General features: G+C 43.0%; 3 protein-coding genes and 2 long non-coding RNA genes across 24 annotated transcripts; 3 read left to right on the top strand and 2 right to left on the bottom strand.

The window, feature by feature from the left end:
- Window positions 1-23122: 23122 nt before the first annotated feature.
- On the bottom strand, window positions 23123-51249 carry TRMT61A (tRNA methyltransferase 61A). 7 transcript variants are annotated; one of them, XM_032692274.1, is made up of 4 exons: window positions 51057-51249; window positions 43827-44186; window positions 33730-33996; window positions 23123-24536 (listed from the first exon to the last, which is right to left on the bottom strand). In XM_032692274.1, exons 2-4 carry the CDS (start codon window positions 44155-44157, stop codon window positions 24208-24210), a joined length of 927 nt encoding a protein of 308 aa, XP_032548165.1. In that variant the 5' UTR covers window positions 44158-44186; window positions 51057-51249; the 3' UTR covers window positions 23123-24207. The 7 variants fall into 7 exon arrangements, with proteins under 7 accessions (XP_032548165.1, XP_032548159.1, XP_032548166.1 ...); XM_032692268.1 differs by lacking the exon at window positions 51057-51249 and adding an exon at window positions 47438-47643; XM_032692275.1 differs by lacking the exon at window positions 51057-51249 and adding an exon at window positions 47305-47405.
- Window positions 46642-51188, top strand: LOC116788988. 2 transcript variants are annotated; one of them, XR_004357831.1, is made up of 4 exons: window positions 46642-46746; window positions 47754-47932; window positions 48975-49080; window positions 50637-51188. It is a non-coding gene; the product is annotated as an uncharacterized LOC116788988 (long non-coding RNA). The 2 variants fall into 2 exon arrangements; XR_004357830.1 differs by lacking the exon at window positions 46642-46746 and adding an exon at window positions 46901-47086 and having other exon boundaries at window positions 50637-51187.
- On the top strand, window positions 49087-49845 carry LOC116788989. Its single transcript, XR_004357832.1, has 2 exons — window positions 49087-49249; window positions 49455-49845. It is a non-coding gene; the product is annotated as an uncharacterized LOC116788989 (long non-coding RNA).
- An 89-nt stretch (window positions 51250-51338) lies between the features above and the next one.
- Window positions 51339-60965, top strand: CKB (creatine kinase B). Of its 2 annotated transcripts, none has more exons than XM_032692265.1 (8): window positions 51339-51472; window positions 52315-52527; window positions 53661-53815; window positions 54726-54858; window positions 55773-55944; window positions 57430-57553; window positions 58248-58437; window positions 59021-60965. In XM_032692265.1, the coding sequence occupies exons 1-8, from the start codon at window positions 51349-51351 to the stop codon at window positions 59197-59199; spliced, it is 1290 nt and encodes a 429-aa protein (XP_032548156.1). In that variant the 5' UTR covers window positions 51339-51348; the 3' UTR covers window positions 59200-60965. The 2 variants fall into 2 exon arrangements, with proteins under 2 accessions (XP_032548156.1, XP_032548157.1); XM_032692266.1 differs by lacking the exon at window positions 52315-52527 and adding an exon at window positions 52992-53179 and having other exon boundaries at window positions 51362-51472; window positions 59021-59387.
- Window positions 60966-79905: 18940 nt separating this feature from the next.
- On the bottom strand, window positions 79906-142208 carry MARK3 (microtubule affinity regulating kinase 3). 12 transcript variants are annotated; one of them, XM_032692421.1, is made up of 20 exons: window positions 141698-141879; window positions 133422-133460; window positions 128780-128971; window positions 122913-122966; window positions 116339-116387; window positions 115565-115630; window positions 112971-113041; window positions 107493-107549; window positions 106276-106512; window positions 106064-106183; window positions 105264-105363; window positions 104898-105010; window positions 104020-104173; window positions 102263-102480; window positions 97050-97153; window positions 92230-92394; window positions 91241-91498; window positions 88852-88878; window positions 84528-84572; window positions 81446-82399 (listed from the first exon to the last, which is right to left on the bottom strand). In XM_032692421.1, exons 1-20 carry the CDS (start codon window positions 141746-141748, stop codon window positions 82054-82056), a joined length of 2466 nt encoding a protein of 821 aa, XP_032548312.1. In that variant the 5' UTR covers window positions 141749-141879; the 3' UTR covers window positions 81446-82053. The 12 variants fall into 12 exon arrangements, with proteins under 12 accessions (XP_032548324.1, XP_032548312.1, XP_032548318.1 ...); XM_032692427.1 differs by having other exon boundaries at window positions 91241-91414; XM_032692424.1 differs by lacking the exon at window positions 84528-84572.
- Window positions 142209-144179: the final 1971 nt, after the last annotated feature.

The following is a 144179-nucleotide window of genomic DNA, read 5'->3' as shown; positions in this document are numbered from 1 at the left end:
GCAGTTGCAGGGGGAGGGCAATCCTTGAGGGCTGGGCACAGGCAGAGGTCTCCATGTGTGCCGCCTTTGGGGAGGCTACTACAAACGAGGTCGGGTTATTTTGGTGCAAACTGGAGGAATTTGGAGGAGGAGGAGGGATGCAAGTGGTGGGTGGGGACCAGCACTGGCCGAGGGAAGCTCAGAGGACCTTGTGGTGGGAGCCCCCCACAGATAAACATGGGTGTGCATGGGGGCTGTAGGGATAGACAGGGACCCCTGGAGAATGTTGACCTTTTCCAAGGAACAGCAAGGAGCCTCCAGCCCCATGGCACGGCTGTCACTGGCGCAGTGCCACTGGCACATGCCTTGCAGCACATGAAAGGCGGATACTTCACTCTCCCTGCCCTGCCACGGCAGCTCCAACTGGCCCAGTCAGGAACACGCTGCAGCAAACACACCTCTGTTTACCAAGTGTTCATGAGTAATGGCCTTGACAGTGCACCAAGGGAGGCAACAGATCCTGGTGAATGCAAAGGACATTTACTTGCCCTTATCAGCCTTTGACACAGAGGGGCCTTTGCTGCTGTGACCCTGCTGCAGAGAAGGGCCATCCCTTCTGCTGGCCTGCATGGTGCTTACTGGAGGATGCAGCTGATGGATCTAGGGCACCCCTGTTCCCAGGACCCCAACACAAGGACTGAGACGAGGACTGTGGGGTTTTTTACCTGGTGGTTTCTCAGGACATCTTCATGTGCGCTAGACTTGGCTTTCCAAGGCAGAGAGGTCCAAAATCAGAGTGACTTTTGTGAGTAGAGGTTCCAGTGACACATAATGTATCACTAGACATTTCTTCATCACCCGTGCACACATGTGTACAGCATTCCCAGGACACAGTGCCTGCCTGACTGGTGTCAGCCAGTGATGCACAGGCACTGGCATGCTGGCCTGGCACAGCAGGTAGAAACCACAGTAAATATGTCCTGGAAGAGGTGTTTGCACAAGACTGGCATTTTTGCTCTCAGAGTCCAGACACACGTGGCCATACTGCAGTCTATCAATGCTCTCATAGTGCTGTTTCAGCTCCCTGCTCACGATGGCTTGGTCTCCTGCTGAAGACTTTTTCTTCATTTCTAACAGGAACATTCTTCTCTTCTCATGACTCTGACTTCCTCCCCTCTTCCCTCCCTGGAAAACCTTGTAACTGTTTTAATATGGAGTTATTGCTTCTCTTTATGGCATGGAGCTCAGGGATCACAGCAATGTTTGCTTTTTGTTTTCATGTGACACATCATGTTCTGCACTTTTTATGATTATTTGGGGAGTTGTCCCTGTGTATGTTACAGTGGGTTAACTAAGCTGCCTCTGGTGCAAATAATTCAGAGCACCCCTTAAGCATCAATGTCCCTTTAAAGTATTTGGCACTGGAGAGCTGAGAGAGCTCCTGGAATGGTGATACATCTTGTTAGTCTCACTTGAGATGCCAGGACATTGAACTTGAGCACAAGGTGCTGGTGCTTGAATTAAAACTAATTGCTGTAGCACACTGGTGCCTGCAATGTGCCTGATAAAGCTGAGGTCAGCAGAGACCATCATCCGACTGGCAGTTTGCTGGGGTGCAGCTTACTGACCCCTCTCTGGACAGAGACGCAGTTGGCTCATTCCTCCTTCGGCACAAGGAGCATCCGAAAAACTTTTAAAGACTGAGGCCTGATGGCTGCACAGTTGTGGTGCCTGGCATACAGCAACAGTGGGTAGGTTCCATGCCCTTACCAGAGTCTCTGTGCTTTGGTCTGCAAATTTTCATGCAGCAGAAACCAGCCCTCGAGGTACAGAGAGCCGTACCTGCGCTCCTTTCTCTGCTGGTTCTATAGCATTGTCTTCTTTTGACTAGGATGGACTTTTTAATTTTAATCACTGGTCACGCAGCTGAGCCTGAAGGCACTCTTATGTCAGGGTAAATGGAAAAGGCTCTCCATAATTACAATGAAATTGCTAATATGAGGGTCAGTTTTAACACAGGCTTCAATTTTAACCACATTTGCTTTGAAGCCTAACAGACACAAAAGGGATCCAAGCCTGTCTGAGTTTAGATGTGAATTCTGCTCTGTGGTAGGACAAAAAATGGCAGAGCTCAAAATCTCCAGGTGTTACGAAGGTTTGGTTTTCTTGATTCCACAGGGAAGAAGCTGAAAATCTGACTGGGCTTTGCAGCACAGGTGTTGCTGACCCTGGGAATGTTTGCCTGGGTGTAGCTGTGTGGAATGGGTCTGCCTGAGGTTTGCAGCATAGTCTGAGTGTGATTTGCAGCATTGGATGAGGTTTGCAGCACAGGCTACAAGGTCAGAAGCAACTGACCTCCTGTCTGACCATTCCACATGTCTCCTCTGAGTTTGGGGCAGATTTATAACTCCATCAAAATAAATACCCCAGGACAGACATCTCCAAACCCAAGCAGACTTCCACTGATGTATGGGATAGCTGTTTTCTTCCACCATCTTCTCCCTTTGCTGCTTCTACTTTTCCTCTTGTGCCAGTAGAATGAGGAGGTTCAAGGAGATGGCCAAAAACTAAGGAGATCTGAAAAACTAATCCTACAAGGAAAAGGAGAATAGCTGTCTGATTCCTCCACAAAGCTGGAGAAGCCCCAGAGCTTCATTGTAGAGGTGGGGAGGTGGGACCACCATTTTCAGCTCTGCAATCAGCTGAGAAGTATTGTGCTGGTGCTTTCCTTTCATTGTTTTTCCCCCCTCCCAGGGACATTCCTGTCATTTTGTACATGCCACCAAAATACAGAGGGGCAGATTCCACAAGGCAAAAGACAGGTAGCATCAAATGACTTCAGAAAATGGATTAGGATTTTTAGAGTATGTGCTGAGATAGGAATCTTCTTCACCTGCTATCGGGAAGAAGATACTTCAACAGCTGTGGATATAAATAGCACTTATCAGGCAGTGAAAAGGAAACAAAGCTTTGGGTAATTAGAAGAAGAAATGTCTAGGGGAAGATGATTTTTTTAAAGAGCAAGTAAATCAGCTCCCATGCAGTTCGTGAAGGAAGGAGATGCCTGGCAGCATAGTGCTGAACAGCCAGGTCTAAGAAGGGTCATTTAGTAAAGGTCAGATAAGAGCAGGGGCTTGGAACTTGTGCATATATTGAACAAAAAACCATCAGAAGTAAAGGAACATGATTGTGACTTTAATAATGAAGCTGAGATTTCTCGGATTGAGGAACAAGAGTCGGAACCTCTTTCAGCTAAAGGCTGTTTATTTCACAAACAGCATTTTTCTTGTACCTTCATCTTTCAAGGATGGACATTGGATAATAAAAAACATAATTTCTCTGATGAATGTACTTCCTTTTGATTTTTTGATTAAAAAAAAATAAAAAGATGTTGAGAGTGACTTGGATGTCAGGAGGCCTCCACAGTGTGCAAAGAGCCTTGACATCAGCAGGCTTGTGCTCAAGATGAGATTGGGAACAGGGCAGGGGGCAGGTGCAGTGGTGATGGAGAGGTCTGGTGCTGCATCCTTTCAACAAAATGGTCTTGAGTGTATGGGCCAAAAAGAAAATCCACATGAACAGGCAGAGGGCAGTGAAACGAGTGGAGCTACAACCTTGAAATAACTGAGGCCCAGGTTATTAATTCAGCATAAACCACATTACCACTCATTTGTTTGACTGTGTTCCGACTGACTGTGCTTACCTCGGTTTTACCCAATCTACCAGTTTTGCCTCTATTGGAAAAGGGTCCACGAAATATTTTACTAGGAAAAGGCAAACATGGAAACACATAGCTCTCACTCAAGCAGCTGAGACTCAGTTTATCCCAGGCAGGCTTACATTTGGCTGACAGGGTGCTCAGATAAACAGCGTGTGTTACTTGAAACCTTAACAAGGTCCCCAACGGTGTTGGATGTAACTGGAAGAGCAGCTGATATTGCAAAGCCAGGCTGTTACCTCTCTGTCCCTGCTGCCCAGAGTCACGGATTTCTGTATTTTGGCTGTGTTTGTGATTCGTTGCAGGGTACACAGTGCTCTTCAGCAAGAGAAAATGGTAATATAGCTGCATAGACTACTTGTCTGCTAATATACCTCTCATGATGGAAATTGGGGGAGTGAAACACTGTTGATCATGTGAGAGTGAGTGAGCACATGCAAATATCTCAGCCTGCATCAATCTGTGGAAAAAAAAATACATTCTGGGCCAACATAGTAGCAGGATAACTGGTCATTTAGCTCTGTCCTGATTTGACTAAACAGTTTACTCCTAATTTTTGTTTTGTTTTAGCGACAATGAAAGACAAATTGCAGCTGCATCATGTAAAAAGGAATTACTTAACCATCCTACAGTGTGTTTTGCATTAACCGTTGGAAGACTGGTGCTTATTATCCGAGACTCTGGTTGCATTTTGAAGTCCCACAGTACAAGCAATATGAGCCTCAGCTCTCTGCGACTGATCCAAGGTGCACTGTGGAAAATGACAGGGATCTCAGGGCTAAGATAAGTTAGGACCACTTTTTTTTTAGTAAGGCAAACAATCTCAGGGCTGCAGTGCCCAGGAGAAGCTCTGCCTCTTTCCATGATGAGTGCTCAGGCAGTGCTCAGGCGTGCCAGGCATTTTTTCCCTTTCTGAACTAGACACTACTCTGAGGAAGCAAACTTAAAGAGTAGAAGGAAACTCTGCATTTTTAGGTATAAAATTCCACGTTAAAAGTGCTTTTTGGTCTCAGAGCATCTTGGGGTCTGCTGTGAACTGGGCTTCAAAGCCACAATTCTCCTTGCAGGAGGTTGGACCCTCAGTGGTGTGGAGGCTTCAAGCTGGAGAGCTGGGTTCCCTCACTCTTGCCCTCTGCCAACAGCCAGAGGCAGCTGATGCTAGAGACATCCAGCTCTCCTTCTTTGGTTCCTGACTCCCAGGCCTGTGGGGAGGAGTCAAATGCCACTATATTTAGTGACATATTTATGTGTGTTTGATTTCGATCAGAATTCGTCCTTTTAGAGAACCCGCCTTCCACAGCCCAATCTGCAGCCATGGTACTTGTTGGTACCAGGCTGGTCCAAACAGACCCAAATCAGCTGCCAAAGTTCACAGCACACCCCCAAACCAGCTAATGTCTTCTGCACAGTAGCTGTGAAATTCCAATCTTTCTTCAGGGGAGGGTTCTCCCTTCCCTTCCCCTTCCCCTTCCCCTTCCCCTTCCCCTTCCCCTTCCCCTTCCCCTTCCCCTTCCCCTTCCCCTTCCCCTTCCCCTTCCCCTTCCCCTTCCCCTTCCCCTTCCCCTTCCCCTTCCCCCTCCCCCTCTCCTTTCCCTTCCCCTTCTTCCTTTTCCTCTCCTTCTTCCTTTTCCTCTCCCCTCTTTTTTTTCCTTTCGTTTCTCTTCTTTGTGCATGCTTTTCACAGCTGAGATACCAAGGGAAGGCTGATCCAACCCTGTGCAAGCACACACCAAGGAACACATCTCTGTTCCTGGGGAGAGCACTGGGATCCAATGGGATATGTTTGATGCCTTGAGCTCACCTGAAAGGTGACCAGTTCAGACCTCATCCAAGGACAGTGTCCACCAAGAGCACCAGTAGAAGACTCCTGCTCACAAGATCCTACTCTGGATTCTTTAAAGCTTTTAATTGCTCTTCCCACTGTTCATCAGTGATGTCAGCGAAGATCTTCTGAAGCTTCCAGCCTCCCCCACGTACACATACTCAAATCCCTGCCCCTGAAGATGTGGGGCCAGTCAACATCCACCTCTACTGAGAGTAGGGGCCCCCAGATAGACTGTATCAGCATTTTGCATCCCATGGCCCACTCTAACCTCCCTTCTGAACACAAGTGGAAATCTGCAAGGCAAAAGAGGAAAATACACCAAGGGAAATCAGAAATACCAGGGAAGCCTCAGGGGCTTTTAATGAGGAGTTCAGTTCCAATTTAGTATAAAATTCATGGGCCTGGATTGCAGTAAAACTGCAAACACACTGCAATTTTTCCTGGGTCTGTACGTCTGCCGCCTCCTCTGGGCACAACCAAGTGAGAGGAGCTAATGAGGTCCAGACTGATGCGAGCAGGAAGGAATACACAGTCTGCTTCTCAGAAGGATTAAGAATTAAAGAGCCACTGTCAGGTCCCATAAGTGTAAGCACAAGGTACAAAACCCAGCAGCCCTGAGCTGCCGATGCTGAAAAAGCTCATTGAATTCTTCACGGCAGGACACAAAGGGAATCAATCCAACAGCGTCTGCAGAACAAGACCTGGCACTGTGTCAGAAGGAGGGGCTGTGCCAGGCAGGTTCTTGCAACAGGTTGAAAGTCAAGGGAGGTGGATTAGCACCTATTTACCCATGGAGCGACTTCAGCCTGAATATTCTGGTGCCGTACTCTTCTCTGAACATTCTTTGTTGTATTGACCTGGTCCAAAGCACGTATTGGAACAGCTCATTGCAAGGGTCCAGGCAGCAGCACGTCCCCCAGTAGGCAGCAGAGGAGCAGAGGTGTTTTTGGAGAAGTTGTCCCAGCTGTGGTCTGTGGGGGTCCTGAGTCACCCTGCTCTGAATTTGGATTTCTGAATCACGGTCCCACTTCCTTGCGGGGCCAGGAGGGTTTGAATCAGATCACAACAGAGTGAATCAGGACTAGAATGAGTTCTTTTCCTGAGTTTCAGGAGTCTCTGAATCAGATTGTGAACTAGTCCTTCCCTCCCAGACATGGAGAACCTGAATCAGGGTCTGAGCTGATGCTCCTGCTCCAGAGCAGAGGGCATTAACAGAGCAAGATGGAGAGGATCCCTGGCTGGCAGAACAGGAGGGGAAAGACCCTAATTGCATGGTTTGATTAAAAGCTGCCTGGATGCTCTCATTCTCTGCCAATTTCTGCAATGTCACAGGCCCTCTGAAGTGGAGACAAGAGGGAGGAATTCAAAGAGGAACAGTAATGATGATTGTTTTGTAGAAAGAGCACTAAATAGGACACCTTAAATCTTCTCACAGGAATGTCCTGATCCCAGAGAGGACATCTAGTAGTCTTCAGCCCACTACAGAGCCTCTTGTCTCACTGCCTCTACATTTAATGCAGGCAAGCACAGTTTGTGCAGATTGTTATTTAGGTTGTTGAGGATTCTTGCCTAAATGTGGGAGTTCCTCTGTGCTGGGCAGAGGATGGTCACCTACCAGGGGAGCTTGGGAAAACACAAAATCCAGATGAGCAACAGTGCAGGAAGGGAGGCACCATCCTTATTTCATAGAAGAGAGACTGATATTATCCAAAGTCACCCAAGGGCACAGCACTGCCAGCACAACTTCAGGCTTAACTTCTCATACTGCTTTTGAAGCTTTGTTTTGCTGACACAGGTGTTCTCTCTCTCAGGGAATAAGGGATGCTTTCTCCAGCTTTACACATTTTTGCACACATTCACTTTCATGCTTCGATTCATTGACTTGTTAGTGATGGCATTAATTAGGGTGGGCTACACGCGCTTTTCTGCGCTCCTTATCTTCTTTATTATTGTCCTTGACACTAATAGTGCTCTCTGGATGGGATGGGGATGATTCATGTGACACTTTTTGTCATCTGAGAAAAGAGTTTACAAGATACTTTTTCTTCCAGCCAGCACCATGGCAGCGTCTCTCAAACTTTGGTTGTACCTAAGAGCTGTTGCAGTGGAGTATTTCTGTAGTATGAGCCATCCAGGGAGATGGTTTGTTGCAAGCAAATATGGAGATAGAAGGAAAAATTAATTAAAAGTGTGAGCCAGGTCCATCTGTGTGTGTAGCTCTCTGGTTTCAGGGAGTGTATGGGACAGGACAAGGTGGACAGCCAGTCACTGCTGACAGCTGATCACTGGGAGATGAGTGGATCAGATGGGATTGCCTGAATTTTTCTCCCCATCTTGGCAGCTGCAAATGTGACAGCTGGGTGCCTGCTCCCAGCTTCCAGTGTCAAGGCAGAAGATATTGGATCACATTTGGAGAAGGAGTGTAGAGAATGGTGCTTCTTAGGCTTTAGTAGAAGACATGTTATGGTAACAACAAGACTGGCTAATATGTGGCAGGAATTAAAGGATATTTTGAGCAATCTGTGTAACCTTCTGTTTCCTTTACTCTTTTCCTACAATATTCCCTCCTTCCATTACTTGCAGCTGTTGTATCACATATCTACTTCAGATGTGCTTTAGCACCCCTGGGAATTCCTTTGCTGACCTGGAAGGGACTTCTCATCTAACTCTCTGTGGTTTGTAGGAGAATTGTCATGATACGTTTGGGTCAACAACAATGATCAGAGCACAAGTATTGAATTAAAAATGAAATAATAATGACCAAGTGGCATCTGCACCTAGATGGGGTTTCCCAGCTCTCATCATTGAGCACAGAAACAAGTCTGTACACCCAGTGCCAAAGTGGCTGTGCCACTGCTTTCCCATGCCACTTTTGGCACATTCCTGAGTCCACAGTTCCTCCAGCCCCAAGGAGTCAGTCTGGCACCTCACCAACCCCAGAAGAGGTAGCTCATGTCCCTGTTGTTCATCTAATGCCAGGTTTATGCCTTATGACATGAATCACAGTGGCATTAAATGGCATGGAAACATCTGCTCAGGAACTGAGGCCAAACAGGAGTGTAGTGACCCACACACTGACTGGTGGGAGCTTTGGAAATGAGTGAGAGCAGCCAGGGACAGAGTCACCTACATGAGCTCCATCACTGGCAGAACAAAATAAAACTGTTTTCTACCATTTTTACACCTGCCAACTCTTTTCCAATCAATTACTGATTGTGCCAGCAGTGGAATTAACAGCCCTTATTTAAGCTGCCCTTTAAAGAGGCACTTGGTACCTCTATTTAATTGTCAAATTACAACAGGAGGTAACTTTTCAGTCTGGACAATGCCTTTGAATTTAACTGCAGTAGGCAACACCTGGGATGGATTTTTTCATTTTGTTTTGTTGTAGTCTTGTGGTATTGTCCAAGTGTAAAGTGCTGGTAAGAAGAATAATCTCTCTAGTTTCCAAATGGAGGGCTGGAGGGAGAATAATAATGTTGGTTTGCATCCAAAGAATCCTGATAGAGGAGGCTGGGAGAGCAGGAGAAGGGGGGGCATCGCTGGCATCTGAGCAGTGTTTGCAGCTCTGACAAGAACTATGGGTCTGGAGGATTTGGGATGTGGGGTTACTGCTGCTCGAGGCCAGAAGGAAATTCCTGGCTCCTGCTGATGCAGCAGGCAACAAGTGGGAGGGGTGGGGCAGCCAGGAGAGGAGACTCAGCTTGGCCCGGGGGCAGGGGCTGCTCCCGTGTGTGGCTTTGCCCTCTGTCCTTTCACAACCCCTTTGCTTTGAGAGGGAGAGTCCGCTAGTGGCAAGCTCACAAGTGAATCAGTGCATATGTGCAGTCAGCAGTGCCAGGGGAAGGAAACAGGGATTTATCCTCCCCCCCTTGTTTCAGACAATGTTTCCGCTTGCAGCCTGAGCTCTGGTTAAGGACATTTATCGATTGCTTCTCTGGTTTACTACTGGCTGCCCAGGGAGCAAATAACAACATTTCATATGAGCAGGCTGAAATATGGCAAGGTGGGAGCTGACAGGCAGTGATTAAGCAGCTCTCTGATCTGGAGGAGGGCGAGAAACAAATGACAGTATATATAGATGGATGACGGCTAATATAGCAGGGGAGAAAATTAACTCATTCCAGGAAGGTGGAAGATCTTTCAGCCACTCTTATTCCTGTCTGATGATTAAGCTGCTAAACTAAAGGTTGCCAGAGGGAGAAATTATCCCAAATACATTTTTTAAAAGGCTGCTGCCAAAGCACTGTGTATCTCTGTTCCCACAGCATCCACAGAAATAAGTGGATAATTCAAAGGCTGCTGAAGTCAATGGGAGGGTTTCCAATGATGTCCGTGGGTCTGATCCCCAAATCCCGGGAACGGTTTCCTTGAGAAAAACACTTAATACATCACAGCCTTGGAAACTGGTCCCCAAATTACCATTCTGAGAAGAAAGGAAGCATTGCTGGTGACCTTCTGGGTGCCAAAATAGCACCCAGGATCATAGACATGCAATTTGTATTATACATATTTATATTATTTTGCTAATATCAAGAGTTTAAGGGATTAAAACTACATTTTCCCCTCACCCCAATTCTGAACTGGCACATATAGGCTACGTTGGAGGGTCCACTCAATGGTGCTCTGTAAAGCATTTTGCTAAATGGATCATTTGTGCTTAATGGTTCACTCCTTATACAAGGAGTACAAACAAGTTTTTAGACAGAAGGAGTCCAGCTGCTGTTCTGCACGGTACCATGTGCTACTGCTGTGTCACCTCAAACCTGGGTTCCTTAATCGCATATGCCTGGTGGTGTAAGTGCATTATCTGCTGATAAGAAGTATTTGCCTAAGGCAGATCAATTTTTTTTAATATATAAGAGGAAATAGGCTCCTGGAAAATATTGGCAGAGAACTGGAGAGATACCATAGTTCCTATGACATCCCCCGTCAGCCTTTAATCTATCCCTATCACCAGTATTGCCATTTGCAATGGGATTGAAAGGCATTTCAAAGAGCTCAGGTGGTAAAAGAGCTGACTACAATCTCCAAAGCCATGGCTGAAGGTTATGGGCTGAGGTGTGGCCAGCAATGGCAGTTCTGACAAATGGGGTGAAAGTCAGGTGCTCACTTGCCATTGCCTTACTAAACATGAACACAAAAGCCTTTGAAGGTCAAGGACTATCTGCAAATCAAGTTTTCACCAAATGCAATGTTATTATAGAATCAAAGTCCTCTTTGTTTAACAAGGGCAACAGGTTTATAGATCTTATCACTGCCAGATACTACTGTTGCTCTGCAAAAGCACACAGCAGGGTACCCAAGAGCACAGGAGTGACATTATATCATGTTAAAACCTGTAATGGAAACAATAGTTCTTGCTTGGAAAAAAGCTAATAGAGAATGCCAATTCTTCAATTTTTTGCAGGCAGGCAGAATTGAGAGAGACATCATGCAGGTGTAGCAAGATGTCCACGTTACGTGATGCCGGACTGGACCTTAACAGAAAGTTTGAGAGAAGATCCAAGAAAGGTCCTTGTATGAGTCAAGTCCTCTGAGTATTTCCAGGTATCCCACAGGACCAAGCAGTTTCCACTGACAGCACAAACTGGCTTTGACTTTTGTCTCTGGGCATTTTCTTTTCTTCTCATTATAATTAACTTTCCCTGCTGGCATTTTCTCCTAGTTGCCATTTGCTGAGCTGTTGGATTTCCCTCAGGGAGAAGCAGCTGCAAGACCACATCACATATACTCCGTAACATGGACTTTGGAGAAAAGTGGGAGGAAAAAGAGTTGCAGATTTGTAGAGATGCAAAAGACACATTTAAAGCTGTTAATGAAATGGCAAGCTTTTAAAAACAAAGCATTTTTATGAATAAGAGAAGCTCATTAAAACTTCTTAAACATTGCTGGCTCTAAGGAAGGGGCATTTTCATTTACCTGTGTGCTGCGAGGAAGAATTTTTTGAGATTCTTGATATTTACATTTTGACCAGGCTATATCTTGTGAAGATCTGGGGAAAAATGACAGATCACTTTCTTTACTAAATTGAAGCACTGCCCATGTGGAACCCAGGCCAGCAGGATGCAGGTGAGAGGAGCAGGGGATGCCCTAGGCTGCATCACACCACTGCCTATTTAATGTGCACTACCACAATCTGGCTCCCTGCTAGTGTGTGTTACAGCTGAGCTTGGCTATTGAAACTCTGCTCCAGAGACCTCCAAACACTTTGCTTTCATATTAGATGAAGAGTATAGAGTGCTTATTTCATGCAGAGATGGGGCTGAATTATATTGGACCTTTCCCAGGCTTTCAGAAATATAAACTGTAAACCTGAATGATGTAATTATGACAGATCTTTGTTCCAGTGTACATAAGCATTCTAAAATACATTAATTTACTGAATAAACCACTAATATGCTGACTTTACAAAGCACCCTTCACTTTGCTTTCTGCATATAATCGATCATCATGTCCATGCGGCTTTCTTAGAGTAGAAACTAATATTATAAACAAGCATGTTAGAAGACTTAAAATGAATAATGAATGGACAATAGAATGCTAAGGGCAGAGCCACAAGCAGTGTCTGGCCCCGTGCTGGCTGACTGCAGAGTCCTTGCCTGTGATAATGCTGTGCTGGACCCAAATGACCCATCCAAGGTTGAACACAGAGACTGGTTTGGCAGCAGCAAGCAGGGACATTGGCCCTGCTCCATCTGCTGAAGCTTTCCTGTAGGTAATCACATTTTCCTTGATTTCTTTGTTTTGAATTTGCAAGAAACTGCCCTGCAGATGGAGGGATTCATTCCCCAGAGAGGGGTGGGGGCAGCCTCCCTGCCTGTGCCCTCCCCAGATTGGCACTGGCGTTCCTGGAGTTTAGCATTTCCTCTGCGACAGGCCTGACTGGGAGGAGGAGGAGTAAAAGTGGAAAGACTAATTTCAGCAAGGAACATGGAAAAAGCCTTCCCAGTTCTGGGGCGTGAGTTCCTGAAATCGCCTCCTCCCTCCTCATGTGCTCCTGGTGAGAAATGTGGAGACAGCATGGTACCTCTAGCAGGATAACTTCAGCATCCCAAGAGGTGACAGGGACATATGGGCACTGCACACCTGTGATCCTCCTGCTCTTGCAGTTCAGAGCAGCACTGCCCCTGGGGAACATCCACCTCAGAGGGGAACTTTCTGTGGCTCCCCAGCCTTTGCTTTGCAAGTGTGTATTGATGGCTGAGAGGGATTGTTTGTGGTAAGGACACAACAGCTTTGTTTCCCCCAAATAAAACCTTTAATGCAAGAAAACCCCATCCGTAACTAATGTCTGAAGTCACAGAACGAGTGATGCAGGCAGGGAAACTATAGAAGTGATTAGGGAGATAAAGCAAAGGCTGCTGACTTCACTGCCTTTGCACATGCCCAAGTACCAACATGCCTTTTGGGGCATAAACTGACCTACTCAAGATGCGCAAAGCCACGAGGTGGGAAAGTTGTCCCTGAGGTGCCGCTGCTGTGAGAGCACCTTGCACTGTTCCTGCTCTTGGGCATCAGCCCCAGTGCCACTGCACAGCCTGGGAGCTGCCTGAGGAAGGGAAGAGATTTAAACTGACACATTAAAGAGACCAAAATGAAAAGTTGTGGGAGCAATTGAATAAATGCTTCAGAGCTGCTAGAGCTTGTGCTTGAAAATAGCACAGAGGAGGGGGGTTTAAGCCCTGTACTGTATTTCCAAGTGGCCCTCTGGATAAATTGGCACAAATTCCAGAGGGATTTTAACTACAAGGACGAGGATCCAGAGCCTATGTTCAGACTGTGCACAGGCTTTAACCATGTCATGGATTTCAGTTCCATGAGGCAGGGACAGGAATTTGGGAAGGGAGAATACTTATAATGTGCATGCTTGCACAAGGTTTATTAGGATTATTTTTAGGATATTTATCTTACCTAGCCAAAAGGGTATGAGCAACACAATCTCCCTTCAAATAAAAGACTACGTGGTTTTGTGAGGAATGACACAATAAACATGTACTTAGTGAAAGGCTTGGGACTAGGGTTAACTTTTTTTTGTCTTGATCTTCCTGTTAAATAAGTAATTCTGCAGTTAAAGCTTGGTTGGCAGAGAAGTGTGGTGTTTTTTTTGAAACCAACTTTAAGCCGCATCGTGGGGAAAGTGTCTCTTGGACTTCCCAACTACTTCTCTTTCTGTAAGGTGGTGGTGGGGGAAGAGCTGTGAAAGCGGAGTGGATGTTATTAGGATTCAGTTTATTCCTGCTGACTTTCCCCAGCTACTGTGCTGCAGTGCAAAGCCGCTGTGCTCTGAACCGTGGGAAGGCACAAAGCTCCGCTGAGCAGGTTCGCTCCAGGTCCTCCAGAGGTGAAAGAGGAATTTGTCCTTCTGCTGGCAAAACCCACTGCTTATGCTGTTGCCCCCCAGAGCAGCACAGTTCCTTATCCGTGGTTAAACCAAACCAAAATTCTTTGCAGGGCTGAGCCGCCACCCACAGCCTGTGCCCCCGGGGAGCTCAGCCCAGCACTCCCTGGGTGCTGTGGCCGTGCTGGAACTCAGACTCCAGCACCAGGACATTTGTCAGATGTTTTTGCCTCTTTCATCTGCATTTCAAAGATAATGAGCCAAACACATTTCTAGTGTTATTCGTTTAAATTTCCTCATTAACTCTAATTGCACTGGGTATGGGAATGGGCCCTAATTGCACTGGGCATGGGAACAGGGACTCCAGGCAGAGACATGGCAGCCTCTGGCTCTTGAATGGCAAGGAAGGAAAGCCTTAGGTGGTGATGACAAGGGAGAATCGTTAGAGCCACCTCCTGTACAGGTATCCCCCAAGTAAGTGTGGAAGGTGACAAGGGTTGGGCTGTTAATGAGCTCAGACCACAGAGCAGAGCCTGCCTGGCCCATCCAGCATGACAAGCTCAGTGCCAGTGAATGCAGCTGAGAGACCTCCCATAAAACCAGTGGAATCAGGAGGGCACCTTGACTGTGTGTAACTAACCAAGCAGGAAGGCAAAAACACCTCCTTAAGGCACCTGGGATTTAAGGGTGTCACCTTATGCATGACAGGTTTAATTACAGAGAGACCTTTCCAAGTTTGTCCACGTTATCCCATCAAATGCCAAACCTGGGAAGGCAGCACTCCTCTTTGGGACCAGAGCTGAGCCCAATCTTCCAGTGCATTTTTTTAGGCTCTTGCCTGTCAGTGGCAGTTGTTGGACAGAGCTTGAATTATGGGCCCAGTTCCTTCTTTGCATGAACGCTGCTCTTGCAGGCAGACAGCTGATTTTACCTCTTCTCTGAAATTCTGTGAATTTTGGACCCCGTTCAAGACTGAACAAATCAACTGGGACTTTCCATTGTTTGCCGTGAGCTTTTCAGCAGCTGTTATTGTTCTTCATCATCTGCTGGAACATTTTTGATCAAGTTATTGTTGTCCCCTGAGGAAGCTTTTAGAAGACTTTTAGAAGGAAGAAACCTTCGCATATTGGCAAAGCGATTTTTTGGTTTCATTCCCAGGGCCATAGTCAGACTTTTTCCTTTTTACTGACGTCATGGCTTTTGGATGTGCTCAAACTAACTCGTGGGTGAATTCAATATTCATCTTTGCAGCTTCTGCTACATTTTCCTTTTTATCCCACGGTGGTTTATGGCCACTAGTTCTTACAGAACCATGTTTAATTTCCACAAAAAAGTGAACTAAAGACAGAAGAAGGTCTTTATTCTTGAAATGATTAAGAAAAAAAAAAATCAACTGCTGTTGCTTAGTATCCCAATGTCTTTATTTTATTTTATTTTAATGTTATAAATCTTTTTCCTTTGCAAAGACTTCCCACACATATCTCCATCTGTAGCCATTTTTCTAGTGTGTCTGGGTTTTGTCTCTCTCTTTCTGTGTGAAGACTGATGGGCATTGTCAGCTTTTTCCAAAGCTGCAGATTTGGAGATCCAGAAATCTACTAATTAGTTCATGTTTAATCTGCATGATCTGTAAGGGCATTTCTGGAGTCTTGCAGATTTGTTCCAGCACTGTCAAATTATGCTGATTAGATTGGTAAAAGCCAAAAGAAAAGCATAAATAGCAATTATTTTAAATAAATTCCAGGCACATAAAGACTGATTTTAGCCTGGGCTGGTGCAAAATTTCATGAAAATTGCAGTGTGTATTTATTGCATTTTTTTTCCCGAAAAGAAGTGGAAGAGTTGGACTTCCAGTTGTCAGAAAAAACTGAAATGTGATGGGCCCTTCCTGGCGCTACGGTGGCTGTCGCCCTTGTTTTTGGGGTGTAATGGAGTTTAAACAAGTAATTTAACAGTCTTGCTCTCTGGTCCATCACAAATTCAGGCACGAGAGTCAGGAGGTTTAGCTCCCCAGGCTGCTCTGCAGGTAGGAGGCTCCTTCTGTCATTGGTCTCACAGGACTGCTGCACTTGCTAAACACAAAGGATAAATACAGGGCAGAAAACAAGTCAAGTGCAATTTGAATGTTTATGGACTCAGCTGAGCAAGCCCTCTGGTTTTCAAAGGCTTGCAAATGTTTGGGAAACAAAAGTCAGAAGGAAAACCTCCCATCTTACAAGTGGGCAAAAGTGCTGTTAAGAACCACTAGAGTTTTTCAAGATAAATCTTATTATGTGGTTGAAAACACAACTGGAACTTGACTCTGACTTTGCAGCAAGCAGCCATTACATGTTTTGGGAAGTGTCACGGAGCTTAAGACCATCGCTGCCAGGAAAGTACAGAGGGGCTTTGGAGCAAATGGGCATGAGCTCCTAGATTAGCTCCACTTAGTCACGCTCTGCAAGGAGGTTGAAAACAGCTCCTGTGAAAAGGAAAAGCTTGTCCTTCCCTCAGAGAGGATGACAGTGGTCCTCTACGGCGCTGCTCAGCCTGGAGCAGCCTGCTGAGTGCTGAGCTTCTGTCTCCTGGTGCTGCAGCCCCAACACCTGGTACCATGCATCCATCAGCTCACACTGTCCAAGACAGTTGCCCTCTTCCCTCCCCCTTTTGCATTTATCTGCTCTGAGTTTCACCTGCACTTTATTGCCCAGTCAGTCATTAAGAAGGACTCACCTGTAAAGTCCTTCCGCAGTTCTTTAGAAACTCTCCCCATCCTTATTGCCATAAATAGCTGTGCACCATCAGCAGACTCCCTTGGTTAAGTGCTCAGCCCTTTTTCCAGGTCATTTATAACAACGTTGAGCTGCACAAGTACCAGCACAGACGCCGGGACGCCATCCGTGACCTCCACACTCCTGCGAGACCCAACCAGGACCCCGACCCTCTGTCCCTTATCCCTGAATCCATTACTCAGCCTTATTTATCCTACAACTAACAGCTTCAGAAAATGCCTTAATCCTACTAGATTCCCTAGCTTTTTGCATGGGTGACTCTGCAGCTTTACTCGTGGTCTTTTAATTTTTGGGGTCTATTATTTTGGAGTGTACCACTGAATTCAACCACTCTCAGGCACTCTATAAGAAAGTGGAGCAGGGGCAGAGGAAAACACTGACTATGTGGTGTTTTGAGCAATTAGCAGCCTTTGTGGTGTTGCTGCTTTCTTGATTTTTACTTGAGAAAATCACATGCTGGCTGGTATTCTGTAAAAGTGCAACAAGATGTGACTGTTTTCTGCTAGTGTGACTGCACTGGATCCAGACTATCCAAAACCAGTGCCATGTTTCATCTGGTGGGGAAAAAGCACAGGATCTATCTATAGTCACTGATCCTTCTAATTCACAGGGAATTTGGGAGGTTTTTTTCAGCTCTGATAAAACTAATGCAGCACATAAGCCTCTTTGAGTCACCCTCTCTGCTATAAGAACTACCATAAACAGCTGATTTCTATGAGGCAGATGTATTTATAGGCTTGGGATAGAATATAGATTTTTAAAATGCCACTTTTCTGCTTCAAAGGGAGACTTACATTTTTAATCTGTATAAAATTAATACAGCTAATTAATGAAAATGGCTACAGAGTAAAATGAATTAAAGTTTCAGAAGATCACAAAGCATTGATATGGCTGCATGCTCTGATTTAGTAATGAGTCATGACATGGTGAATATTATCTGACTATATTTGCATCCAGGTACTGTAAGAACTTGTGGGCACTGAGGTGCTGCCATGTGGCAGCTTTGCTCGGGAGGAGCTTCTTTCTGAGCATTAGGAGAACACTATTTAGGAAGGACCTGTGACCCTTCTAGGAGTGGGAAGATCTGGGATGTCAGGTCCTGTTTTCCATCCTGCCACTGACTTGCACAATCCCCTTATGCATCAGCCTTTGAAAGCAGCATAGTGCTGTACAATTCCCAAAGAAGCCTACGCAACCAAGGCCTAGGTGATCAAGGGAGTTGTGCTGAAATCCCACTGAAATAAATAAGAAAGTCAGTAGGAGGTGGGTCCTGAAATCCCTCTACCTCCTTTGAGAAATCTCCCTAAAGTAGAGGTACCACCACGCTCTCACAACAGCAGCAGGTACTTCCATCTCCTGCTGCAGCCATTTTACAAATCCCTTCCCCTCTCTGAGTAAATGTTTGCAGGATCAAAGTCAAACTGCATGAGAAATGAGGAACTGTTTCCTTACGAAGCAGAAATCACGTCTCACATGGAGATTTATCATGCAGAAGAATTGCACTTTCTTCTCCTAGAGAAACACGCTGCACCTTGACTCTCAGACTACACCTCTGTCAGAAGAGGTACAGAAGGAGCTGGCAGGTGCAAAGGCACTTAGTCTGAAGGAAACACCGAGCCCTGCATATTCCCTTGGAGGCAGAAAATGCTCCAAAGGATAATGCTCCAGACCCAGGCTGTTCCCAAGGCTGGGAGGAAGCCCTGGGTGGTCGTGTGCAGGTCACAGCACGCCCGATTTCCTGGTGGCTCGCTCAGCTGTGACAGGTTTCATGCACAGAGCTCAGCCCACCTGGGCCTCTTGGTGCTGCTCTAATGCCAGCAGAGCACAGGGGCTGGGTGTAGCACCAGCAACCCCTTCAGAGGGGACACAGTCCCATTTGCAGTCTGTATAGAAACCCTTAAGGAGTCCAGTGCTGCCATCCTTGCTCTGAGGTGTGTCCACAGGCTGGTAATCAGCTGCAGCCACATGAATATTTGTTCTCTCCACTGAAAAAAGGCACTTTCCCCTCTCTTTAAAGTGCTCTTAAGATCAGTGAGGAAATGTTGACAATAAAGGATCCTCCTGGGAGCACTGGGTGGTAAAAAGTGGAAGTCAAGCTTCTGTCTGGGAAGATTTGTGTGCTTGTGGGTTTTATATTCCACTTAAGTATTATCCATTTTTTAAAATGTTTCCACCTTATCTGACAGAGGACACAAAAACACATCAAGAGAACATGCAGAAACTACAGCTAGTTTCTTAGTTAAACCTGATTTTTCAACAGAGGCAATCAGATCTCTTTCTTTTTCCATGCTCTTGCCCAGTAGTGTATTGAAGTGGGTGATTCTTTGTTGTCTAAATTGTGTATTTTGCTAAGATAATTTAGACCATACTGTGACTCCTGTAACAAAGTGTGACATGATGTACGTGTAATCCAACAGGCTGAGCTGACTGCAGACTTCTTTTCCTCTCCCTCCCTCCTTTCCACTCCATCAGTTGTAGATCCCACCCTACATGCTTTGTTAAAACAGCCTGATTGAACCAACATCCTCACTAATGAGCATTTCTGATCCATGGCTTTCCACGGGAGAAGGTGGAATTTCCCAGGGAATTGCCTCTTCACTGCAAATGTCCAGAAAGGAAGAGCCTTCTCCCAGAAATCATCTTCTGCCTTGCTACTGCTTCTTTCCCTTATTCCTCCAAGCAGATTTGGTTTTCACATCCAGCTGATACCTACAAATAGGTGGCTTTTGATTTTTTTTAATTATTCTGAAAGTGCTTTATGGACAATTTCTAAGGGCATGGGGGACCAGTTAACAAGTATTACAGAGCCTAAATCATCATCTTCCTCACCTCTGAAATGGAATACAATAAGTTCTGTCTCAGAATATTTTGGCAACATAAATTTTCATTCCACATGCCCAGGGACCAGCCATGCTGAGTTGCAGACACGTGTTATGGGTAACTACTGCAAATGTATTTTTGACTTGAGGAAGGAGGGGGGACTACAGCTCCCCCAAAGCAACATGAGGGAGAGGAAAATCCCCCTGCAGACTTCCCCTTCCTGCACGGTGTCTAATACAAAGGGAGGTTGCTAAAGCAACAGTTTCTCTTAGCTGACTAGACCTAGTCATGCACATGGGCTTCATGCTGAATCAGGATCAGAATTCGGGAAAAGTTGGAAAAAGCTCCTTCTTCTACTTATATATCTTTGACTGCTCAGTTTGCACCTCTGGGAGCAGAAGCTGTGAATTCACTCAGTCCTGGCCTCTGACATATCCTGCAGCTATCCAGGCTCCTGGGGAGATCTCCACAGCTCCACTGGAACTGCTCACGCAAACTGCCCTCTTAACAACTATAAAGGAATTCGGTATTTAGCATAAACCCACTCAGCCTCCACCGAATTAACTTCAGGCTCAGGTCTTCAGCAGCTCGAATGCTACCGCGCTGTGCCACGGCAGCATCGCCGCTCTCCACAGGGTGCCTGGTCAGGAGCACTCAGGTGCTTCTCCCCTCAGCACCTCACAGCAGCCGTACCTGCAGGGCTGATGGGGCGGCAAAACAGAGCCCTTCTCCTGCACTCCACTAAAGAGAAGAGGAAACCACTTGCCTCTGCCCAAAACCTGGCTGTACAACCCAAGTCTGTGACGCTGGGAGCAGCAGGAAGAGCTGGTGTATGGCAGCAGTACAGCTGTCGGCTCCGGGACTGAGGGCAGGGGCAGGGAGATGATGGGAAGGGACCATTCACGGCAAGGGAAGCCCAGTTGTGGGTGATTGACCTTAGCAGCCAGGTAGAAACACGCAGGTAGAGTGAGATGCCCACAGGGCAGTGTTCCCAGCTGGCTTTTGCGTTTGTTTCTATCAGCATATCAGCCAGCTCACCTCAGAGTTTAAAGCTGTGGCCCTGTGGCAGAGGAGAACAGCCTGTCCTGAACAGCTGCAAAAGGACACGGAGCTCCTGGGCGAGATATGCAGGTAAAGGGCTGGATACCAGTGAGGATTATTTTTATTTCACTAATTAATTCAAGGTTTCTCTGTTCCCTGTGTTGATATTGATGCAGATTCATTCCTGTTTAGAAGCTGTCACGTAGGGAGAAAGGAAATAACACAGTCTGGCTCCCCTCTTTTGGCATCTGAACAACATAATTCCTCAGGAGCACTTGAGAGGCCAAGCAGCATGTAAATGCTTTCCCTCATGGTGACACAGATGGAACTTTCTGGTACTAAAACAACCCCCTTTGACTGGTCACAGCTGCACGTACCTTTGCTGTAACATCATGGTTATGCAATGCTGACTCTCCCACTTTGCTCTTATCGTGCCTCTCTCATACTTGTGCAAATAGAAGCCAAGACGGAGCCCAGCCACGGCCTCCGAGAGCCCAGCCACGGCCTCCGAGAGCCCAGCCATTTCCCAACCCTCCTTCTCTGAGCCTGCCCTGCTCCCACTGGCACAGAGGTGAGCTGGGAGCACCAAACACCCAGGAGGGCACAGTTCTCCAGGCTCTGTCCAGAAAGACCCTGGTAAGGCAGGGACACACAGGGTGCTCAGCGCACTCCTGCACCTGAATGATGCAGACCCTGCTTCATGAGCACCCGTATTCACAAAGACATCGCTGCATCTCTGGGCCCCCCTCCTCTCTAGGTCACCATGACTTCCGCACTCATCCCGTTCACCAGGACTAATGGAGCACAGATGTGCTCTCAAGGGAGCGAGCGTGAACCAGAACCCTCATCTCTGGAACACTTCCCAGGAAGAACCATCTCCTCACCATCACGTATCCCAAAGTACCTAAGGAGAAGGCAGAGCAGGAAATAAGGCAGAAGAGTGAGTTCTTGGCATTTTTGCTACTTTATTCCTTTAAGGTTCTGAAGCAGGATTTATGATTTTCTTCAGAGACGACTGTTGTCCTAGCAGGTAGGCAGGAAACAACCACAGTGAGATACAGATCTGTGATGCTTTAATTAAAGCACAGGTAAAAACAGCAGCAGAGCTCTGAGTGTTTCATAAGCCTCCTCTTAGTCACTGCTGTGTGCCTTGCAGGCTGCAAGGTGTCACAGACTGCTCTCCATGCCAGCTTCCGGGGCACGGAGCACAACAGGACCTGGCTGTCAGGCAGAGCTGTCCTAGTGCTTGTCCACAAGGACTGAGGGATCCAAGTGCACAGCAGCAGTGAAAACGCGCAACCTGCCAACTGAACTGCGTCAGGGCAGGAAGAAGAGGTGTTTCGTTCCAGACTGGAGAAGACCAAAATGTATTAAAAAGAGAAATGAGTCTCTGGAAGTGTGGCCCAGGCACATTTCCTGCGGCATGGCAGGAAAGACCCACGTTTCTGATTTAGCACTTTTAGGAGGGAATGTGGCCAGAATGCAGAACACAGGTGACCATAAGCAGCATTAAACAGTGGGGGGTCTGGCAGCACAGTACCACGCATGCTGGACAGGGTGGGATCCTCCCTGTGACCCTGACAGCAAACCAACAGCAGGAAGCGGTGCTGAGCTGCTGACCATGGCTGCCACTGGCAACAAAAACACAGAAGCCTTTTTAATATTGCAAAGGCAGAAATGAAATCCTTCTCCTCTTACGCAATGCTTGCCCTTCCTCAGCAGGGATCAAATCAATAAGGGACCAAGCAAAGTCAATGGTTTATTTCAAGGGGTTTTGAATTGGGCTTTGTAGGCAAAAAGGCATCAGCCTTGTTTCAAACTCCATGAAGACACATTGGTATTTCCATTCTGTGTCTATTTGTAGGATAGAAACGTGACTTTGCTCCTTTTTAATCCTTTTAAAATGTTACATTATTTTAAAATAAGGTCTGTTAGGAAAAAAGAATCAAGTTCAGGGCTGGAATTATCCCTGGAGATGCTTGGATATCCCGTTTGTTAGTGAATGAGGATCACCCCGAAGAAAGTTAAGAATAGCCTTGTGGCATTAAGGTTGCATTTCTCCATCCTCTCTTCTGGTGTCTGTCAGTACCTCAGCCATGCTCCTGTGGTGATTCCAGCACACACAAACATGTGCATATGCACACACGTGTCATTATAACACAGCCACCAAACCCCATACACAGTGTTAGCAGTTTACTGCATGTGCCTGGAGAACATTAGCAGAGGCAGAAAGGGAACTTTCACATAATTTAGGGAGAAATGCTGCAGTTGTAGGCCAACTTACATAACTGATTTAGCTCAACAGAATTGCTTTCTGCCTTTAATCTGCTCAGCAGTTTATCTTTGCTGTCGTGATCGGTTGAGCTTTCTTTAAACCGTTATGGATTAGCGTTCTGCTATAACACGTTAAAAGCTTAGCTTTGTTTATTTTTGTCAAGAATGGGGGAGGGATATCAGGTTAAATGTTCAGGCAGCAGTTTATGAATGGCTGTTTCTCTTACAGGGCAATCAATATGTTCAGGTACCGAAGGCAAAGCACAGCTAAACGCTTTGACTGACAGCACTAGTGGCTGGAATAGAAATATCTGCGACTTTACTTTCAAAAATAAAATAAAGGAGGAACTTAGTAAATTTGCATAATTATTTTAATCTATAAATACAAAATGTAATCCAGCATTCAAACAGTTCATCACACCCACCAGCTCTGTATGGAAGACCAAAGAGTAAATGATCTGAAAACTTAATTAATAAGGCTGGTTGAGGATTTTACTAAGTATGCATTATTGATGCAATTTGGAGACAGAAATCCTGCCAAAAGCAATCTTTCTGTCATTCAGCTGCAGGAAAACAATACACCATAATGCAAAGAAACCACCAAACAAATGGAACCTCAGCCACTTACAAAGAGGTGTTCAGATAATATTAACCAGCTGTTCAGTGAATTTTCACAGTGGATTCATCAACTATAAAAGTGGATGTTCCATTAGAAAGTGACAGTATGGATCCAGGTTCAAATTTCTACTACAAACTGATGAGCACAATATACCAATTTAAACTAAATCCATTAATTACCACGCTTCTTTGACCTCTGTGTAATTGAAATGATTTGCAAATGCCAGTCTGGAATGGAGTAAGAGGTTGTGTTCCTGAGCGCTGCCAATAATCCTCTGGAACACTATTCCAAGGAAACACTAATTCTGTGAACAGTTGTGTTGGCAACTCTGTAATCTTGTAAATTCCTTATCTAAAATGGAGGAAGGAGGCACTTTCACATTTTTAAGAGGAACACAGACACTAGAAGAGTTTAAAAACCAAAGTGTCTAGTGGTGCTAGGAAAAAATAAACCCCATGAACCTTGGAAAGTAATTCAGAAAAAAAAGGAGGAAAAAATCCAACTTCTTTGCAATTTGTATGTTGTTTGTTTTGCCTTCTTATCGGAAGAAATCTTTATTCTGCTCATTCCATTGAATGACCATTCACTATTAATTTATCTTCTTTCTGACAGCAAGTGGAGCACCATTCCAGAATTTCAACATTCCCTTGATGCTGCTCTGGTTAATGCTTGTGTGCTATTTAAACAAAGCATATTCCAACTAAATCTGACTATATATGGAATTCCCTGACAAGTAAAAATTTGGATGCCTTACAGAAAAGCGCCATGAAAACAGAACACACACAGAACCCACTCCAGACGGCACGAACTCAGCTTGTACTAAACCAGGCTCTTGGTGGCAAAGGTCAGGTACCCAGTGTGCCCCACCATCTCCCTCAGTGGCACGCCACTTTTGAACTGCACAGTCCCTTGCTGCAGATTAGCACCCGGGCTACCTTGGTTTGATGCGTTGCTGCTGTCAAAGCCAGTGCCAGAATTATCCTCAGCTGCTTTTCCAAGGTCAGGGATTTGCAAGCTAATTGTCCTTACATTGTACACTCGGAGCAGAATTTCCAAGGTGTTAATCTCTGTAAAACCATATTCTTCCATGGCTAGGCAGGTCCTTTGAACTTGTTCGATGCAGGGGGAGAAGGAGCAGATGCGGCCACCTGCAAAATAAGACAGGTGTTGGAAAAGAGGGAAAAAACCAAAACTATGCACTTTTAATCTTTTTCAATGTCTCCCAGATGCCCATAGAATTACTGTTATGCAGACAAAGTGAAAACATTCCTCAAGAAAAACTCCATGAGGCAACTCTGCGTGTTTAAAGTGTCAGCACAAAATCAAACACGGACGACCCCACGAGCCACTTCAGACCCTTTAAAAACCGCAACAGCAAATTCATTCATCTCCCACATCCAATGCTGCCCACCACATTTGTTCACAGCAAAACTGTTAAAAATCGATCCCTTCAGAGCAGTGGACTCTTTTGGAATCACCATCCACAGCTCTGGACTGAGGCCCCAAAGTGAAGCTGGCACGTACACAAAGCCAGAAGTCATTCTCCATACCCTGTACAGCGCTGCCTTCATTCGAGTACAAGCGCGCGTGCACACACCCCCTGACAAAAGCGGCTGTGTTTATTTGGGAACCATGGTATGCGTGTGCAGAATAAAGTGATCTCTCCAGGCCATAGATGGAGTGCTGTTAAGGCTTTACCCTTTTAGTCAAGCTGACTAGCATGACTCCTGAGCATTAAAGCTTACTGGATACAACATCGGGCAGGCTTACAGCAAATGCTGTAAAACTCTAGGATAGGACTTTTAAGTGACAAAGTTAACACTTGTCTCCTTGTCTGTGTACAGTTCTGATTTTTGATTCTAAATACAGAGTATTAATAGGCCCCTTACACCTTTCTAAGTGCTACAATGTCACCTTAGCAGCTGAGAATAGAATGATTCAGATTTACTCCAAAAAGCCACAGCCAAATCAGATCAAAGAATTATAAGGACACTGTCTGCCATAAAGCCAGGGCATGTGCTTTCACCCAGGACACAGTGTCCCCCAAGGCAACTGCCCTTCCTGAAAAGCTTTTGTGCAGGAGGAAGGAACACTGGGCAATGCAGCTTTAGCCATTGTTTTACTTATTACTATTAGGTGAAAATGCCTGCTGACCTGATTTGCATTCCCTCTCAGTCCTCTCCCGGGCTGATCCAGTCAAGCTTTCCAACTCCAGTTGTCTAAGTAGTTAAAGAACCCGTGCAAGTGAGAGCAAAGCATCCTGCTAAAAATAGAGGCTATGCTGGGACTATATGAAGCCTGCTTTATCTCAAACTCCCCTTTTTTTTTTTTCTTTTTCATTTCTCAAGTCAGATCTCTAAAAAAAGAAAGCATCAGGTCTGAAAGCATCACTGTAGCACTCTAGTTACTGTGCAGCAATGATGTGCTGGGTACTGCCTGGGGAAGAACTCTTTCCACAACCACTAATCCACCATACACTAAGTAGGATTTAATTTTAGTCCTGAAATAAAGTCTCCGCAGCAAGGGGTTCTTACCATGGATCTTCGGAACAAAGTACCCTGGACAATTAATTCCCTGGAGTGACAATTAAAACTCAAATCTAATAATCACCTGCAAAATTAATGCTGGTATGTGACTTCATTAATCAAGTCTGTAGATGCTGATTTAATTGCACACCCAGTCCGTTAGCTCCCATGAAATTAGATTTGTGTGTTCATCAGGATGGCCAGCAGTACCAAAATGTTTCCCAATCAGACAGCTAACCTTTTCTAGCCAAAGCACTACACACTTCTACCATGTCTGTAGATGTAAAACAGAAAAGCTAAGAAAAAAAAATCTGTTACATAATTAGAAAGCTACTATGAAGCACATTTGTTATAAAGAAAAGATTTTATATTCTTATTGTGTAGGGAACTGAGCAAATGTCTAACTTAGCTAAATGTCAGATCACAATTACTCTTTGTCTGCAAAGCAAGAATTTGCAGAGCGACCAGAGACTTACTACTATTTCATTCAGGCTTTTTGGGTTTGGTGTTTTATATTGCAATAAAAAAAGCGAATTATATTCACATTTACAATAAGCCTGTTCTTATTTATTCCGACTCCAAGGGGTTTAAGATATGTTTAGGCTTTTGAATTCACATGCTCTAGATTTACAGTCAAAAACTCAGAAGCCTGCACACAGCTGTTGCCATACAAGCTGCAAAGCCACCTACGGTTCTTGTCAAGGCTTCAATTAAAGGCAGAGCACCCGTCCTTGTGCCTCGGGGTGGTCAGCTGAGCACAGCACTGTCAACACCAAACTTGGTGAAGATTTATCAGCCTGCCTCCTCCCAACTGCTGGGGGAAGTAGGGTTACAGAAAACAGGCCTCCAAGCTGTTTGGTTGGGAAGAAAGTTCTTGCTTGCAATAGCCAATATCCAGAGGGGAAGCGCAAAAAATAATGTTACTCGACTTACTGCGCTGCTGGAAGCTTCTCAGCTATGAAGAGTGAGAAAACAGTGGAACTGCTGGTATTCCATGTAACTGAGACCATCCAGTGGGTTTTAGTAGTTCTGCCAATTTTGTTTTTTCTCCTTTCATACCTATTGTTCTGGATATTTTTATACATCCCCTCCACATATATATACCTACAAATAGCTTAGAAGCAAACTCACCACTCATCTATCCCTACAGTTCCTAACAAGTGGGAGAGGGGTCCCACCTGCTTTTTCCTGTACACACTATCAGGCAGGCCAGATCTGACTTGCAGGCTGGATTTGTTTGATTAAGCAGATATTAAGAGAAGACTGGAAAGCTACAATTAGCAGAAGGTTGGAAGGCAAAAATGAAACTGCAGTTCCAGACTGTGAGAGGCTGTCTAAAATAGAAACATTTGGGAAGTTTCAATTGCTATGGTGTGTTTAGACCAGAAAAAATGTAGAAAACCAGCATGCAGAAGGACATGCTCATCTGTCCTAGGAGCAGAGACACTGTCATCTTCAATAGGCCAGATGCTTCTGAATTCTCCACACTGTGGGCTGCCCTCTGTACCCCCCTAGGATTACCAGCTAGGCAACACCCCTTCTGTCACAATCACCAAACAGATATAAATCTAGATTTCAGCATTCACAGTTCTCAGATTCTTTGAGAGCCCTCTTGTCCTTTAGACACCAAGAGGCTTTTAGAGCTTAAAGGACTTGAATACGCATTGCTTTGTCTTGCCAAGCCAAGGATTCCTCAGTGAATGAAGAAAAGACATGTACTCCCTCGCTCTTCACTGGCTCACTGGGGCACCCTGCTCTGTCTGTGGATCACAAGGGGGTGGACTAGACTTGTGAGCAGTGAAAACATCTGAACGGCAACTTTATTGCACAAATTGCATTTGTGTTCTTTCAGAGATCTCCTTTTAGGAGAGCTACCGTTCCTAAATTTGGTTAATGAGATCTATGTGTCATCATAAATTGATATAGTAATTATGAGAGATTAATCCTGTTCACATTGGGAAGCTGTGTGAGCTTTTTGATCTGAAGAGCTGTCTAAAAATGTGTTTATTCATGTATAATGCATCTGACAAGTGTTACAGTTGAGGAGAAGAGAATAATGAGACTGTATGAAAGACTTAAGTTTTTTTCTACCTTCCATTTTACAGGGAGCAAGTTAGTTTGAAGCATTTAATGGAGAGGTTAAATGTCCCAAATCCATAGGCTGGAACAAGCCCACACAGTCCTGGCAACCATTGTAAGCAGCAAGAGGGTTGAGAGGATACGAAAACTGAAGTACGATTCAGACTGCAATGATTAGAAAAGAGAGTTTAAGGGAAGGGGCAAATTAAAGAGAAGATTTTAATCCACATAGCACTGTACATTTTAACAGACAGGATCTAGCTGGTAATTGAGGGACACACCATTGCACTCTACAAGAGGCCAGTGCCTCAGAAATTGCTTCTTCTTCAAGGACAGTTCCCAGAATATTCCTGTGCCACTCCAACAAACAATTTTGTTTCTGGTTTGTCTGAGCAAGGACTAACACCTCTACCAGTTCTATTGAGCTAATAACTGCACTTGGTTTCAAGAATGGAAAATCTCAGTGCTACCCAATTAACAAGAACTCCAGTGCATGCTTATGATACAGAAAACGTGTCCAAGCAATGTGCTCTTCTGTAGGTTATATGTCACACACGCTGTAGTTTTTTCATCATTCCAGTATTATTCAGGAGATGCAAAAAGAACACATGTAGTGCAGCACCATTAAGTTTCAGGGAAAAGGGCCAGTAATTTTAGAAATGATTCTGTGATGTAAAGAATACAACACAGCATTTTTACCTCTGGTAAAAGAACACAGCTCTGGGTTTTGAGACTTGGTTGACCTGTCATAATTGGAAGATTACATTACAAAGATCCCAAGGAAGAAAAAAAATCACACAGGCATTATCACTGTGTAGGGGCGAGGCAGGAGAGTCACCGAGCAGCATCACTGTGGCATTTACTCTGTGCTAGTAGGACACTAAAAATATTGCCTCTGTAAAAGGGGACAGAATGTCCTTTAAGTGCGTGTGCTCGTGGGCGATTTGATGTAGCTTCCCTGACAAGTGAAATTAGAGGATTTGGCTGCTGAAAGAAATTAAAGGATATTTCTTGATTCAGAAAAGAGAATTTTCTCCAAATCACTTGCCAGCTCATTAATAGGATCTTGATGTGATTTTTTCTGCAAATGTGACCTTAACCTCTGCATTTGTAGGTGCTTCATCCAAAAGGAATTTATTCCTGCTCATTACTATGGGCTGGAAAAAGTATGCAACAAGGAAATTTAAAAATCAGTTGGCTCCAAATTGGGGAAGAAAACCTAACAATTTTCTTTAAGTATACTTTAATCCCGAACTACTTCTCACAAACCGTGTAAAAGCCAGTAGCTTTGGCTGGTTTTCCACAGTGTAGATTTTGATGCAGGAATCCTTCTGCTTAACTCTCTACACGTGAGAGAGTCACTTGTACGTCAGGCCAGGCCCACTGTGTGCACCTGACCTACCAATCCCTGACAGACCCAAGCCAGGGTGATGCTCTCACATAAAATACAACAACTGGGGCTGGCTCAGCAAACAGCCAGTGCTTGGAAAACAGAGGAAGCTGTTTTGTGGGTTAGCACCAGGTCCTGGATCCTAGTGGTGCAGCTTTGCACTAGACCAGATGGCCTCTCAATGTTGAGAGTACATGCTGCAATTAAAGTCAGTTTGTGGATCTTTAATCTCCCCTTGAGTTAATTCTCCTTGAAATCAAAGCAGGTGCTACACAAGCAAAGGCTGGTGCTGGTATTTTAGCATGCATTTATTGCTTCATCCATTTGTTCCAAAATAATATCCTGGGGACATGAGAAGTGGTGATACCAACCAGTGCACCACTTGCACGGGTGGAGGATGACAGCATGCCAGACTGTCAGGCTCCTCTTCCTGCCCCAACACATTCCCTGTGTGTTCCTGTGGTAGCCTGACCCCAAACAACATCAGCCTCAATGTCACTGCCCCCTTCTCAGTGTGACTCATCCTGGGGTACTCCCTACTCAGACACCACAGGTGCGAGAGTTATGGCCACGGATTTCAGCTGCTCCTCAAAGCCACACCTGGGTGGTTTAAAAATGGGACCACAAATAACCTCTGGTGCTCAAGAAAAATAGCCAGTGAGACTTTCTATATGGACATGGTATTCTCTGAAATCCCAGGGGAGGAAGGAGGCAAGCCCAAATGAAAATTGAAACTAGCTAAACTAGGCAATGCCTTATCTGCACCACAGGTGACTGGGAGATGAGACATTATTTATGCTCTTATATACAGCCTCTGTAATAACCAAACCTGGCAGGTTAGGACAACAATCAATGGCTATGCCAAGGGAGAAAAATGCAAACTAGACCTGTCCCTTGTGTACAAGAGAAAGAAATAAAGGACTTTGGAAATTAAAACCAGCTGTACTACAGAGTACTGCTGAAGGGCTTCTGTCATGGCAGGAAACGCAGAGGCCAAACAGAGAGATGTTCAAAGGAAACATTACCTGCAGAGTTTTTGGGGGGGAGGGAGAACTGACAGTACCATGTTGCCTGATTCAGGTGGTATCTCAAGGATCACAATTTGACAAACTCATAATTTAGAGGCTTTATGATACTCAAGAGGGAACAGAAAGTCTGAATTTAAGAGTAAAATCTTTAAAGAAAGAAAGGCAATAAAAGAGGGGTGATTTTAATAATTTTGTGACTCAGACTGTTAAACACCACCAAGGACCAACTTAAAATGCAAGAGGCCAACCCAACCTAATATATGGCTGTATTTTTTCATCTCCCTACCTAAAAATATAAAATCTATATGAAAAGTATTGTACCAGTGAGTTTCTCCCTCATTTTCCACAGCCTGGGAAGAAATAGACAGTATTTATGAGGGTAGAGTAGGTGGGTGCAGAATTATATTCAAAGCACTACAGTATTCAGCTGTGAGATGACTGTGAGTCAAAAGTTTCAGGGCATTTGAGAACTACAGAATATTGAGGGTATTTTTGTTACTTCACAGTTTTCTCATTTTCTTAATTTTTTAAAAATTTAGCCTGAAGGGGTTAACAGCAACTTTGCAAAAACCACCAAGGTCAGATACTGGGAACAGCAGCTACGATTACAGAAAAGCATTAATCAGCAGATGCTGCAAAAGAAAAACAGTGCAGGTCTGGAAACGAAAGCAGGTTCTGCAGTGCAGCAGTGCCTGAGAGGTATTACAAGCAGCATTTCTGCTGGAAGTATGACTGGTGAAATCACCACAAAAGGATGCAGCTGAGATGCAAACCTGAGCGTTGGCAGAGTGCATCACCAGAGAACAAGAACCTTCTAGTCACAAACCTACTGTGCCATTTTTTATTCTTTCAGCTCTTCAGAGGTTGGCACTGCTTTAAATGGGAGGCCAAGCTGCTGTAAGTAGTGTATTTACAGCATACTGCAAGGCACGGTGAGTGATAAATGTACTCTGTAAAGAGGATCATTAACACTCAGCCTACTAGAAGCTGCAACTACTCAGGACCTTGAGCTTAAGTAGGAGAGAAAATACAGATTTGATAAGGTTTTGTTAAGGTTAAGAACTCTCTCTTACATACTGTCTCAGCTGAACTCTACCATGGGTATTGTGGTTTTAATTGAATTTGCTATATATTGAATTTGCTTAGCTGTGCTTTCATTCAAAATATCTTAAGACTTTAGGTACTAAATTACCACTGTCTGGCAGTACAGCTGTGATATTTGCATGGCACATCACAACCAAACCCACAGTGTGAATGGTTCAAATGTGACCCTGTCCAGATCTGAGAGAGAGAGAGGGGGCGTGGACAGAAAAGAGTGGCAGGACTCATTTTCTCCAGTGATGCTTTATCACTGCACTAACCCTCAGGTTGAGTAACAGCAGTATGTGCACAGACTGTTCTTACTGCAGAAGAGCTTTAACTATTTGAAAACAAACAAAGGAGCACTGTAAAATTATCTGCCTGTGGTAGGGAAAAGGAAGCAGTTACAGATAACCTGTTCTATTTTAGATTTTGCAGCAGTAAAAAGATCACAAAACTGCCTGCGTGATTTGGAATAAAACAGAAAAGCGTGTAAGTATGCACATATTACTACTGCAATCAATTATATTTTATATGGAAAATAAAAACAGCTTTTGGTTCTATGGAAAATAAAAAAAAAATGCCCCAAGTCAGTCAGGTACTATGAAGCCCAAAAGATGAGCCTTAGACTACTACCAGATCTCAGACACAGGAGGCTGTTTGCAGCAAAAACTGCAGCAAGGATCAGCAACTTCGCCTTTGGAGTGGTTCATAAAGTGCATGACGACACTTCACAAACACAAAATGTGGGATTTTGAAGTATTATTTATATTGCCTAAGCAGATGTAACCACTTAGCATAGCACAGAAAAGTACAGCCAGATGGTATGGCCAGTTTGGGACTATAATACCTTTTCTAGGATTTTAAAGGCTGTAGTAATACAAAGATTCAAAACTTGGAACTGTTCAAGCAGCCCTGCTTAGTATTCCAAGCATGCACCACTTAAATAATTCAAATTGGTCTGCGCAATGCAGCGCCTTCTAAGCTGGGAAGTCAGCTGAGTGTTGTGCTCACTAGATTAGATAATTTGAGCATGGGAAGGGCATTGTACAGTGCAGTGATTTTTTTTTTTCCCCAGGACATACTGGAAAGCAACTACAAATTGAACTGTAACCACTGCAGGTACAGAGTGCTAACAAGTCTTACTCTACCTTTAACGAAAGTGTGTACTATATTGGGATCAGAAAGCTTTCCAGAAAATTTTCAGTAGTAACTGAGGTAGCCTAACAGTGGGGTTGGTCCTGACTCAGCAAGGTAGTGCATGTTCAGTGACCTTTAAGATAAAGCTTAAATCTTGTGATTTCAAGAAGATTTATCAATTCATTTGAAGTCAGGCCTATGATTACATATTTTAACAAAGAACTGGGCCTTGGCACACAATCTAATTTTACTAAATTCACGTCCCAGCATGGGCACTGTTCAGCACTCCATGCTCTCTTGATTAGAAAAGCCACTTTCGTAGGTGGAAGTAATTTGGCACAAGTTAGTTCAGATCCACACTAATATAACATTAAGTAGGGGAAAACTTATTCCAGGATAAAAGAATTATTTATTCACTGAAGGTTATTTTTCAATAGGGAAAAGATTCATAATAAAGTGATGAAATTGGTGCAAAACCTCAACAGCAGTTCTCACTTGCTGTCACCATCCCAGAATAACTGGCATAAGCTAGAACAGCCTTTATGTTCCATTCCCACTGCATCCAACTGCAAACTTCTCACTCGCTCCAACCGCAAAGATTTAGGGCAGAAACTGGCAAGCATATTTAAGTGTAACCACATTTTTTTTTAACATTACCAATGGGGTGCTCTGTTAAATAGGCACAAATCTGCAATGATTGATGTGAACTGAGGCTGAACACCTTTTATACAAACACCTTTCCATTGAATTGCCCAAGAAATTTGCTTTCAGCATTTATTGTTACTTCTGCTTCCCACACACCTCAGATCTAGCAAAATGCACTTGACAAAGGTTCAAAGGGTTTTTTTTATGAACTGCCCATGCTAATTGTGGCAGCTCGCACAGGCCTGTAGGAAAAAATTGTTCTTCTCCTTTCAAATCTTCCACTGTAAATTGAAGATGCCTTTTGAAGGTTTTTCAGCCTTAGAAACGCCTAGAGACTTTGGCATTTGAGAACAGTGATCACACAATGGAAGGGAGCAGATCTAGCGCATGGCTCAAAGGCAGAGATGTGTGTGTGCACGGTGCTTCCTGAACAAAAAGAGATAAATGCAGTTACCTTCAGCTTTTAACGCTGACTTCGCATGTCCTATGGCTTCCCATGGAGATGGGATATCCAGGAACACCGCGTCTGCAATGTTTGAGACACCAAACCCGTTTTTGCAGACGTCCTGGTTGGTCACGGTGACCAGGTGATCCACCCCGTGCTCCCGAAACTCCTCCCGCGCCTTCTCGGCCCTTTGCTGGTGGAATTCCACCGTGTACAGGTGTCCTGTGGGAGCCACTGTGCGGATGAGAGCATGGGAGAGGGATCCACTGCCTGTACCTAGAAAAGACAAACAACTCATGAAACGCCTTTTGTCAATGCCAAACATCAGAACACAAGTCTTCTCCATTAGTCCTCCTGCTTGGAACACTTATTCAAAACCCAAATGAACAGAAACCAGTGGTTCAGATACTGAAACAGGGAGAGAGGGACTAAGAGGCCTAGGAAACAGTCTTTAGGGTCCTCAAAGCATTGCATCTGGCAAACTCAGGACCTGTCCTATCTCCCTGGAGTAAAAAATTAATGCCAAGGGTCAGCTATAGCTTTAAGAACTGCCACAAGAGAGCGTGAGGAAGTAAATGCAATGGGAAAAATTCAGGGAAATTAACTGGAGAGGGTTTTTTTTCAAAGCACCAGGCTCCTCTAGGGTGAAAAGAGATTAGGGCAAATTTTAACGGATTTTCAAAATCTAACACTTCATTAAACAAAGAAAAGATTTTGGCAAGGGTCCGTGCTTGAAAAGCCTATTAATATCCATGCAAACAAATGGCCTACAGGATACAGAGTTTGCTTTGCCCAGACCTCTTAAGAGACATCCTCAACTCACACTGAAATTATCCAAAACTAAGGCCTGTTGGCTCCTTGCAGCCACAGTGACCAAACACCTGCTTTCACGTGTCACTTACACACACACACCTACACAATCTTAACTTACTGCAATGAGATCCATCACAAACCTGAAACTGTAGGTAACTGCATTTACCACGTACAAACAGGGACTAACAAGGCACAGATTTTTCCTTGTTTTGGTTTGATAATTTAGGAAACTTATTTTAAATGATCCACTGGAGTATTAAACAGATGAGTGACTAATAACGAACATTTTCACTGAAGAAAACACCCATATACCAATTCCCATTGCAAATTACTCACTCAAGTGGCATTTAGGAGAGCAACCCCCCAAATTCAAAACACCACAACCAACCCAATTCAAAAACCCTCAGCAAATTATCTGTGTTTATTGATTCATAATTCTGTGCTGGGAACACATTTCTCCTGTAGAAAGAAGATCTATTTCTAGCCATCTTCAATGATTGTTCAGGTTAAATTTCAACCTGAAGCAAGTTCTTTCAACTAACATACATCTTAAAACACTTATAAGGGACGGAACCTGACGTACAGCAGCTCAGAAAGGAAATTAATTAAGGGGCACAGGGGCTGGTACAGCTGCTTAATTGGAGCAGTGCTTTCCATAATCATACAGGAAGTCCAAGTTCATTGACAGATCCAAGGTTCTTGCCCTCCAGTCACACAAGGGGAGAAACACTGTCGTGGCAGTGTATTTAATCCGACAGCTCTGAAAGGGGAGACTTTCAGACTGTAAACAGAGCTCAGGGCCCAAGTTTGCCACCGGATCAACCAACGCCACCGCGCAATCGGCTCTGCTCCTCCGCTTCCCTCTGGGAGGGCTCTGACCCCAGTAGGCAGACTGGCACCCCCACCCCCAGCTTTAGCAGGGCAGATTAGAGGGGGAGGAAGGACCTACACATTTTTGCACTGGCTTCAGAGAGGTCCAAGGGAAGAGAGAAACTGTGACACATGCATTTAATAAAGTGAAAATCCAGGCATTTGTGCCAGTATTGAAATAATGCAAACAAAAAGCAAAACACACTTAAATGTGCTCACCTCAAAAACAATCTAGTTAGGGCACTTGTAGGCTCTTAAATGTCAACACAAACTTTTCCCTGGTCAAAAGGAGCACAGCAGCCATGTGGCTGAGAAAACTCAAAGATATATGTGCATAGAGAAGAAAAAGCATTCCATTGACTTTTTTTTTTAAATGACAAAAGCAGGGAACTGTTGTTCACAGAGTGCTAAAGGCTGAAATTCTGCCTTTACATTTAATGACATAAGGGAGGATTACACAACCGAGAACTATTGTAAAATGAGGGAATTTAATTATTTTACCTCTCAAATGGGTAATGCTGCACACTTTCTCCATCTCTCTCTGCTAATCTAGAGGAGTGAACAGAAGGCCTGTCAGCACAGCTGGGCTGTAAGCAGAAGAGAGAGGCAGCTTGTGCATGTATCCAGTTTCCTTGTTCATATTCTTTTACATTTTTAATCACTTTCCTTTTAAATCTGCTCTTAAAAACACCACAGAAGATATGGTTTGTCTACTTCATAGGAAAACCCATTAAGATTTTTTGTCTTCTTTTCTGATACTCCTTTTTTATTTACTAACTCCAAGCCAAACCCTGAACTAAACTCAGGACTGACTGGAAGTCACTACTTGCAGGTGTATTACAGCAGAGCTTTTGTTAAAAAAGGTTGCCAGGAATTATTTATTGTTGACTGGCTACTGCAAACATGAGAACAATACATATGTATCACATTTTAACATATCAAATTCTATCACATTAACATCGTTAATGAGAGTATTTCTGACGATGCTGCCTGCCTTCTCTGTAACAACATCCTCAAAACTGCTGAAAACAAAGAACAAGATGGTGAAGAATTACACACCATTGTCGAATCGCTTCTTGAAGACATGACAGATTCTGAATCCAGATCTGTGAAATGATTATGACTCTCTACTCTCATGTGCCTGATAGTTCTGCACACTTGATGTGATCCATTAATAACATGAGAGTCTGGCTTAAGTCCAGACTCACCACATGCCCCTAAGGCCCAATCAGTACTGTCTACAGAGGTCAGGAGTTCAACCCTATGTTTCCGTGATGTTGTAGAAGGGGAAATGAATGTTTATGTTCACCTTCTTCCCTGCAAATCTGCAATGTTCCACATTTCTGTCCTCCCACCACCTTCTCAATTAATTTTCAATTTCTGTTTGTGCTTATTTTGAAATCACTTCTAAAAAAAAGCAGTATTCAGCAAAATAACTCAAAGAGTCTTAGGCACCAGTTTTCACTAAGTTCTAGCTTTCCAGTTTCACTGAGAAATGAAAGTATTCTAGCACGACAGGGAATCAGTCAGGACAGCAGCAAGGAGTACTACTGAAGCCCTGTACTAGAATGCTACCAAACCAGAGATATCATAGCTGAATTGCCTGTATAAAATACAGGCAAAAAACTGAATGTCAAAACTATTTTACATCAGAAGAGGCAAGACAAGAACTGGAAGAACTTCAACAGATTTTCATTCGCAAAAGGTGCAGTGAAATGCCTCTGTTCCTCATTTGACCTAGAAGAACAATGTAAGACAGCTAGAACAATAGAGTTTATAACTTTTACACCAGGATGCTCCCTTTCTGACAGCCTGCACTATAAATAGCCTTGAAGACTGTTTGCTCTCTACCACAGGACAATGCCCATCTAACTATTGCATATTAATCATGAATGGATTCTACAGAAGAAAGGTAAAACAACGACAAAACAAAGACATTCTTAGCAGCTGCTCCTTTAGAGCTCACTTAGGTGAGCACTTGTGTCATTGCTAATTTTCACTTGGAAAACGTGATGCTCTTTCACACTGACTACTCTGTGATCTCAAACATCTTAGTCAAAGAGCAGACATCTGCATTGCAGGCATTAATGAGACACTGTAGGGTCCCCAATATGCCACACTCCAAGCTCAAGATCTGAGGAGGTGGCACTGTGCAGGGGATCAGTGTGCAGACTTGGAATGTGGTCCATCTCAGTTCAAAGGCAGGAATTAAGATCCTCTGTTAAACCCATACGGGTTAGGTGGCTTACAACCCTGCAGGCTGATGTAGCCCTTCTTGGGCTCAGGCACATGCCCTTCTCCTTCTCCAACACATTTAAGCTCAGGGGAGTGTTTCTGCCCTCTCCCAAGACAAAGAAAATACTGCAGTTTTAGAAGGATTTCAATCCTAGCAAGTGGACACCTAGATGAAACACTCTAGCTCAGCACCCAGTGATACTTCCAATTGCAGACAATAAACTACTGACCAGGCGAACTCCTTGATCCTGGCCCTGACCTCCAATAGATCTGTTCTTCTCACTCTCTGCTTATTTAAGGAATGGCTTTTCCACAGAGAAGCCTCCACACAGCTCAGCCACCTGGAGACAATGTCCATGTTAAGATCATTTCTCACCTTCTCAAAGTTGCAGTGGACAACATTTGAGCTGTTCAAAAACAACACATGCCATTTCATCACAGAATACCATCAAGAGAAACACGGGTGTCACCACAGCATCGAGCACAGTGCTTGACTGATATGGAATACAGAGTACATTTTTACACTATTTTCTGTTGTCTGCTTTTCTTATTGCAAAGGGATATTTGTCTAATCTCCTGGAATCCCATCCATGCCATAAACATAAGTGACCTGATTCTGTGTTCCACTAGCTTTCCTCTTTGCAGGCTATTGCTTGGCTTGCCTTCCCTAGAAATTTCTCATCAGGGGATCTTCTTTTTAAAAAAGGAACTACAAATCGTGATTTAAGATCTATAGATGTTTACAGTGCCTAAGCAAAATCATTTTGGAATAAAGCTGAATAAGCTCCTAAGTGCATATATAGGTTCTTATTGCTTGGAAACACGAAAAGAGAAAAGTATACAGTATGTTATTTAATTCTGGGTTTCTACAATATCTAGTAACATTTTAATAGAACTAAAGCTTCTGATGCAAAATTTGGCTACCGAAGATATTCTGAAATGAGTAAATACAACAAAACAATGACAGTGTTGCTGTGTTTGTCTCCTAGCTACGCCACTTAGACCTAGCAAATTGTAAGATGGGTCATGAGTCAGCTATGAGAACGGAAGGAGCCTCAAACCAAGGGAAAATTAATCTTTAGACAAAGCTAACAACTCCACAACTAAAATCTGTCAAGAAACACTGAACAGAGGAAGACTGCTCACTGTACATGACAAGTTTATGTAACCAGAAAATCATTAATGACTTTTAATGAATATATGAAGAGATATTAAGCATCAGATGGAAATTAACCCAAAGATCCTACTGTGAAGATAGTCAAGGGCACAAATCATGGTGCCAGAGGTCAAACACAGCAAGAGCAGGGACAGAGAGGAAGAGGAAGAGAGGGAGGGAGAGAATTTCAAGGAGATGAACTGGTGGCTGAAAGAGAAAACAGCAAATCAAAAAGTTCCCTTACAGTCCAGGAGTTCCCTTTACAGAAGATTAGCTCGCTCTCCTGCCTACCTGTTGTGGACACCACGCTGAAGCAGGAATTTTAGGCAGCAGGCTGGAGGTCAGAGAGGGCCACTGCTCACTGACCAAACTGAGAAGTTGAGAGAAGGATAGTATGGAAGCTTGTAGGCTGGCACTGCCTACAAAAGGATTTAAGAACTAATATTTCCTTAGAGATTCAAGAGTCTTCTACAGAATGGATATAATATGGTTAAGTTCAGAGATGCATGAGAAGTGAGCTTTGTGGTCAGGTGAAATTACAAGATGAAAGTGAGCCCAGAAAGTCTGGAAACAAATACTTTAGGGTATGGACAGCATTCCACATCAGCTGCATGACAGCCACAAGTCTGAATACATTGCAGTGATGCCTCACGTGATCACTTTTGGTTCATAGAATCATCACAGAATCACAGAATGGTTTGGGTTGAAAGACATCTTAAAGATTCTCTAGTTCCAACACACCTGCCATAGGGAGGACACCTTCCACTAGACCAGGATGCTCAAAACTCCACCCAACCAGGGCTTTGACACTTCCAGGAATGGGGCATCCACAGCTTCTCTGGGTGGCCTGTGCTGGTGCCTCACCACCCTCACAGTAGAGTTTCTTCCTAATATCCAGTCTAAAGCTGCCCTCTGTCAGCTTAAAGCCCATTACCCCTTGTCCTATCACTCCATGCCCTTGTAAAATTCCCTCCCCAGCTCTCTTGTAGCCCTTTTGGGTACTGGCAGGTGCTATAAGGTCTCCCTGGAGCCTTCTCTTCCCCAGGCTGAACAGCCTGCCTTCATAGAAGAGGTGCTCCAGCCCTCTGAGCATCTTCATGGCCTCCTCTGGACTTGCTCCAACAGGTCCATGTCCTCCTTATGGTCCTTCTGTTGAGGGCCCCAGAACTGGGCCAGTTCAGTGCTTTGGTGTGGCAAGAGAATACTGTGCTCTGCGACATTTGTGTTGATGAGGCCATTCTAATTCTTCAAGAGGTGCTATACAAGGATGAGGTTTTCTAATTCTCTCACTCTAACCTGAACAGCTGCTAAGAGGTAGATAAGGGAGACATTACGAAACACAGACATTAATTAGTATGAGCACATTCTAGAATCAAATACTTCCATTACACTAAAGACAGAGCTGCAAACAATTTACATATACCTATGGCACAAAAATTTTAAAGACATGAGCAGGATTTGTCAAAAAGTCTATAAGCACTTCAGAAGAGTCATAAGCAGACAGATGACTTGCTGGGACTCCACAATAAACTATTAATGATTTATTAAGTGTCCATGAATCATTAAGTCGTCACTAATTTTTTATGAGTGTACTTTTAACAAAATCTATACCCTGGCTGTGAGTTTGAAAATTTCATAATTGTTTTTGAGAGGCTCTAGTGTAAGGCTGGGCAGCAGCTCTCATTACCCCTTTACTTAGAAACCATGAGGACCCAGAACACTGTTCTCAGCCTTCAGAAATTCAGTCCATGAGCTCAGAAACCCATTGCTGTGTGGCAATGAATAGGATTTAGCAATTTTTAATTTGGGATTTAGCTGAAGGGAAACAAAAAAATCCAATTAACATTTTCGCTCATGTGAGTCTGATTTTGCTGAATGCTGAAGGATCACTGGGATGGTGCTTAAAGTACTTTTAACTAAATTACATTTTGTCTAAATACTATGCTCCATCAAAGCCAAAATATTTCTGAGATTTATCAGATTAAATGAGGTTTCACAGTGCTGCACTGTGTAATTCTGAGGGCAACCCTGAGCAATTCTGAGGGTTAGGACAGACATTTGTTTAGGTCTCACCAGGGAGACAGGACAGTAAAAAAGCCTCCATCTGTGGAGACTAGAAAGAAAAACACACATTTGTTTGGAAAAAATATCTGAAAGGTTTCATATTGGTTCCAACGTAGCATAAAAATAAATGTAAACCCCTCAAAATCTATTGACAAATGGGGTTGTTATATTACAGGCAGCCTTACCTGGGAAGCTGACATCAAGACTAGTTTTGGAGAGTGACACAAAAAAGAAAGATTCAGCTTATTCCTTTATCTAGACAGTTGCTGCACATGCAGTGAACACAAACTGGATCAGAGTTACCTGACAAGAATAAACTTTCACACTATCAGGCCACTTACAGCAGGTATTTAAGCAGCTCTCTCGAGTATCCTTTAATTCTGGGAAGATCAGGCTGCTAAAAACTATCCAAGCAGGGAATTCCTCAGACCAGAAAGCAATGCTTTCAATAGATCTTAGCTCCAGTATTAGTGCTAACATTTTTAAAATCTTAACATACCTTTATAAATTAGAAATTAGCAGAAGACAGAAAAAGGATCATATTCCTACACCCCCGTAATGAAACATCAGGCAGATGCAGAGTTCCCTGACTGAGTATGCCTGGATCATTTTAATTATGCATGTACTGCTGACAAGCTTGCTCTTTATGTGTTTATTAAAGATTATTAAAAATAGTAAAAACTGTATTAATATGTTTGTATCTTTTATGACAAACACGACTAATCAATTTAAACCATATAATTCAAGTGATATAAAATTAAGCTTTCTGGTTATTCTACTCCATTTTAATAATCACATACAAAAGATCATTTATACTCGTATTCACAGCATTACAACACGACACAGAGGGTATTTCATCTTACTTTTTCAATCCTTTCTTCACACAGTTGTGGAGACTAATGCACAGTTCTGCTTTGCTTACACTGTGTAAATGCAGGGCACAATTCCACAGTCCAATCAGCAAGACAAGGGGAAAGGAGCCTGGGCCCTTTACAGAGCCTTCTTTGCCAGTACATACAGCAACTGTGTGTTTAAGTTCAACTTCAAATAATAAAAAAGACATACCTCCATGCTAATTAATGCTCAAAACACATCTAGAACCAGCAGCAGCAGGAAGCAGACTCAAGTGTCATTGCTAGACCAGACTTCCTGTCTTGTTTCTACTCATGGCCACTGGGCTGGTTCTGTGTAGCACACATGAGGTTAACTGAGAACTAATGATTTTGGATCACTGAATACCATCTAATTTGGGACGGCACCAAAGTAGATTACATCACCACACTGGAGGCTCTAGTTGTCAATGTCTGTAAAATTTGTAATTCAAAGCAAATCTGCAGTAAGATCTCTTGCTTCGAGGTTAACCAGACAGATTTCATGCAGCACTTCCTTTTTTTGTGAACAGTGAGCCTTTCAAGCAAGACAAGCACAACTTCAGCAGTAAAACTGTTCACTTTTCCTGGACAGCTTAAGTTGCAATACATTGATAGCACAGGCATTAAAATAAACCTGGGGGCAGCTTCCCATTGGCAAAAAGAATTGTTTGTGGCTATGATTTTTGACTTGTAACATTTTTGGAAATCATCACATGTTTCCATTTCTTAGCTCTTTAGATAAACAAGTAATGTAACATTTTCATTTTCTCTAGGCACCTTTGACGTTACTGAAAACATTTTAAGTGCTGCTCTGTACATTTGACTATTCCAAGGGAGCAGGAACATGGAACAATTCAAACCTCCCCCTCCCCCAACTAATTTGTTGTGGGTTTTTTCCCATCCCTAAACATAGCAGGGAGGGAAAGAGGTGAAGAGCTCCCTAATGAAGCTACTCCCCATGACAAACCTAAAAATGCCCGATTGTTCTAGAAACCAAATTACAAACTCAAAGGACCCAACCATTTTCACAGTGTCAGAGGCTTCTGCACATGGCTTTGCCTGTTTCGAGTGCTGCTGTACAGCAACCAGCTCAATGTACTGGTTCTTAACCAGGGTACAACTGGATGCAGAGATAAGTGGTCCTTATGCCTGAAAAGTTGCCCAAAAATATGTTTGAGTGGGAACAGGAAATGTTAAATGCAAGAAAGTACAGTGCATCACAGTCCTGTCATGCTGATCCTTTGTCATATCTATGCTTGAAAGGGAAGTATGAAACTGCTTCATAAAAACACTCAAAGGAAACAGCCAGAAAAAACAAGGACAAACTACCTCATTTCATATTTTTTCAAACTACAGAAATGCACTCAAATCAAGCAAGCTTTATACTGCCTGCAGTAATAAAGTTACGAAGACATTATTATAAACTCTGTGTAACAGGAAGATATTTATGTAAAATTTCACTCCTTACTTCCAAATTAAGCAAAATCATGAAAGCTGTATTAAATGAAACCAAGTTTTGAGGAACACATCATCCATTGTATTATATCAGTGATTTTGCACGTAGTTGTGGTGCTACAAGTAGATTACACTTGGGAAGAGAAAAACGAAATATATGTACTTACATGGTATCACTTCATATAAACACTGCCACTTTATTTCCCTTATTAGTTCAACACCCTATCATCAGAATCTCTTCCATGAGGCCATCTCAACTATATTCTCTGAAACTGCAAATTCATAGCTCAACTTTTGATTCAAATCGTGTATTTAAAAACATTTTAAAGTACTTAACAACAGCTCTAGAAAAGGGAAGTGAAAATGTGTACATACTTGTTCTAAACAGATGAATTAATCAAACACATACTCAGAGGTATATCCATACACGAGGCCAGCTTACTGAGGTAGCATCAGTTGTTGAAGAAACAGCAGCTGGTAACACGTGCACATGAAATAAAATTATTCAATGTGTAGGCTCAGAAAATTGTATCACAGTGGGAAAAAGCTCACCTTTCAGCAAAATATAAAGAAAAGCCAGTTTTTTCATGGAATTGTTGGTGTTAGTTCTTAATAAAGGATTTCAACATAGTAATTATTACCTGATTCACATACTATGGAGCCTGGCTTCAGTTCTAACATCATGGTGATTATAGAGATGTCAGTGGAATACAGGATCTGTGTCCTGTGAGGGAGATTCATGGTCCACAGTTCTGGAGTTGGATGAAGAATGAACACCCATCCTCCCTTACTGCAGGTCACTTTGGAGCCGTACTTCTTGCCTATGAGGTCTGTGGAGTGCCTGATGACCCCGTACTTAGTCTGTGTTACAGTGCCATGCTGGACTTTCACAGGAAACATGGATTCGTGGCCCAAGAACACAATAGCTGTGTCACCATCCTTTATGGTATCTCCATATTCAATAAAACTCATTGTGACAGTTGTTGGCTGATGATTGACACCTAGAAAAGATTAAATAGGTCAGGAGAGTTTCGCAGGATCTGAAAGTACAGACATAAACCCAAATAATTTTATTTTCCCCAATACAGAACAAAACCACACTGTGCAAATAAGACATTAGGAAGAGAACTCCAGGAGGTTCAGAGAGCTGCCCCCCCCCGCTGCACTCTTGATCCAATTAAAATCAATGGAAAAACCTACAGATTTGAATATAACCAGTATTTTTCCTGGTTTATGGTACATTTTAAAGAAAAATCGGGAAATACATTGTAATTTCTCAGCCTGCACCAAAATGCTACTGAGAAACTTGTACAGTTAGTGCAATTAGTACCAATTTCAGTACTTTGTCCAATTCCAGTTCATGAGCACTCAGAGCATGTTATTAAGCAGTAACTTTTATTCCCATTTTCTTGCTTATTTCTTGGTGATTTACAGCGTAAAGACATACTACTACTTGCCTTGACATAAATCACTAGTTATTAAGACCACTAACTAAAGTTTACTTGACAGTTCTCCAGCTGGAGGTTTAGAGATTGGATAAACGCAGTATCTGCATTAATTTATGCATAAATTTTACTAACTACATGGGAAAAAAGAATACTGTGGTCTTTAATTTGCCATTGGGGGTGCAAAGTAATTTTCTGGGAAGCAATCTGGGCTGCAGCTAAATGTAAACAACCAGTTGCAAACTAATGCAAACAGTTCTATCACTTCAGCCCCATGGTCTTGGAGCTGTTTAGAGAATTACAATTAACTTTTGTTGGCTTTGAGTAGACAACCTACAAATCAGAAGGCAGCTTACAATGAAACCTGGCATTGCCTTTCAGATAAGGCAGCTAAATATCTAAGCTGCAGGTTGATCAGTTTGTGGAATGAATTTTTTAAGGAAGTAATGGTGATCCCAAAGTAAGAAATTAAAGCCTTGGACAGAAGGCTTTGAAAGTCAAATTTCCGCTACTTCTTCCACAACATAATCAAAAGCAGCATAACTTTTAGTTTCAGAGTAATGATTTGGTTTCAGCACTTTTGTATTGAACGTGTAGCAGCTTGGCCCTGCTTCATCGTTTTAATTAAAAACTTTCAGTTCTGGAACTGTAGTCTGGTTTTGTTGACCAGAACTCCAGGTAGCTCAATTTGCTGTTAAGCAGCTACATTTATAATTTCAGTCACTGATGCTGATAAACAGATGTGCTTGTGGGCAAAACTTCCAAAGCTCATGACACGATTATTGCGTAAGGTGTTCAGATGCCAAAGCAGAACAGGCCTGTCTGGACGTATGGTGAAATAGTAAGAATGAATTCAGAAATGTATACATACAGGATGTTGTGAGATAGCACAAATGCTGTGTTTTATAGCTTGCACCTTCTGATTACATTCATGCCTTAATCGCTCATAAATGATACCTATAGTTCTCATTGTAGATACTATTAATGCAGTGCAGTTTTCAGCTCTCAGAACAGCGCCATTTGAAAGGATCTCCACTGTAGTCCATTTCTTTCACAGTATTTACTGCAACTACACCCATGTGCAAAAGCAACATTCCTGCAGCATGTCTGCAGGGACACAGAGAGATCTCCCTTTGATCACACAAACTGGTTCCCAATTTTTTTGCCTTCCTTTGAGCCACTACACTTAACACAGCTAATTGTCACAGCAGTGAATCACAGAATCATCAAGGCTGGAAGAGACCTTCAAGACCATCAAGCCCAGAAAGTCCAGTCCATGTCAGTGCACACTGACATCCCAAGTGACTCATCTCTCAGGCTCAGATCTCTATCTGGCACATTATATTCATCCACTTGGGGTAAAATTGGTGTCTGTGACAAGCTTTGGAAGTTTCTTTGCCTCCCCTCACCCCATTGCAAGGAACAGAGTTGAGCTACAAACACTTGAAATATTTTCCATTCCCTCCCAGTGTAGAGGCTCCTGCACTGTGTTACACTTCTCCTCTGGGCAGCAGGCGGGGGATTGGAGGAGCATCGCTGTTGCCACACGGTGCTGCCAAGTGGGGGGCAATGGCAGTGTGTGTGTGGGGGAATGGCAATGGGGGAATGGGAGTAGGGGCATGGCAGTGGTTGAAATGGCAGTGGCGAGGAGGCGAGGCAGGGCCTCCTGCCACGGGATCAGGACTTTTCTGCGGCCTTGCCATGGCTGCAGCGACCTAAGCCCAACGACCCAGGCGATCCCTCGCAGCCTCACAAATTAAACCACTGACATAACTCTGTGCTCCCTTCAACCACAGCCCAGGTATACCTCTCCCTCCCCTAAGCAGCTGCCACAAGAACCTGGCAGGCTGCCTCTTCCCCCTCCTGCAGCCTGGCAGCTTGGCATGGGGGCAGGGGAAGCTCCCGAAGAGGAGGAGGAGGCAAGCACAACCCTCTCGCCCCCCCGGGCTGATGAATCGCTCCCTGCCCGCGCTCCGACAGGTGACCCCGATGCTCCGACAGGTGATCCCGATGCCAGAGCCCCCCTCAGCCCCCTCCCGCGCCCCGGCAGCGCATCAGCCCGTCCCTGCGGCCCCGGGAACCTCGCGGCTGTTCCGGGCCCGAAGGATTTAACGCGGTATTTGCTGCGGGAGGGGGGTGAGAAGCACGGACCGGGCAGGGAAGGGGTCAGAGGCGGGATTAGCCTGCGGCAGAGCAGCGTTAACCCGTGACGGGTCCGCGGGGGGCGGGACCGCCCTCGCCTCAGCGCCCGTGTCCCCCAGGCAGCCGTCGGCTGTCCCCGCGTCCCGAGCCGTTACCTCCCCAGGCCCGGCCCGGCCCGGCCCGGCTCGGCTCTCCTCACACGCGGAGCCCGCCCAGCGCCTCCTTCCGCCCCGGTCGCAGGCTGCTGACGCTCCCGTCGCCTCCGCCCCCGCCAGCCCTGCCTGGAGCCGGGGAGTCGCCGCCGCCAGTGCCCGGTGCGGTCAGACCCTGTTCTCGCCGCCCGTTCCCCTCAGCCCGCCATCCCCTCAGTCCCATCGAGGCGCCTGTACCTCTCAGCCCCCTTGAGTCGCCTGTCCCCCTCAGCCCACCATGCCCACAGTCCCATCGAGGCGCCCGTCCTCCTCAGTGCTCCTTGCTGGGACCCTGAGTAGGGGGGACAGCCACTGACTGCCCTCAGCAGCCCCCCAGGCACCTCTCGATGAGCTGGCCGAGGTGCTCCTGCCTTGGGCAGCTGCCCTCTCTGTGAAACTTGAGAGGTCCCAGTGGGTCACTGTTGAAAGCCATGATGGGGACTGGTGGCCCCAATGGGAACTTGAGTTCCTCACCCATCCAATGTGTGAGGAATCTCGAGGACCACCACCAGGAGGGCTGAAGCCCCCTTCCCCAGGGAATGGCTTTGCCTTTGCCATCAGCAGACCCAAGCCTCGCCTCCAGTGCTTGGGGAATGGAGCTTCCAGAAAGTTCTGCCTGCCCTCCCCCAGGGCAGCCTACTTGGGGAAAGGCAGCTCAAGGCCAACCAGGCTCCTCACAGGGGTTTCATAAGGCTGCAGGAGAAACCACAATGTGGGCTCAGAAGCAGCAGAATCGTTATCTAACCCCCTAACAGCATGGTACTAACTCCTACTTTTGTCTCATGTTTAGGATTGAAGTGATGTGGAGAGCCCTGTGTGCCCTGGTGGTACGGGGGATGTAATCAGGAGGCAAGGAGAAGCAAAGGAGGAGAGTATTGCCTCATCTTCTGCTCACAACAAGCCCAGGCCACCTGGCATGGGAGGGGTATGGGCATAGCAGAGAGCGTGTGAATCACCCTGGCCGTGCAGGTAATGTTCCCAGCTAAATCAGATAATGCTCTGTACTGTGCTGCATTCACCAGTAACCTGTAATACACAAAAATGGAGAAAGTCATCCTTTCACAATCACGACCACAGTAACGGAGATCTGTTTAGATGATGAGCTGTTATTTTTTTGTGGTTCCATCAAGTAAAAGGGATTTTTTTTCCCATTACCTTCAGTGAGAACATATTTTTTGTTATGGTGTTGACCTACCCATAGCATAATTGCAGTAGTCTTTGTTAGTTATGAAACTCTCCTCCATCTAATCTAAACATAATGTATGCAGTTTCAGAGGTTTCTTAAACTGCAAACTCCTACTCAGCTGTTTTTCTGACTGGCAATCATGGCTCTACTTTGCCTTTATATTTGCACCCACTTTGTTTAATTTTCTGACATTTTTAGTGTCATTGGCTATATTTGTCATTGTTTATGTTCTCGTGTCCTTTCTTTCCCGTGATGAGATGATGTTCAGATCACTGTGGGCCTGACTGTGTGCAAGATTGAGACACTTAGCAACTCCTAGTTTCCACAGGCCCTCAGCTCACTGGAAACTATCAGTAATTTTCAACAGACTGCCTAAGAAGTGAGAAAAAGTACACCAAGGATAATAACTAGGCAATTACATTTTAAGTGATAAATATAAATGGGAAGAGAAGTTTCACTTGACAAGTTAAGCAGATGCAACTATAACCAGTTTCTTTAATTTACTATTACATGAGTGTTATGTTTAATTTTCAAGTGCTATTTAGTTGTCAGTTAAGAACTGGAGACAATTCAGTTGTTTATAGCAAACTACTTTCTCTTGCTGTTTCCTAATTTGGAATATTTTTCTACATTTTTAAGAAAATGTTTATCTCCTAAATCTTCAGCTTCATCTTACATTCACGCAAGTAATTTCAGAAGACACATTCACTAGCCAGCACCCATCCTCTCTTGCAGTTGTACACTGCACAACATTTATAATTAAGCCTCTTAGGAAGTTAGCTGCATGGCCCATGATTAACTTCCCTTAATTCTTCATTGTTAAAGCTCAGTGCAGAGATCTCTGGAGTAATCACCCCAGCTTTCCATCCTGAGCTGCAGAACTCAACATGTATAAGTCAGTATTCGCTAAGATACCATCCCAGCATGGAAAGTGAGTATTGGCGCCTTTATCACAGTCTGACAGGCCATACAGGCTTGTCCAAAGCAAGTGTTTCCCAGCAGATGAGGCAGATAGAGCGGGTGATCAGAGGCTGTTGACACAAGGCACAGCATCTGTAATTAAGTCACCAGGGAAGCTGGCATGGGATGCTGTGACAAAGGTAGGATCCAGTTTACACACAGCTTTCAGCAGATCTTAAAATGCTGTCTGAGTAAAACCCAGCCACTTCTGACTTACTGCACACTAGAAGTTTGTCAAATAGTGGTGAGGGAAAAGGGGTAGAGAGTGCACTGTTTATTAAACATATAAATTGAACATACGGCTGTTTTTGCACCCGTGACTCTCTTTCCATATCTGCTTCTCAGACCAAAGTTCTGTGAAAAACAGGTGTCTGTTTGTGTTGGAAATGCTGTAATGTATGGTACACTGAGATCTACTACCTGCTTATAATGACTGGTGTTCCCTGTTCTGCAAGACTGGGAGGGAAAGAGCATATCCAATGAACAGAAGTAGATCCTTGGATTTTGGATCTTGGTGACCTTGACTCCACAACTCTACTGAACATTTACATTACAGAACAGTTGATTGCTTCTTTGTTTGTGTGGCAATAGATTATGGAATAAGGTGAAAGGAGCCTTGAGAACCTACCCTGATATGATTTTTTTTTTCTTTTTGTGAAGAACACCACCACAAAAATATGGTATAATTTAAGAAAATGGTTTTAGTTTTATTTCTATTTCAAATAAAATATTAAAAATACATGTTTTACATTAGAAAAATCCACAATCAGAATTGTGTTTGCAGCTGAGGTAATCCAGCAATACTATATTTATATTTTAATTTATTGAGGACTCTGGGTACAGTTTTATGCTTACATTCATTTAATACTTGTTTAGCCATGGCATTACTTGCAATTTACACTATTCTGAAGTGTGAGCGTTGTGTGAAACTAGTAATATGTAGGGGAAGATTCTGTGAGGTTAAAAGTGCAGAGCAGTCCTAGAGAGAGGATTTGTTCTTTGATCCGGAAGATAAGAGGCCGGACTTGTACAGATGCTGAGCCCTTGGCTTCTCCTGGAGATCTGTATATTCAGCATCTCAGTCTACCAGACCTGGAATAACTCGGAAATCTGGATGGCAGCCAAACACAGTATATTTTTATTTCAGGCAGTCTAGGCTTTTTATTTTGCAATGATTTTTTTCTATATGTACATTATTATTTTTAAATCCTAAGCAGTTCTGTAAAGTGCCCTCACTTCTTGTTGTTAGGGTGAGGGTACTGGTTGTGGTGCTGAAAGGATTATGGTAGGGAAAGAATTTTAGGTGATGTCTCCTGACATTCACAACTTGTATCAAGGAAGGCAACTGTGGGACTCAGATCCGCATTCACGTGGATAAGTACACTGTTTGGACAGGAGGATAATAAATATGGGTTCTGCTGTGAGAAACACACATCAGAGAAAGATAAAGATACTATTATGTAAAGGTGAAAGTCAGATCAAGACAGTCATTCACATTGTTAATATATTTATTTCTGCAAACATCAGGATTCTCAGCTGCATCTTGGCTTTGGGACAAACCGGCTCACGAAGGGACCAGTGGAAGTCACTGTTTTTGAGAATTTCAGGTGAGCTTTAGATGGGTTGGATTGCAGAGTTCCTGTGCCCATCTTTAGCAGGAAATCACCCACTCTCCAATAAAAGCTTAAGACTTCTTTTTTTTTGGCACATGACAAGCAGAGGATTCGCTGTGCTTTACACAACCACCCTACTTCCTTTCACATTAAACTGTAAAAGGAGCCCACGGCTTCGCAGGTGCTGGAGGCGAGGTGCAGGTCCTCCCTCAGCAGAGCCGGGCTGCCGGGGGCTGGGCGCCAGATCCGCACCCGCCTCAGGGGCAGTTACTGACAGTTACGGCCAGTGCTGACATTACATAACCCTCAGTTTTGGGATGGCACGTTATCACACCCGCGGCTGAATCCTCGACCGAGGTGTGAAGAGCCAATATTCATGGCAACGGGCCATGTTGGTGCACGATGGCGCAGAGAGATGGAATTCTGCCCACACATCGGCGCTCAGCGGAGGCGCCGCGGCTCCCTCGGCTCTGCGGGAGCGGCCCCAGGGGGTCCCCCCCACCCCCGCGCGGCCTCCCCAACGCCGAGCAAAATGGCGGCAGGCGCGGGACCGGCCGGCAGCGGAGCGTTGGCCCCGCCCTCCGGCGCGCGGCCCAATGGAATGAATGGGCTATAAATAACGGCCAATGGGGCGGCGGTTAGCGCTCTATATAAAAAGGACGCAACGGCAGGATCGGGGCTCCACTCCGGCTCGGGCGTTACGGGGCGCGGAGCAGCGCGGACATCCTTGCTATAGCTGCGGAGCCCTCGGTAAGTACCGGGGCAGCCGCTATGAAGCCTTAAGACAAGGGATTTCAATTTTTTTGTATTTTTTCTTTTTTTCTTTTTTTCCCCTTTTTTTTTTTTTTTTTGTCCTGTTTTTCCCTTGCTATGTGGGGTGGAGCCGGTCCGGCTGAGGAGGGGAGCGGGGGACGGCGCGGGGCAGGGGCGCAGCCGGGGCGCGGGGCGCGACGCAGGTGCTCACTGGGCTGGCCCCGCTTTAAAACCAGATTAACCTGGTATTTAGCAGGGTAGTTACATATGCTCGCCCCGTCCAGGTCCCCCGAGGGAGCCGTCTGTTGTGTAAGGGCTTGTCGGATGCCGCCCGCCCCTCCGCTCCCTGGCCGGGGAGCAGCCGTTGCTGCTCAGGACCTTCTGGTCCGGCAGCGCTGGGAGGAGGCGCGGCCGCGCTCGGAGGGCGCAGCGGAGCCGCCCCGCTCACCTGCCGCTGGATCGGGGTCCCGGCGGGGCCGAGCCACCCCTGCCCCGCGGCCGCCCGGCCGCTCCCCCCGTCCCGCAGCCACTCGCGGGGTCTGCCCGGCGCTGCCGCGGCCGCTCCCGGCGACCTTGGGGTCGTCCCCTTACCCGGGAGGCGGGAGAGCCCCTGCCCCTGTGGCCAGGATGGTGAAGACGGGGCCAGGCTGTTGGAGGTGAAGAACTTCTGTTTTTTTTCTTCCTTCCTGGCGCTTGTGGAAAGTGGTGTAGCAGCAAAGGTGTGAAAGGCGCGGGTGGAACACGAGCCAAGGTGACCTTGCCTGGGTGCCTGGCGTTCCCCCGGGCGGTTCGGAGGCTACCAAGCCCCCTGTGATAGGCTTCCCCTCTTTCTCCCTTAGTGACTACGGTAGGGTCAGCCATGCCCTTCTCAAACAGCCACAACCTCCTGAAGATGAAGTACAAACCTGAGGATGAGTACCCTGACCTGAAAGCTCACAACAATCACATGGCCAAGGTGCTGACCCCGGACCTGTACAAGAAATTGAGAGATAAACAGACCCCCAGTGGATTTACCCTGGATGATTGCATCCAGACTGGGGTTGACAACCCAGGTAATGGGACCGTTAGATCTGCATAATGATCTGTTCTCCCTCCTGACTGGAAGTGCTTCTTGACAACGGCACCCAAAACTCTTGAGCTACTGAGGGGCAAATCTTGCAAAGCATTGAGAGACTGCGCTAAAGGCATGGCCTTATTAAGAGGCTGTGCTCCTTCAAGCCATGTTCCATGCTGTGATCTGACATATCAATTCCCAGACACTTCAATTATGTAACTACTCTGCTAAATACTTTAAATCTGAAGGAAAAAAAAAAAAACACCACCAAAAACCTCTAACCAAATACATCCTAATTATAATGCAACCAGGGAGGGAGGGGGGGGGGAAATGTTGGCTTACCTGGCTGTCCTGGTTTGTTCTTATTCCAAACTGGTTATGTGATGTTCTCTAGCACTTCTATGAAAAAGGGGGAGCAGATGTGTTTACATGTTAACATTACAGTATTTATTTTTACTCTAGCAATATCAAAATGGCCCAACTAAATAATCAGAGACTGCCTCCTGATGAGGAGTACCCGGACCTGAGCACCCACAACAACCACATGGCCAAAGTTCTAACCCTGGATTTGTACACGAAACTGAGAGACAGAGTCACACCCAGTGGCTTCACCCTGGATGATGTCATTCAGACTGGGGTTGATAATCCTGGTAAAACGCGTTGAGAATATTCCGTGTGAACCAGCTGAAGTAACTGGTGCTTTTGAATATGGTGACTTAAAACTAATCTTGTGGAGGTGGTATTTATGAGCAGACTACAGAAATGTAGCTCTGTAGCAGAAGGAGCAAAAAAGCGAAGCATGCTTGCTTACAGCAAAGCATGATTGTTTAGACATAACTTCTATCCAGTGATCTAAATTAGTTAGTAAAATTAGATGTACTGTGCAAATTTGTCCTAAACCAAGCTTGACAAAGGAGCATGGTTTAATGACAACAGCTATGGGTTTCCATAGCACTGCATTTGATTAACTGGATGAAGTGCAAAATGTAGGGTCTCTCCAAATGTTTTTATGTAAGAATGAATTTCTAAGTGACTAGACTTGCCACTAAAGAACTTGCCTGGTTAGTGCTGCACTGGAGTACAGCCAAACGTCACCCAAACTTAGCTCTTCTGACTTTATTACCACTTCAGGCCATCCCTTCATAATGACAGTAGGATGTGTGGCTGGTGATGAAGAATCCTATGACGTGTTTAAGGAGCTCTTTGATCCAGTTATTGAAGACAGGCATGGTGGCTACAAACCAAGCGATCAGCACAAGACCGACCTGAATGCTGATAACCTGCAGGTATAAACTTTGATCGATTACAGGTTACTGGTCCGAGGACTGTAAAGTTGTTGGCAGCTGCCTAAACTGATTGTTCAGGCTCTGTCCCCTCACTTCCACGGAGCACAGACACATGGGCTGTGAGTCTGATGCAGTCAGACTGAAGAGTTTGCTGTTGTAGGATGTCAGTGTCTGGGTAGAACCAGGCAGCTGGCATGCAGCAGGAGCTTGCCTCAGGTGCTGCTGCGGCACAGGTTGTGCCAAACACCTTTATGTATTTCCATGAACTGTGGGCTGTAGTAGTCAAGCCTAAACAACACTGTCCTAGGAGTCATGGCCTGTCATAAAAATTAAACACTTTCTGCTATCTGATCTTGGATCTTAAATATCGGCTGATGGTGTCATAGTATAGAATAGATATTATGGCTAGGAGTAAGGATTTCTGCCTGGTTTATGGATTTCAAATGTTACTATAAACTCTAGGAGTTCCTGATGACATGTTGATGGGCTTGCTGTAGGTCATACTGAAAATAAGAAACTTCGGAGAACAGTAATAAATAAGTTTTGTTTGCAAGAGTAAACACCTGCCTGAAGAAGGTTCTGCCTCTTGCTGGTACTTCTAGATTGCAGATCTGAAGGGGTAACAGAAGCCCAGACTGTAGTGTGGAATGGACATAAAACTGATGGTCTGGTGGTATCCCTGTCTTTTAGGGCTACTTAGTAGCTGTACCCTTGGCCTCTAAACAAGGGTTGTGTCACACATACTTGACCTAATGCTGAAGGAAATAGTCCTGCAGCAAGACACGGTATTACAGACCAAGTAGTCAATACCTCAAGTGTAAGGTGCGCGTTCAAATGTATGGGAGCTACATGTGTTTAGGGGAGGTATCTTGGTAACAGGGTTGTACTCACTGGTTTCCTAATCTTATAGGGAGGTGATGACCTGGATCCCAATTATGTGCTAAGTTCCCGTGTCAGAACTGGGAGAAGCATCCGTGGATTCTGCCTTCCCCCGCACTGTAGTCGAGGAGAGAGGCGGGCTATTGAGAAGCTCTCTGTTGAAGGTAAGTGAGAACTGGTTGCGTCAGGGAAATATGTCTGTCCTTTGTGCAAGAGCTGTTCTTTGCAGTTTGAAAATGGAGGCAGTTGGCAAAAGCCACCTCCCGGGAGACTTGGTCTGAACATGAAGCCTTCCCTGGAAAAGGCTCATTGCGTTAGCATTGCCTCAGCATTGCAGTGTGTAGCTGAGAGCAAGAGCACGTGTCAGAGGGAAGCCGGGCTGCGTTCAGTTGACCTTTGCTGATCTCAAAAGCTTCTCTCTGTGTGTGGTGAAAGAAGTTGGTTCGTCAGGGCTCAAACCTGAAATGTAACAGGTGTGTGGCAACTACAGGGCTTGAGTCATGGGTGTGCAGTATTTTATGGCTGCTTTTAATTTACTTTCATTAATGCTCAGCTTGTTTAGAGCTGTAGTCTTGCTGCAGATCTGCAGCTGAGTAGAGTTAAGTCCTAGTTTTCAGTGAAACTCTTCAGCTGGAAGTTGTTTCTGTTGCCTTCCAATGCCATTAAGTGAAAGAATGATGATATGCTCAAGGTGCATATTCTGGAGGCTGGGAGAGTGGTTGTTCCAAAACCTCTCAAGGGCAGGGTAATAGTCCTTGACTAGAATAATACTGTTTGTTATATTCGTGACCTTGGTTCTCCTTGGAAGAAAGCAGTCCACTTGTAAGTTCTGCAGCAGTAATGATTCTATACCGCATGTAAGGGAACAAAAACTACTTGTATAAGCCTGGAAGGTGCAGACACATCATCTGATACTGCCTCAAGTTCTGCAATGCCACAAAGGCATTGCCATTGCAGATGAAAGCAAGGGAGGAACCAAACGCAGCAGATCAGACATTGCCATCCTGTGTGTGTGGTCTGTAAAGTGCTGGGAATGTCTAACACCTTTGGTCGCATCCTGAAAGTGCCTCTCTTTCAGCTCTGGGTAGTCTGGACGGTGATCTCAAGGGAAAGTACTATGCTCTGAGGAACATGACTGATGCAGAGCAGCAGCAGCTGATTGATGACCACTTCTTGTTTGACAAGCCAGTTTCTCCTCTTCTGTTGGCATCTGGGATGGCACGAGACTGGCCTGATGCCAGGGGCATCTGGTGAGTATGTCTGGAAGAATGGAGTTGTATGAGATCTCTGCAAAAAAATATTGTAGCTTTGGTGGTGACTGGTACTGTTGGGCTAAACAGCAGCTTCAACTTGTAATACTGAATCTGTTGAGAAACTTCTGTATTGTCCTCTGGGGAAAGTTGCAGCTCAACCAGCAGAATTTGGACAAGTGTTATTATGCTGGTAGGAACGAGCCAGCTTGGCTAGCCTGGAACCAGAGCCTGCCCATCCAGCCCTGGTTAGTGAAGCACCAGAGGAAAATTGAATCAGCTTATAAAAGTAGATCACTTCTAATGGAGCAGATGTACCACTACATTCAGCTCTTGTCCAGGAGTTGAGACTAACTTGTGGTACAAACCGTAGCAGTGTCTTAGCTCAGAGTCGATCCTGGATGCATAGTTACTCCCTTGGAGTCTCATGACTTCTGCTTGCAGAAACTCACTGGTGCTGGACTAGTATGACTTTACCTGTACTAGTGATAAGATTTCCCCCTGTCCCCAGAGACTCGGTGACAGGAGTTGACTGATGCAGAGGTATGGAATGGAAGGATTCTGCTTGTTAGATGTAGGTCACCTACATAAAACTCTGCATCTCAGGAGCTTCTGCAGCATAATTAGCTTGCTCCCTTATAAGTTAAAGGGCTAGGGTTTTCATCACCAGGAATGCTCCAGTCTTATTACTGCAGCTGTTTCAGTACAACCCAGAGGAAGCACACGTTGTTTCTGTAGGTCACCTTTAAGATTGCATCATCTACCTGCAGATTGCCAGCACCAGATAGCGCTGTCATCTGAGCATGACTAATCCACAGACTTGAAGGGTAATGTCTTAGTGATGTCTGCATAAATAACTTTCCTTGGGTACTAGCTAATTTTTGATCCTAATCAAGTTCAGAAATTACCAGCATGATAAATATCATTGGAGAGAGTACTTGCTGTCAGCTGCAAGCTGGGACAAGAGAGTCCCATTGTTCAGAGATTTTTACAGCATCCTGAAAAGCCCTGATCAAAAATTAATAGTGAAAATAAGATATAAAATGCAATTTAACAGAATCTGACAATTCTGATAAAAAAGCTCTGTTATACATGGTCAACATGGTATAGTGATGTCCATAACATAAGGCTGCCTCAGAGTCTGTACTGGTCACCCTTTTGCAGACTGCTGAGCAGATGAAGTAGCTTAAATTTGTAAAATGGGGCCACAGGCGAGCTAGGGGGTTGAGCAGATTTTAGGGTTTGATATTGTAAGAATAGGTAATGCCATGTTATTACTTTGACCCGTTTAGATAAAGGCCAATTCAAACTACCTCTTGAGAAGAGCAGGTCTATACTTAACTGCATAGACAAAAGAAGTAAGATCCATTTCTTTGATGAAGCAATTAAGTGAGCCTCTTGAAATAAAAGCTACAGTGATGAGCAATTTAGTGCTCTTCAAAATGAGAGGTGGGAAGACAACGACTTGTTTGCTTTGTCCCCTAGGCACAATGATAACAAGACCTTCCTTGTTTGGATCAATGAGGAGGATCACCTTAGAGTTATTTCCATGCAAAAAGGTGGCAACATGAAGGAAGTATTTCATCGCTTCTGTACTGGGCTAACAAAGGTAAATCAATGTTGCCTGAGCTGGTATGTGGTTCTCTAGTTAGAGCTGAAATGCAAACTTCAAACCCCCTCCCGAGTCCTGCATGGTTGTGTTTCATAGCCTGGATCTCTGGAAACATCATGATGAGGTCCTGAGCTGTGAGGGCTCCAAAACACCTGTATTGGTAAAAAGCCTTGCAGCTATGAAATCTAGAATACATTTCTGATATGGTGGCACCCTTATCCAAATGTCTAAAATGTATTTTAAAGAAATTCTACGTAGTTCTCTAAAGCTCTGAGACACCTTGGGTGGGAGGAGAAATTGAATGAGGATGGGCAAAGCTGGACTCAAGTTTTTAGGCTGGATGCTGTTCTCTCCTAGTTTTGATATGAACTTCAGCTTTACCAGCCCCTTTCCTGATCCTTACAGATGTGTCAGCTTGACATGTAGTAAATCAAACTTTCCAGGAGATAGTGATGTAAGAAATGTAGCTTTTAAATTTAGCCTGTCTCACCACTAGGAGCAAGATTAAGGCCTTAAAAGCCCCTTGTTGGTGGCCCTTTTTTCCAAATGGAGGGGGCTTATGTGACTGAAATAGCTGTTCCAAGTGTTGTGGCTGTTGCTAGGTGACTGAAGCTGTAAATGAGCACTAATGGATGTCCTACATCCTTCAGGCAGAGAACAATCTCTAAACATCCATTCTTTCTATTTATAGATAGAAACTCTCTTCAAGGCCAAAAACTACGAGTTCATGTGGAATCCACACTTGGGCTACATCCTGACCTGCCCATCCAACCTCGGAACAGGGCTCCGTGCTGGTGTGCACATCAAGCTGCCACACCTTGGGAAAAATGAGAAGTTCGGAGAAGTCCTCAAGAGGCTTCGGCTGCAGAAACGAGGCACAGGTGAGAGTTGATACACTGATGGCCAGGTTGGTGTGCCCTAAGACACCATCAGAAGCCTGGCTACAGCCAGAGCTGTGTCTTGTTCACGCTGTCCTTGCCTGTCAGACCATCCAAAAGGTTCCTTTGTAAAGCACATGGAGAGAAAAAAGTCTTTAAATCGTTTATTGGAGGAGTTGGGGATGCCGGTGCTCTGCTTACACTGTGCTGCGTGTGGCTCTCTGGTTATGTCCTGTGTGTCATTCTGAGCACCAGATAAGGTGGACCTGGTGGCAGCTGTTTGCATTGTAAGCAGGGATGGAAATCCTGATTTACCCACTGGAGCTATCAGCTAGTCAGAAGTTATTTCTGACCAGGGGTTAGCTTGCTCATGGGTCAAAAGAATAAAGACCTGGCCTAGTGACTAGGTCTGTGGTTCATGTTGGCAGTCATGTGTGGCTTTATCTCCCTGCACACAGGAGGAGACACCAGTGGCAGCTTGTAGAGAATCATCTTGCTGTGTCCCCACTTCCAGCTGGTGAGGGAAGAAAGGCAGACTCACCTGCTCTGGCTGTGGTCAGTGTTCTAACTAAATCTCTTGCTGCAGGTGGTGTGGACACAGCTGCTGTTGGAGGAGTGTTTGATGTCTCCAATGCTGATCGTCTTGGCTTCTCTGAGGTGGAGCTGGTGCAGATGGTGGTGGATGGTGTGAAGCTGCTCATCGAAATGGAAAAACGCCTTGAAAAAGGCCAGTCCATTGATGACCTCATGCCAGCTCAGAAATAAAGCACTTTATCCTCATGCTTCCTAACTTATTGGATGAATAATAAAAGGTCACTCCAATTCAAACCCTTGGGGTCAGAGCCCACTTAGTTACACTGTAGAGAAGTCTTCCATCCATCTGTGTTAGAGTTTATTTTTTTGATGGTTGAGATGTTGCTCAAAAATGAAATAAACTATTGTTTGGCCTGAGATGTCTTAGATATGTTAACTGAATGTCTTTGAGATTTAAGTGACTTGGTTTTCATAGTTATGCTAGATGGGCTGGTTTTGTGTGCGAGCACATCTTCCTGGCTGTGCTGCTGCAGACCACCTGAGTTGAAATGTTAAAGCAGAAATTGAACCTTTAACTTGATTGTAGTTGCTGTAAATTTGAGAACTAGTGTTAAACATGAGTCACTGCAAACATGCCCTACCTCCAAGGCTTTGACTTGTGCATCTGCTCATACCAACTATAAACTGTTACTATCCTGAGTACAGCAAGCCAGGCTCACTCCTGTGTGGGAGAGGAGACAGGGCTGGGTGTGCAGAGGGCTGCTGTTCTCCACTGGCTCCTCCTGGGCTACTGAGCAGTGCTTTGAGGTCAGACTTCAGCCCATAGTACTGTTGACCCTGAGCTAGTTTGTAGGAAGAAGATTGTCTTCATTCTCAGGCTCTGCAGAGAGGTGGTGTAAACAACCAATTGCTCTTTTGATGCTCAGGAGTGAGGTGAAATCTAGATTAATTAAACCCATGCTTCTCTGTAAGTGATTTCGGTTCAGCCAGGGAAGAGAGGGGGGCTGGAAGCTGACAGGAAAATACCAGATAATTTGGTTTCTTCAGCTGGCTTTTTATGGCCCGTGCACCAGTTGTCCCATGAAACTAAAAATGAGCGGTATAGTCAATTACAACATGGTAAGTTAGTTTTCTTTTCCAAACTGGGTCTGGCTTGCAAGCTCAGGCTGTTCTCTGGGTGTGTTCTTCAGAATGGCTGTACATGTGTGCTTGCAGTGTGGAAGCATCACATTATTAACCTACAAGAGCAACATTTTCCAGAAGTATTGATAACTATGAGCATCACACCCTTAGAAACAGCAGCTTTGCAGCTCATGCAGATGCACCTGCTCAATAGCTCTACCCACAGCTAAAACTCAGCTTTGATAGAGGGAGCATGATGAAAGGTTGATGCAGAGCTCCACGGCATGTGGCTTTATATAGGTTTGCATAGATAACTGAAGCTTTCTTTTGTAAAGGCTGTGATGTTTCTAAGGCTGTGATTGCAGGCTGTCACTTAGCTGAGGAGATGACTCCAGCTGGGGTAAAGCTAATGTAATTTTGGTGAGAAAAGGCTGAGTGAACATCTCTGATCAGATTTTTTTTCTTTTAATACAGCTTTCTGTGTGTTTCAAATTTAACTGGGTGGGGGAGAGGAGATCACATGTAAGAGTTTTGTTCTGTGCTGCGTGTTCCTATATTTGAGTTAATCAGCACAGGGATTTTTCTGTACGAAGCTTGTGAGAGCAGGGAAGAGAAAATGGTGCAAGAGGCAACCGGTTGGTTCTGTATATTCTTTAGATTCCCCCATGCTGTGCTTCATGTCACTGTTCACAGACGCTTGGCAAATAGCTGGTTTTGCTTCTTGTAATCAGAGAGTGTTCATTTAGTGGTGCCTCTCCTCAACACGGCGTCGTTACTGCACTCACAGCAATTACCTAATGGAAGGAGATGCCTGAAAACTTGTCTATTTTTTTCTAGCTATATCAGCTGGACTAATAAAAACATTTCTCTCTCTATGCATCTTGTTTCTCCTATGTTCTTAGCCCTTGGGAGCTGCTCCATCTGTCTCCTTTTAGCCCCTGAGTCCCTGCAGTCTGAGACAGCACCAGTAGCTGGCTAAAACATTGTGGTCAAAGCAACAAGCCAGTCTTTAATGCTTGAATCCAACTAGAAAATACTTCCTTTTAATTGGTTTTCATTCCCACCCACCACCTTTGCTGTGTACCCTCCTGTTGCTGCTGTGAGGAATAACATGACCATGCTTTTGTTGCAGCTCGTACAAAGCAATTGAAAATATTCCAGAGAAAGAATATGTCGTGGCAAAAGGCTGGACACAGCGACCTACCCCAGCTGGGACTTGCTAAAAACTTCTGATTAAGAGAGAAATTAAACCTCCCACCCCTTTCCCTTAAAAGCTTTGGTTTGGATCTTGGCATTACTCACCATCGTGCCCTGGGTGCCCGTTGTGGATTGTATGGAGCAGCCACTTGCTTGTTCCTCGGGCACCCAAAATGGTGCCAGGTAATGCTGTGGGACAGGGGTTCTTGGTCTTAAATCAAGGGGAGGTTATTGGTCACTGCTGTGCTTTGTACAGGGGAACTGTGATTTGCCTTGCTGATGGAGCCACCCGTGTCCCATAGCTTTTGTGAAGGAGCCATCTGGCTCATGCTCCTGTCACATCCTTCAGTGATGGCATCATTCCTCACCAGGCCTGGGGCAGTGCACAGGCTTCTCTGTTGTCCCCAACAGTGCTGGAGGTGTGTGGGTGCAGGCTGGGGGAGAACAGGGACTGGGAGCCCTTGGGACCATCTCCAGGCTTACCCATGGCATTTCAGCTGGGTTTCTCTCACCCACAGATTGGGGAGCAGCGATAGTTGCTGCCATCCTGCTGCCTTGAGGCAGCCCCTCGTCACGTTGCCCTCTTGGCTGGCAGGTTGTCTGAGGTGCTGCAAGACATGCACCACTTTTATAACGTTTCCAAGGGGAATTTCTGTTTGTCATTGTCTTTTCCTTCTGCTTCCCTCAGGGAGCAGCTGCCCAGCCCTGGCTGGTGTGTGATGCCAGCACCAGGCAATGGCTGTGCTGGCAGCAGTCAGTCAGCCAGTCCCCTTCCTCTGGGCACGTGTGACACAGCAGCATGCTGCCTGCTGGCACCCCAGGGTCCTTGATCGAGAGATCAACCACTTACCTCTCAAGTTACACTTACTGGCAGCAGACTGCCCATAAATGCTCCTTATCCCACTTCCGTGCTATCTACTGGAAAATGATTCATGGTCTCTCACCCCCTTGTGGACTCAGCCACAGGAGGGATGGTGGTAAAGCTCAGCACCACGGCACCAGCCCTGGGCACCCTTCCATGATGTGGGAGGCTCCCAGGCCTCAGCAAAGTGGTTGAGCTCCCTACATGCTCCCTTGTGCCTCTGGCCAAGCAAGGGGACAGAACAGCTGCTTCACAAGCAGGTCCAGGTGCTCCAAGGAGGCTCCTGCTTCTTGAGGTGACCAAACCATGTGCCTCTTCTCTCACAAAAACAAGGGATGGAGCAAGGTGGTTTTACCTGCTGGATGCCTGGTGAGAGCCCTGCCTGGGGCACAGGAGGCTCCTGCTCGACTCCTGCCCTCTGCAGAGGATCCTTGTTTGGCTCGTCTCAGCTCAGCTCCAACCACAGCCAAGGGCAGGGCAATGCTTTCCTCCAGCTTTCCATTTTGTCCAGGATCCATTTCTAGGCCAAGAAGGAAAAGGAAGGTGCTATTGCCTAATGACTCCAGCACCCACCTGGGAGGGTTTAGGCTCCAGCCTGTCCTCAGATGAGCGCAATCAGACTTTTACGCAACATGGAATAGGTTGAGCAGAAGAGTTTGAGTGATTTTTTCTTTTCTTTTATCTCCACCCACCCGCCCCCACACAAAAAATGTGGTAGCATGGCAGGCAGGGCTGTCTTATGAGGATGGAGGCAGCATCACAGCCTTTTCATCTCCTGTTTGCTTTTCTTTTCCCCTGGGGTAGCAGCAGGCCAGCAGGCTCCTTTGGCTCCTACATGTTCCTCTGGCTAATCTGCCTTCCCGCCTCTTGTAAAAAAACGTGGTTACAACGCTGGAAATAGCCCTGCTGACCATTTTCTCAAGCCCTCCAGCAGCAGGATAGGGCAGTTCCCCACCATTATAGGGCTTCATCAGGTTTTAGTTGACCCCAGTGGAGGGGGAGCCCAGCCCAGTGATGGGCTGAGATGAGAGGCTAATCAGAACTGGGCCTCTTCCATTGCTTGACCATCTTCCCCTGTTTTTAACATGTTAGGATTTATTTTCTTACACAGAAATCACACAAGCCCCTGACCAACTCCAGTTCAAGGCACAGGCCACTTACCCTGGACTCCCAGCCCACCAGCACCTCCCTGGCTGCCAGCGGCGAGGGCTGCCCAAGGTGTTGGTACATGAACTACTGTGCTTCCCCTGCCTTTTGAAAGACCATCTGGGTTTTTATTTTTGTCCAAACGCTGCATAGAGCCAGGCTGAGTGCACCAGGTGAGAAGTCCTACCTTGCTACACCCACAGAGCGGGCCTAGTGATTAAATTGGCAGTGTGGGCTCAGCCTGTGATCGACAATTAACAGGGAAAATCTGCAGTATCAGACAGGGTAAAAATAAACAGAGAGATGCATCCAAACCTACCAAACATCTTTGTTTTTCTCCTTCAGCCAGTGAGTAAGACTGTGAGAAACCATTTATATATATATATATGTGTATATTTTTATATATGTATGCATGTGTATATATATATCTGTGTGAATTAAACTTTCAAAGGGCAAAATGCCTCATGCTCAACACCCAGGAAAATGGGTAGAAAAATGTGAACATTGAAGTTTTTTAATGAATGTGAAAAGTTCAGCTAAAAATACAGAATGGGCAACCCTGAGCTTTCTGTGACACAATCTCAGAATAAAACCAGAACTGAAGTTCAGTTTGACAGAAGGACCTCGGCTTCTCCCTGTGTTTAGTGCCGGTGGGTGTGAGGTTTGGCTGCAGTCTGGTTGCTTTTCCCACATCCATTATTGATGACCAGAGAGTGAAACTGAGAATAACCTGTGCTGAGGAGACCTTGGAAATGTCAGCTTATATTTTTGCAGTGACTTACTGCGACGGTGTTTGATGGTGGTACTCGAGCATGTGGTGGCTTTCCTGGATTACTTGGGAATGGACGACCTGGAAAACAAACTCACCTGAAACCCCATGTTCTTTAGCCTGGCTTGGCAGGGCAGTGAGCACATACTCTGAGGACAGGTTTGATGGGGTGTAAATAGTGTCTGTTTGCAGTTCAAGTGCTGCTGCACGTCCAAACTGCAGCAAAGCTGGAGGGAAAACCAGTAGCAGGTTCAGCTCTAGTGCCGGCTCTGCCCATGGGAGCTGATGGAGCCTGGGCACTGGTTTTGGCACAAGGGTGATTTGTCTGCTACACTGACCCAGCTGGCCAGAGACAGGCTGGAGGCAGCAAGATGCAAACGAGATGGCTTTGGGGCACAAGTGGTGAAGTCATTTCGGGCAGGAAAGCTGGTGTTTCACTAAGTCCTTGTGGTTTGCCCACAGAAACTGGCCGGTCTCCCTCTACGCTGTGGTGAAATCCCCTGAATCATCACTAATCACTGCTCGGGATGATGTTGTTCCCAGGCTGCTGGGCACAGCACGCCTGCCACTACCAGGAAGCTGGCAGAGCCATCCCGGTGCTGGTGCCGATCCAGAGGATGTGTCGTGAGTGAGGGACGGATGGTGTCCAGACGGGCAGGAGAGGAGAGGTCTCTGGTGGGAATGAACACCAGGAGAGCTGTGGAACTGTGTTGCTCCGTAAGTGGGCGGTATTGAGCAAAGGGCATCGGGATACCATCATCTTGGATCGTTTCTGTAACAGCCTCTGAGTTGGGACTTGTCTGGAGAGAGATGGCTCCAGAAATACTTGTGGGAATGTGCATGAGAAGAGGATTGTGATGAACAGGAGCACTCATGGCCCCAGAGTGTCAGCTCCTCACCACGGGACAGTGATGGCTGGCTTCTTTTTTTTCTTTTTTTCTTTCTTTTTTTTTTTTTTTTAAAGTAAGTCATTATTTTAAGGGGAAACAGTGTTGAGCTCTTGAGGATGCTCTTTTCCCCAGAGCTGGAATGAGCGCCTTACCTCCTTCCCTCTGCCTCTGGGATGTCCTTCAATTCCCCCTGCTCGGCCGAGGGGACAGGCTGCTGCCAGCACCCCTTCCCCTCCTCGGTCTGTGGGTGGCACAGGGTGCTCTCTGCTCCCACTGAGGGGTGGCTCCAGCCTGGGAAGGGGCCCTGCCCCAGCAGTGACCCAAACCTTGCACTTTCTAGAGGGTGGAAAGCAACAGCTCAGCGGTTTCCCACTGCTGAGAGCTTCGGAAGAGGCTTGAGGGTTTCTGACAGTTGTCATGGAGGCCAGAGGAGAGCTGAGGAGGGAGTGCAAGGCCAGGCATGCATGGACACATGTGCAGGGGCTGCAGTGTGTCCAGCTGCCTCTGTGCTCAGCTTCTGTGTCCACCAGGTGCTTGGGCACCTCCCCATTCTGCCTGTGGCCCTCCAGAGGCTGATCTCCAGCCCACACTAGCTCTCACAACATCCCCGAATGTCCATCCTTCCCACTTCCCTCAGCTCTTTACGAAGCCCTGTCCCAACAGCAGGAGGTAACTGATGGAGATGGCTGCACCTCCCCACTGTCCCAAAGGGCTGTGTCCTGGCCAGTGTCCCTGGCCACTGGTGACCACACAGACCATTTCTCACTGCAAAGCACCTCCTGACAGCATTGAGTGGAAGCGAGTCAGGTAGATGATCAGCTGTGGGAGGGGAGGCAGCAGGGGCAGCACCAGCCAGCTCTGGGCAGGGCTGTGTGAGAGGCACCGAATGCAGCAGCTGCTGTGAATCTCTGAACTGCCTGCTGGTCATCCCACTGCTCCCACTCATTCCATGGGGTGCTGTGAGGTGGGGCAGGGCCAAGGGCTCACCTGGGCACAAGGCTGAGCCAGCAAGCAGGGACTGACCAGCCCAGAAACACAGTGTGTTTTCTGTGTTCTGTTGGCATGGGGGGCTGTCTTCTGAGAATATCAGAGGGGAAGGGCCCCTGTGGAAGTACGGCGCTCTGCCCTGGCTCATGTGCCTCATTTCCTGGCAGTAACCTAAATTTTGGACAAAATCAGGCCCCAGACCCATTGGGAATTATCAGTTTGGCCCCATGAGTCACCCCTAGAGCATCCAGCCTGTCTCCCCGCTGGCAGTCACAGATGCTCAGCACCATTTTGTTGCTGGTGGTCACTTGTGTCCTCACACAGGCAACAGGATTGCATGTTTTGGGCTGCAGCCCTGGGCTGCTACCTCACTGTTGGAAAGGTTCCACGTCCCTCTCCTCTCCTGGGGGGACCAGGGTGGCTCCAGGGGCTGAGCACCCCTCCCTGTAGCCTCCTACTGCTTCCCCTGGAAATGCCTTTGAATTGACTCGGGTAGCTGGGAAAACCCTTGCATGTGGTATAAAATGCAGCTTTTAAAGCAGATTGAAGTTGTGTTTTGTTTTTCCTTACAAGGAATAAAGATTGGCCCTGGAGCAGTATTTATGAGAAATGACACCAAGCAGTGGGTCAGCCGAAGATGCAGATGGCCATGGTATCTTATCCAAATACTTTTATAAAATCAGTGCCAAAACCAGCAATGACATGTCTTTGTGGATAGTCTGTGTATTCAGCCTCTCCTGGGATACCTGTACACCCTCATTCTCTTTTGAGGTAGTTTCCATTGCCATTGATATGTGCACATTGAGATTTTTTTCATACAACTTAGCTCAAGAGTGAAGCCTCCACCAGGAACAACTCGTCTGGAGAGCCATCATTTCATATAGGAGTTGTTTAAGTGCCCACCTAATGTGCCTTTCAGCTCAGTTTATTCACTTCCAGTTAAATCCAGCCCTGAGCAGGGACCACCAAAACCACAGACTAGATTACCTAGAAGAGATTTGGAATAAATACATCAAAAAGATATGGAGAAACAGTGAAATAGTTATAAATCCAAGAGACGTAAGGCTGAATGGGCATGGGAACACTTATGAAAAGACTCATAAAACTAGGAAGTGAGGTAAAACCCTTTTTTAAAAAAAATTTAAAAATACTAAGAAACGTCTTCCAGTGGGTACCAGTGAGGAGGGAAAAAACCACTAAGCCAGTGCTTAGTCCCATGACACTTCCAAACACAAACCTCCACCATTAAACTTTATTAATCCTCCCTTCTGATTTCTGTGTGGGTCATTTAACATTACTTAATACTGAGCTTAGGGGAAAACCTAATAAGCCAACCACTAATCTTTGAACTTGGCATAATTCTCTCTTTGCTATTTCCCAACATGTTCCGTCTTGTCCTTCCACCCCACTGAGAAATCCCTGGGGAGCTGGCAGAGGGAACTGGACGGCGGCAGCGATCTGGCCACAGCTCACACTGGCACCCAGGACACAGGGGGTGGCTGAGGGGCTGCAGTGTCCAAATGAGCTGTTGTGGAAGATATTGTGGGACTTGGAAATGATCCTCTCAGAAAGGGTAACCTGTGGTGAGAAACTATTGCCAAACCACACTACGTCTGGGCCCCTTGTAACACAAGAAAACTGATACGAATCTATTTATTTTAAGCGATGGCACTCACACTCTGCATGAAGCATGCAACTAAAGTATGTTTTACAAGCAGATGAAAGCTTGACAGCATTTTCTCTCCTTTCCAAGATAGAACAGCCTTCTGCCACACCCTCAGGCAGAAGGGAACATGATGCTGACCCAGGTGAAGGAAACCTCCAAGCCTGGGCTTTGGGGGCATCAGCAACAGTGAGAACCCCAAAGTCTGGATTGGAAAAGAAAACAGGATCACTCCTTCAGCTTATGCCAGGCCTGATGCTAACTATACTTTGTGCTTCTATGATGTTGCATTTAGAAAAGCATCATTCAGGCTTTTAACTGGCCCTTGGAGAGTATCATTAGCCTCATTTTACAGCTTCTTGGCTGAGGCTGGGGACAGGGTGGCCGAAGGGGCTCTTGGACACCGTCCTCTCCTGTGCCACTCACCCTCTTCAGAGGTGAGGGTTAACCTGGTCACTCTTCTTCTTCAGATGGAATGTAGAAGAAAAAGTAAAAGATCCTGGTTGGAGATGCAGAATCCTCCCCTACTCGAGTGTCTCTCTTATGTACAAACTCACAACACTGGGCAAGGATTTCAACCAAGTATTTTAGTCCCAACAAGCTGGATTTTATTTATGCCCCTTTTAGTCTGTTCCTTCCTCAAGATTAAAAAAAACTCAACAACAAAAGTAAAAATAAAGTACAAAGGTCTCAAGAGAGCTCAACCTTTCCTCTCCCTGCTGCCTTTCCTGCAGAAATAGAAAATTCCTGCAGAATTTCTCTTGGGAATGGAAAAGACTGTAAAAAGCACATTATTGGAGGTGAAGAGCCTTCTGGTCCACATGCAGCTGGAGACCCTGGTGTGTCCCACAAGTCATGTTCCACCAGCATGGGGAGGGCACTAAAGGGGACATCACCTTCCAACCCAGCTTGGGACAGACTCTTGTGCCAAGCCAAGTGCTGACAGCAATAACACCCTACAACAGATGTGGCCAAATCCTGGTCTGCAGTCCCCAAATGCATTTTTCAAGGTGCTGGGCTTTGTCCTCCAAGTTTTGGCCATTTTGGGGTGTGGGACCCCTTATCCACTGCACCCTGGGGTGTTGGTAGTGGCAGGATGGAGCTATGCTGCCCCAGAAAGGCTCAGAGGGCTTGGGGGGCAGCAGGAGTAGTTGCACAGAGCAGGGACCACAGCAAGGATTCAACCAAAGGAGTCCCAGTAAGGAAAAGGGGTACAAGCAGGGAAAGGCTGGGGAGAAACCTTCCTGCAGGGTAAAAGCAGGGTCAGAAAGCCAAGGCCAGAGCTGAGCTGCCCTGGCAGGCTGTGTTCCCTCGTTCTCATGGAAACGGGAGCGATGCCCTCCAGCCTGGCTGTTGTCTCAGTTTATTTTTAAAGGCAGCTCCTGTTTACGCAGACGAGCATTCCGGCAGCCCCTTCCCAGGGAGGAGCAGGGCAGTGCTGTGGGTAGAGGAGGGAGAGCTGCCCCTGTGCTGGGTGAGCACTATCTAATCAGGGCAAGGGCTGGAGCCCCATAAATGGCAGTGCCAGCAGGCCCCAGCCCACGTGGCTCTGGCAAACCGGTGGTAGCTCCTATGTCTGCTGTAGGTCAAAGTCACAGTCGGTGGAGGCCTGGAGCACGAGCTGGTATCTTTTGATTTCCCCTCTACACTGAGCAGGCGAAGAATCTTCTAAATAAAAAGCCTCCCTTGGCCCGTGCGCAGGAAACAGCCGCCTTTCGAGTCGCTGGGTCGAGCAAGAGACTTCCAAATCAGGGCATCCCCGTCCCGCTGCGGCCCCGCTGCCTGCGTGTGAGCGCTGAATGGGGAGTGCTCTCTTCTCCCAGCGCTGGAAACGGGTGCCTGTCTGTTCCTATTAAAGGATATTGTTTAATCTCCAGCTGGGCTGATGCTTATGCAGGGTGGAAGCTGCAGCCCAGCAGAAATCCTTGGCAAGTCTCATTAGGACATCAGGCCTGTTTTTGGGGATGCCCATGTTTTTGTAAAGAGTGCAGAACTGGAACAGAGCAGGGTGCTGCTGTTACAGCCGGGGTGCTTGCGGCAGAGCTGATGGGTCCTGGGAACTGGGCCCCCATCCCACTGCACATGTGGTGCTTTCATGGGGCTGCATCCCCTGCCCTGCCCTGGGACAGACCCACACCAGTCTGGGCTTGCAAAACCCACAGGCATGAGTGATGCTCTGTGAGCCTGAATGTCACTCTGCAGGTGACAAGAACACTGGCCAGGAGAGGTGGACATGGCACCAACCCCTTGGGGTCCTGCAGGACAACCCCCACAACAGGGGTGACAGGCCAGGTGAGCACCCACCAGACTCGAGGATCTGGCACCAGGGACTGCCCTGTGTACAGTGATGGGGTCACAGCACACCAGTGCACCCACCACTGGGACCCCCAGCACCCAGCTGGGTCTGGGCCAGGCTCAAGGACACCTGGCAGGTGGTGAAGGCTGCCACCACTGAACAGTGCCTGCAGGCAGGGCACAGCCCTTCACTGACCAGGACTCGGTGAGTTCCAACCGCATTGCTCTCCAAACTCAGCCTGACCCCACAGCAGCAGGCTGTGGATGGGACTCCACTCACTTTTGGAGCATATTTCCAGACCATCCATCTGCAGTCCACAGACTCAGGGCCACAAGAAGTTACTGCAATTTGGGACTGACCTGTTTTAAGCCACCTATGGTCACTACTGCCACCTCAGAGTCGACCAAGCTGAACGGGGCCAAACCTGACATGATGTTTGCTGTAAAGCATTAGGGTTTTTGCTGATGTGTTCACCCCACTGAGGTTCAGCTTGGCCCAGAGATGCACAAAAGCTGCAGGTGATGTTGTCCAGGAGCAGCGAGAGGGGACAAGAGCTCCCTTGCCTTTTCCTACGTGCACACCAAGGCATTGAGCTTTGTCTTTAGCTCAGGCACTGCCAGGTCTGGCCACCAGTGCACTGAGCCACCCCCAACCCTCCTGTCTTCTCCTCCTTCCAGCTCCCCAAGGGCAAGGAGGGTGCAGGCTCATCACAGGAGCAGATGACTTTTTCCACGGAAACAGATGCCTGCTTCAGCTGACGTGTTGTCTTTGTGTTGAGTTTGATCCCACCTATTCTGATTGCCATTGTTGTTATTATTTCCATAACTGTTTTTCCTCCAGACTTCTGGCGTGTTCTTGCTCTGAGAACACATTACTTCAGCCCTGCCCACTCCCAGGGCTCTGAGGCTTCAAAAGGCGCCTGACAGACCTGTCCTTCCTGGTGACAAGTGCTCCTTCCTTTGGATTCCCCAGGGACAATGTCTGCAGCACGTCACAGGTAGGGTGGAGCTGCCCAAGAGAGCAGGACCATGGCCATGGCAGGAGGCATGGAGTCCTGGCAGCCAGCCCAGGAACAGCTTGGGCTGGGGCAGGAGGGGAAGGGGTGATGCCCCCGGCTAGCACTGAATCACAGGTGGCTTCACTTCTTTGCCAAGGAGAGAACTTTTATTGAATTCAAGCATATGACAGTTTAAGCAAGAGCCAACACTCGAGATTTTTATGGATTGCTGCAGACTAAGGGATTCACAAAGCAGCTTGCTGCTTCCTTCAGTGGTGGCAGTGAGATGGTCACAGTCATCCAAACAGTGAGACTTCAGCATGCATCCCCCAGCTCCCTCCCTGGCACATGCACGGAATATCTTGGGTCCAGCTGATGCAGGTGGGCACACTTTGGCCGTGGCCAGGGCTGTAAAGGAGACACACAGCCCTTTTCAGCGCCTTCAGACAGACACCAGCTCCTTACAGTGAGGATCCAAGAGACTTTCTGGCTCCCCAGGGACATCACTGGCTGACCATCTGAGTTAGCTGAACATTTAAGACCTCCAGGAAGGTCAGCAGCAGCTTGTACACAGGGGCTGTGGTATTGTGTCTCCTCTTAGTTCTTTGTTGAGCCTTGTGACTATAAAACAAGCTCAAGCTCCTCTTTGCATACTGCAAATCCCTTCCTCTTCCCTTCTCCATGGCAGAAAATCTCAGGAAAGTTCTCACAGCATTGTGAAAAATTATTGCTTCACTTAGCCAAGAAGAAAATTTGGGATGTTCTCAAACTACTCCACTTACATCTACCAACAGAGAGCTTTTGTTGTCCTACACTTCAGCCTACCCACACTCATTGCAGCGGCCAGAAAGAGATCTAACTCCAGGCTTGGGAAAGTCTGACTCCTACTCTTCCTGCCTTGTGACAGACACTTGCAGAAGCTGCACCACTCCCCCTGTGTGAGATCAGGACCTTTCCTTCCTCTTTCGCACAGGGGCCAGTCTCAGCCACATGGAAGGGCAGCAGAAGAGCACCCAGCCAGCCAAAGGAGAAGTTGGTCTAGCAACTAAACAAGAAATGAGGACTAAGAAGCGTCTTGGCCCCAAACCAGCCTGGATTCAGACCAGAATAGAGAAATGAAACCAGCTGAGATAGGAAGAGACTTTTTGCTATGATTAGGCAAAGTTTTGTCCTTCACTCCCCAGCTCGCTCCTGTCCCGGGGTAGCACCCACCCCTGCCAGCCAGGGCTCTGTGACACAGGGTAAGACAGCAGCAGACCAGGGTGCTCCTCTGTGGAAAACCACATCTAGAGAAGGAGGTGCCAGTGGGCGATCTTATTCCTTGTGGGTACTCCCCCACACCTGGCAGGCCAGACCCTTGCTGTGGGCAGGCAGCAGTGGTGACCACTGGGGCCATGCACTGGTGTCCCTGTTATAAGCACTGGGAGGAGGAACAAGTGACTGTCCTAAAAACTTGCCCAATCCTGGGAGAAGTGTGCCAAGGGAAGGAACTGCTGCTACTCCCTTTTCAAACCCACTGATCTATTCCACCTGCTTGAAAATAGAAGCTGAGATCAGATCACTCCAGCCTTTCCTCCTCTAGACTCGCCCCCACTTTTGCTCAGTCTCCTGCTCCAGGACATGGCCTAGTTAGGGACCCCTGTCACTCACAAAGGCAGGTTTTAGTACCTTTTCCTGAATCTCAGCACACTCCAGGATTTTCCACATGGCAGCTGGTGAGTGGGATTGCTGGCAGGCCTTTTGTCTCCAATGGCATCAAGGCTGAGCAGGGCTGTGTTCTAGCTCCTACTGGGTTTAACACCTCATTTCCTTTGCTGTCCGCCCCAGAAACACGAGGAGAGGAGGCTGCCTGCCCTTCAGGCTCAACAGCAAATTGTGCAGCACCACACAAGCACTGGCAGCTACAGACAGAGGAACTGGTTTGGGAGCCCAGATTTGCTGGTGGCCACAGACTCTTTGCACATACACAGATTTCTTAATGGGCCTGAACTGCTCATCAGAGCAAGAGAGCAGGGGGAGGTCCTCCAAAGCTGCACAGAGAGGGTCTATGAGCTGAAGAAACTGCTCATAGAATCACAGAATAGTTTAATAGTTTGGGTTGGAAAGGACCTTACAGATCATCCAGGTCCAACCTCCCTGCCACAGGCAGGAACATCTTCCAGTAGACCAGGCTGCTCTAAGCCCCGTCCAACATGGCCTTGAACAGTTTGAGACAGGGCATCCACAAGTTGTTAGGGAAACCTGCTTTTCTGCCTCAGCCCTTTGCTCTTGCACCAGAAACCAGGCTGGAGGGTGCTCTGCAGCCAGGGTGGGTGTCAGGCACCCCTTTAAGAAGAGACTGAGGCTTAGTTCTCAGCTTGAATGTCATACCAGCCTAGGTAGTCACCACTGTGACTGGGGGTACCTCCTCTTCCGTGCTGCACTTCCACACTCTAGAGCCTGGCTGTGAGGCATCCAGAAAATCCTGTAGCATAGCCAGTGTAACAGGTGCAATCAGCATAACCACAAATTTCAATGCAAGACCGTGCTGATCCAAAGCTTTACTTCCAGGTTTTTGGTTTTTCATTTAGTAGCATGCCTATCTTTGGTTTGGTCCAAATTTAGGAACTTGTTTTCATCCCCTGCTTTCCCTGTACTCTGCTGCTAGATCAATGAAACTCAGTTTTGCAATGAAATGTGGAATGCTACTGCTTCCAAGACAGAAAACTGGGAAAAGGCATCATCTGAGTGACAAAAAAAGGCAAGGATGAAACATTCTTTATTCTCACATGTTGTCAGAGGACAGAAGGGGAGGGTAAGATAGAGGTAACAGCAAGTTAATGAGAAATGCTGGATGCTGGTTAAATAAACAGCGTGTGTCCCCATAAACCTTGGCTCTTATCCCTCTGCTTTATTTTTATCCTTGACAAATGCTTTTGTGACTGCCTTTACTTTTACTGCTTTGCAAAGGTGGTTCCACATTCCCTTGCTTCTTCAGCAGAATTAACCAGATACGAGACAATTTTTTTCCTCACTATTTTACATCATGAAACGCCCACCCTGGCACACCAAGCTCATCATGTCAGAGGCAGAAAGAAATTTGGAGAAGAGTCTTTGGTATTTTAAGTTAGCCAAGCTATTAGGTGCACAAACCAGAGCTCAGCTCCCCTTTGTGCACAGCAGAATTCATCCCTATTCCATCACAATTTACTCCAAGTGCAGCTCTGACCTGGAAAGTGACCCTTTAAGACAAGCTGCCTCTGGATGGGCAGCTCAGGCCCCTGCTGTGAACTGTCACAGTTTTTGGGCTGGTTTCTCAGTGGAACAAGCCTTATGTAGGCACACACTGTGTGTGAGCACTTGGGCCCTGTAGCTGTGGAACCTGCAAGCGAGCAAGGCAGACCGGTCAGGTTGGAGATAAACGTCCCTGCCCAGCCCCTGAACACAGAGCTCAGAGGAGGAAGAGGCCTCTTCCTGCAGGCCCTGGGGACTGCAGCTTCACTCCAACAGAGCGCCAGATGATATGGGAAACAGTGCTCTGAGCCCCAGACTCAAATCCACACAAGCCAGGGGCCATTTCAGGTGCTGCTCACCCAGCTCCTCTTCTGCCACTGGTAACTCCCACCATCTCTCCCACCCTGCAATACTACTTTTGATGTCTCTCCTAAGGAGAGCCAAAGGGCCACAGGGGTGAAAAACAGGAGTGGTTTCCTACAGCAACAGAGCCAGGACAAGCTTTTCCTCCTGCTAACGGTGGCCTCACACTGAGGGCAAGGCCAGTCCCTGAAGAGCCACGGTGACTGGACAGCCCTGCCCCTGCTCATTAGCAGAGCCCACACAGCCCCTTGCTGGGCTGTTCTGTTGATGTACACATTGCCCACCACTGTGCAGGCCCCCACGTGTGCAGAGCATTCTGATGAGGCGTTTGATTCCCTAAGGAGAGGCCTGGAAAACACCCAGGAACTGAAGTCATTCAGAACCTATGACTCTCTTCCTCCTATTCTAGGGACTGCTCTAAATTCAACCATTCATTACAGCCTTGACCTTAAGTGAGCTAAACTGTTCTGCAGGTCTGAAGATTCACTTCAGCAAGTGAACACCAAACAGGCCCCATTGCACTTGCCACGCTCTGTACCACAGACCAGCACGGAGATACCTCAGGGGCCCTGGAGCACTGGTACTCTTTCCCAAGCTAAAGGGCAGTCACAGATCTGGTCTGGAGAGACTCATGGAGCTCTGACACCACAGGAGACCTCAAAAAAGGGACTGTCCCTTGAAGCGAGACTTAGCTCCAAGTGTTCAGCCAGAAGGGTTCAGCCAAGCCTTGTCTCTGGAGATAAGGAAAAAGCAACAAGTTTTAGAAGCCGGGGATAAAGAGGTTCATCAAGGGGTCAGTTAGATAAAACCACTAAAATATATTTGACCCAACGAATTTGCTCTGGTGGCTGTTCCCAGACCGATGATGAGGAATAGAACTTCCCAACAGCAAAGCTCAGCTTTTGCTGCTCCCACCACAGTCACACACGGAGCGGTGAGCGCTGTGCACTCCGTGACTCCTACCACAACCAACGCTCCAGGCATCGCCTTGGGAGGCTCAAAAAAGGGCTCAGCAGCAGCAGAAGGAGGGGATGAGACACAGGGCTCCTGCACAGAAAAAACACCGAGCAGCCCGAGACCAACCAAAATAAACAGCTCCTCCACTTCCACTCACCAAATCCAAACATCCCAGCGACAAATATTAGTACCAGCCACTATTAATTCCCCAACAGCAAAACTTGGATGACAATGCCAGCGAAAGTTGGAGCAAAACATGTGATTTGAAAAAAAAGACCCTGAGCAAATAAGGAAGTTTCACTTCTTGCCTACTTGAAGCACAAGCAACACGATTTGTTTGAAGAATAAAACACACTGCAGGCATGGAAAATGCCAGGCATAAAGCTTTAGAGAGTTACTAATACAGTGGAATATAAATGGCAAGTGATCCCAGATTATTTCAGAAAAGGCTGGCTGCAAATTACAGCCTTGATTAGACCAGTTACTAAAGGATGAACAGCAAAATAGCTTCAGTAATTAAATTTCCAAGCAGGAAAACAAAGATTCTTACTCGTAAAATGAGCTGAAAATTAATTTAGATATTCAATATGACCTTTGCCCTTCTCAACAGAAGAGCATACTGCCTGACATGGTCATTTTTTAGGAAAGGAGACTGAACAAGCTTGAACAAAGAAGTGGAAAAGGGTTTTGCAGCCCTACAGGTTTTCCACGGCAAAGGTAAAGCCCATTGAAACTACACCTCAGCTCCAAAAGCAGTAAAAAATAATGGAAAATTAAATGCAGCATTATACTTCAAGGAGAAAAATACACAACTTCTATCACTATCTTGTGGTCCATTTTCCTCCCTAATGCTTTCAAGTCCAAGGTGTCCGAGTGGATGGTAGCACCGATAACCGATGAGAAATCGCATGGAGTGATCCTGGGAGCTCTTCTCTAAAAACGCTCCAACTGAACCCCAACCAGAGTTGTTTCTGCATTTGAGAGACATCCTGTGGCCATTGCAGACACTGCAGCGTCCCTCTACAGCTCGCTTTGCCTTACAGAAGGGACCATCCACCCCTCCACCCCTTGGTCCTGCCGGTTTCCAGCGTTCCAGCGGGTACCCCACACCCCACCAGCCCCTGCTCCTCTGGGCACCACAGATACAGGACAATTGTAACAATGCCTCCAAGCTCCTGTCAGGTGGTGTTTTTCCCATCTATGTGGAAACACGTGTGAAAGCACTTCATTTCATATGCCTTCTGGCTGGGTAAGCCAGGGGGAGGAAATAATTCCATGCTTAAAAACTTTGCTGTTTGTTGCTGGTTACAGCACTCACACTGAGCTGAGGTCTTGGTAAGAGACATCTCCAGGCAAACAGGACTTTACCTCAAGACAGGCAAATGACTGAAAACTGTTTGATTGTAACATCAGCAGCATTTTTCTTTCTGATTTTGCATCCCCAGGCGTTTCAACAGAACTCTTTTCATGGTGAGGTACTTTGTTATCTGATTTTATTTGCCCAATACATTCAGCGTGATCAGCAATTACAAGGAAACACAAACTGTGCGAATATTTTGGTTTTATGCCCTGAATTTTTGTAAGGATGTTAAATGGTAACATAAGGGTATTAATGGAATGAGAACTGCAACATTTCTATGCCTTGAAATTCCATGCTGTGGTTCCCACAGCAACCATAACCATGGCCACTCTGCATGAATTTTACATCCAAGTCGGAATACTTGGTTCAAAGTGCTCAACACACGTAAGCAAAAGCCAAGCAAAACCATTTTTCTCCCCTGCAATAAACATCTTACCTGCCAAGTCACAACTACTACAAGGTGTCAATGGCACTTGTAGGTGAAGGTGAACTCCCCAACAACTGACAATTAATGCCTGAACTTGCCTTCTACACACAGATATTTACAGGATTCATGGTGTTGGTATTGACACCCTTCTGTTTTCAGTTATTGCTGGAACAAGAGCCCACTGTTTGTACCAAAGGTTAAAACATTCTTAGAAGGCTAATAGTTAAGGGTCTTTCAAATTGTCTTGCTTCAAATACCAAACTGTTTCAAATTCAGAAGCACTGAGTGGTGAAGACACTGTTCCTCCATGGTTTTCCTCATTTTATCCAGCCCCTCTGCTTGGAGGCAGTACCTGGTAGTGCACTAAGAAGAGAATGGCAGAAACAGGAGCATGAATACCATGAACTTCTCTGAGTAAGTGTACTGGTTTGCCTTTTCCTGCTCTTAATTTTGCCAGAAGTAAGGAGCACACACACACAGAGCAATTACTCTATCCGCCTTTTTCTTGGTTTTCTCTAAGCATTTACTGCTGTTGTAATGCAGGACACTGATTAACTTCTAAAAATTCTTATTAATTGCACTAGGTTGAGCTTTATCCAAAGCTCACGCCCCTTCCTGCTGGATAACAGTTTATTCTCTGAAGCCATGGAGTAATGGTCAGTGATGAAATCAGTGAAACAACTCACTGCTACTGGAGGGAGAAACTCCAGTCAAAGGTGGAATTTTCACAACCACACTTGATCAGATTGTCAGATCAGGGGTTTAACTGGCAGCACCAGTGATCTGTAACAACATGAGCCCATCTTTACTGGAAAGCTCCAGGGCTTTTCTATGGAAATGTACAGAAATGAGGTTGTATGGACAGTTGCAAGTCTACGTGTTTAATATTAAATGTTAATTTACAGTGGTATCAGCTTTCCAAAAACCGCATTTATTCTTAAAGATTTGCAATGTAAATTAGAAAACAAAATTCACATTAGTATGACACCCCCCCCCAGATAGGAGAAATACCATCTACTACGAGATTCTCTAACTATTTAACTCTTTAGGTTCCTAAGAAAAGACGTGGTCTTGGATAGCTCATAACAGACTGTACAGCAAGAAACACCCAACCAGGCCATCCCTGAAACACAGAGTGACACCAGTTCACAGAGGCATCTGCCCATACCAAGGGAGATACCCGAGCCCTTGAGGCACAGAGACCACCCTGACCAAGCAGGTTTTAACTCAAAGCAGCCGTGTACAAACTGCTGCTCCAGACCAGGGCTTACAGGGAAAATGGCTCTGGGTTGGCTGCAGTCCTAATTAAATTGCAATCCACAACATGGTCTATGACACAGCAGCTGTGGGAAATACTGATTAAAAGCCTCTACACGTTATCTCAACAGGCCCATGTATAGCTCAGCTTTTAAATGAGCTGGAGAGATCTCCATTTAAATTCCAGATCTGCTACAATCTTTCCATATGACTAGAAGGACTCCTGAACCTCTCATTTCATTTCTGCAACATATATATGGATACTAATTTCAGATATTTAAAAAAATAATCTAATTTACCTTGACATGATAATGCTGTAATGAAAAAAATTAGGATACAGTATCTCACTATATGTTATCTTGAAACCTCATTGTAACACAAGAAAAAGGTTAACCATGCCCAAATTTGTACTAAAAATCTTTGAACTCACAAAGATTGGACCAGATGCTGCATCTTGAATAGAAGTGGTGTGCAAAATACTTAGACCAGTAGGCCTAGCTGTTCCTCTAGGCTACCTCTCTCTACTTCTCAACATGGTTGGGGACCTGTTTGAAGAGGTCAAACAGACTGAAGTGTTTTAGAAATCCTAAGTACAGGGAAGGTTTGCATGAGAAAAAGGGTATCGCGACTTGTTTGTTCGTGCTCAGTGTTCAGGTATTTATTTGATGTATGTATCTTTAAACGCTTTTATTTAATGCAGTAAACTCCTGCAACCCAAACTGTACGACATTTTTCTCTGCCAGACCCAGCAATCAAGAGACACTCTCAGAGCTGGATGACATGGGTTTCAGCAATGGAAACCTTTAGTCAGGAGCCCATTACAAACACCCCCCAACACCACTTGGACCACACATTCCAGGGCACCAGTCATGTCATTACATAAAAACACTTCTTGGTTGCTCTTCATGTGTCCCAAAAACACCCAGTCCTCCTGCTACCTCCTCACCACACAATGACCTCTGATTATTTTTAAAACTTGCCTCTTAAGGAGAAAAAAGCCAGCTGTGGTTCTGCAGAGTCCTATCAGTAGCAGTGCCTGCAAACCTACACAGATTTCCAGGGAATACAAACAGGTAAAAGGCCTGTGTTTGGGAAGCAGCTTGTCTCTGGTTTGGAGAGCTGAAGAAAGCACTTTTCTTTCCCAGGCAACTTCCAGAGGCTTGAACACCAAACATGCAGTGTGCTAAAGAAACAAGGGTATATGCTTGCAACTCGGTAATTTTACAAAGCATTTGGGAAGGAAGCTGTTAAAAATCTGTTTCTGATTATAATCAGTGATTTTTTTAGTACCTCAAATAAAGATTTACCCTGAAAGAACCTTTTGAGAACACTTCAAGAAAAAAACCCAAAGTACAAACTTTAAATATCCAAAGAATGATAGTGGTGCACTTTTTTTAGAAACACTTACATACTTAACAGGTAAAGTAGGAAGAGAGTAGTTCAGAAAACATTTAATATGAAACCTTTTGGAACTTCCATTGAATACAGATTTACATCATTTATCAGAACACTTTTTCAGTTCAGACAACAAAGTGCACTGCCGGGTGAAAAAAATACATTTGGAGGAGTGCTTAAAATGTAGGAAGTGAAAGGATAGGTGACCATTCACCTGAGAAAGTACAATGACTGCCCTGAAATGTCTTATTGCTATTACAAAATGGAGTTTTCATGGAAAAAACCATACTGAGCAGCACAGGCACGGGCAGAGCACTGAAAGCCAACTGAACTCCGGTAGCACCTGGAGTTCTCAAGCCATGGCATGATACAGAATATATAGAGAATAAAATGTAAATTCAGGAATATTTACTACATTTAACAACTATGATTACCCTTTAAACTAGCATAATCAATATCAATGCTTAAGGGGAAAGAGAGGGGAAGTCTGCTGCCTTCACAGACTACAGATCACAAGAACTAACTTGCAAAATATTAAGGACTTTGCATTTTCACCTGGGGTCAAATCTGAACTGTGTACTATGAGTAACTATTAGCTCACTGCAAATTTAAAATGCAAATTTAGGCTCCAGTTTAAAGCACATGTTAAGTACATGCTTAAGTGCTTCACTGAAATATAACCACAAAACATTAATACAAAAAGTCAAGTAGATAATGCAGGATATTATCTACACAAGTCCTCGATGAAATAAACTGAGTTATCAGTAGGAATCAGTGCATGAAGAAATCTCTTCATTCTAGTCAGCAAACTCAGATCCGGCTCACTGCAGAGATGGTTAAATAGTGGGGACTATCCCAGAGCAGCTTCACGTCCTACCGAAAGCTAGTTGGCCATCAGAGGGTTCATCAAGGGTGGGTCTCCACACACTGCACGTTAACAGAGGACAGAGGATTCTCTCGGCAGCAGGAGCCAGAGACACAACTGGCACAGAGCCATCAAAAGCAATACAACCGGAGCCAAGGGGAAGCACGCTGGAAGGGAGCTGCAAGGAGAAGTTTTAACTGCTACTGCCTATGGCTGTAGTTCAGCAAGTTGGGACATTACAACACAGGAGATCAGTAACCAATTTGATTCCCACTTTTGGGTTTCAATGCTGTGTGTGCCCAGGACGAAGGGACAGCACTGCCCTACCTGCAGCGAGACCTCAGAGCGGCACCGACTGGGATGTGGCAGCTTGCAGTGAAGTACGGCCTTAATTTGAGAGTCCCTTTGTGCTTTGTGTCAGTCTGACCTAGTCTAACCTGGAAAACTTGCTCTGAAAGAAAGTAACTAGTCAGCAATTAGCACCTCCTTTTAGACTGCCCCATTCCCTAAGGGAACGGTGGAACAACAGAGAAGTGTTCTTAGCTGCGATCAATACCCATAAGCCAAAAGGACAAAGGTACAATTTTAGTAGTTTAGCAGAAGCAGAAGAATGGAAGTGTTTACCCAAATATTAATGCACGAATTAACTACATTATTAAAATTTGATTCAGACTTAAATAATAAATAGGTGGGCAAAATATAATGCAAGACTTACTCAGTAAAAGTGAATTTTTAATAATCTCATGAGATCTACTTAGAAAACAGGACTAATCATGTTCACAACCGTAAATCCAAACCCTTCACACACTTTTTTTTTTCTTAACACAGCAGTGAACTGTAAACCTGCATTTACTGGTTATCGCTTCAGTCATTTTAAATATTAACTCAAGTGTTTCCTCCTTGGCCATTTCAATTTTTAGCACCAAAATTAGCCCAAAAAGAGGTACTGGTACAGCTCGATGTTGTAAATGAATTGTTTACATAGAATACTTTATATATTACACACATACTGTACATTCACACATCCACACAAACAGGAGGCATATTTAAATGAATATATTCTGTGTTTCAATTTGTTGTCAAAGAGCAATGGAAATAAAGCAGAAGGGGTAATATTTTACATAGTAGGCAACTTTAATGCTGTAGTGCACTTATAAAAAAGTCCAACTCTCCCTCCCAGCTCAGCAGCTTTTTTTTTTAATATCACTATTCAGAAGGATGCAGAAGTTATTGCCTAAATGTTATTCTATACATTTCCATCGGAATTCTCAAAAACACTTGGAATTGCTAACTAATTTACAACTTAACTATTTTTCTTGTTACAGCTTTAATTCATTGGCAATTTTGGAAGCAATGTTTTTGAAAGCTATGGATGTTCCCGATATCCGCTTAAAGCGAACTCCGTTCAGGGACAGTCTTGGCAGTTTACACACCTCCATCTCCCACTGTACAAGGTTTTCCGCATGCCCATCTCCATGGACACAGAAAAGCAAGAAACGCTCTCTTTGTTCATAGTCACAATTATTGGCATCCAGGACCTTTCGTATTTCCCTCATCATGTCATTGGGATCCATGGAGCTGGTGGTTTTCATGCTCCAGGTAAAACGCAGCGACCGAGGCTTGGCTTCCTTGTTCTCATCCTTCTGATCCACAGCTACATTGCGGCTGAAAGACAGGAATTTATGAGTGAGCAGCGCCAGCCACCTTCCCCACGGGTCACATTAGTGAAGCAAACTAACACTCAACACACACTACTGGTATTAGAGCAGCATCTGGAGCCTCCAGCTCCGAGCCAAGCCCCGCTTTCCCAGCTGCTGTCCACACACAGTCAGGGTAAAGCATCAGCTGTTGGGGCTGAAACGAAGGTATGGCACAATGTGTGACAACTGGAAGTCACTGGATTCAGGAGCATGAGGGAAATGACCTTCTGGAGGCAGAACTACATGCGTCACCCATGAATTGATTTTAAGGCAGGTTCTGCTCAAAACCCTATTCTTGGGCCACGTGGACAGCTGAAACACCAGCTCTGTGCTAGAAGTTTCTGGAACATTCAAACAGCAGCTACTTGTGACAAAAGGGTGCTCAGGGAGTGCCAGTCCATGGGAGGTGCCCACTTATACACACCAGGGTGACCCCAGCAGAAAAGTGCTGGGGGTTCCTCTGCACCTCCTCCTGTGCAGCAGCTCGGAGACCAAGCACTGTGAGGGCCCACGGAGTCCCACAGTAGTTGGCTGGAAGCAGGAAGAAGGACAGCAGGACCAGAGGCACCCACCTGCTGCCCCAGGGTCACTGTGCACCCCCAGATTTGGACTGGTTCAGTTACACCATGGCCTTCCTGTGGTGGTGTGTTTGAGATGATCCCTAGAGATCCAGACACTGCAGGATACTGGGGTTGCCTTCAACAGCAAGGAGATGCTTTATCTGAAGTTGGTCAGTAATTTGTTAAATACCAACGACTGACAGAGGTAAAGTGATGAAATCTTTTGTGGCTACAAGCTCTGCAGTGAAGTGCCTCTGAGGCTGAAGTGCAGGAAGAAGATTTGGAAGTCACCTCCTCGATGTTGTTTGTAAAGATGGTGATGGTTTTAAGATGAAGCACAAAATATTGAGCCTGTGCTTCCCAAGTCTGCAACTTTTTTTTTAAATAAAAAAGCTTTTCCTTTGGTAAGGATAAGTAAAGTCATACAGGACAAAGGAAAGAAACGTTCCAGAAATTTCTAGTTTGCAATCATTCTTCTACTTTAATTAAAATCAGTGGTCACGCAGCTAAAGAATAAGGAACTACATCTGGACCTCCAGGGAAAAAACAGATTTGCTCTGTGAATACTTGTACACTGTCAGTTGCCTCTTCAAATTTAAATATACTGTCATACTTTACTATTTCCTGAAAATAGTTAACCTAATTGACCCCAAACCATGCAGTTGAAATCTCATGTTGAGCCTCCAAGTTCAATTTACAATATTAAGGCAAGCTGCTCTTTAAAACAGTTGGCAATGAATTTCTGGTTACACAATGTTTTTCTTCTAATATCATTAAGCAGGCAATTATGAAAAAGTTAAATAAAAAGTGATAGCAAGGCCACAACTAAATACATATATTTCTTAAAGATAACCTCTTTCGTATTTTTTCTTCTATTGAAAGACTTCCAGTGACTCTGAGAGTCATAGGACTATGCTGTCAAATCCAGCTATGTGATATGCCAGATATTATAAAATTCATCAAGCAAATTAAAGAGTATTTTGTTTTAAGGTTTTAACTTAATAAGGCTGTAAGGGGCCAGGGGAAGACCCAACTTTTATTCAATGCTACTTTTATTTTTGAAAGCTTTTTCTTCTTGAAAACAGTTGGCAAAACCAGCACAAATTCAATAATTTCTAGTATCTTTTGATATGCTGATTTTGGACAAAGAATATAACATGAAAAATATTTAACTATCTGTGATTTTGGAGATGAGAAATATCTTGTCGCCTTTCAGTGGTTATTCCACACATTTGCAGCCTCACTAGAGACCATTTATCTAGACATCTACACGACAACAGCAAATCACAATGACTAAAATGCAAAAAAAACCAAACAACCCCACACATGGGAAAAGGAAACAGGAAAGATGAAAGTTTAGAACCAAGTCAGTCTGTGCTTTAATAGCTTGTTTTGCAGACAGAAATGCTTCATTTAGTTTCAATGACTTACACAAAACACAAGCTGCTGCCTGAAGCCACTATGCCACATAATCAAGGGGAGAAAGGTTCAAACTCACCTAAGGAACATTTTAAACAAAAATTTTACCCTCACCTTGAGCCCTCAAATCTCCCGTTCCTCTCATATTCAGTCGGGAGCCTCATTGAAAAGAATGCAGAAGCAAAAGGAAGTGGGAAAGAGAAGACAAATCTTACACTACAATATACAATATCTGAGTAGTTGCTAAAAGATACTGCAATCATACAAAAGGTGTGTTAAAATACAAATCAACAAAGATGTAAAGAACTTTGTAGGTTAGGCCAAACTCAGAATATAACAACTTGTCAAACCAAATGGGAGTCTATAAATTACAGTTTTTAAAACTACTATTACTAATTTTAACAGTGTATGTTTGTATATTAAATCTGCAGAACTCACTGAATAAAGTTGAGGTTCTAAAAGCAGAAAATGTGAAACTAAAGTTACAAAGTATACTGAAGTGATTGTATTACTCTGTAAGAAACTCCTAAAAAAGAAATAACTCCCAATTATTTTCAGGCTAATGATATTTAAAAGTTTTATCTGGGAATAAAATATCTATTTGAAAAAAACCCCCTATTTACACACAAGTCTGATCATCCTCTGTATTTGCATGCACATCAGATCTGAGGTGTTTAAACAATACCAAAATACCTTAATTGAAAAGAAGATGCATATATATTTTAACAAAAATTTAAGACATAAATCCAAGATTTCTCAAGTTGTGGTAACTCCATCTTATTAATTCCCACACTGATGCATCTTCCACACCCAAGAGCAAGCTTAAGCTTTCTGTCTTCTTGCATTGCTTAAAGCTACCATATTTTAAACGCCCAGGATCAAAAAGAATTGAGGGGAAAATTGCCTCCCTCTACCTTCCCATTATTGCAGTAGCATGGTTTGACATATCAGTGTCAATTCTGCTCAAAAGGATGCTGCCTGTACAATGCTCTTATCAAGACTATCTAAGGTAGCACTTGGCTTCCCTGAATAATGCAAATTATTACAGCAGTTTGGCTGACAGGTGTCTAGGGATAGGAATCTAAGACAGTAAGCTTATTTTTTGATGCACAGTGGCATTTTTATCAGGGTGTGTGGGGTGTTACAAGGCTTAATTTCTTCCTTTCCTTCCTTTTGAGTGCTGCGGTGAGGGATCACCCTTGTAACATGACTGACAACTGGTAAGCCCTTGGCTAATTCTAGAGTTTCCAAGTGGGCAGCTATTGTACCTATTTTCATGGGAAGGTGAAAAAAGATTTTTCATGTCTGTACACCCAAGAAGTCACCCTCTACAGCAACTCTACAGGACAGGAAAAGGGGTAGGTAGGAAAGAACCATGACATGTACCAACTGAACAGCCCCACACCTATCAAATGATTGTTTTACTGGGCAAAGCAATCGAGTTAAAAATGCTGCTTAAATGGAAAATGGAGAGTACTTGATCTTTAAAGAGCCTCCTCTGTTCCTATAAGAGGTGCAAACATTTATGGATTTTTGTGGGTTTTTTTGTGTTTTGTTTTGAAACTTGCTGAAGGTTGTAGCAAATAGGAGCATAACCAGTTTCCCCAACAATGAACAGTCTTACTGTTACTGGAATCTGTCCAGAGAAGTCTGTAAGGAAAATTCCCTAATGATGTTCTGACACCCTTTTCAGGTTAAAATTAAGCCAAACTTTGCGGTTTGTGAACCACTGTACTCTAAACCTAAGAAAGGTCATTATTTATAGTATACCTGCCACTTTGAAATAATAAACACCCTCTCAGAAAATCATGACTTTGTTCAGTTTTTCCACGCATCAATGTTCCATTCACTGAGCACGAGCAACTGCATTCAGTGACATGCATCCTCAAATATGAGCTCTGGATGATGCCAAGCTTTGGAGAGCCGTGCCAGCCTCTCCTTCCTTCACCATGGACACAGTTACAGTCCAGTTGTACAGCCCAGCACTGGTGCTTTGGGAACAGACACTTACTGTACTGCCACTATTGTTTCCGTGCGCCTGTGAGATGCAGCCCTGAGGCCTCCTCACTGCTAATACAGTCTTCACATCTGTGTTAGTTTGTGTTGTAAATTTTCTGCTTTTGCTTGTGTTTTTACATAAATTGATTTTATGGACCAAGATGCTCCTTTGGTCTCGAGAATGGAACAAATACACGAGCAAGTTATGTTCTCATTTGTCACGCAATACCTACACATTATCTCCCTTATGGTTTGTAAAAGGCTTTCACAAATCAGACTGGTTCCACACATCTGTCCTGAGTTATGCTGTGTTTCCTGTTCTTTACATCTTTGTATACTCAGTTTTAAAAATCCAAATAAATACAAAGAAAACTGTCTATGGAAAACCAACAAAAAGTGCAAGATGATAAAATAAGATCAGTTCATGGAAATGGAGAAATGATGCAATAAAATCCAGAACATTGAGTCACTTTTGCTGTTAGAAAAAAAGTTAGACTTCCACAATATGCAGATTGGCAATGACAGTGCATAGTACAAGATATACATACATACATATATATATATGTATCTGTGTACTGAGTACAATAATAAAACTCAGTTTAACAACAAGTGACTGATTATCTACTTTTATTCAGCTTCCTAGAACTGATGTTGTGGTATTATGTATATGTGCTAATCAGTTACAGTAGTTCTTTCAGTATCAAATGCAGTGATCTTAGGTAAGATTCATAGCACATACAGCAAGAAAAAAACTGGCAACCCCCCCCCAAATTTTCAGTTTTTGTACCTACATACAGATCAGGTTAGGAGGGACACCATGCCCACTTAAAACAGAATTTAAAAAGCACAGTCTGGTCCTGTGTAGGTGGTGTAAGACTTGGCAAATCTCTTATTCAAAGACATATTCGTGGAAGCTGTAGCAGCTATTTCTGCACCGGTCTAAGACTCCTGGCCTCCAGTCAAAGGAAGCTTTTTTAAGTTATCTAAAAATTACCTTAAGTCTCAAATTTGAACAGTAACCTTCTAGTTCAAGACCGTACTCATATTAGCATTTCCCACTTTTCTTTGGAGCAGCACTGTAACAAACTTAGATGCATCCAGTTGTGGAGAGTTGCACAGATCACAATCCTTTATTTCAAAAGCAATGTGACTACAGAGAGAGACAAAAGCTCCCTCTAACAAAGTGGCCTGCACCCCACAGCTCACGATGCATGATGAGTTAAAACCATTGCCACTGCTCAGTTTCATCTGTGTGCTGTGTTAGATGGTTTCTTTCCTTAACTAATAGTTGTTCCATGTTCCTTTTCCTCAAGTCAGCTGTGACAATGCCAACTGACCCAACCAACTTTAAACATAGTCATGTTTGGAAGAGCACTGATTATTTACCATGGCATGGAATTTACTCATTTAATCAAATAGGGTACCTTTAGCCTTGGACTATACATTAAAAATCCAAATTTAGGCACTAATTTACACTTCTCAGGCCTCTCTCTAATCTAAGGATTTCCTTGACAAACTTCAAATTACAGTCACATGCATAGCTCTGCATTTTGAAAGTTAAAACAGATGTTTGGTTTTTGGCCCCATCTCCCTGGATTTGATCAGTACTAGGAAATTGGAAGTATCACCCTTTAAGAAGCTCCAAAATATGATACAACTAAACAGGCTATCACAAAATTCCACTGGAAAATTTACCTGAACAGCAAAATTGTATAACTGACTTTCATGAATCATAATGGATTAAGAAGATATATAGCAGCCTGATTCATTCCCAAACTGCAAAACTAAATTAAATCCTTTGGGCTTGAAATGTGATTCAGACTTTTGGGCTTTTCACTTTTAATAAATTTGCATAAACGCATTTTTTGTTTAGAAGTGAAGTGCTCTCTTTGCACTTCAGCTGCAATTCACTTTAGCAAATGCATCTCATTTTAAAACAAATACACAGCCATTGCATCTTCATTCACACACACAATTCACAACTGTGCTCGGTTTGCTTTCTATTGTATCAGCTGCAGACAACAAATCTTTTTCTTCTTAAATATCATAAAACAAAGACATAATGTAAATTTAACATCACTTACCTTTATTTGGTTGTAACCTTATGTTTTGTTTATACTTTCATCATTGTTATCAAACACCTCATTCTTCAAACATAAGCATGCTAAGTGTATTAGTACAGAGAACAGAATTACTTTGGCACTACCAACTCTATCAAAGAAAGAAGAATTCACAAGGCATGCTTAGCATCTTGTTATACAGGTGCCACAGATTCTTAAGTATCATCATGAGTTAATGGATTTATTCTATGCTTTCCTCTGAAGAAAGAAAGTATTTAGTTCTCAGCAGGAAACTTAGTTTTCAGAAAACCAAGGCTAGAAAAGCCAAATCTGTTGTTAATTGCAGGAGCCACTTTTTTTTAAATATAAATAAATCCTACCTTTTGATAAACCTGAATGACATGTTTCTAAAAGAAATTAAGCCAAAATAATGATTAACAAAAAATGTTGTACAAAATAAATTGAAAAAGGCATTTAGAGCGAAGCATGCAAAAAGATCTCATTTTAAACGCACAATTAAATTACACTTCAATACATTCTCAGATCAGGCAGATGATTTAGGGTCTGAAGAGTCAAACTCTTGGCACTGCTACTTTCAAATTTTTCAGGGAAATATGTCACCAGTACTTATGAATTTATGTATTATGAAAATACGTACTGGTGTCAAAACACTTTAAAACTCAAAATCTGCAAGGTCACATAAAAATATGTTTGGATTTTCTTCATATATTTCCCATAGAAACAAAAATCAGTAACTCTAAATAACTATATCTTGATCATCTTCAGAGTTAGGTTTCTTCCTTCCTTTATAACGTCAGATCAGCCATGTTGTGCCCAAAACTGCTTTAAATATTTAGCTAATTTAGTGGCACAAGCTGTAACAACTGCCTACACCAGAATATAAGTAGTTCATAATCAAAAGAATTTTGATTTCCCATAGAGAATGCTAGAGTAAACTAACAAGTTTTAATGCTTAAAAAATTATTTAAAGAGAAGAAACGTAACCCTGTCCTTTGATGGCACTATCCACCTCCTTAGTAGTTTGTACAGCACCAAGTATAACAGAGCCCCAGCTGTAGGAGGTCCTCCAAGTGCAAACTAACCATTTCTAACAGTGCCATTGTGTTACAACTGCACGTTATTTAATCAAGCCCAGATGGAATTTAAACTACTGTCAAAAGTCGTGTGGAAAAACTTCTTCAAGGAAACCACACTGCACTGCAAAAGCTGAAACTCGGAGGTAATGATAGAAGTTTGAATGCTGACTAAACAACTGAGTGAAAAGTTTGCATGTTCACAGTTTGAGCGTCCACATTTGGAATGTCAAATGGAAAATTAAGTAAGGATATTACAAACAAAACTACAGAAGGAAAGAAGTGCCAAAAGGATGTGTCTGATTAAGACTTCACTTGATATAAAGCAGATGACTTAACTATTAAAGATATTCAAATTAAGCTTCTATTTCTCTCTCTCAGCAGAAAAAGAAGGGGAAAAAACCCAAACCCAACTTCCTACAACATAGTATTTCACGGGGAAGTGATACCTGGCAGAGAACTGAACAGATTAAAACATTTACTAGACTGTCATGTTTTTGTTCTTCACAGAATCAATTTCTAAATTTTTAAAGAAATTTACTCTCTAAATTGAAATCACCCATTTGTGAAAAACTGAAGTTTGGCTTAGCATTACTACAAATAGTAGACTACAAATAGGGAGACTACAAAAAGAGTACTGAGGGAGTCATCTACAGTCATAAAACACACAGGAAGAAAATGGCTTGGTGGTGATGTGGTATAACCCTAAAACAAAAGCTAGCAGGCCAAGATCAGAATAATATTGTCCAAAAAACTTCAGATGATGAGGAGGGTACAAAATCTTGGTGATTATCTTAAAGCAAAGACAAACAAGCCCTCAATTCTACAAACACAAGTTCTAGATATCAGAGTGGTCTAAGTATGTGAACTGGTGGGTTTTAAATACAGAAGGAAAAAAGGTGGGTTTCAATTTTGGGTTTGTAGGAATCAATTTAAATCATACATGGATTTGAAGTTAGAAGTCCAATTAGAATAAAAACTGTTAGTGCAGGGGCAACAACTGCTTAAGTTAGGCTTTGGCTAGACCAAAACACCTTTACACCAACCCCAGAATCTGCATATGAACTAAAGGTCAAAATAGGAATAGGTTTTCAAGGTTTGACCAGACTCCTGCCTAGACTGAAACCCTAGTACTGCCAATTTTAAGATGGCCTGTGATAGCACTACTGCCAGTAAAAGCTTTTGTCCCCTGCTCCTACCCTTTCACCTGTAATATTTCTGTTTGTGTGCTGCCAGCAAGGTTATTCTGGAAACACTGACAGAGTGACTGGGAAACATAATCTGAGCTGCTAACGGTACATTAAACATTGAGACTGGGATCCCAGTTTATGCCATCTACTGATGGACCACACAGTCAGTGAGCAGCTTTTCAACCGAGCTGAAATATTTCATCTCTGCAGCATTCATGACATGAGGTTGAAGAGCACAGAAGAAACAGCACAGACCAAACTGTTTTAATCCCATTTGATTCAACTGCTAAAAATAAATGGCTTCTGTAACCAAAAAAGAACTACAAAAAAATCATAAGGAAGTGCATTTGAAGTTGCAGAAATTAAGCTACTAATCAGAGAATGTGGACAAAACCACCTAAGCAATGAGTTACTACATATTTCTACTATAAAAACAAAAGAAGAAAAAAAAAGGAAATGTTGCACTGCTGTTTTAAGAGGCTTACCTTCTTGTTAGTTTTGAAGTTAGTTTACTAAATAGATTAGTGGAGCCCCTGGTTCGAGTCTGTGAGAGTGGTGTTGCCTCATGGGACAGACTGGGGGAGGCAGGTGGCCCGTTGTAGGTCGCGGTGCGTCGCTCTCGGAGCTGGCCATGGAATGTGCTCCGACTGGCCGTTCCTCTGGGGAAACGAATACGATCAGGTGTGGTTGCACTGCTAATGCTGTGAGTTGAAGCAACGGGAGTTCTTTGATCAGGAATAGTGCTAGAGCAGAAAACAAAAAAACAACGCTAGAACGTCTTTACAGAAGCACTACGGGTTCAGCAGGAGACACAAAACACTACGTTCTACAGTAAAGCATAAGCAGACACTTTTATATAGGCCAGGGTTGGAAATACCAACATTATTACAGCACTGTATGGAATCAAAACTTGTAAGAAGTTAGGATTAAAAGGCTGCCGAAACAGAAACCCACATAGGCAGAAAAGTGCAACAGGAGTATCCTGGAAAAGACCAGATCAACCAGGCATACAATGTTTCACTGAGAAGACTGATAAAAGAATAGACCAGAAAAGTTTCCTCCCAGGAAAGAGAAGCAATAGGTAACTTTAATGTCTCTCCCTCCACATTCTATATATACATACATCTTTGAAAGTCTTGCTAATTTGAAAGTATCCTACACAAAATTCTCTACAAGCAAACCGCTCCAAGTAGCGAAGTCCTTCAGGATACACAGTTAAAGTCTCCCACAAACTTTGACAATAGGGAATGTCCAATACTCCTAACAATAGGAAAAAAATTAAGGTTCACTATTGCAGGATTATGTCACAGACAGCCTGACACACCACAAGACAAATGTAAACAAGACTAAAAAAATGAAGAAACACACATCTTGTGGGCGATATATACTAGAACAATCTAGGACTAAAATTCCACAGCACAAAGTTAAGAAGCAGTGGGTATAAGTTAGTTTCACAACGATTTCAGGTTCTTACATAGGCCTGAAGTTATCTGCGCCATTGTCTATTGGAGGCAACATCATCTTCGTGTGCACAGAGGCTGACATGGACATCGACTTCTGATGTCGCAGCCGAACACTGGAGAAGGATGTGGTACAAACTGAAGCAGGGCTAGCTGCGTAAGCGAACATTTCTGTCAGGCTGCGAGGGGGTTTGGGTTCAGGCAGAGGCAGAAAGAAGAGCATGATGGACCAACAACAAACTACTGCATAGAAAAAAAAAAGCAAACTTTTCCTTCTATTAACTGGTTTATCAAAGAACACGAACTCTAACAGCCCTCTTCTACGTAAACAGCAGTAACTACCCTACACTTCCCTTAAAAAGCATCTTTACTATAGCACTTGACATCTATGAAGTGACCATGCTCTTACCATTAGCATTAGTTTGCAGTGATACCCTCCTTGATGTACAGAACCTGAGTAACTCAGAATTCTGTGCCAGAGCACTGATGTGACTTGTATTGGTCTTAACAGTACACAATGCATTAAAACCCCCACCAAATGCACTCTCCAAAAGACTGATGTTAGCTCCATTACTGCAGTGAAATCCTTTGTTTTCAGAATGTATCCGTGTTAAAAAGAAATTAGTGTAAGTTGGGCAAGCTGTCAAATCCACATCTGATAACTGAGGGACTTCACAGGTACAACTGAAACCAAAAATATAATGATCTTTAAAAACTCCAGAGAGGCCAAATGGAAAAGGCTACTAGTAATCATCAACCTGTACATGCAGTAGGCAATGAATACACCTGTTGTTCCCTGAAGAAAGAGATATGACTGTTGAAAAGCACCTCATATTGCTTGGCCACAAACAGTAAATTTCCAAATTACCACTCAGGCTTTGAGGGAAGATATATACAGCACTGTCTTAGCAGAATGGCCAGTGAGCTGCCAACTGTACAATATGATAAAACAGGAGCATGAAATATTTTTCTTTCTTTGGGCCAAAATAATCTTTGCAGCCTTCACATTGTCTAGCAATGGTAAGGATAGGAGAAAAGTGAGAGGCCACAAGATGTTTTGGGCCTTTCAGACTACATCACCATACGTCATTCATCTGAAGTTTGCTTTAAAAGTAATTCAGAAATATTGCTCAAGGTTATGAAGTCAGCAATTGTCAGTGACAGTTTCATGACACTGCATGTTCACTTCCAAGTTACTTCATGGTTGCATGCACTGAAACTCGAGTCCCATTATCTGTGGTATGGCAGACTTTGCAGAGGCGAATGCTAGTCCAGCTACAAGTGTCAGCTGACCCACTTCTCAGGCTTAGCTCCCAAAGCACCAGTACAAAACATCACACAGCTCAGACTTCTGAACGGCTGACTACGATGGTTAGCAAAATATACTTGGTTTTGGTTTGTTTTTAACTTCTCAGGATCTAGAAAACTTCATGTGAGTCATGCACGCATCTTTTTGCAATGCTAAATCACCAGGATGCCAACTACAAGCACTGCTTACAATGAAGCCTTCGACACATCTCAGCATTTAAATTACCCCAGGGTATTAAGAAATTGTAAGAAAATGAACATTTGTCTCAAAACTAATACCCTGAAGTCAAGTAATCCCCAAATAATTGGTTGCTAGCCTCTCAAGGACTCCTAACTACTTTCCTCTCTATTTGCTGCAAAAGATAGAAAAGAAAGATTCTAGTTTTACAACACATTAGACCCAAGTTTTATTTAGGCACCTGCCTCCAAAGATGTGACATCTAAAGGTATCAATAAGGGGGACCAGAGCACATATTAAAACATTTATATCTTTTCCTCTGATGCTTTTCTAGAAATCAGCTTCCTTGGATTACTGGCCTGGGAACACAGGAACAGGGAGCTAACAATCACCAATTAGTGCCAAGGCTTATTAAAAATCTGAAGCTGTTGTAAATCATTTGTGTTACAAATGATTTAAAGCAATTGCCTATCACTATGAAGAGTGTTTCATGAGTCCCCAAGTGCGTTAATTAATGCTCAGGCGCTTTGGAGGAAAGCCAAAAGAATCATCTCCAGCAGAATGACTGTGTCAGCCACACAATGTGTTAAAGTAGAGATGTGAGACTTAAAAACTCGTTGCTTCTACCAGTCTGGCATGGTGTCTTCAAGACTACTTTCTCCAACATCAAATGTACCAGCTGACTATCTTCAAAGTTTCCATACTTTCAGAAATAGTGCCTTCTCAGAATTCAATGTGCAAGATAAAAACAGAACAAGCAACATTTTCACATTTTCTCTATAGAAAAAATAGAGACTTTAAGCGTGTGTATCTTGCCTTTTAGGGTAAGTCTCCAAGTTCTGACTGGGTCACAGTCAGTATCTGGCTATGGAAAATCTAAAATCCAATCTGTAACAAATCATTTATAGGAATTCCTCCTGCCTGCAACATTTGCCACCAATAGACATTTCAAAAGCACAGAAATTATTTTTAACGAAACCTTGGATTTTTACAAAGCCCAGGTTCTACTTCAGATCTTGCTTCACAGAAGAAAAAAAGAACAAGTTTCTAAAGTTAGTTTCTGCCAAGCTGAGAGTACAATAACATTAGAGATTCATTCTGAAGAGCCAGTCCCATCAATAGCCATGTAGATTTAGCCTGCATTAAAGGCCTCTGCATTTCATGTGACCAGTCAATGCTTTACCCAGTTACAGCAACAAAATATATCCAGACATAAGTTGTGAATTCTGTGCCAAATCACAGTAATTCTGAAACTGTGCCAAAATGAACATGCAGTTTAGTACTGAAGCATTTCAGAAAATGACAAGTCTCCAACTGTAATACAATTAGCAATGCATTACCATTACCTTTTCTCTTTTTAACCCTTTATGAAGAGTAATGAATGTAGTAATCAAACATACATGATAAAAGCTATAAATTATTTTTTACCTGACAATGAACATATAAAAATACACATATGTATAAATTCTCAGACATTTCAAATGACCCAAATAAGGCTAATTTGTAGGAAAAGCAAATGATCTTTAAATATATTGACAATAAAAGGTAAATTACACAAGGATAACCAATTATGGATATAAAATACTACTGATATAATTGCCAAGTGCTACTCAGTGTTAACTTTGAGATTAATGTCCATCTGTGACAGACCAGAAAGACATCAGTTTGCTGAGAAACTCAAAGTTGGGGAAAAAAATTCCAAAGACAGCTCCTTATGAGTATGAAGTTACTCCTTCATTAGGGGGACATCTGAATCTCAAGCACTCCTAGTAAACAGTACCTAGTAACTTTAAAAAATGTAATAAAGAAATTGTGGACAAGATATTGCAAAGATATTAGTTTAAAGATGAAGAAATATTATATTAAACCAAGAAATCAGGTAATAAAAAATGATCAAAACTCTTCTGGACAGAAAGATTCATTTTTGAAAGAGCATTTGGAAAGAAAAAAAGCTATTATCATATCAAACCAAAGAAAGGATAGTGAACTTTAATCTAAGCAAACTTGGTAACATTAACAAGGAGTAACCAATGAAGGTTGGGACAGACACACTAAGAGACAGTACCAAATAGCTGTGCTGCACTTCACAAGACAGTTGACTGCAGGCCCAGTTGGCCAACTAGACTTTTGGCAGTCTTCAAACTTATACTTGACTTTTTTCTTAATCACTTTCTGTTTGCAGAAAGGGGACAGACTTTCCACTCAACATCACAACTTCACCACTCTTCTTCATAAACTGCCAAAAGGAGCGGGAAAAATTTTGTGCAGAAAACGGCTGATCTTTCACCAACTTCAACACAAGCTAGAAAATAGGTATTTTCCTTCCACTCTTTGCAAAATATCATAAAATTAGGAAGGGGTGAAGAAAATTGGGAAGAGTAGGAGAGGGGTACACATTCCTCCAAGCTTAAGCATTTTTATTAAGTATCAGCTATCTGGACACTCTCCTGGCAATGGTCAACTACTTAACTGTTACCAGCATTTGACGACAGCAAAATCCTGAGAAGAAGGGCTAGAACTTAAAATACCTTTGCCAGCCAGGAAATTTGGTGGTATTCTTCCCAACTGTCATCCTATACCTAATATCTACATTCACTATTGTATTATTTCTGACAGCTCTTCTCAGTCTTCACAGGATGGCACTAGATGTGACTATGGTGCCAACACACGAAGTGGTTAACTCCAATTCCATTGCATGCTCTAATCAGGCTTTCATTCAGGAAAATATGAAGAAACTCGTTATTTCTCTAATGTTTTCACTCAGAATACAGAGATAGTTGCTTCCCTCCTCAAGATGAGTTCTGTAAATACTGGGAAGCAATTAGGCAATTTGTCTTGGACTGATAGCATTCCTTACTCATACTCTGATAGTCCATCACTGTTACATCTTTGCTCAGAAAAAATGTACCTTCTCTCTGAGACTTTATAGCAAAAATGGTATTCAAAATAATCCTAATGAAGCACAGTTTAGAGTGAAATGTAAAAAAAGAACAGCTCAAGAGAGAAGGACTTTGTGGTCTGACACTAAACAAGCTTATTCTGCAAGCCTATGTTGTTTGGCCACCAGAGTTCACAACAGGTTTAAGATGAAGGCTGCTACAAACATTTCATGTATTTAACCAGAAAATAGAAATTTCCTCTTACATTCTTATTATAAAGAGTATACAAATCAAGTATAGAAAAAACCCCTAAACCCCAACATACTTACAGGTGCTCCATGACCAAAGATCTGTACTCACCTTTCATTAAGAATTACATTAGAATATTATTGATTTCTAAATTAGCATTACAATTTTTTTGGAAATGTGAAGACAAGGGACATACACCAGAGGAAGACATTTCATATACCTGTTCTCCTTGCCATTTTGTATCACTGAATGCCTATCAGCAGTGGTTCTTTCACTACAAACATATGTGTTGCGCCGTGTCATTGCTCCAGGGGTAGTATTATTCTACAATTAAAAAACACAGGCTTGTTATTCCCTACAAAATTCTGGGGTTAAGTCTACATATAATCAAAGGTTGTTTTTACTTAATGCTAGTTCTATACAGTTATAAAACTGACAATGACTAAATAAATTAATATACAAACACCATCTACTATTTTTAAGGAATAATGCAATCAGAAAAAATAAAACAAGTTGTTCTTGTATTTCATATTGATGACTCAAAATTAATACTGCTTAAGGTTCTTAAGTACCAATGTTTTGAATTACAAATTCTCAACATATACAGCATTCATCTACATCTGGATAGCCTGTATCTTTATAGCCTATTTTTGAAATACTTTACCGCTTGTAGCTTGCAGAATTTTCCATTAAGTTAAAATCATAACCCTTAAACAAGATAGGAAAAGCAAAGACTTAACAAACAAATGTGGTAAAATTCAGTGGGAAGGTAAACACGGACTTTTAATTATTAAGATACTATAAAACACTAGACAAGTTTTAAAAACAGGGAAGAATAAGAGACAAGTTGCAGAGAATTTCAGTAAGACATTTTTAAAAATATACATTTAAATACAAGCATACTACACTGAGGACAAGAGAACCAGGGGAACTTAAACTACAGACCTTACTTAAGAGGGGAGAAAAGAAATAGAATTACTTTGCCTCTGTCTTTACAGAGAAAGAGGGTGGAGATATGCCCAAGTTGGCGGTCAATTTTCCAGGAACGACTGAGAAGCTACAGGCAATTCACAGATAACAGAATTATAGAGTTAGATGCAATTACTGTAGGAAAAGCATGGTGGTCCAGACAAACATGCACCCCCGGGTTGTAGAGGAAGTAAAAGCTGGCAAGCCTGGTATTTTTTTCTCCCCACCCCAAGAACAAAACAGAGGAAACTGCATATGGTTGGAAAGTGGAAAAAAACCTTTAAAAGTTTTCCTTAAAGAAAAGGATCACGGGGCAAAGCAGGAAGCAAAATAGGCTATTAACTTTAAACATCACTGCTGGGGAAAGTCTTGGAGGAGGCCAGCTTAAGGGAATGACTGGTCAGCACCTGGATAAGCACATGTTGAGTAAGGATGGCCACCAAGAGTCAGGCAGGGGACTTCATGCTCAACTAACCTTTTGGAGTTCATTGAAGAATTATGCTATTGACAGACAAGGGAAATTCAGCGGATTTTAAAAATAGCATTAAGAAAAGGTTTCGCATAAATGGTCACAGGAGAGAGTCATGGGAAGAAGGATTGAAAAAAAAAAAGAAAGGAAAAACTAGTTCAAGCACAAAAGGAGAGTAGCCAAACCTTTTTTGTTTCCGAACCTGAAACAAAACTGTTAAAGTGGAGTATTCTCAATAACCAGCATAAGTTCCTCCAGTGCCTTAAGGCAAAATATTTGCTATCCAAGGAGTCTCAAGCAACAGAATCTCTGAGCTGCAGATTTAACAATGAAGCCATCTTGCCTAAGAGACTGCTGACCTGTTTTGTTATACATCTTTTTACGTAAATGTACAAATTAAAATGCAACAGTGAAGTGTGCAGCCTGCTGGTAACAAAAAGTACAAAGAATATCAACAGTACTTAGATTAGCAGAGCTATTAATTAAATCATAAGATGGATGTAGCTATCTGAAGGGTTCTCAAGTATTCTTCACTGGATGTTCCTTAGGGAAAGGCATGTGCCAAGCATCGTAAGTCCTCCTGGCCCTTTCCTTGTACTTTATTCCTTGTCTATTCCCTTGTCTTCATATATGTTTATTAATTTTTTAAAAAACCACCGTTGATTCTTCTGCTTCCCTCTGACATTTGTCACTTTGCAAACTCCCCTCTCTTTACTAAACTTGGTAGCAATGAAAGCTGTGCACCTAAGGTGAAGTTTTGTTTATATGATCTTGGGAGGTCATGCTGTGCAAGACACTTAGTGGAGGCCTTGCAAACCAATGGTACAGTGAAGTATTGCACATTAGGATTTGCAGATCATTTTGTTTTGTGTTCCTTAACATACCAGAGAACTCAGCACCTGGAATATCCAACAGTGGTTTTCTGGTGGGAGATACACACAATAAAGGGTGGCTTCCTTTTTTCCACTAGCTCCCTTTGAACATTAAGTATTTGTTTCCCTTGACACCACATAACATTACAATGCACTGTGATGTTGCACATCTGGAAAGACAAGACAGTAATCTCTGTGCTGGACCAAACCTTAAAGACTATGCTTTTTCAGGTCTGTGAGTAGACAAGGTTTGGTTTTCATATTTGAAATTGAAGGACTGTAAGGACAAACTTCTGCTCATTCTAAAAGGCGAAGATGGAAGGACCAGTATACATTTTTTTCCTGTTTGGCTCAGATTTCAGAGGTCAGGAGACTGAAGCCTTTCAAGGATTCGAATTTCAGTTTTAGCAAGAACAGTCTTGGTATCAGGGCCTTTACAGTTTTTAGCATATGACCTTTCACGATTCATCAAGGAAACTCTTCAGCTGCGACTTTTTTTGTTCAGCCAATCTTCAGGCTGCTAATCTCTGGACATGACTAAATGGCACAGCTGCACAGCACAGGAAACTGGTATCAACAGCACCCTGCTCCCTGATGGAATGACAACCCCTAGGGTCAGGGTTAGCTGCCTAAGTTCATCCTCGTGGCACTGTCTGCCTTCTTTGCAGGAGGTGCTGACACTGCAAAAGCACATGTTGAGACTTGTGAGCATATGCACAAGGCCCAATCACAGCACAAAGGATGAGTTTGTGGTAGAGTCGTCCTCTTTTCCTAGAGAGAGTCTTGTGTGCACTGCTTAGGCAGGCTGTTTTCCCATTAAGAGACACCAAGGCGAGGACTGATGAAAAACTTTCAAAAAAACCAGCTTCTGACTTACAGCAGTGAATCACTCTATTTATTTAAGAGCACCAGTATTGTATTTGTTCCTAAATGATTTTCCAAATGTACCACCTATTCTCCTCTTCCAGTTTTCTTAAACCTGTACTAAGGGTTCTGTGGCAGCCATATTACAACACTGAGGAAAAATCCAAAGCTGTGAGTAATAAACAAGGAGTTACTAGTTGCTGCTAATTATGCAACCCCTGTAGCAGGTTTTTGTTTCTAATTTCGTATTTGCCCAATAAGCTTGAAGATTTTTGGTGTGCACTTGTTCAGCTTGCAGAACTACTTAGTTTACGGGAGTTTAAATGCTCTGTCAACTTTAGAAGTACAGCTTGGAGCCCCTTACTTCAACCCCAGACTTAACTATCTGCTCTACAAGCACAGTTCTTAACCTTAAGTGCATACTTATAAGCTTTGTTATTTAACAAGAGCAGCACAAAACTGACTAAGGGTCTCCACAGCAAGGACTGGTTCTGCTGCTTCTGCTGTTCTCTTGAAGTAATAATTGTTTTTATAAAGTATTTTTGTGTCTTTTCAGTGTTTTTTCACCATACTGCAGATTTTAGGACTTCAGTGTTCAGTAAGAATACAAACTCTCTTCACCTCAAACTTTTTTCAACTTCAGGACAATATGGTAACTCCAATAACCTTTTTTTCCTTCTAGATGCATGACAATGCTGTAAGGAATAAAACTTCCTAATCAGTTGCAGGAACTGTGTAAAAAGTCAGTGCCTCCCTTCACCCCTCACAGCAGAAAGCCAAAGACTCATCTTCAGCAGGGAAAAAAAGAGTTTGCACTGTCTGACATGAAGAGCTATAAACAGAGACAATTTTAAACACTAATTATTGAGTGACATCACAAGTCTCATTCCATGTTCACCATCTTGTATCACTGCTTGTACAAGATCAGTTGCATCAGTTGCACACCAAGTCAGAGAAGTATCCTATGGTTATGAGCTCAAATATTATTTCAGGTAGAGTAGTTAAGAAATTTGGAATAAGACTACTGGAATAAATCTCCATGATTTGGGAGCATCATAGAACAGCAGATGAAAAGATACTGAACGTAAAATAAGTCGTAACCAGGACACAAAGCTTCTGAAAAAGGCACCACATAACACGAAGTGGTAGGACAAAAGTGATTTGATTACCCCACAATTTTGAGATCCAGTAGCTAAAAACTATCATGTGAGAAAAAAACAAATCTGAATGGTTTCTGGACTGATCAAGAATGAAGGAAAAGTGCAGGGGACCACAACAATCAGAAAAGGGTCCCCTGAAATCCCAAGTTCTTTTTCACATTTATGAATAACAGCTGCTACAGTAGATGTGTTTTTCCAAAGAATCTCTTGGGCTGAAAGTCTTGAGCCAAGTCACTGTTAGCCACTGAGCCAACTGACAATACAGAGCCAATAAAGTGAAACAAGTCTTATTTTATTTCTTTTGCTTCAGACTGTCAAAAAGCTGTGAGTTCAGGAGGTTCTGCTCTCATCTGTTCTAAGTATTGGTGCTGAGTATTATGACCAAACATGAGAGCTTTGTGGGATAAGTTAAAAAAAAAAAAATCACTAAAAGCTGACTAAAGGACTGGGAAGCTTTTCTTCTGAAAAGAAGGAAGTTTTTCAATACAAAATTCTAAATTTTTAGAAATTAAATGTTACAAGACTCAAGTTTTATTATATGAAAACAGATTTCCAACCTTGCCTCAGATGGAGGGACCAGAAAATACACAAGCTAAAGCCAAGCTGAACAAAGGATCTTCTTTCTTTTGGCACTCTGCCTACTGCTCGACCATGTACATTCACCAGTTTTGCACCTTAGTGTGTCTTTCTTCTTGTGGTTTAGAGGCAGGCAGGGGAAGCCCACAAGGACAAAACCCAAGCACACTGCTTTTGAATACAGGCTGAAATGCACCTTTGAACAGTTTTTAGAACTACATTTCTTTCTTCACAGAAGAGTAGCTGGTAATATCAGGAGTAATGTAACTACTTTTCTTTTCAATACCCAAATGATGTCTGACACTAAGAGCTACTAGTGCTAATTATGAATATTGACTACTTCAAGACTACTATGAGGTAGCTTGAGTAGCTGACTAACTGCAGGGGGGAAAAAATGCAACAGTATGAGATACCTATGTTTACTCTTGGGGAATGGAAAGTAAGATCTGCACCACTGATAAATCACAGGGTTTTTACCCCTCAAAAAAATGCATGGTTTTGATAAATAAACGTTTCTACTTACACTAGGAACAGCCGAACTTTTCTTACGTTCAGGAATATCAGCTTTATTGGGATTGCTGGCATTTCCAAGCATTGGACTAGCTGGTGCAATTCCTCTTCCTGCAACTGCACTACTGCTGGATTTTCTTGACTGAATTCCTTCCTCTTTGAGGTCACTGTCTGTAGTACTAGTCTGGCTTCTTTTGGGATATGCCACTACTGAGGGGATGGATGGTCCAGCTTAAAAAACAAACAAAAGAAACAGGAAAAGGATTTTTCTCCTCAGAACTCCAGTATTTTTCACCGCAGTGGAAATGTATTCACACATGAGAATCAACATAGTTAACACTGGGAATCAGAGTTGCAAGAAGGTAATTATTTAAATTACTGAAATAAATGTATTTCAGGAGACAGTAAAATAGTGAAAAATAAAAACCTTTCCAGATGAAGATACTACTTGATTTCCATGAAAGAATTATGAATTTCATGACAGAATTACGAATTTCATGGTTTGGCTTTCTAGGAAAAACCCTTTAGAGTCGTCTTAAAGACACTTAACAAGTAACTGACTCATTCAAACCAGACTATCCTTCATTAGCACAAAGCTGGTACATGCTGTTCAAGCCAATTTCTGATAAAACAGGGCTCCTGAGACAGGTACCTGGTGACATCACCCCAGACCAGCACTAATGGCTGTTGAACTGTGCTCTCAGAATGTCCCAGAAGTGGCAGCAGTTCCCCACCAGCCTCCTTGGGTGTGCCAGGAACAGAAAACTGCTCCAACACACCTGAGAATGGAATGAGGCAGCCCCTTCAATAGTCCCAAGTTCCCTCTTGCTTTAATAGATTCCTGGACACTGGGAAAAGCCTGTGGGGCTGTCAGGATTGTGCTTTGTGACACCTCAATTACACCTCTGAAGAGGATACATCAAGTTACATCAACTTTGTAGTTAGTGTTTTAATAAGAGTTAATAAAAAATGTGTATGTATATACACAGACATAAAGAATACATATAAATACATATTTACATATATGTAATATATAACTAAAACTTGTCTTAAAAGCATCAAAACCCACAGTAACTGTCATCCCAGAAGACTCCCCAAGGAAAGCAACTTCTGAATGCACTCAAGATATTTCAAAACAGACCTAAACTGAGACTTCTTTTATGAGTTAAGTGTCTGAGCAGGAAGATGTTTAAGATATTTAGAAAACCCTATTCTACTATATTACACTCTCATTAAGCAGAAGAACTGTAAGTTTGTCCGAGTCATTGTTCTTAACAAATTTAATTCCTGCAGGACAATCAAGTGACACTACCCTCAGGAAACAGGAAGCAAGAAATATTGGCAAACTGACATTTCTTCAAGTTTTAGACACAAGCTGACCTACTAGTGTCAAAAGAAAACAAAAGCTGAACAGACATACAAGAGCATGGGGGAGGAGTGCTGTGCTTTTCATGAAAAAGGGGGTTGCAACATTCTCTTCAATTTGTGTAACAAGACTTTCCCAGCACGGTCAGGAATGTAAGGGACAACACAAGGCAGAATAAGAGAATTAAATTGGTGTATTCAGCATTCCTCTAGAAGCTGCTTCTGAAGGCTATATAACAAAACCAGTTTTAAAAAAAATTAGTTATTTAGTGAAATATTTAACTGCCATGCTTTGAACTACACTGTTGTCATCCTCCTTACACTTGGGGGATGGAGACAAATCCAGAAACCCAGCAGAGCTGGAAGTCACTATATTCTGCTACACCGAAAATGAGAAATGCTCACCGTGATCACTGTACCGCCGCTGCTTCTGGGTAGAAGATATGCTTCTCTGAACTTTGTGATGAGGAGATTGTCCAGTGCTATTATTAAGATCACTACTTGGCCTAACTTTGGCAAGTGAAAGATTGCTGCTGGAGCTTGAATCACTTGCATCCAACTACAATAAAAATGAGAATATTGAAACAAGGAGTTCAAACGAAACAAATAAAAGCATCTATCACATTATGGGAGCAGGAACAGGGAGGATGGCCCTGCTACATGGAAAATTCAGGGGGCACAGATAGTTACTTAGAGGCCCCACCTTCTCTTAGGTTGTTATGCAACTGTCTTAGGTAAAACTCAGCGGAATTTGCAGCTCCTCAAAGGATACCAGATAAAAGAAAATCCATCTGCATTTTCAGTACTCTTTCCTCAGAGTTCTCCAATATTTTAACAAAAAAAGAGGATACATGCCAACTCCTCCAACTTACTGGTGCCAAGCCCTCTTGGCATCATATGGAAAGGTAAACTACAGTTAAGAACTTCTTCAGGTTGATCATCCTGCTCCTTGGCTCTCTTAAAACAGTTAGAGCTGGCATGTTCACACTTAAACTCCTAGACTAGACAGGACAGTAACTGCAACAAAATCCTTCAGAGGAGTAACTGCTGAGCAAACAGGCAGTTCTGGGGAGCCTAAAGGCAAGAGTTTACTGACTCAAGATCAGGGTGAGAACAAACACAGCATCATTTGGACTGCTGATGATTAGAATAACGTGACTTTAAGTGTAATGGACTTTTATGTGGGAATGCAGTGCCTATAGTTACTGACTTAATTTTTGCTTCTAACTTTGCTAAGGACACCTTCCGATTTGTTTCTTTACAATTTTAAGACTGGTACTTACCTCTGATGACTTCCTTCCTAGCAGTAAGTATGTAGCTGTTATTTCATCATACTTCATTTTGCTAAGGGATTCTTGAATTTCTTCTTGAGAATATCCCATTCCTACCATAATATCTAAAAACAAATACACATTCTCTAAGTAACAGAAACTCTGATGTTCAGGCTGGCTGAGTGTTCAAGAGAAAGCATGGAACATTTAAAGAATTAAAACAAAATTATTCAGTTTGAGAAAATAAACCTGATGAAATAATAGTATTAAAAGACTAGTTACTTTTTCCAAGTGGCAAACAAATAGAGTGATGGAGGAGAAAAAAAACCCCTCCTGCATGAAGCAAACAATATCAGACTCCGGAAAGTACTTGATTACCTATTCTTTTCTGGTCCGAGATGTCTAGTTCTGGTTCAACAAAAGGTTTAAGTTCATCCTCCTCATGCCCTGCATTGATCCACCTGTCCTTCATGATTTGCTACGAAAGAAAAGGTTTTGTTAGTACAATACACTTACCAGCAAAGAAAATAAGCTATGGGAAGAACAACTCCCCCATCTACCAAACACTAAGGTCTTTTCTAGTTTTTCTTTTCCAGAACATTCCCAGCACCTACTCAGTTTTGCTTTGCTGCAGTGAGGAGAATCAATGACACACATCAGGCCAAGCTGCTTCCCAGTTAGATGTATTGTAGCCCACAGCTGAAAGCCAAAAGCCTGTAGCCCAGACCAGGAGCAGTGTGACAACTCTGACAAGTCTAATAGGTCTATGGAAGGCCAAAAGGATATTGGTTTTCTCCTCCGTGAGGGTACAAAAGGCAGGGAAAAGGCAACCACAGCAGCCAATACTTCCAGTTCGCATTTGAAAACGTGGAAAAACAAGGAAAACGTCCTAGTGGATCATCCATTAATGCAGGAATCCACAAGGTAATCATCAGGAAATATATAACATAGAAAGTGTAGTGACACGTTCATTTTTAAAGTAACTGTGGCGTCAGGTGTCTTATAACCCCAGTAAACAACACCTTTAAAGGGAGTCATGTGCCTTAGTCAACCATCACACCTCCTGCACCCACTCCAAATACACTATTCAGAACAGTAAGGCAATAAGCTACAGCTCAAAAATACAGCTTGCAAAATAGGATGTCTAGCTTTCTGATGTACCTTATTTGTGCCATTACCTCTAGAGTGCCTCTTTTTGTTGGGTTTAGCACCAGGAAACGTTTGAGGAGGTTTTCACAGTCTGTGGACATGTAGAAAGGAATCCTGTATTTCCCCCTTAGCACTCTTTCTCTAAGTTCCTTAGTAACAGAAGAACAGACAGTAAGTTGTAAGCAGTAAATCACTTAAAATATTAGATAATCATGCCCAGCATATTCTACAAAAAAAGCACCTTTAAGTTCTGTCCATCGAAGGGAAGAGATCCACTCACGAGAGTATAAAGAATAACACCTAAACTCCAAACATCTACTTCAGGTCCATCATATTTCTTCCCTTGAAAGAGCTCTGGAGCAGCATATGGTGGGCTGCCACAAAAGGTGTCCAGTTTATTTCCAACTGTAAACTCATTGCTAAAACCAAAGTCAGCTATTTTAATGTTCATATCTGCATCTAGCAATAAATTTTCAGCCTGGAAGAGAAAGAATGCTTTGTAAGATGAATAAAATACTTGATTCAGAAGGCTATTGTTTGTTCTTATTCTTAAAAGGCAAGAAGCTGAAATATCTATTAACATTCCCTTCCTTGCAAGGTGTTTAGGTATGCTTCAGTCTATCATTTGCATATCCCCTATTTTAAAAATCTCTGTACAATGGCTTCAAACTATAGGAGCTGTTATGCTACCTGAAAACTTATTACCATCTATCTATTTTCTCCACAGAAATGCATCTTACATTTTGGTCTATTCAGATGAAACCAAAATATAGTCTCACTATCTGTGCTTTATGGTATGTGGCATTCCTGCAATAGTTTGGTAATAAACATAACCTTTAAACTGTTTTTAAGTGTTCTTTTGGTTTTGTTGGTTTTTTTTGGTTTTTTTTTGGTTTTTTTTTTGTTTGTTTTTTTGGGGGTTTTTTTGGTTTTTTTTGTTTGGTTTTTTTGTTTGTTTGTTTGTTTTTGATTTTGTTTTTTTTTTTAAGTTACAAAGCTTGTAACAAGTAAAAAGGCACAGTTCACAGTTTAAAGAAGACATATGACATTTTGTGCCAAGCTACAAAGAAGCCCTACTTCGGTTTCATCATCACTACTGGTAATTCATTCTGTTTGAGACTAAAACTTGTCATATTTCTATCAAACTACTTTTTCAAAAAAAAAAAAAAAAAAAAGATTTCTGAGCTAACACTGACCTGCATCAGATCTGAATGTGACCACAGGGTGACAGGTTATCTTTCAGCAGCCATTAAATTTCTGTATTTAAAAGCCTTATAAATCCTCTTCATTTGAAATGGTTCTAAACTGTAAATAGTTCTCAAAACTTGCTAAACACGTGCAAACAAATAAATTAATAAATCAGAAAGCTTAGTATACACTACATTTAATTGGCACAGTAAAGACCACACCCACAGGCAGAGAAGCTGACACACATACACTGCACACACTTTTTCTTACCTTGAGATCTCTATGAACAATATGTTTTTGATGGCAATACTGCACTGCAGATACTATCTGGATAGAAAACAAGCCAAATTATGTAAGTGTCATCTCAAAGAAACACGACATTATAACAAAAGATTTCAACATTGTGTACTGAAGTTGACATACACTTATTCACTCAGAGCTACGTAACCAACTACTACAGTGGCCAGCATATTTGGGGAAAAGCTTGGGTGTTTGTTATTTGATCTATTTGTTTTCTCCTATACTTGAACGAGGATTTTGTTTTTCCTGTGTGGCTAATTATAGACCAATAGAAGCAATGACTTTCAGAAAGGTTACAGAAGTATTTCCATTCCAATACTGTATACAGCTATAAAAGCTTTCCCCCTAGACTGATGTTTTCCAGACCTTCTCCAAAGGTGATTTTTCATGCCACAACACAGAGAGAAAAGGGTAAGAAGTGGGCTTTAGCTACTGGAAAAATTACTGGGAAACAGCCTGTTTGTCAAAACTTATGCAGTGAGAAGCAACTACACATCTAACAGAGATCTGCTGTCTGAGTGCATATGGTTTATTGTATTTTGTATATTACAAAAGAGTAGCAAGTTCAATGGAAAAAACTCTTTATGTCTCTCAAGTGTAATGGGATCATTTCTTCCAGCATAATTTCTGAATATCTTTAAGTTTTTCCTGCTTTATATAGCAAACTATATAAGCTATTTACACAGTGCAGTGTCATAGTACATTGCTTCTTCAGTCATAAGCATTGCTGCAGAACTCTGCATGTATGGAAAACACAGATGAAGTATTATTCTTACATTATCACAAATGCAGTCAAATGCTGTGCATATATGGTCAGAATTGAGGAAGATGTTATGACTTCTTAAAATAAGTGGAACTGCACAAAAAAATAATAACTATGTTCAAAAAAAAAGTATCTTCAGCCTCCATACAAGATTAAGAAGATTTTCAATACAGAAAGATGACATAGCACTACTGTTACAAAAAAATAACCCATGATCACATCGCCCAGCTTAGTGTAAGGATCCTCCTGTATTGCTAAGGAACAAAGGTTCTCTCCCTCAGTATTCAGAGTAGATGAAAATAAGGTTCTTGGTAGGCCAAAGAACTGATGTGCCAGTAAATTTTGTATTTGAAACATAACCACCAATAGGATGTTTGTGCCCTGTATTACTGCATCACATGTGTGCACAATGCCACCTTAGAAACCAAGCAGTCTATGAAAAGCTGAAGTACTATTTCCATTCCCTACACTTTCATTTTGGTTTTGCTTGTTTCTTTATGTACTGGTTCCCTCTTTCAGACTCCAAGTTCAGCTTTTTACAGATACTGAAATTGCCAAAGTGCTCCCACGCCACTGCTTGTACCATCCTTTTGGTTTCCTTTCCTTTCCACTCTGCTACCGTTACCTTAGCACCAGTCACAAGCTCACTCTGCAGAGGCTCCCAAGGCTGACAGCATGACAAACACCTCAAGCTTTATTCAGGGCTGCAGAGACACAGCACTATAACACTCACTCCTGAACTGCTTTCATTGTGACTGTCTATGAGCGGAAGGTTGAGCAGCTGATCAATCAGTAGCCTCCTTTGGAGATGCTTTTGAACTACTCTGCACTGCTACAGGATGGCACAGAGACTGCAGAAGGGAGTCCAATCCACATGGAAGCAAAATAAGGCAATGTATATGACATTAATAATTGAAGAACAGCAGCCATAACTGAATGAAAAACAGCACAAAGCATGGCTGCATCAGACTGACTCTTTTCTTCTACCTTCCATCACTGTTTCCATTGACAGTCCCTCACTTCCAACCCATTTGAGTGTGAGGAATTTTCTGACAGTTGACAGGTGAGAAGAGGAGAAGAAACATCTGAGGTTTTTGCTAGAGGTAACAACTGGAGCATTGAAATACATTTCTTAGGAGGCATTTCAAAAATCTGTATAAACATAGGTTTTAAAGAACAAGTTAGAACAAGTTACCTCTAGGCAGAGAAACCATCTTTTTTAAGGATTAAATGACAAAAAGATAGATAAACGACCTCTCAAGGTCCCTTCCACACTGCCAGGAGTATTCTGTTTCTTTACTGGAACATACAAGATGTATTTTGTGGATATTTTATTTTCCAAGATCTGTCCTAACATCTACCAGCATTAAGAATTCTAAACTACTTCTGCAGGAAAACAGGGGGAAGACTGAAGAAGGCCAGATCTAATTGGTTGCAGAAAAGAGAGGGAATTAATACACATGAATTTAAGGAGATCTCCTGCCCTGCATCAGATTTTTCTATGGAAAAAGGATGAGATTGAACCAGAACTGCTTGAAAGCCTGTAAGGGGGAAGAACAAGGTAACATTAAGAATGCAAAACATTCTGGATTTGAATTTCTCACACATGGCTACACAGAAGGAGTTTGAAATGGAGAACTATAGCATAGCTGTATTTTTAGAGTTGTAATTTCTCCTGTGTTCCTTGTCAAGTGCGACTGGAATAATGTGATTACCGCCTTTTACATCATTCTTTTTCCTGCTAAAAACCTTACTATATTTAACAAAATGACTAAAAATTATATTTTTTAACAAGCAAAGAAGAGAGAATTACTGAATTCTGCTCTTTGCCTGCTAGAGAGGAAGTGTCTTTTCAGACAAAACACAAGTGTTTGATCCAGAAATCACATCTACTGAAAGAAGAAACCTGATCTGAAAACAAGATATAATACAACCTATTGTAAGAACTAAGCTCAAAACCAGGGCACAACTGTTTCTTCAGTTTGAAAAGAGCCACCGTCTGTTAAACCAGTTAACAAATTTAAAAAAAATAAATGCCTATTATGTCATAAGTCTCTATCTAACAGAGAACAGCTGCACTGCATCAGATAAAAGGTCTGCAGAGTGCATTCTTCCTCCAACAATGGCTAAAAGCGATACGAAGCTATTCCAGGACTACAGTAAGGTGAAATGAATAGTTTTATGACCCGTGAACCCAGCAAGATCTAGTTTCCTTTGACACTGTCCCTCAGCCTGAGTTTCAGCATCTAATAAATGCCAAGCTCTGATCAAAGTTACCTGATTTTCATCCTACACGAATGCTCTTCCCTCTAGCAAAGCATAATCAGCTCGTGCTACAATTTCTCTCCTCAGCTCATTTCTAGGGTTCTCTCTTCTTTTCCCAGGAACTAAGGCTTTTGAAGCTCTCAAGAACCTCCCATCTTTGAGATCAAGGTCCTCTAAAACTGCTTGAGCTCAGCAGCCAGAAAGTCAGCTGCTGAGGGACGACAGAGCACAGCTGCCTGCACCAGGAGACTTACAAGAAAAAACTGGAAACATACTTCTGTGTATTTCAGTGCATACAAGTGAAGGCATCTATATATCTTTACAAACAGCATTTATTCTACTGAAGTGAAAAAAACACACCACAAAAAAAAAAAAATCAAGCTGAGTATCTGAAGTACAAAAAAAAAAAAACCAATTCTTGATGGGACAAATACCCAGCTCAGTAGGTAACTCCCTTTTAAATTCTTTCCCTTCACATTTCCTTTTGAAAAATGAAGCTACATATATCCTGTACTACCCACATTATCCCATAAAATTAAGCACTAAGTGTACCTGTAAAACATGTTTGACCTGTTTCTGTAAGTTTTCATTTAAAGGGGAGTCAAATTATTAGAAAAAAATAGGTATTTGGTGAACAAACATGCAATTTCAATGCAATTACTGCAAGATCTTTTTCCACACAGCTCCTGATAAAAGAAACTGAGGACCAAGAGCAGAGAACTGTATCACTAGAAATTTTCAATATTCACATGTGAGAGAGAACAGTCAATCCTCTCATGTTACACTGAAGCTCTTCAAGTCACTACAAAGAGAAAGGCAACAGTCTGGGATTTAGAAGAGATGGTTGAAGTGGGAACGACTGCTCCACATCCCGTAACATCTACTCCAACACAGCACAGAAACACATACCAGAAACCCTCCATCTCAAAGGAAAGTTCTCTATCTGCCAGAATGTGAAAGGGAAGGAAGCAGCTTTAAAAAGACATGTAAGACTTCATTAAAGAGGAAGAAAAGTTTTCCTTACTATCAAGCTCTGTAACTCCAGTAATCAAAAATTACTTCTGGGGATATCAAGTCTGCAGCTGCTTTTGGGTTGTTTTGTTTGTTTGGTGGTGGTGATTTTGGTGGGTCTTTTTTCCCCAAACGATTAAAAAGGGTAAATACAAGATTTAAGGACAGGACAGAAAACAAAGGAACAAGGATTTCATAGAAATGCCTCCTTATGTTGGGTTAATACATTTGGGTTTTTTTACTTGCATTGCTACTTTTAAGCTTATTGCTTATATTGCTTTCACACAATTCTTACTATGTGAGACAGAGGGAGCAAAACAGTTGTGGCACAGTTTCCTAGTTCCTAATTTGTTCTTTTCAGTCACACTAACCACGCTAGAGAAGTGTAGAAATTTTCTTTACAAAGCATTTTTGTGAAAGTCATTAATTAATTTCCTGGAAGTCTCATATCAAATTTCTTCTAATGTATGGTTACGCTTAGGAAGCGCAGCCATCCGAGCCTCCCCTTCCAACAGGGAAACTGGCTGACACATCACTGCCACAATTCACCAGTTCAAAACTCCTGGAGATCATTCAATAACACTTTTGTCTCTACTTATTATTTTAATGTGTCATTAAGCTGGAGCATAATTTTGATACTTTCTACTTTTCACATTATTACCTAGGTTATCCAAGTGACCAAAGGGATGGAAATAACAGACAAATTCTGCACACGAGCAGAAAACAAGTGTACCAGACCAGTCAGATCTGCAAATGAAACTCTAGATGCTATGAGAGCAAACATTTGGAATTTAAGTAGTTATGCAAAAATATCTGGTTATGTTCAGTACTGCTTTCCTGTGGAATGGAAATGCTTTTTACAGATCAATGAAATTCCAACATCTTGGCAGGGCTAGTTTATCCATCATAAAGAAAGCTTAACTAACAAGCCTAGAAAATTACTTCTCCATGACTTTTCAGAACAACTACTCAACAGCATCTTCTCATGTTAGCAGATGGATGTGACCAGACCCCTGTTACTCGCACCGTCTGTGTTTTGGAACTGGCCTGTTTGTAGCCTGTTACATTTGAATAACTTCCAAAATACTACAAACCTGCTGGGCTAAGGACATACAAAATCAACCGAGAAGAAATGCATTTTGGAATGGAATACGTTTCCAGATCAAGCAGTCTCTGTGTTCTGGCACTCCTGGACACCCTGGCACCCAGCACTAAGGAAACCAGCACCACTAAACGGACTACTAACTCCTTCAAAGTACTACTGACACCTAAGTTTCTTCTCCCTCAGAGCTACAAGTCCCCAACATGCTGAACACTGCTGTAAGTCAAATGCAGAGGACAGCTGTTTTACTCATTTCAGCAAAAACAGGGGCGGGGAGAAAGCTGACATATAGGAATGTTATACATACCTGTCTAAATTTAGCTCTAGCCTCCTTTTCCTTCATTCTTCCATGTGCAACCAGATAGTCAAACACTTCCCCTACAATTCAATAATGAGATACATTAATGCCAATTTCAGAATGCAGAAATTCCTCTCCAGCAGTTGCCCACAGCAGCTTCACTGGAATGATTATACTTCAAGTTTCTGATTACAGGATAGCTTAAGAGAACAAGGCACAACTGCTGTGCAATTTACTACACCATCATCTCTTTTACAAGAAAGTAATGAGTGACTGGATATAGACAAAGGAAACCATTTCCTTCCAATTACTTAGGACAGAAACTGAGCAGCATACTTCTGTTTTGTAAACAAAGATGACATGTACCCCTTCACAGACTTTCTCACAACGGTTTCTTTTGACCCATGGGAAAAAAAGAGCTTCAAATATTAGAACATCTGATGATATTTGTAAATACCATCATACCAACAATAGAATTTTAATTTGTGCTCACATATAAAATTGTTCTAAACAAAATCAGAAATCTCAGTTTTAACCTAGGCTTGGAAGAGATACCCACAAGGAAGGTCACAATAATGAGCACAGCAGGACACACTGACATAATCCATCACACAACCATCAGACCTGTAAAATACACTGAAAAGGACTACTCCTGAACAAACCCACTGTTGTATGGCCGTGCATGACTGAAGTTTACTAAAGATCTGCTGTGTTTTGTTTTTTCCCCCCTTTAATCCATGCAGTCATTTTTCAGCACATCAATATAGACTACAATGTTTGAGCTTTAGGTGAGGACAACTGGCCCATGAGACACTGACTGTTCGTCAAAGCATGGGAGATTTTCATTACTAAAAGCCAACACTCTTGTACATAAGATCTCCAAACACAGACTAATAGGCAGCTTTAAAAATTCCTCACTAATATGCAAAAATTGTAAGACTTTGAGAAGTGGATCAAATATTTAAATATTCTCTACCAAGCAAGAAAACATTGTTTTGTAGACAGCCACCTCACACGGGAAGAGATGAGTAACCTCACATTTATTTTTTACAAGAAGCAACTCCACCAAATTGCAATTAAAGAAAACCCCAGTCGTGCAGCAAGAAAAGCAACAACTGAGCCATCTGAGGGAACGTCAGGATTTCCTACAAAATAGCCTTATTTCCCTGTGGTGTTTTATTTAATACTCAACTCAGATAACTCTCAGTTGTATATCACAGCTGTTTCTTAAAAAACCTTGAAGCAGCAAACCTGAACACTTCTTCATAATTCAGGGAAAAACACACCAGAGAAAGAATTATCCCCAATTTATGTGAAGTGTTGCAGCTGTAGCAATAGTTTCTCTCATCCTGCAGGCAGAGTTCATGTGCATCATGATGACCTGTACCTTGATAAAGAGAAAATATGGGAAACTGAAGCCTGCCATTGAGATTACCAGCCATTCCTGTCTTGCACAGCCTGGTACATCAAAAGGTACTGCTCTTGGCCTTTTAGACCAGCACAGTATGTATCTCTCCCTTATCATCCTAAGAAAGATCTTCACTGCTTTAGAGAACCACTGGCCTTTCTACCTCCTAGAAGATAATCACTAGATGGCAATAGGACTTCACTTCTAAGTCTAGAACCATCAAACAGCACATAGATGCTTCCCCAAACACCTGTACTAGACAATATTTTAATGGTACTATACCCACTCTGTTCCTGTTTAGGCTAATCTTGGCTGAGCAGTTAGGGAACTGCCAGAAGAAAACATAGGCAGGTAGAGAATCTGGCTTTATTTGTAGTAATTCATTAAACTTCATGTAATCCAATGTCAGAATCTGAATTCTGAATGCTGATTTTCCCTGAGAAAAAGTCTCAATATCCCTCTTAAAACTAAAGAAAAGCCTCAACTAGTTAAGATTTCCAGATGCTGATGCTAAAGGGTCACTGACAAACAGAGTGCTATGAGGTTTTAGCCAGCAAGCAGTAAGCCCAAATACCTTAATTTCACCTTTGGTGAAAATATCCGACACCTCATGATGTGCATTTTTCCATCCCCTCTACAATCAGGAAAAATGTTCAAGTTCCTCCTAAAATGGCATAAGGCTAAGCCTAACAATTCTTGACAGTAGAAGGTCTGTGATTAAGATATGTAAGATGTCATCAACATCTAAAAACAGAAGTTGCAGTACTTGTGCTTTGAAAGCAACAGTTAAAGAAACAGAAATGTTTCATCTGAACATGTTTTTACCAATTATCTTACACAAAATAGGACACCAGAGGCAGGGAACTGAATACAATAAATACAACTGAATACAACAACTGAGAAGGGCAATATTTATTGTGGACAGGAACAATTGATGTCCGAAAAAAAGACTCCCACTAAATTTGAGTTGTGAAAACAAAGAAATTGTTACTAAGTAGTAGTAAGTTTAGAACCTGGTTTTATAAGTTATATTTATATTGACCAAAGAAGTCCCAAAGAATATTAAATATTTTCCTTAATATCTTACACTGCTTTGATAAGATATGCTGAAAAAGCAAGCAAAACTTTAAAGAAAACAAGTACTTCCCTTACTTGGCAATTTGCTTACATGTGTCACCACAGCAGAGGTACTTACCCCCACTTGCATATTCCATTATTAAATAGAGAGTTTTTTCAGTTTCAATGACTTCAAATAGCTTCACTAGAAAAGAAAGACATTTATTTACCAGTTAACTAGCTGCACAAATATTATGTTAGCCCCACAGATAATTCTGTCAGAGAAAAATACCCCAAACTATTTGCTTGCCACTGGACAATATCAGACTCTTTAAAGAAGCTATTTCTGTCAAACGTTCCCAGACAGAAAGTACTATAAAACATTTTGTCAACTCATACAGAACAACATATTCTCAAGAAACAATACTTTGCTTCTGCTACATGGGAAAGCAACTAAAGTAAGCAGAACTTCCACATATTTGAGCATCAACAATAGCCACTTCTATGTACTGAACTGGCATACATGGTGACAAATCAGTTATCACTCAGTTTGCTGACAGTCCTGTAACAACACTACACCATTTAAATGTACAGTCTCAAACAAATTCTCGACCACTTCTTGATTTTGGTGTATGGACTTATTTTTAATGAGAGCCTGAATTCACCAGAAGTCAGTATTATACTCAAAAGGAGCAAAATTATCAGTTAGCTATGCAACAGTTTTGTGCAAAGGGACCAAAATGTTTGTTGTTTGTTTTTTTTTGTAAACACATAGCTCTGAAACAGTATTCATTACTGCTATTTTACAGACACCCTAACGCAAAATAATCTTTTAAACTCATACCACAACGATTTTAATAATGAAAATACTAAAATTTCTCCAATTGGAAATTATGTGAAAGAAACAAGGTACCTATATTTGGATGATTTAAGATCTTCATAATTCTTACTTCTCTAAAGAGCTGAAATAAACATAAAACATGAAGTAAGTTACTGAAATTGGTAACAAACAGCCATTTTTCCTGAAGACTGATGATTTTGATACAGTTATTTAAACACAAAGGGCAAACGTTATTAGCATTTCAATGAAATCCATGAAAGAAGCTCTTACTGGAGGGAAGAGTTAAGTGTATGCTTCTTTTAACACCCCTCCCAAACAAATCAGCCCTCAAAAACTTGAAAATACCCACAAAGGAGTCCAGATAGCTCAGGAAAGAAGTGACCTTAGCTCTGTGGTTTGCAGACTTTCGGGGCCACAAGACCATTGTGAGCCCACGCAGTTCCTTGCCGACCAGTACATCTCACAGATCCTTCACTCCTTCACTTGGAAACAGGTTCCAAAGTTTTGTGAACCCCCACCTGAACATCTTTACAAGACCACTGCAGCACATTACTAGTATGAATTCAGCGTTCTTCAATACTTCATTAAAGCCAAAGAATTGCTGTGCTGCCCCAGCAGCTCACCGGTGGAACACCAGCTGCTCGTATCACACAAAAAGCGTGTTATCTGAGTGCACCAGCAAGGAGCAAGTCTTAAGGAGAGATGGGAAGACAAGGCCACCCCTCGGCCCTTCAGAAGCATTCCTGCAAGGCGACTGAGGGACAGCAGCATCTAGTCCTGGGTCTGCCAGCACAGCTCCTCTGACTCACTGCCAGACATCCAGTCTCCAAGCCTGCCCGGCCAGCGCAACGCGATGAACGTACTTGCCAAAATTAATAGGGCAGAACACAAACGGTGTTTTCCTGACCCCATCGTGCTTCTTTCCCTTTATGCAAGCACTGGTGTTAACCCAGACTGACTCACAAGGTCTAGGAATTAATTTAACAGAAAAATCTCATAAGACACACAACTCCCCCACATAAAAGCACTCTCTAGCCCACCCCAGCACATCTATTTTGGCAGGATGGGTGGTGAGGGACAGCTGCCCATTTCAAGCTGCAGCATAACATTACACCCACTGTCCTGAATCCAGAGACAGCACACCGATTGTAAGGTTCTTGTCATGTCCCATGCCCTGTGTCTGTCCCTCCCCACCATGCCAATGGCCATGTTTAGAGGGTTTTGCTTGAGTAATTGATTATTTCTGAAGATTTCAACTTTGCCTGTCAAAGAGTAAACTCTGTCCTCCTGCAACTGAACAATAATAGGGGAATGACACTTAAAACTACAAATGAAGGCAAAGTCTATTACTGATCAGTTGCTAATTATTTGCACCTCTCAAAACTCTTCTGCAAAAGACAATTTTAAGATACACATAAACTTGCAACTAATACTAAAAATGCTGCAGGTGTTGTTATTGCAATGTAAAGCATGGCTTTTAACGAAGCTAGTTAACAGCAGATGAATTAAAAGTAGTTCCAAGATAAAATATTATTACAAAAAACTTGAAGCACAAATACTACAGTATTCAGAAAACCAAAGAATTCTCTTTTTATGCAGCACACTATATGGCAGTCGAGTGTGTAGCTGTTCTCCCTCTACAGCTCTCTCTATGCCAGCCCAAGGCTCCAGAGGGTTGATGTTCTTAAGCATCAGTTATTTTCTAACAGCATGCTTCAAAAAGTAGGAGTAATCAAGAGGTTTTACAAGAAATCCAACACAAATTTCTACAGGAATACTAGTAAGCTAACAGATCATTTTGAACCTAATGTAAAGAGAGTGAAGCAGAACATAAGTCCACACCTCCAATGGAATGCAGACATGGGAAAAAACCCAGGAGTTTTGTAAATAAAGGATAGCAGCATTGTTATTAACAGTAAGGAAGAAAAACTGCTGCTGCAAGATATGCCTCAGGCCAGATTTCAGATAAAGTGAAGACATTTAATATGTCTACATGGATTACCAGTAACTCAAATCTGTAGGTGTATTTACACAATAAAAGCAAAATAAAAAAAGTAAAACATCGGAAACAAACAAAAACCAACCCAAGAGTGAACAAAACAAAATCCTTGTGCCTTTGTGACTTTTAACAAAAGAAAATGCAAGGTTTTAAATAAATCAAGCTGCTCAAATGCAACCGAGGTTGACTGATCAAGTAAATTATTGGCCATACAAAATAGTTTCAAAACCTACGCGTGCATGTTTTCTTTATCCTCCAGAGAGGTAAAATTGCCTTCTTTTCTTTTTTTAAACTATGTTATTTCTGGGGCCTTTTCATATGTAATCAGACAAGGCAGACTACATCATCTTTCTACTGATCATCTGAAACCTAAAAGCAGTTTAATCTATAGCTATTTTTTTCTTGTTTTTCATTCAGTTCAGCTGAACTGGTGTATAATGTATTCTGAATTCTCCATTAACACTTTTAATCACAGCTTATATAACAGAAAGCCTCTGATCAGTTTTTGCAGTTTTGAAGACACTTTAATTCATTCTAAATTGATATCTGATACCTCCCACCCCCAATACTCAAGGTAAAGGCTATGGATCAGACTCATCAAAACATTGGTCCACAAGACAACTACTCTGCATTACCAAATGCAGCATGTTAAAAACCAGATTCTACATTATGAGCCATTTGTTGAAGTGGGTGACTAGAAATAAGCTCTCTTAATAAAAGACTATTTTTGTCTCAGAGGAAATTAAAAACAAAAATACTTCAGAATAGGATACAACTGCCACCGTATTCTTTTATTATGATTTTAGTTAGATAAATGCACTTCAGATTGTGCACTGTTTGTCAGTTTAACTGTTATATGTAGCATTTTGACACAGATAGCAACTTCCACAGGGACATCTGCAAATGCCTGACATTGTATTATATATTATAGTCTACTTCTGATAGAGGAATATGATGTAAAACATCATACAACTTTCATACAGTGTGCTGAATAAAGGTTTCATAGATCTCATTCCCCCCAAATACTATATGAATCAACTTATAGCAAATGAAGTAGTAACTATCACCACACAGTAAAATTCACTGCAGAAGCCAGGTATGACTAAACTTCACACTTCTGGGGTTCCCTGCCACAGGAACACAGAACAAGGTATAATATCAGAAGATGTAACATGAAGGTTCTCAATACAGAAAATTATTTTCTTAGTTTTAAGAACTTACTTGTCCTAATAAGACTATAAAGGCAGACAAAAACCAGAAACCAGTTCTCATCAGTTTAATTTCTAATACAGAGATTAAAAACTACTCCCAGCTTGTTGAACAGCTCATTTTCCGTCAACAGGAGCTCTACAAATGTTTCCAGGCAAAGACAAACATCCTTGTCTGCCAAACAAATGGCTTTCAGCTTTGTTGTGGTCCGGTCCTTTGACTGTAAGCCATGTCAGATACAGGGAAAGAATTGCATTTAATTAATGCTGCTGCCAACAAACTGAATAAAAAAAGCCCAACAAGCCAGCAGTGGAAGTTGGTTCTCTTAGGCCAACTTTCTTTGAACACAGCAAAAGATAGATCAGAAGTGTTCCTGCAACAGCTACTGCAAGGCTTTCAGTAGCAAAATATTTTAAAAATGTGAAAAAAGTTTGCTAAAAAGCAACTCAGTACAGTTGTCAGCTGCAGAGCACCAAACTCCCCTGGTTGCCTTCTCCCCAAAGGAGAGACTTTTCACAAGATGTTGTCCCAAGCTAGCCCAAGTCTGACCTGTGTATTAGGCTTCTCCTGGTAACTGCTTCACTGAAATATGCCCTACATATAATGAAAAGCCTCAAGCAAAAAGCCTTTAGACAATACAAAATCACAAAATTTACAAAATTAGTTTGCCCCAAACTAACCATAACTTGAAAACAGAAAAGGATACTCATCATAAACAGAAAAGCCTGAGCATTTTCAATTCTCATCCTTTTCTTGCAGTTTTTAAAACACTGATTGACCGAGAGTCAGAAAGGCCACGGTCCACGTTAACATTGACGTATAAGAACTCTAAAATGCTTCAACAAAAAATATGGCCCAAACAAGTGGCAAAACATCTGCACATAATGAACAAAAATATTTGGCTGAGGAGCCAAGTTCTAAAAAAGGAACATGGGAAGTGATTTAGTGCTACTATATGGGTTTGGTAAAAAAACCCCTTGCATATAATGGCATTGCTAATTCAAAAGAAAAAAAAAACCCAAATGATTTTTTTTTGCTAGGAGGAAGTGAATACTGTATCATCAGCATTTGTTTCCAGTGAGACCGATATTCACTGCAACTGGGTACACAAGTGCATTTGTGGAGAATAGTGGTTATGACTAACACCACCAGCATGGGAAAAAAGCTCTAAGAATTCCCTTTTCTTTCAAAGCAGGGAAGTACCGGTTACAGTTTCCTCTTCGCTAAGCAAGAGTAGCAGAGCAGCAATTAGGTCCTAAAACAACAGTAAAGAGTGGCTGCATGTGGCTGCCACAGACTTCCTCAGTAGCAGACAGAAACCCGACCCTTCTGAAGAGCTGCTACTCAGTATCGAGCTGTCAGGGCTGCAGCGAGGGCATACCACGAATTACTGCTCCGGAAAGCAAAGCAAGTCCTTAACAAGGTTAACTTCTTCCTGGCAGCTGAAGTATCGATGTGGAAGATGTAACACAAAGCAATCAGAACTGGCAGCCTTAATCACCATTTGCCTCCCCACCTAAGGATGACTCGGGTATGCAGCTACACCGCAGCTGAGACACTGTACACCACACCCTCTTCTGGGCACAGCCCCTCCCTCCCCACCATACCTCAAATACTTTATCGCTCCCTCCAGCAGAGCAAGGTCAGAAGCGCTTCCATCTCAGCCTCCCCTGCATCTACAGGTCGCGTGCGCAGTTGGCTCCAAACGCACCCAGGCTGTGGCACTGAACTGACAACTCCGACATATCTTAAGTTTTTTCTGTGCTCGTGTAACACATGAACTTAGAGAGAACATGTTACGAACCTCACTCCACAGATCTAACTGGACTTCCACCCTGCTGCTATTTTGTACTATTCTTCCAGACTCCCAGTTAAGAAACCCAGTGGTTGACAAGATCAAATTACAAATCACATTTTATAATCTAATTTTATAAGTTGTAAGTAAAAATTAAATTACAACAGAGATAGAGACACGAGTGGATAGAGCTAGCTGAAACCCAGGAATCAAAGGACCATCATGCACACTTCCAGCCTGTAGCTTTACCAACTGAACACCTCTGATTTGTAAAATGGTTTGCATTGTACCCTGATATGAGATCAAACTCGCATTACAACCCAATCTCAAATAACGGCATTTGAACAATTATGATTTTACATTTTTGTCTGTAAACAAGGCCTCTCTACTTCTCTCTGACCCTTCTTCCCACGTGCTGACGCCTCCCCTTGGTATCACACAGCTTTTTTTTATCTTTCAAGTGCTTCAAGCATTTAACAACTTTTTCAGGTATTCCAAGTTGTGCAGATCCGACACACAAATCAACTTTATCTAATCCATCATATTACCTAATTTGCATTTTATTTCCACCCTGCTTACCCAGAAATCACCAACAACCTCAGGTATTAAACTGACAAAAATTCTAAGAAAACTGGAACCACAGTATCCACTTTTATTCAGCCTACAGAGTCAGTAGGAAGTTGCTACCTGCTTGGAACACGGACTCTTTCTTCTACAGGTTATTGTTTGCCTCTCAACTAAACCATAAAAGAACTTGTTTGTTTTTCCAATTTACTTCTGCACCATTAATCTTGATAAAAATATCTAGTCACCTGATCTTTTTAGTATTTGCATAAAATACAAATGGGTATATTCTCCAATTTACTCTAGTTACACTACTTCAATTATGGGTATTCTCTTGTTCAAACAGAAATATTGCAAGGAGTTTTTTTTTATCAAACTACTCAAAAGTAAACAAAAATCCTTTGACTGCAGCGCTTAAAAGGACAAAGTCAGAAAAGTCCCACGTAAAAGTAACATTTAAATCTACTTCCTGCACACACTCCAAACCAGACTGGCTTGCTTGATGAAAGAGTGGGGTTTATGGCTCTGTACTAAAACAGATAAGGCGACACAACTGTAACAGCACATTAAACATTCAAAGCTAGAGGGAAGAAACCAAATAGTCATGCCCCAATTTGTTTCATAGAACTGCATCACCTCTCCCGCTGCAAATCACGTGAAAAGCACAGACTGGAGCCTGGCCTTCAGTCCGCAGGCAGTATTTTCAAGGCCGGCTTAAGAGGACAGAACACAAGCTTTGCCTTTCTAAGTTTAACAAAGTGACCGGCGTGAAGGAGACATGGGGGCACGACACCAAACCAAAAACGTCCTCTCTACAGAGTCAGCTAAGCTTGGGAGACAAAGGAAGTGGCTAATACCACCGTTTTCTCAGTTTACAGCTCTGTACAAGCTCAGCTTGAACAACTGCAGGGCTGTCAAAAATATCTGTTACAAAACTAGTTATTAAATACAGTAGTTCAGATGTGTGCAAGGTATGCAATGCTTCAGATTCTCCAGCACAGGCATTCAGGGTTAATGGAAGGAGGTGGTGAGGAGAAACAAGTTATAATACAGTTGAAAGATAAAATGTAAAAACATACCTTTTGTAGGCTAGTTGGGTTCAGCTGTGTTTTGTCTATTATTTTTATGGCAACCTAAAAGAAGAGTTTGTTATCAGTATTTTCCATAGGAACAATAACACACTATTACAACATGCTCAAATCCAGTAACAGAAATGTAAAACATGAAAATTACATAGAAAACATTTAAGTTCCTTCAGCAAATTATGTACTTGTATTTAAACTAAAAACAGGAGAGAGGAAAAACCCCTGGTATTTTAAGCATATTAAAAAGAGAAGTTCACTGAGTCTTTCACTTGACATTAACTCCATCACAGTTATGAGAGTGGAAGCTCCAACACCAGATAGTGCCCCTATAGAGAGCAGTGTGCCTACAGATAATATTTACACAGTATAATTACACAACAGATTATACAGTAGTGACTGGGCACTGGCAGTTTCCAAAAACAAGAGATTTCAGAGCAAATTTAAAGCAATTTCACACAAATTTGGCAGGAACTAAGCTCATCTTTTGAAATTCACTAAATATTTGTGTCAATTTGCTTCCTGATGGATATGAAAAAAAATAAAAAAACCATTGGCTGTAGTACAACAATTTGGGCAAGTTCTTTCCTTTACTGGTTCTCATCTTTTTCAGTAAATACTGCATAGAAATATTAAAGAACAAAATAAAAATGTCACAAAATAAGCAAAATAGAAATTCAGTACCATGGTAACTAGTCAGAACCTGAAGATTTGAAGCAATGAATAGGCAACAGAAACTTCAGTGTGATGCAATTTGGATACTGGATGAGTTAGAACAGGAAATGGGAATCTTTCTAGAATTACATGCCAATTGGTATTTTTTCCTTTCTAAATTAAAGACTACACATACCAGAAGAAGCTCCACAGAAGCCAAGGAGATGGTGCCTCTCAAAGAAGCAAGATGCTGCAACTCAGCTGATTATAATACCTCATTGGTGCAAGGCAAGGGCTTCCAACTCCCCTTCAATTTTTGGCTCAAACAGTACATGCTGCTCCTTCCCAAGCCACAGCTCCCATTTCCCTGAATTGCTTCATGCTATCTTTGCTCCTCATTAACTTGGAATCAGCACCATATGGAATAAAGAATATCTTACATCAAAGCAAATCCATATCCCTACATTCAAGTGCAAAAACACAGAGATGGATCATCATGCTGGAGAGGGTAAGAGGGGAACAGTGTTCAACTCTTGGGTACATCATGGAATTATATAATGCATGTGATGTTTTCTGAAACTGATATTCAAGACTTATTTTGGGCCCCTCTAGATGTAAGATATGAAGAGACATAGCCAAGTAGCCATCTCAGAATGCTTTTACTTTGGGGAGTATTTTCTTCTAAGGCAGGCTACTGATATTAAAGATCACTGTTTCCTGAGGCAAAATTCCATTGCAAACCTTGAGAAATCACTTCAAAAATACAAACACAAGAGAGAAACACATTAAGCAATAGGTATTTTTATATTAGCAGTTGTGTATGAAACCATGAAAGATTTTTATCTCTACTTTTATGCCTGTTGTTAACTTTCTGACAATAGTTCAAAGTTGTTCACTTCCTGCAATCTGTTATAAATCCATGCTGGATGTTGAGTGACCACTACCTTTGTCAACAGCAGATAATGTTATCTGAAAGTGACCTTGTGTCCCAAGACTACCCATGTCACAGAAGATGGCTGTTCACTTGTTAAGTGCATTCCACTCAGAAAAAGTTCATTTGTGTTCTGGGCTGTACCATTCTGGTCAATCTTAAAAGATGTAAACTCATTTCAACCCACAAAGTCTTAAGGTGGTGGGTTTCTGCATAACCATCTCACCTCCCTCGCTGTGCACTGGTGCCAGATGATCAGAAGAGGTCTCTGACACTGTCAAACAAATTCAGCCCTGGAGATATAGGGAAGGTACACACCTCAATTTTCCAAAAGACAGATTCTCAGGCCTGTTCGCTGCACTAATTATAGCCTTAAAGGCAGGGTGAGTTTAGAGAATTCCTATCCATATGAACACTTAGAGTACAATGTATTAACATGGACTCTGAGAGCTTGAATCCATCATCAGAACAGGGAGCAACTTCAAGTGCCTTGATAAGGTCTCCAAAGCACAGGCAATGGGAGCGTGCCCTCAAGAATAGCTCTGATGAGCCAGAGAAAGAAAATCCTCCATTTTACTAAGCACAGTTAATAAAACATCCAAGTGCCTTCCAAAGCAGAAACTTTTTTCTCTTTACATGACGTGAATCTGGAACAGTTTCAAATACTGTGTGCTATGGGCAATGCTGGCAGAATGCAAGTCCACCTACACTATTACACTGCTGCATTAGCCACGATATTCTGTGTGAAATTGTTAGTAGAATTAAAATTAACTTTGCTTTCACCATTCACAATAACGCGACTAAAAAAATTCCTCCTACATGATTTGAATGAGGGAGTTAAAGCAATCAGAAGTTGGGAACACTAAGCAAATTGCCTAAACTGCTACCATTCAGAATGTTTTCTGCCTCTCAAATTTCACTTTTTCCAAGAGAAGAACAGAAAGAAGATGACAATAGATTCCTTGGAGTCAGACTTGGATCCTGAAAGAATTTTGCCTCACTGGGAAACTTCAACTCCCTGGCTATTAACTGAACACATGTCTTTAATGAACAGAAGGATCCATAATAATTTTGGCCACTCAGTAACAGCAAAAGGTAGTTTTATCTTTTAGATTAATTTTGGCAAGTATGGGAAACTTGTCAGAGGAAACACCCTTTGATAAAACTACAACAGAAAATACACGGATTACGGTCAAAGAGTGAACAAAAGCAGATTGACAACGAAGATTCGTGGTTTGGAAAGGGCAGACAGACTACAAATAACACTCTCCTAGGCAGAGGATCTCAAAGGAGGGTGTTTCCAAACACCAGTTCTAGTGCAGTGAAGCTCTGTAGTGAGCTGAAGGCCACACACTCCTTGCAGGACAATTCAACCCCCTCAAGTTAGGCTGATGTTCTGATCATCCCCTGAAGGGCTCATCATTTCTCCCTTTCTGTAATTTGAGGCTGGGCTCTCATCATGCATCCTGCAGACACACTGAAGATGGAAACGGAAAAGAGTCCTGGAACCTACTCCAGCTGGAAACACGAAATCTGCACCTCAAGCAACAGGAAAATTCACAGGGAAGGACTCCAGATGCAAGGAGATGAGCAACTAGCCTAGAAAAATGCTTAAACAAACATCTCCTCCTCCGAGGAAGTGACAGAAAAGTGCTGATCTGCTTCAAGATCTGGAAGTTAATCAATGCAGAGATATAAAGAAGGAATTGCCATAAAGTGAAACTGACCCAGACACTTAGAACACTAAGAACAAAGCCACACAGATAACAAGGAGAAGATAAGTGGGGTTCAAATACAGCAAGGAGACAGCAGAGATGAAAAACCATTAAAGTGTGACTCCCAAAACTAATCACTCAGTTCAGATTTTGGTATGTAAGATGGAAAAAAGAAAAGGAACAAAGACAGGACAGGCAGCAGGAATGAGTGTGTAAAGCAGGAAATCACAAATTCAGGAAGATGAGTGTCGTCTGGCTAAGGTCACACTGGAATTCTTAAGAGTAGAAGGTCTAAGGAAGAAAAAAAAAACCCCATGCATTCTTGCAGCACAGATTTCTACCATCTACCAAGAAAATGGCAGAGCAAGATTTAGAAATGATCAGACTTAACTTTTTTTTTTCCAATTTCCTGTAAAAATTCTTGAGCTCAAAATTACCAGGAAAAAACCAGGGAAACGGACAGAAGGGTTAAATGCAACATATTTTCCTACAGTTAATTGTGCCCTATGGAAAACCACAAGATATGACTACCTGGACTATTGTAAAGCCTCATCTAGGAGCATGCATGGAAATTTTTCAATTAGATAAGCTGAAAAGGGCACAGAGCTTTTTTTTTTCCTAAAAAAGATGGCTAAAGAGATATCAGGTTGGAAATAAATGAGTAAGAGTTTTTCAAGGGCAAGACTTGGGACCAATCTTGTTTAATATCTGTATCAGTGGCCTTGGCACAGGATGTCAAACCATAATGATTAAGTCTGTCGAAGGAGTTAAGAGGCACCATCAAATACAATGGAAAACTGATTTAAACAACCTTGGAGATGAGTTAGCAATGAAAGCAAGATTCAATAAAGTACAAGGTGGTGTTGGTCACAAGCAAAACCCATCAATTTAGTAGCCATAAAAAAGGTTACCACAATCTAAAGATTGATCAGATAAAGACTTCTGTAAGGGCAAGGGTGAAGTAATGACATTGGGGAAATTGCTGTCCAGAACATTGTGAACAATTCTGGTCATAGACATCTAAAACATGTATTTATTATCAACATTGTGCAGTTCATCTAGCAAGAAGAGAAACTTTACTCATTTCCCTCTTAAGAAAAAAAAAAGTTTAAAATACCTTGAAGATATTTCCTATAAAACCAGCTTGATTGTTCCCTTCTAAGGAATGACACTCATTCTAGGTAACCAGGACCAATGGCCACATCCTGGAAAGTATTTATGCTCTGAATTGACTGAATGACATCAATTCTATGAGAGTTAAAGAAAACTAGTACTCAAATCTTTCCAAATTCAGACAAAAATTTTACACTGTCACATTTATATGCTGAAATTTCAAATAAAAATAATGAACCAGAGTTCATTCAACAGTTACGTGCATATAAAGGATTTCAGTTTTTGCAAAGTGTGTCACATGACACCTTATCTCCAAGTTCTATACCTATAATAATAGCAAAGAAATACTAACCAAGTACTAGCATGTCCCATTTTAAGTATCAGCAGAAATAGGAGGGAACTTAAAAGGAAAGCAATTAACCAAAAGCTTTCTCTACAAATGAGCACTGACTTTAACATCAGAAGACAATTGGAACTGTCAGCTTACAAAAAAAAATTAAAAAATCCTTCTCAACAGCTCTTTCAAAACCATGTCCCTCTGTTCTTCCTAGTGCTACTGAACTCCGTATTAGCTCAGAAGAGGAAAATTCCCTTAAAGCACTGCAGTCAGCCACACAGCTTTCTGTATAAGTCCTTGCTGGTACCAGTAAACATTTACTTCATTAGACAGGTTTCACAAGAAAAGGTCAGCAAGGTGTTTCTCCCTCTTTTAGTTCTTAAGAGTTGCTATTAATAAAACATCACCTAGAAACACCTTCTTGTAACAAGCAAACAGGACTATAGCTCACCAAATCAGAACCACCATTAAGTGCAAGTGGTTAATTACACTGCAATGACATGCAGAAACTAATTATGGAGCCGAGTGAGACCCTATGAGAAGATACCAGAGAAAGTTTGTCTATACCACACACAGAGTGAGACACAAACTGTCTCTGAACAAACTGGAGCATCTTCCCAAAGCTGCCCAGCACTACAGACACCAGCAGAATCCTGGGAGACACACTGCTATGGCAAGAAAATACTGCATTTGGGCTACTTGCACCGTAATCAGGATGATATTTAGTTCTCATTCCTGACTTCCCCTTCAATATAGCCCTGCACTGTGCAGCACAGAGACACCAAGAGGCAGTCTTTCCAGCAAGCTTTTTTAGTTGCTGTATATTGATCTCTTTTTTTGAAAATGGAGGATTTAGCCAAGAATAGTAGTAGCAAACTTTAACACAATTCAGCTGAACAGGGACTTGTGAAAAATACAAATAGAAGACACCATTTTCAAGAGAAATGGTTTTGTAATCATTACTAAAAAATACAGTTCTCAATTTCTACTTTTTTCCTACGTCAGCAGCAATATCTCTAGTAAAATGTGCTCTGTGTTCACAGACTTAATACCATTTTAAGAGAACCTGCCCACCTACAGCGATTCCTTGCTGTTTACACCCGTAACACTTTACCTCTCTGCCAGTTAGGATGTGCCTTGCCAGTTTCACTTTTGCAAAATTCCCCTTTCCAATGGTTTTAAGGAGTCTGTAATTTCCAATGTGCGGCTGCTCATCGGCACAGGAGGCTATGGAGTTCCTGCAGCGAGCTCCAGAGCGCCCAGTTCGGGAGGAAACTTCCTGCCGTCCGTCTCCATGGGACGTGTGCTGCAACAAGAACACACGCAGGTAATAAGGCTGAGAAGTACAGACAAAACCACACCAACGATGAGAAGCACACAGCATTCAAAAGCATTAGCAACGCCTTTGCAGGAACCTTCAAATGATCCAGCTCGAACTTTAGATTCACGCTGAACTTTGCTCTGATGGGGGCAATAAAGAGGTTCCCAGCTCATAACAAAACATCCATTTCATCACCTGGTAAAGACCAAGTGGAGCATCACCCAAACTGCGGCAGCAGGTGAGCACTTTTAGGAACTTACATGGATGGCCAAATCAGATATGAAACATGGAGGTGTTTGATATTATTTCCCATTTGCACTACTGTTCTAACTAGTGCAGGAAAGCCTTTGGAGAGGAAACACGAAAAAAGCTTAACCAAGAAGAGCACAAAATGTTAACCCTTATTGAGTAACTTAATAGTACTGAAAATATAACAAAAGGGGGGGGTTCCCCTCTTGTACTATACTTTTGTTCCTACAAAACCACATGACTGAAAATACCCAGGACAGCCTGTAGAACAAGGAAAGAAATCTTACCTAACGTAGAGAAATCTCAGACACTGACAAACTGAGAACCAGTTACAGAGATCTGAGACACTCTCTGCCTTTCATTTGGTTTCCCAGAATAGCTATTAATTGCAGAAATAAATGGGTATATATCATACCTATAATAATCTTTATTCATTAAATCACATGGTTAAGATTAAAGTATTTTTTCATTTCCTGACAGCCTGTTTATGAAAGAGCAGGTCCCCTTATGTTCTTAAATCATGGTTGAGGCCTATACACCAACCTCACTAATTAAAGTATTAGAAATGCTCAGCATCCTGCAAATGTGGAGCAAATACCTGCCTCCACCGCAGATGACGCAATAAATTTACAGTCAACCCAGAAACCCCAGATCTTGCTCTTCTACTACTCCTCCTCTTGCTGAAACCCAATGGAGACAATCAAGGAACTGGCATACAGAAACATTTAGTCTGAAAATCGTTGTAGCATGAAGATGAGATCATACCTCAAGAGCTAACAACCATGGTACAGGCACAAACGAACAAATCCATGCTTGCATGACACTTGGCAAGTTCACACTCTATTTAATAACCTGATGTAACCTTGTGACCATATACTCTGGCATCTTAGGTTCCTTGGTTTGTTAACTTGAGTGCAATACCTGTGATCAAATTACTTTTAAAAACACATTCATTTCATCTAAGAAGTACTATTGACAGAAGTCTATGGCAACTCTTGGAAAACTGTTTAAATAGTTACTGTTTTAAAAAACCACACACACTGTGGTGTATATAACGTTTTAGTACCAATCTGGCTTTAGCTTCCTTACTGCCCTGGCCACTACACTGCCACCAGATTTGTACTTCCCATATAGGTACTTATTTTCTATGACCACAATACCCCTTCACTTTAATAAGTGATAGGTATATTGAGCTCCCTAAATACGCTGCTGTAAAAATGATTAAAGACGAGGAAACTTTTCCTGTACTTGTGTTCAGAACTCTCTATTTTTCAAACATCTTTTTGTTGGGCTTATGCTAGAGATGGACATGCCATACCAACAGTAGGTGCACTAGGACTAAACACAGGGACTGCACCTCTTGTTCAACACCCCACTGATTTTACACGGACAGAACCAACCCTCTTGGCAGAAAACCATCTGTAACTGACCACCCAACACTGACCCTAACTCTTTTTAGGAGCTATTTGCTTCCCATTCCCTTACCACAACATGACTTTCATTCCTGGATCCTTACATGCATGATTGCACATTTGGCTGAAGTGAAACACAGAGTTTCCTTTCATGTAGGATATTAAATGTTCCTGATGATTTGCCCATCCTGCTCTATTTCATATTCTAGCAATCTGTATCCTAGTTTTCAGGAGTAAGAGTAAACATTCCTTCTCGACCACTTGGCATAAGAACAAGAAGCACACCTGTAACAACATCCAGTAAAAATTCAAGTCTTGATAACAATTCAATGTTCTCAATAATATTTTGAGACCTTCAACAATGGGGTGTTTATCAATCAGTAATTCTCAAAGAGAGGAAGAACAAGAGCAGTCACCAGCTGAAGGAACTACTAAAGCCAGTGAAATCCTGTATCAACAATTTCAGTATTTTGCATGTCCTTAATGTCAGGCTGGTGCTGGTTGTTCAGGCCATCTTAGTCACTCCTGTGTGTACTAGCAATGCCATGCCAATCCCCTACAGTCCCCTAAACTTTGACTTCTAACAAACCTTGCAACACATATTGCGGAGAACTTCCCTGTCAGCTCCTTTCGTACCTTCTAGTATCAAATTATTCAGACCAGCTAGAAAAAAGCAGCAACTGCTGATGCTAGATGCCAACATCCTCCTGCATTGCTGCCCGTGTTGCTCATGGACCGGGATGTTCCATACAGGGCCACAAGGGTATTTCTTGGATATATTAGAGGAAGGTTTGTTTCAGTTCAAGTGCAGCATCCCAGGAATACAACTGTACTACTTACACTGCACTACACTAAGTTGATAACTCGCCAGAAAAAGGAGAGTATCAGAATTATTCAGACTAAAGCCCTTCCACACCCGGGCACTTGGCACAGGTGCAGGAGCTGACTTCAGCAGGAGCCAGCCTGCCTCCCAGCAGGGCTTGTTAGCTTAGGCTCTCCAGCAGACAGATTGAACAAATAGGTTGCTTTTGAACCACACAACTGACTCTGGAAACAGAGTATCTGCATCTGCACTGTCTTGTGCTCGAGCTGATAGATCATGGTAGTCCGGAGCTAGCCCGTGAGGCAGTTGAGATGTGGGCATCAGGTAGCACATATTCCCAACCCAGAGAACCTGTGTGCAAGTTATTCAGAACTGATCTTACTCATATCCTACTTAATATAAACAATATCAGGCCAAACAAAGATTGTTATACTAATAAACGCTATTTCACATAGTAAACCACCCAGTTAATACATCTTGAGAGCTTCACTGTCCTCTGTTGAGAAATGACTTCTTGTGACCTATCATTTTTCTTATCCATGCTTCCTAGCTTTGCACTTAAAGGGCAGAATTAACAGCTGTGAACTCATTTGGACTAGCTCTGATAAACTGAACACAATCTCCTTGTATGGAGGTTTGCATTTCCACCCTAACCCAGATTATTTCTTTTCAAGAATATGATCTTTTTGAGCTGTGGTTTTTGAGTATCAAGCTGTGCGTTCCCAAGCGGTTCAGTTCTCTCCAACTGACTTGTTCATAGCTGTGCTTCACCCTGTAGAAATCCAGCCATTTGCAACCATATCTAATTTGGACTTTATTTCACTTCACATAAATAAATCTATCAGCAAGTCCTTCTTCTGTCAGATATATTATTATATTGAACAGAACCCAGGCTTTCTAAAAACCACAGAAAACAGATTCTCCATTTCAACATGGTTTTTCTTTTGCATATGGAAATGAAGGAAGAAGAACATAAACTCAAAACTGAACGAAAGTGTTTCTCCCAACGAAATAATTTTCAAGAAGCTGTGACAGGTAGATGGGAAGCTAAATGGTGTAGGCATAAAGCAAAATACAGGTCGGTCCAGGAAAACTTCAAATCACACACTGGCTTGTTTAGCATCTGGCTGTACTCAGGTACTTCCCCAGGCAGTTTCCTCAGCAAATAGATTAACAGTGGCACTCTCAGCCTGGAGAAATAGTAATAGCATCCTCTGCTTTCCAAGTTGAGGTGCAGGTCATTTGTCTTTTCCCAGGTAGACTCTCAACTCTGTGGATTTTGCCTCCGTCACCACACTGACTCCCAAAACCTCTGTTCAATTTCAGCTTCTTTCCCAGGTTCACATTTATATGGCTTCAAGAAGACGTGGGGTTTGTCTTAAAAACATAACATTTAAAACAAGCATGTGTTTATTTGTAATAAGTTTCCATAGACTGTGGTAGGTGAGCTGTATCTCCTGGAGGTGCGTTCTGCATAAGAATAACACTCCTTGATGACACTCACCACGGCTGACTGATTCCCAAAATATGTCTTCACACAAAGCAAGACCATTATGCTGTAGATGGGGGACTAAATCAAGGAGACTGGGTACTTTGTGCAACTTCAGGCTACCCAGTCACCTCCTCTTTAAAGAGAAAAGTCCCCTGAAATCCACTTACGACAAGAACGCACTTTCTTCCACATCTTGGAGTGCATCAGGTTTCATTTCAAGGTCTTTGAAATACTTTAAAGGGTTTGGTTGTTTTTTTTTTGCACTATCCATTTTCAAGTCAACAAGACAACCTTTCTCATGAAAACAAAACATTCTCCTCCCCGCCTCCCAGCTCCACCCTGTTATTACTCAACCCAGAAGGAAATGGGAGTAAAACATCTGCATTTGTGGGAGTCCTTACTGCAAGGGAGGGATTGAACCTAAGACCAACTACATTTGGAACACAACACAAAACCCACCTTTTCGCAAAAGCCTTCCCCCAATGAGGAGCCGACATCCTTTCATAGCCAGAAAATGATTAGCATGAAGAGAAAGAAAAAGAAAAGGAAAAAAAGTAAAAAAGCAAATGACGTATGAAGGTGTCGACAACTGAAATCTTTTCGGTAGATGTTAAGTTTATCCAGTATCTGCATGATTTCAGGTGTCTTAACGTTCAGAGCACTAGAAACACACAGGGCAGAGGATGACTAGTATCAAAGTTCTTGAACTGTGTAAGAAGATGCCAACAGTTGAGAAAAACCTGAAAGAGACAGAATCTGATATCCATTTGAAGAGGTGAAAAACAGTAAGAAATCAGAGTATCCAAGACCTGCAAAAATCCATGTTTATTTACAGAAAGTAGGGAACACTTTCTAAAACAGGGGAGACAAATGGCATCAACTTTTTTTTTAAAGGATTTTTAATACAATAGTGAAAACTACCTTCTCACCAGCCAAAATGAACTAATAAAATTTAGTCTTACAAAAATCTCTCTAGGAATGCTTATTACCTTAGCTGTTACCTCACCTCTGTATGAAATACTACAAAGTGATATTATAAAATTTCTTGGAAAGCTGTCAGACCAGTAACAATCACGACAGCCTCGTTCAACTCAGTATTTTTAATTATAGTAAGAAAAAACTGTACTTAAAACCTATACTTTACAATGTTAATAATATTAGCATCCCAGGACACGATGAACATTTGAGACACTAAATTGTTTCATTACCTTAGCCTGGGCACACAGTATATAAATACATGGTAATTTCTGGCTGTGCACTCCCCAACAACACTCTTATTTCTAGAAAAACTTATCAGGAAAACATACCATAGTTTTTTAAAAATTAAAAAATATTTTAAATTAAACATGCAAAGACAAAATTTCACTACAGCCCTTCCTAACAGTGTGTTGAATTTTACTTCCCATTTATCATTAAAGTCTTTAAGAACACATAGACTGCTGAGTACTACTCATTGTAAGAGAAAAAAGGTAGCCCTAAGGATATTCATGGAGGTAGCATCTTACTGAGCAGAGATATCCCTGAAACAGAAGAGCAGGGCATCCTGCGACTGCTGATGAAGGAATTCTACTGGAAAGTCAAAACAGAGACTTACATTTCTGGCAACCACCAAGAGGTGTCACAGCAAACACTCAACCACAGTTGTTTATATACCAGTTACTGCTCTGGGAATCCCTAAGTCAACCTATACTACAAAATACTGCATTATTTTCCTAGATGATAAAACAGGAACCTATAAAGGGAAAAGATGGCCTGTACTTATCCCGATTTTACTTCCCTCCTACCACTGACCAGGGCACAAATCAGGACATGGAGCAAGGTGGATTTTGTCAGACCCAGTATGCATATGATGACTGCATAACTAATTATTTGGTTCCAGCACATATAATTAAAAGGCAGTTTTTAGACTAGCTTGCTACATAATCAATCTTAAGGGTAAACAGTCATGGCTTCCATCTCACAAAATTTTAAATGTTCTCCCACAAAGAAAAGTGCTACCTGACATGGCACTAAAGTTATCAATCCATGAGGGCAGGCTTAATCACTGAAATGGGCTACAGCCCTACCATTATGGATGCTATGATTGAGTGGAACAACTGAAAGGGTCAGAATTCAGCAAGGGAGACAACAGAAATATAACATAGATGTAAAGGAAGAGAAAACAATAATTTGGATGTTCCATTGTCAAAAGGGGAAGGTTTTATCGTGCCTATCATAGTATTAATTAATGTAACTGGTATGACACTTCATGAAAACGAGTGGCTAGTTTAATTAGGTCATATCTATCAAACAACCAGTTTAAAGGGAGAACCTGAAGAGTAAATAGTCTTTAGCACACATAAACTATACCTCTTTGACACACATTCCTACTTCTTCCAAACTTCGGCGGGAAAGGTGAAATAAAGGAGAAAACCAGGAGTAGCACTCAGGACACAACAGCTCCAGCTCACACCGAGCAGCCTGATGAAGACGGACAGGATGGACACAGGACACTTCCACCTGGCAGAGGGAGCACTGCTACCCAAAGCAACACTTCCACATCACAATTCCAGCCACTGATCCAGCCACTGCAGTGGTGGAACTGCAGTGGGAATTGCTAGTGAGAAGTGCACCACTGCCCCGAAGATCAGAGTGGGACAGTGCCAACAGCCAAGCATTAAACCTTCAGCGAAGGAAGGATGCTCCCCTTTGCAGACAGAGGGTCCTTCCCATGTACAACCACTACAGACTCTGTGACGTGTCTGACATCATTTGGTTCATACTCTATACAGCATATGAAAGAGAGTGAATCTGTAATTCCATGATTAGCACTGAACAACACAACAGTAAAGAAATCCTGCTTATATAATCAAAAAGATAAGTCTGGTGCCGGTTAGAAAAGCTCTTTAAAGGCTCTTTTGTTGCTTCACATTATCAAGATCTGACATTCATCATATCTTTCCAGCCAAAAGTTTCTTTACTGCTGATTAAAATGGATATTTATTGACATCAGCCTGGGGAATAATAGCTGAAGAGCCAACCATATTCTATTCTTCATCAACAATACTGCCAACTAAGTTGTTTCCAGAATCATCACTGTCAGTAATGACATCCTAAACAACAAAAAACCAACAACAACAAACCCCCCCCCCCCCCAAAAAAAAACCCAAAACCCAACAAAAAACCAAAACCAAACCCTCACAGTTGGTTTTCAAAGACTACATTGAGCTTGAAGATAGAAAACTTTGTTTAGGCTTTAACCTTGCAGGAACTAATTTTATTTGAAAGTCAATTTCTGTTTATATATATATATACACACACACACAGAGCTCAACAACCTGCTGCTTCATGGGCCAAAAATTTGTCTTACCTAAGGGTTTCATCCAAGACACTGACTGGAGCATTACACAGGTACACTCACTATCTTTCAGGTTTATATTTTAAGAGCAGTAAGCATCTATTTATCATATTTTCTACAGATTTTTAGTGGCAGATGATCTCCACACTAAGAAGAGCCAATCTTGATAAGCCATGAACCTAAAAAAAAAAAAAAAGGTGACCTCCCTTTTTGATCTGGCTGACTTCCATGAGGCAGCATTACTTGACTGAGAAGAAGAGGAAGTTGCAGACACATGCTACTTATATATCATATGAAATGGAGATCTGGGCAGACGAAGGCCTCCTCTCTTAGAATTCCTCTGACTTGAGTCACCTGAGACATGTTGTCAACAGGAACTGTCCGCTTACATCAACATGAATATGTCTCCTGACTAGAACTAAAATGGAGAATTGAGCAGGTAAGCATACCAGGTGAGTGGGTAAGAAAGGCTAGGAAATACCGTGTCTCCTTTTGTGTATCTTCTTTCAATAATTTCTGTAGTTGTGTTCTGTGTTTCAGATTGCTACTTCTAAGGCCACCATTAAAATCACATTCAGTGGTGCTAATGAACTAAGTCTGACTTTTTAACAACCTCTAGAGTAAGGTCTTATAGCCTAGCTATTCTGAATTACTGAAATAATGGGAAAAAGGGAAGGGAAAAAAAAGATTTTTCCAGGAGCAAAACACCACAATTTGTGAAAGATGTATCTTGTACTTGTATATCTGCCTGTAGTTGTAGAACAGCACCCTAGGGCTGAGGTAACCCGAGTTGTGCCACAACTGCTTTAATTTAAACCAAAACAAAAATAGCAAGAAGCATTTCTAACCCTCCCCACCTGAGCTGGACACTCCCATCCTCCTCTCTGTCAGTTATTTGCAGCCACACAGAATGAGGATAAACCCACTTTTCTTAAGGGTTCATTTCAGTCAGATCAGAGCTGACCAGACCCCTCACGCAGCCCCACAGTAATTAGTGCCGGCACAAACCGCGGGTGGGAAGAGGCAGCTGAGACTGATGCCCCCATCAGCCTCCCATCAGTTCGAGCTGACTGAAACCAAGCCATTAAACACCTCAGCACGGGCTGTTTAGCACAGCTGAAGAATGAAACTTCCCACTTTAAAATGTGAAAACACTAGCAGCCAGTGACTCCCAACGTCACACAACCCCACTAGGTATTTTTTGAGTACAAACACAGTACCAGGCCTACCAGGCACTAAGAAATGCACACACAAAAAAAAAAAAAAAGCATTTTTCTGGTCTGTGAAAGGTTGGAACCAAAAAAACACATCCCAGGTGAATTCCTAATATATTTTTTGTTTCTAGTTATTTTGCCACCTTCACCTGATTTAATTCAAACCAGAACATTTGTTACAACTGGTGAACAATATGGAAGAATGCAGATGGTCCTGCAGAAGAAAATCTATCAGAACTTTTGGCCACAGAAACACTTCCCTCCTCAAACCCTTCTTTAAAAAAACCCACAGGATTTCATGCTATGGAAGAAAGCATTCCAATTACAGATCTATTTGTAATAGGAGAAGACTGATAAATAATATATAGAACAATGCAAGCTTGCATATTGTCTGCAAATGCTCTAATGCACTTCATAGTTAATTGGTAATAAACCAAGACATACTGCACTAACCTTCACAGTATCTTAAAATTACATTTTTGTACCTAACGCCACCTTTACTAAACCTTTTTAAATTTAAAAAAAAAAATTATACTTCTGCTGCACAGAATCCTTTTGTATAGTCTTGTGCAAGCACAGTTGCCATCATGCTGGCATTTTTCAATAGCAAATTTTTCACATTAGGCACAGTCATGGAGATAAGAGTATATTTTAGTCTTGCTTTTCCTTAAATTACCTAAATTTTTAATTCAGATTGGCCTGCAGAATTAACACATTCAAAGCAGTTACCTTTTCTTCCCCCAAAAAAAACACAGCTGTGCAATGAACATGAAGGTTTTAATTAAAATGTTTAGTCCAAGATTTTTCTTTTCTATTTCACACTCCTAAAAAAAAAAAATCTTCCAACCTCCATAGAACCTGTAGTTCCTTGTTTCTATCTATAGTTTGCTATCATCTTCCCACTCTCTGAATATTTTTTTTAATGAATAGTTGTCCTACTCCTCACAATCTTGCTCCTTCTGCTCCTATTTCTTTGTCACTGGTTGTCCTCCATCCTGCCACATGCACATTCCTCTGTGCCTCTTCTTATCTTTTGTTTTCCACCATCTATTTTCCCTTCCCATTGTGTTTCCACACTTCTCCTCCATCTTCTCTCCCTTCCTTCTCATCACTAGTAGAACAGGTTTACTCATTCTTCTGTCATTTAAAGTCCTTCTTCTGCATGTACCCTGTCTCTCAGATTTGGATGAAGGAGGTCTCTGCTCTCTCTCTCGTGCTTTTTCTCTCACATGCACAACATGTTTCTGAAGAAGACAGAAAAGATCTGATCCTCTCATGCACTTCTGCCCTCTAAGCAGCTGGCAGCCTCTGCTGCACAAGACACGGCCTGAGAGGAGCTGCTCTATCTCTGCGGTGAGAAGCCAGCTCATCGCAGGCCAACAGCCAGCTTCCAACTGTCCAAGTGTGAAGTTCCTATGATCACAGATCATCTGGGATGCCTTTCCTCTCAAAACCAGGTGACTTGGAGCCAAACTCTTTAATCTCAAAGGCACTAAAGTCTTGATAGCTCTGAGCAGCTTTTGGGGAAAGTCACTGTGACAATATTTCCACTTCAGCAGTACATGTCTTGATAAAAAGCCTTAGAAAGAAAAAAAAAAAAATCAAGTACTGACAATTAGACCTTTCTTATTCAACAGAAGTTGCCAACTGCTGAACGTGGTTAACTGCAAGCACAGACAATGATAATTTACACTCACTGTCATTCTGGAGGCTAACTTCATTTTCAAAATTGCAAGTATAGGCACGGATAAGCTATGATCAGCATGCTTCAATCATATCCAACACCAGCCAAGCCTTTGTCAGCAGTGGTAGCCTTCCAAGCAGAGAGAAGGCACTAATGGGGTCCACAACCATAGCCCAAAGGGTAGCTGAATACCTTGGCACCTCTTAAGCCTCTTCAAAGAGTCCTCTGAATATTAACCAATTAGACTTCTCTTATGTGAAAGAGAAACAAGGGCTCAATTTACCTGCCAACACAACATGATCAGATTTCGGGGGGATGAACAGTTAGCTAAGTACCAAAATCATCACATTTGGTATCAAAAAAGACCTGGCCTGTTCCCAGCTGTAGGGGTAACTCAGACAGACTAAATGTCAGATTTAAACTTAGTTTTAAGCAAGGCTGAACAGCATACAGTTTAGAAAATTTCTAGATAGCTGATGCCCACGATAATCTGAGAGAGCTTCCTGAGGGATATGCTACTGTATTAGGGGCCTTGGTTCAGTGGATTTGGTGAGTACTCGGATTAATCACTCCCTGTCAATATCACTACCTACAGGTATTTCTGCGGTCACCAGCACAGATTACACACTTGAAAAATACGCCCTAACCTAAACCTAAGGCAGTTCATCTGCAAACAAGACAATCCATGGATGTTAAATTATGAAGATTACTAAAGAGAAGTGTTAGACCAATATTCTGAAGTGAGAACAAGGTGCCTTAAGTGGAAGACATGTAAAAATCTAACTTCAAGTGCTAGAACACACAGCTTGTGAATAATTATGTTTCCTCGAGCACATATTAAGTCTTTCCACTATTAGATTATCCACACCAGAGTTTGAATTAACTGGGGAATCTCATCTGAACGCTCTCTAAAATGATTTACTGTATGGCGTCCACACACTCACATGGAGCTTGAAAACCTCAGTCAGGTCTGCTTACAGACTAAAACAATTATCTAAATAAACTCTGTACAGTATTTTGTAGAGTATCTTTCAACTTCAACTCTCCCCATGGCATAGGAAGGGCCGCATAATATTTTAATTATTTTCTTCCACAAGACAGGAAGCTCATTGAGATTTTACAACCAAATATGCTTAGTTGGCTTTTTGCTCAATACAGCCCTTAGCCTGCAGGTTGCATGTAGTGCTAAAACAAATAAAGATCACAGAAGTTAGAAGTGCCTATTATGTCAATAAAATCTAAATCCCTAGTAATGCAGTAATTGTTCCATGCAGCATGTTTTCTAATGCTTTGTCTGGTCTTGTTTTAAACAATGGGGCTACCATCACTTTTCTCGGACTATTTATGGTCTGGAACAATCCAACAGTTTTTCCTGATCTTTAACCAAAGTTTCCACCTTTTATGCCAGTCCAAAACATAAAAGCCTCTCCAAAAAAAAAAATAAAAAAAAAGCCTCCTCTGTCAAGCTTGGCATCTGCCTTGTAAAGAATATGCCTTGAAAAGAATATCACATAGCCTTTACAGAAAGCTGAACACAAAGTTCACCAATCTACTACTCATTTTAGACTACAGTGAGTGACAACTCCCTTCTGTTTATCATTTGGGGACATGTCAGAGCCTATGCAGAAAAAATGGTTAGACAGGATACACTAGGATCAAGTAAGTCTTAACTCAGAAGAAATATAGTTCCTATCTGCAGAAAGGGAGACTCCTTACTGAGCTTCGTTTGTGGCTATATGCTTATGTGGTAGGACTACTTTTTTTTTCTTTCTTTCTTCCTTTAGCATAGGACCTCTGTGATCGTTAATACACTGTCTGATTTAATCCTGTAAATAAAGTGTCAAGTCCTAAACCTTGGCTTTGTCAAGGTAGAAAAATAAAAAAAAAAATGGGGGGTGAGGGGGAAGGGAAGGAAAAGGCTCCCTTGTGCAGAGGGTAATTCCAATAAAGAAAACCTTTTAATGTCATCTGAACAGGTGACTAGCCCAACAGCGTCATTACCACCGAGAACCCTGCAAATTAAGCAGGGAAGAGGCCTATTATCTAGGTCACCTAGCCCACCCCTACCCGAGCTGAATTATTCCCGTCTGTTTACCAGAGGTTTATTCGGCTGTTTTAGCAGCAAGTTTGCACATTAGGAGAAGGCAGCAGCCCCCCAGGACCCCGTTCCCCACCGCCGATCCCCGTTACCGACATAACCAACCCGATCCCCGCCACCTGGAGACACTGAAATAGCAGAGAGTGAATTAAAGAGGGGACACCGGGGTTAAGGTGGGGGGGGAGGGATGCCCGCAAATGCCACGGAGCAGGCGAACCGCGCTGCGGAAAGGGTTAAAAAATAATCGATTCCGAATAAATCGGTGATCTGGGCAGCGCACAGGCGGCGGGAGGTTCATGACAGCGCCCCGCGGGGCGATGCCCCCCCGGGCGGGCGGGCGCGGTGCGGGGCCGGGCGGGGTGCGGTGCGGTGCAGAGGGTCCCCCGCGGCCGCGGTACTCACGTTCTCGGTGTCGCGCTCGTTCACCGTGGGCAATGGAGTCCGAGTGGACATTTTCCCTCACTCGGGCGGCCGCGGCGGCGGCGCGCACAGACACACACACGGGGCCCGGGCTGCGCGTCTGCTCCGAGATGGTGGTCGCAGGGAGCCACCATGAAGGACAAGGTGCCTGGCGGGGGGGCGGCGTCGCGTCGGTGCCCCCCCACTAGATCCTCCTCGGGGAGCGGAGCGGCCTCGCCCCCTCCGAGTCCTGCGGGCTCATCCTACAGCCGGGGTCCGCGGGGGTCAGCAGCGGGAAGGGGGGTGCCTCATCCAGCGGGGAGGAGATGCAGCCGGGAGAAGGGATGGAGCCGAGGGAAGGGAGGCGGCGAGGGAGCGGCTCCGAGGGGGAGGGGGTGAGCGCAGGGCGGGCGGGGAGGAAGCGGCAGCGGGGGCGCCGCACAGCCCGGCTTCTCTCCGCCGCCGCCGGGGCACGGCTAGCGCAGGCCCGCCGCCCGGGGGGCTGCCCTCTCCTTCCCCCGCCGCGGCCCCGCTTCACCGCGCCGCCGCTCGCATCGCCGCCCGCCCCAGGCTCCAAGAAGGCCGGCGCCCCGCGGGCTGCGGACGCTGGGTGGGTGCCGGGTGGGTCGGTGCCCGCCCGCCGCTCCCTCCTTCCCTGCCTGCCCCCCGCCCGCCCCGCCGCCGCTCCCGGACGAGCCAAGATGGCCGCGCGGCTCCTCCGCGCCAGCCCAGCGCCGACATGAACCGGAAGGTCCCGCCCCCCGCCCGGCGTGTGCGGGGGCCGCGGGGCCGGGGCCGGCCCTGCCCTCCCGGGGATCGGCCTCGACCGCCTGTGCCGACCCGGCCGTCCTCCGGGGAGCGGCCCCTGATCCCCCTGGGGATCGGCCCCTGCCCTCCCCGGGGGTCGGCCCCTGCCCCCCGTGCCGACCCCGCCGTCCTCCTGGGATCGGAGCCGCCCCCGGGGCTTAGAGCGCTCCTCGCCTTTGTGAGACCCCACCCGGACCGCTGCGTACGGTTCTGGTGTCGCCAACATAAGGAGGCCATGGAACTGTTGGAGCAAGTCCAGAGGGGGCCACGAAGTTAATAAGAGGACTGAAGCACGTCTCCACGAAGACAGGCTGAGGAAGTTGGGGCTGTTCAGCCTGGAGAAGAGAAGGTTGTGTGGGGACCTCGTAGCAACCTTCCAGTATCTGAAGGGAGCCCACAGGGAAGCTAGAGAGGGACTCTTTGTCAGGAACTGTAGTGATAGGACAAGGAATAATGGGTACAAATTGAAAGAGGGGAAACCTAGGTTAGATAATAGAAAGAAGTTCTTTACCATGAGGATGGCGAGACACTGAAACAGGTTGTCCAGAGAAGTTGTGAATGCCCCATCCCTGGAAGTGTTCAAGGCCAGGATGGATAAGGCCTTGAGCAACCTGGCCTAGTGGAAGGTGTCCCTGCCCATGGCTGAGGGTTGGGACTAGATGAACTTTAATATCCGTTCCAACCCCTTAATATTCTATGATTCTATAAACAGGCCCTCAGGGAGCTGCAGGACCCCCATGTGAGAGGAGGCACAGTGTGAGGCAGGACAGAGAGCTCAGGTGTTGGGAAGCACCGTGGGGTGAAACTGCAGAGAGTGGCAGAAGAAATGGCAGCATCTCCCTCCCTGTGGAAGTCCAGTCAGGGAAAGGGGCAGATCCCACTGCCCGCTCATGGACAGGGACAGGGACAATGACATGGGTACTCCAGAAATGTGTCTGCTGTACAGCCGTGTGCAGGGTTCGGTCATCAGGTCATCTGCCAAAGAATGTCCTCCCTTTTCTTGGGCTTTCCCAGCCTGTAGGATGGTGTGTGGTTCAGAAGGGAGCCCACACCTGGCGGGGGTCTGAGGCTGATGTTGGCAGATCTCACCTGGTGCAGTCAGGTACCTATGCAGTGTTCCAGCACTGTGTTTTTGTACCAGTGTGATGCTTGTCTTGCTTTGTAGAGGAGCCTAGGCTGTCAAAACATCCTTTGTATGTCCAGTAGTTACTTTGCACAATCATTTTTAAGTGTACAAGGAAGATCTTGTTATAGTCATGAGTAGATCTAATTATGAATGAAAAATATGAAAGAGAAATAACTTCTGTATATTCAGTGTGTAGGTGGTTTAAAACCAAATCTATTTCTGATTTTTTTTTCAGAGAAAATATGAACCTCTGTAGAAAAAAAATGCTGGATCTGGTGGGATTTGTAGAAACTTGGCATCTCTGTGGATCTGGCAGCCTAGCAGTAACATTTTGTCTTTCTGAAGTGTAGTTTATCTGACAAACTTTATGGCTCTCATAAATATTTACTAGCCTAGCCCTGAAATCCATCCTATGATGTAGGTAATATTTTCCTTGCTTTTAGAGACACAGGCATGGAAAGATAGCCTTTGAACACTACCCAAGAAATAAGTTGCATGTCTGTTACTTCATCATCAGGACTACAAAATGCTCCATAACACCTGACCTGCAGA

The sequence above is a fragment of the Chiroxiphia lanceolata genome, chromosome 6 (genome assembly GCF_009829145.1).
Source record: "Chiroxiphia lanceolata isolate bChiLan1 chromosome 6, bChiLan1.pri, whole genome shotgun sequence".
Taxonomy (NCBI): domain Eukaryota; kingdom Metazoa; phylum Chordata; class Aves; order Passeriformes; family Pipridae; genus Chiroxiphia; species Chiroxiphia lanceolata.
The sequence above is the reverse complement of the archived record's forward strand: the minus strand, read 5'-3'. Positions and strand labels throughout refer to the sequence as shown.

What these genes read in the sequence shown, in the direction of transcription:
- TRMT61A (XM_032692268.1), bottom strand. An exon ending in CTCCATAGTATGTGAATCAG is followed by an intron (nt 33,997 to 43,826) that starts GTAATAATTACT and finishes TGTCTTTTCTAG; the next exon opens with GTACAGGCAGTGGATCCCTC. An exon ending in GTCAGCGTTAAAAGCTGAAG is followed by an intron (nt 24,537 to 33,729) that starts GTAACTGCATTT and finishes CTTATTTTGCAG; the next exon opens with GTGGCCGCATCTGCTCCTTC.
- CKB (XM_032692265.1), top strand. Translation starts at nt 51,349, where the DNA reads ATGGGGCGGCGGTTAGCGCTCTATATAAAAAGGACGCAACGGCAGGAT. An exon ending in TGAGAAGCTCTCTGTTGAAG is followed by an intron (nt 54,859 to 55,772) that starts GTAAGTGAGAAC and finishes CCTCTCTTTCAG; the next exon opens with CTCTGGGTAGTCTGGACGGT. An exon ending in GCTGCAGAAACGAGGCACAG is followed by an intron (nt 58,438 to 59,020) that starts GTGAGAGTTGAT and finishes CTCTTGCTGCAG; the next exon opens with GTGGTGTGGACACAGCTGCT.
- MARK3 (XM_032692421.1), bottom strand. Translation starts at nt 141,748, where the DNA reads ATGTCCACTCGGACTCCATTGCCCACGGTGAACGAGCGCGACACCGAG. An exon ending in CTAGAGCTAAATTTAGACAG is followed by an intron (nt 107,550 to 112,970) that starts GTATGTATAACA and finishes TTTTCTATCCAG; the next exon opens with ATAGTATCTGCAGTGCAGTA. An exon ending in AAAGTTCGGCTGTTCCTAGT is followed by an intron (nt 97,154 to 102,262) that starts GTAAGTAGAAAC and finishes TTTTAATTGTAG; the next exon opens with AATAATACTACCCCTGGAGC.